Below are 144,179 nucleotides of genomic sequence, written 5' to 3' on the forward strand. Positions count from 1 at the left end.
AAGATTTTGGAAGCAAGTAATATTTCTTTATGCTTGCTGTCTGAAATGAAATTTCCCTGAGACCGGGGGTGGGTGGGTGGGTGGGTGGTTCTACTGGCATTTTGGAGGGCCTTGAAGACTGGGTTCTTTACCCAGGCTTTTGTCTAGGATGATTGCAGCCCCTCTGAGTAATGTCTGTATGTTTTTTGTTGTCTGGTTTTGCCATTTTTTGCTCCTTTGTCCTTATTGTTATATTGTTAATTTTTTCCCTGTGTTTTTACTTCCTGGGTGAACTTCCCAGAGTCTCTGGGAGTTGAATGGTGTTCAGATGTAATAAATCAATAAATGCCACAAAGGCAGGACTCTGGAGAAGATTATTACACAGCTAATAGAGTGGGCTATTGTGGAGATTATAAAGAAATTTTCCTTATGAGTGTATTATAAAATCAAGGGTAGCACGTAAAGAAGGGCAAGATCTAGAAAACTAGTAGTATACTTTTGCTAAACCTAATTAGCTTTTAATGTCCTAGATTACTAATATTGGAAATTGTACATATAGAAGTATGCTGTAGTACAATTAATTCACTTAAATATATTCCATGCAGTCTGTATAGCTTATTTTCAGCAGTGAGCAGAGGATATTTCACAAGAAACACGTAATAGCTGTACTTGATGGGAAGGGAACACTGCTTAGATTTTAAGTTCTTCACAAAGCTGTACAAAAAAATGTAGCAGTCACCACAATTATGACTTTGTGTGTGTGTGTGTGTGTGCGTGCACACACACACACACACATGTACACTCACTTGCTTCCTGCCCAGCCCATTTGTGGTGAAAATGGGAATGGAGGCTTCTTACCACAGAGATGGGATGGGTTAATTTATCACACTTGAACGAATCTCTCCTGTGCTGTAATACCTAGCCCTATTAACACTTTATGTTCTGTGCCTTTTGCCACAGACCTCTAGTTTCAAGTACAGACCATACTGGTACATGACCGTTCAAGTGTGTTTTGTACAGAGATGACATTCACCAAACTAAACTTGCCATTTCTGCATTTGGCTAACCTCAAAGGGCTGCTTCCAATTTCCAGACCTCATCGGTTCTTTACAGTCTTTCAGTGGCTTTTCTCTTTGCTCTTTCTTTAGCGCTGCAGTTTCTTTCTACCAGAGCATTACTACTGTTTCATGTACTGCATTTCTAGAATATCTGAGAGATCAGTGCTAAGGAGGAGGACCATATAATAGATATTGTGGCTGGGCTTACACACTGCATTACATCATAAATTGATTTGTTTGGATTTCGGCTTAGTTTACCCAGTCACTTTAGTTGTAAATCATGTGCAAAACATCCAGTTGTGGCTTGTTCAATCAAACATAATTTCACAAAATAAGACTTTATGTGATTGCATACAGAGACTCTGAATGCTTCAAAGATAATAGTGTTATAATATAAAACTAAAATTTTAAACACTTAAAAACAGAGTCAAACTGGCATATTCCCCATTAAATCTACCCTTTACCAAAATTGAATAAAGTTGTAGTTTTCTTGAAACAACTTTTGTTTAGTTCAAATTTTCAAAAAAAACAACCCACAAACATTTCCAGTAATTTTACTTATGGCTTTTAATTACTGCTGTATTCCAAGACTCCTGGTGGTTTATAATAAACCCATCAGAATCAATAACACATGTACCTACCACAAATATAACTGATAAAATCATCAGTTCAAGTACCCATTATCCTGCAACACTCCTTACAATGAATAATTAAAAGCTCTGCAAAAAAGTGCTGCCTTAACTACCTCACTGAACACTGTCAGAAAGGGGATCATCTAGATCACCAAGGACAGGTTGATTCAAAGGATAGAACGGTGATAGAAATACATTGCTTTTGCCTTCTGTAAACTCATGTACAGCAGGAATCCTCAACATCCCTACTTGGGGTGAGCAGACCAGAGGGTTGGTTCTGCAGATATGGGATACCAAGCCACATAGGACTTTATTGGTTAAATCCAGCATTTTGAATCGTACCTGGAAGCCTATGGAAGCCTATACAGTATCTGCAGAATTGATGTTACATGTTTGTGTTGGCTTTCATCCACCTGTAGATGGCTGGTTGCATTTTTACCAACTGTAGCTTCTGAAGAGTCTCCACAGGCAGCCCCAAGTAGAGTTCGACATAGTAGTCTATTGTGGAAGTGACAAGGGCATGAGTTATGACTGCTAAAGCCTCTGAGTCCAAGGCAAGATGGAACTAGTACACCAGCCAAAGCTGGACAAAGTCTCCCATAATTTTCATTTCCTTCAAAGGTCTGACACATCTGTTGAAATAGCCATGTATCTAGGAGAATTCCCAAGTTGGGGACCTGCTCCTGCAGGGGGATTGCTACTTTCTCCAGAGTCACAAACCTACCTGGTAAACAGTTAGATGGATTCTGGACCAACAGCACTTCTGTCTTACTAGGATTTAACTTCAGTTTGCCCCTTCTCATCCCAGCACCAGATCAGGACTTCTACTGCATTTCCTACCTGGTCTGATATGGAGTTATATCCCTGATTGTCATAAACATATTCCTGATACCTCACTTTGAACCAATATATAATATCTCTCAGTACTTCATGTAGATAATAAAGAAACAGGAGAGAGTTAAACCTTGCTTTATTCCAAATGAGAGAAAATGCTGAATTAACATCTTCTCTCTCTTTAACCAACCAGAATCACCTGGTCAAGAACAAGTAGAACCACCTGTAAAGCAGTGCCCTCTATTCCCAGCCCTATTAGGTGACCCATAAAGATATAACAATCAATATCTATGGCTATATAGGTGCCTAAAAGGATCAAGAGGGGTGGACTCCCATCCAGATCCCAATCAAGATCATCCACCAGAGTGACCTATATGGTTTCCGTCAGCCTATGCTCTGACTGAAAGGGATCTAGATAATAAGGAACCATCAGTAATAATTCCCTAAAACTTTAATATTTCTCAAATCTGATTTCTGTTTTTATTAAGAGTCCTGTGATACTGTAAAGGCAAACAGAATGTTTCTAAAGGGTACTTGCAACAAAATGTTACAGCTGAAGAATTCCTATGCAGACCTCCAGTTCTCCATTCCTCTTCCAGGATACCCCATACCATTCTTTCTTCTCGCTGAATGTTTTTTTCCACTTGTCTCTTTCCAATGATCAACCAGTATCTTGTGGCCATTCAGGATTCTTAGCGTTCATTGGATTCCTTTTGTAATTTCTCAGGGTTTTCCCTAAAATATGTATTTTTTGCTCTTCTGCAATCCTTAGCATCCTCCAAAGTCTGAAACTTTTCTCCGTCTAGATGGTGCTATATATTTTGGCTATATAAAGATCCATGTTTTGGACTGAATATGTGCTCTCCCATATGTACTGAGACTACAACTTCCAGAATCCCCAACTGCAACATTGTTGGACATATTTGATGTCAAGTTCACAAAAGCTTACCCCATTAGGTGTCAACACTTTTTTTGTTGTTTTTGCTTCATCAAACATAGCTGAGATTTTGGTTCCTCCTACTTTTTAGTACATATCTTCTGTTTGTACATATCCTTTCTAGATTACTGATGATTTAAAGCACAGATGCTCACATGAATGTACACCCATGAAATAAGTAAAATTGCAGATATTTAGTTTTAATACTTTCAATCAATTAGGAATGATTCAGGAAATAACAGAAGCTGTATTTTTATTTTCCAACATAACAAAGACTAATCTTTGCAATATAAGGATATGAAAAAAGTACTTAGAACTACAAGCAACTAAAATGTAAGGGCATCTTTTGCTAAATTCAGCAGTATCGGGAGGTGGGAGGGGCATCAAAACAAGCAAGATGGTGAAAGTGGTGTCACAACACCAACCTGCCCCTTTGTACATGTACAAATGCAGCAGAACTTGCATTACTATGCTGTGTCTTCTGTATGTTTTGACCTGTCCTGCAGATGCCACTGGTTAAATTACTGAGGAACAGACTATTAATTATACAAACAGAGGACTGAACTTTGTAGATATTTTTAAAAGGACTAAGGCACCCAAGAATAGACAGGAAATTGACCTTTTAAGATGCATTCTTTTTGGTAAAAATATTAATACAATGTGCATTAACAGTTAGTATTCATTTTATATTTATTTTGATCAGTTATTAGGCTACATTATAAGAAACTGAGTATTGTTCACAAAATAATTTTATTTCACAAGGCAACTAGAGTTTGTGGAACAGTTGAAGAATATGATGAGTGAGGAGGGATATGACAGCACTCTTCAAGTAGCTAAAGGGAAGTCCCACAGATGAAAGCAAGATCTGTTTTCTACTACCCCAGAATGCAGGAAACAGAAAAAGACTTAAGTTAAATTTCAGTTGAATGTTAATAAAAATTTCCTAACTGTGACAGCAGTTACTGCATGTCCTTCACTGGAGATCCATTTTGTAGAAGATGCTTTAATCTGGGTTCTTGCATTAAACAAGGGATTGGACTTGATCGCTTAAATGCCATCTTCCAATATCAGGAATTGCTGATATTCCTTAGAAAAGATCTTTTGTCAGATCAAGGAAAAACTCATTGAGATTTATTTATTTCTATTTGTTTTAGACAATCTGAATACACAGTTCTTAAGGATAACAATACAACTTATTCCCAAATTACTCTGTATCTCAAACTGTGTTTTTGGTTAAGTAACGTAGAAGTTCTTTTTAAGTGCAGAAATTTGTCCCAGATTTTTAAATGAGAAAACACTGCCCTCTTGAGAACAAATGCTGGAATTTTTAAAAAATTTATACCTTGAATACATATTGCTGACAGGAATTGGCTTTAGATATGTTAATAATATACAAAGATATATGTTTATATACATATGCCCTCCATTTTTGCTTATAGTAATTTATCCCCAATTTTTCTCTTAAATAGAATCCTTTCAGTTATAACAAGTTTCTGTTTTTGCCACTTAAAAGACTGTAACATGTAGGAGGGCTTAGAATTCTACACGTCAGATTTTTGGTACTTTAGAGTCTTTTCCTTATAAATACAGTATTTCTAATTCCAATATAAATTATTTGAGGACAAGAAGCACCTGCCTTTCCCACTGCAATATTGTTTTTGCATATAGTTTCGTCATATCATTTTGAATATCTCTGATCAGGTAGCAGCTAGCTCCAAGGTATGCATATGGCAGAAACGAGTTGCTGGATGTGCGCACTTCATTTCTGCCAACATGAGGAACTGCTGGGACAAACAATTAAAGTTGTTCTCTCCGTCCAGCTGCCAAGCAATGAGAATAATTTTAGTAATGGGAACTACTTCTGAAATACCAAAAGGATCCCTTCAAAAAGATGCCATTGAGTTCCAATAATGCTTTAATAAGGTCTCCTTCCTCTAAGTGAAAATTCCTATTTCAAGAATCTTGTACTTCCTGAAATGGGTTGCTTATCCTGGATGAATAACTTGCCTAATCTGACTAAGTCAGCCCAACACTTAGCCAGTGTCAGAAACTGAAGTTCAACATCTGAAAGACTTAATCTCTGAGGTAAAAGGTTATAAGGGGATGAAAGAATTGGGCTTAAGAATGAACTGTTTTTTAAAGATGATTTTAGTTCTTCTGAACATTTACTTCAGGTCCTGAAGAAGCCTTCTTAAATCTGGAATGCTCACCATAAACCATACCAAATGAGCTCTACCCCATTGATGTAATTCAAACAAAGGCTTCTGCAAACATGTACATTTTGATTGATGTTTGCAGGAAATATATTTTCATACATACGGCTGTATGTACAGTTGGTTCTCCTGTGACACAGCTCCATTTTCAGCAGTTTTGCTTAGTCTCTGGTTATGCAAGTTCCATTTCAGGAATAGTGTGTTGGATCATGCACCATGCCAATGCACAAACACGGTAGCTGCCATTTTGTGCTTGTGCAATGGACAAAATGGCAGCTGCCATTCTTGTGCCTTTGTCTGTAAAGTTTATTTAAATCAATTACTTAATCTAGGGACTTCCTGTACAGAAGGACCTACAAAGATTTTCTCAAGACATTCATGCTCTATGCACACGTTTCTGCATCTTATTTTCATTTGAATATCTCAAAATATTTTTAAATGCCAAGCCAAAAAAAAACAAAACAAACAAAAAAAACCCAAACATATCAGCCATTTTAACCATACAAAATGCTACCATTGATGGATAACTTTATTCAAATGTTGTTGGTAAAAAAAACAAAGTATATTTAATTTATAAACAGTCCTTATAAGTCCAGAGCTTAGCTGTGAATCAAAATTCATCATCTGTTTCTGTATCCCATTCACAAGCTTCAAGCTCCTTATCCTGTGGAAACTCCACCTCTACATTGTAGATAAAATCAGGGTCATCTTTTCTTTTTCTGTTCTTTTCAAACAACTCATCCATGATTCTTTTCCTTTGGCCTAGCTCTTCATCATTCAGCTTGTTTAAGTCCTCTTCTGGATCAATTATTTCCTTCTGCTCAACTTGCTTCAAACTCTGACTCAAAGTTTGTCCTTGCAGGTGGCATCTCAACAAATGGTGTAACCTTTTTAGTTGCTCCAGTGACACCCCTTCTAAATATGTCTTGTGCCGAGGATTATTCTTCAGCTGTTCTGCTGCTCTGCTACAGTCTGTAACAAAGGCCAAAATAATGATTATACTTTTAAAAATCTCCAAATAAATTTTGGAAATATGCATTTCAAAGGCTTTCAATAAAATAAATCTGAAATTTATTTTTCTCTTACCATCTGTGTTATCAGAGATTAACACATGGCCAGAGATGTATATTTGTAAGGTGCACACTGATCCAACATAAATCTGAAAGAATTCTGGAATTATTTGGGCTATGCAAATATTCAATGTTTTGTAAAGCAAAGCTGCTGAAATTGGGATTACTGCTTAAGTGAACAGGTCCATGGGAAGTCCTTACAGCAACAGCTCAGAGCCTTTGAAAAGATATGGCACGGTAAAACTTTTAGCAACAAATTCAGACAGTTGCTTCATGAAGCACCTTTCTAAATGGTTCCCAAAGTTTTATTTAATGTCTTAGTACACTTGTCTCTTGTAAATATAGATAATAAAATCAAATTGATTAAATGAAATGAGCAAAATATGGGAACTTAATGAAACAATTTCTTTCCCAAATAAATCCAAATAGACATTGAACACAACATGGTATGTGCATTAAATGTGAAGTAATCAATTACAAGTAGACAACATTGTATCTACTATGTGCTCTAATCCTACCTGTGTTGAGAGAATAATCTGTTTTCTCTAAACCAAGTAGCTCACTATCCAGAAGCTGAATTTCCTAATTTCTCAGGGATTATGTATGTGTTATTTTGAGCAGAGGAACATATATCAGATCAAAAGTGCTCTAGTTCAGCATCCAGTTTCCTATAGAGATTGAATGAATGCCAATGGGAAGCCCACAAAGAAAATATAGGAGTAACAGCTTATTCTTATGGTTGTTCTCTAGGAAACAGTATGTATGTATTTATTTATAATGCTTATATGACCACCCATCTTTAAACCAGAACTCTGGGCGGCTCACAACCATACTGTAAAAACTTACAAAAAGTATTATACAAAAAATAAAAACAGAAAACAAAAACAAAAACAAAAACAGGAAAAAAGAAGAAGCATGCTACTCCTCAGTTTGGGGCTAACACAGGCGTTGATAAAATACCAGTGCTAAGTTTGGAATATATCAGTGCTATACCTGAGAACTTGGAGAAATTCCGGATAGGCATGATGCGCTTGCGCACATTGTTCTTAGACCGATCTTCATAGATTAAAACGATGGAGGGAGGCTGTAACTGGACGCCACACTTTTGGGCGACATAAGACATCCTAGCTCCTGCTGTAAAGCTCAGTTAGGAGAGATCCCAGCCATTTATGCCTGAGTTTTGTTTTAAGGAAACTATCCTCGGGACAAGGCAGCGCTGCATTTAAAAGGAGCACCGCGGATTCTTGGCGGTTTATTGGAGCGTTACGCGTAGCGTCGTCCGCCGAGAAGTTCGGGTCCCGGCTGGCAGACAGGCACAGGGCTTCGCATGGGGCCTCATCCAGCACCGCTCGAAGTTGCCCTTTTCTGCCGCATCGTCGGTCCACGAAGCAAAACTCCGGCCTGCTCTTCTTGCCTGCCCGCCCAGAGTGACGCTAAGCACCGGGCGACGAGGAAAGGCGAGGAGGAGAGCGGGCTGCCGGCCAGCCAGAGGCGCGCTGGAGACAGGGTGGTTCGCCGGCTACCAGCTGGTGGCGACGCCACTCCTCCTACCAGAAGGAAGCCGCCACTCAAGGCGGATGAAAGCGGCGCGGTGCGCTCCGCTCCGCCTTGGTTGACGCGCCTATCCCGCCGTAGCTTAGCCCCACTTCCGCCCGTGTCGGCTGAATTCTCTCGCTCGGCTCCCGCCGCTTCCGGGAATCGTTCAGGGATGCGAGTTTCCTTGTAAGGAGGCGCCGGGACTGCAGCGGCACCCCCTGCCCCAAGAACCGCCGCTGGGGGCGCAAACGACGACCACGTAACCGCGGCAGGAGTTCGTCTGCAGGCGCTTAAAGGCACGCAGCGTTCATTCGCTATTGTGACCGCCAGCTCTGGCTTCAGCTGTTGTTTGGGCGGGGGGAGGATCTCACTTCCAGGCCCGAGACTCAAACTTTAAGAGCCCGAATGAAGTCGTTTCCAGGTGCCTTAATGCGGGCCACCTAAATGGCCTGAAAGAGCCATTTTAACCTCCCCAAGAACTCTTCAGGCAGAGAAGGGGTTACAAAAAGACATTCTGGAAAGCTCAAAGGCTTGTACATCATTAGCAGTTTGTGCCGTTTGGGTTTGTCCTAAAAGCGCTCCCCAGCTATGGATTTTTTAAAAAATAGATTGACATTACTGTAATTACTCTTTACTGCATTCAACAGCTGGGTTAACTCAAAATAGCAGACTGCTGGCCTTAAAAGACAGACAGTCGCCTTCTCCTCCACGCACAGCTCTTCCTCCTCCCACCCGTCGCCCCGACTGGTCCCCTCTGCTCGTCACTGTAACTGCAGCCGGGCGTAGCTACCGCTTCAGGTCCCTCGGCATTGTTGCCTAAGAATTAGCCTGTAATGGAAGAAAACTTGAAAAGATTTGTGTCACCTTCAGGGCTCTTCTTTACTCGCCGCTCTCGCCTTTTGTCAGTTCTCCGTGGGCTTCTTAGGTAGTCGGAAACAGATACTATTTATTTGCCATATGTTTTTCAATCTGGCGGAGGTGGGACACTCCTAAGGAGGGGTCTTAGTCATAAACGGAAGGGGGAGCGCTTGTACGAGGTAGGGAGGATTGTACGGTAGAGTAACGTCGGGGATGTGTTATTCTTTTGGCGAAAAGGAAAGAGTAGATAAAGTCCTTTCCCTCTACTGCCTCTTTTCTCACTTGTCCGAAGTACTAGAGGTGTAGGCTGAGCAGATACCTTAGACACAGCAGTTTGGTCGGAAATTGTGCGGAATAATGGTTTAGGTTGTCCATCTTGGTACAGTACTGTGCTTCTGGCAATTCTCCACTGTGGGTTTAGTCACATGTCAGACTTTCCCCTGGTTAACTTTATCATGAATGCACAATTAGGCTGACTTAGTTCTCATAACATGCTGAACCATAAAGTAAGCACACTTGATGGATTCCCACAGCCAGGTGTGTGGTGTAGTGTTGCCTTGGCACCAGGAAGACCAGATTCTAGTGAACTTTTTCCCATGGAAACTCACTGAGTGACTTTGGACCAGTCACACTTTTGTACCTCACAGAGTTATTGTTGTGGAATCCTTGGTGCTCTCTGAGCTTGGTTGTTTGCTTGCAGATGTTTCATTCTCTGACTAGGTAGCATCATCAGTGCTAGTGAGTGTGGGGTTTGCTCCTGTTTATATAAAGTAGCTTGCCCTGGTAGTGTTGGTGGGGGTGTGTGTTCTAGTCTTTTTTGTTTCCTTCTTAGCTTTTTGTTGTCTCTTTTGAATGGTGTGTAAATATGGTTTATTTCTATATCAGAAGACACAATGAAAACTCTTTAATTTCACAACACATGGACAGACTCAACCACAGTTTCAGCCTGGAAACTGTGAGCATCCCAAACCAAGCCAAATCCAAAAACTGTTAGGGGATTCTTGGAACTTGTCATTCAGACACATCAGCCATCAACAGACACATCCCGTCCAGCAGCCAACATCCAGATAGCCAGGGATTAACACCAGACAAACAATCAAGCAGAAAACAATATCCTAATTAAGGAACTACCCAGGAGAAAACCATACCCAAATCAACACTGGCAGGGCAAGCTGTTGTATATAAACAGGGAGCAAATCCCACACTCACTAGCACTGATGAGGTTACGTAGTCAGGTAACATCATGTATGAAACACATGCAAGCACATAAGCTCAGAGAGCACCAAGGACTCCACAGTTCAACCCTGCGCTACATATATTCTCTTCTATAAGAGTTATTGTTGTAGGAAAAAATAGGATGAGCTCTGAGAGCTTATGAATGAAAAAGTGGGATACACATCTAACTGAAACCCAATAAATAAAAGATAGTTGCTTAGTTTATGCTTCATATCACATGAACTCAGTGTTTCTTAGGGTTCCTTTAATACTAACAATTGTCCAGATTTTGTCCAGATTTTTGCAGCTGTAGCCATTCTGATTCTCAAGTAGGAACTTTTCTGTCAGGCAATAACACTACTGATAGTTTTCAGTTTGGTTATTTGATGTGCACACAAAATATGTGGGAAAATAATCTGTGGAGGGATGGATGGTCCTTTCCTTTTTTAGAAAATAGTTTTTACTGATAAAAGCTCAAGTTTTGAGTTGAGCTTGACTTCTGGCAACATGAACACATCAGTGTTGTTTTGGTAACAATATATAGATGGCTTGTCATTGACTTTTGGGATTTTTTAAGACTTCTGGTGTAGTCTACAGCCTGGCATTTCCTGGTGTTATCTCATCCAAGTACTACCTAAGTCTTGTCCCTAGTATTACCCACATTTTAGATTTTTCAAGATCAGCCAGTGTTGATTAGGTGCTATCATCTTTTGTGACAAATCCAATTTACTGACAAAAATGTCCTTAACAGAATTAGTTTATTTTCTACTCCATCATTTCAAAGAAACATTTGCTGATTTCAGTGGATTTTGTATCTCAAACATTATAAGGATTGTAGCAGAGTTCTTGAGATATGGGTCAAAGTCTCCAAATCCAAAAGCATTTATTTTGTTGCATATGTACAAATGAAGAGTACATGATTTGAATTGTAATGTGTATATACATAAATGATTTTATATGCAGTGAGAGATGTCATAAATGTGTGTATACTGAGATGCACACAGAGAGTTTATATCAGTAGAATGCTATCAGCAGAGAGTGCCTGTGCTGGACATTTTTGAAGCTTTATAAGGCCAGTGGATAGGAAGAGCTTATAGAACTTAAGAACTTACCTTACATGGAATTAATTCTTATTGTCATTTGCATAGTAATTTAATAAAATATTCTGTATTATGCAATGCTGTTGTTATAATGTGATTTATTTTTTCTTACAGGTTTAATTTGAAATGTACCAGTAGAAAAAGAATGTGCTCCTCCAACTGGGTTATTCTCTCCTTTCTGAAATTTTTTAGCCTATGTATAATGCCAGAATTTGTATGTAAGTTGCAATCTGTTCCTTTCCCTTGGTATTACAAACAGTCTGAGGTTTCAAAGAGGATGCATTTGTAATATTCTATAATTTAATATTAATTACATTAGTTGCTTAGACATATGTTACTTTGTATTTCATTTAATATTCTGTATGGATATAAAGTTACATTTTTATTTAGTATATTTGTTGATATGCATTAATGCTTTTTCTTTATTATACTGACTAGATTCTTTATTTTCCTTTTTATTATGTTGTTATAAATCTTAGTACATTGTGTTGTTTCAATACATTGATGTTTGTACAATATGTTTAAACGTTATTAATATTCTAATATATTCAAATGCATTTGGTATTCATATTTTATACTATTCAGCAGTTTCATTGAAATGGCATGATAGATTCTATTAATAGATTTTAAGATTAAAATAATCAAGAAGATAATTATTTTATTCAGCTGCAGTGTAGCATCTGCGTATCTGCCTCTGTCAAAGCTGTGTTTTGTCTTTGTAGCCAGAGAAATATGATGCTGCTTTCTGGCTGCTAATAGAACTTTTCTCTGTTTTTCCAAGGAAAGTTGCTGAGCTTATGTTGTGGGAGGCATGTGGCAGTGCAGCCAGAAAACAGTGACCACCTCCCTCCCTGCTTTATATTGGAAGTTGTGGCTGCTGGAAATTTGGGGACAGCATATTTTTGCATTTTGCAATAGGCTGGACTAAAAGAGTTATTAATCACTAAGTTAAATGACTGTTATCTGTCATGACTTCAAGAAAGAACTCCTTTTATGTTTATCACAATATCTTAATTTCATTTCTGTTGTTGCTTAAGGACGTAAGAATATTGAAACTTTGAAGGTGTTAGAATTATGCTGTTTACAAAAGATCACTATTGTTCAAAATAGTATAGACTTTTCATATAATTTCTTTTTTTTAATAGATGCACAGAACACATGTCCTGAGATTACGCAACAGCTTTTGAAAGATGGCTTTCATAGGTCAGTTATGACAATTAGATATTGATCAGTGCTTTTTAAATAGTGTTTCAGTAAGGCCTGAATGCATCAGACTTTTGCATCTTTCTAATTACAATCCATTCTACATGGACCTGTCTTGAAAAGATATTTGGAACCTTAAGCTGTCCAGAATCTTCATCCAAATCATAGAGACCATTATGGGAAGCAAGTAATTTCCATGTTGCTATCTGTTTCATTGTTTGCTGGTTTTCAGGCACAATTTAAATAGTTAGCTATAACTTATATAGCACTATACAGTTTGGAACTAGCCAACTGAAATACTTGATTCTCAGTGATAAGACAAAGTAAGTAATTGCAAATTATAACTCTTTTGGTTTCATCATTATTAAAGGAATATCTAGAGGGACTGTGACTGATAGCTTTCTTGGTGGATGCTTCCATATTTATTTATTTTATTTGTCACTGCCAATCTCATTAAAAAATGACTGGGCAGTTTACAGAGAAGTAAAATCAATTAAAAATATAATGTAAAATGGTCCTGAATAAATAGAAAATAAATATAATCCAAGAATAGATGTTAATTGGCAAGTAGCTCGGGGAGCGTCATAAAGACACCAGCCACCCCCAGGATCGGGTAAGATTCTTGTTGTCCCACACAAGGTGGCAGAGCCAGGTCTTTAATCCTTTCTAGAAAGCCAGGAGGGTAGGGGCCCGCTGCACCTCTGAGGGGAGAATATTCCAAAGGACAGGGGCAATGGCAGAGAAGGCTCTCCTCCTGGGCCCTGCCCAACATTCTCTCACTGACAGGGTCCATAACATGCCGTCTCTGCCTGACCGGGAGGGAAGGGTTGATATGATGGGGCTGAGACGGTCCCTCGGGTAACCTGGACCTATGCCATGTAGTGCTTTAAAGATAATAACCAACACCTTGAATTGGACCCGGAAGCAAACTGGGACCCAAGCAGTTCCTGCAGTAAAGGTGTTATATGTGGCATTCGTGGGGCACCCAAGATTGTCTCTGTGGCTGCATTTTGAACCAGCTTCTGAATGCTCTTTGAACGGTAGCCCCATGTAGAGTGCATTGCAGTAGTCGAACTGAGAGATGACCAGGGTGTGAGTGACTGACCAGAGAGCCTCCTGATTCAGGAAAGGGCGTAACTGGTACACCACATGAAGTTGGGCAAAGGCCCTCCTGGCCACGACTGCCACCTGTTCCTTGAGCAGGAGTTGTGAGTCCAGGAAGACCCCCAGATTTTGCACCGGCTCTGCCCAGGGCAGTGCAACCCTGTCCAAAACCAAAGTTGGTAAATCCTTGGATACAGAGGGGCTCCAATCCATAGCCACTCTGTCTTACCAGGGTTCAGCTGAAGCCTGTTGCACCCCATCCAGACCCCCACAGCCTCCAGGCACCGCGAAAGGGTAATCATGGCATCACTTATAATTCTTTGCTACAGGAGTTCAGCTGAGTTTGCCTTCTGTTATCCTTCTGATAAGCAAATACATTTTTATTCAGGGTTTTTTTGTGGGGGGCACACAGCTTATTTGGCTGTTGAAGCAGATTTTAAATGATTGGGAACAGTTTCTTTGAATTAATATTTAATATTTTAATTTTATGAATTTAATTACATTTTAAATGTATGTTTGAAATGAGTTTTTTTCTTATCTGAGCATGATTTAGAGTGGAAAAGTAGGTATATATTTAATAAAAATTAAATGAACAACTGAGTGATGTTAAAATGTATTTCTGGTGCATATGGACATGAGGTGAGGCAATTGGTAATATTAGTAGATCATTGTTGTTGTAAATTCCATTCTGCTCAGTCCAGTGGATTTGTATGGAGATTAATCTATAAATTAGTTATGTAGTAGTTACATTAAAGTGATGCAGAATTAATTGGGCTGGGACTTAATCTCAGCTTCAGGTCCATTCATTTACATTATATTCTGTGGTGTGAATTTAGGCAATAATGAGTGAAAGCTTTGCTTCTTATATATGTTTATAAAGAAGCAATTTCATTAAATTTCAGTGGGATTTAGTGTTATCTCCAAGTAAGGTCTCCCTAATTCTATCACTTTAGAAAACAAATTGCATATTAAATTTACGATTGCAGATTTACAATGTTTAAAAATTCATTATACACAGATACATACAGTGGGGCAAAAAAGTATTTAGTCAGCCACCAATTGTGCAAGTTCTCCCACTTAAAAAGATGAGAGAGGCCTGTAATTTTCATCGTAGGTATACCTCAACTATGAGAGACAAAATAAGAAAAAAAATCCAGAAAATCATATTGTCTGATTTTTAAAGAATTTATTTGCAAATCATGGTGGAAAATAAGTATTTGGTCACCTACAAACAAGCAAGATGTCTGGCTCTCACAGACCTGTAACTACTTCTTTAAGAGGCTCCTCTGTCCTCCACTCGTTACCTGTAGTAATGGCACCTGTTTGACCTTGTTATCAGTATGAAAGACACCTGTTCACAACCTCAAACAGTCACACTCCAAACTCCACTATGGCCAAGACCAAAGAGCTGTTGAAGGACACCAGAAACAAAATTGTAGACCTGCACCAGGCTGGGAAGACTGAATCTGCAATAGGCAAGCAGCTTGGTGTGAAGAAATCAACTGTGGGAGCAAGAATTAGAAAATGGAAGACATACAAGACCACTGATAATCTCCCTTGATCTGGGGCTCCACGCAAGATCTCACCCTGTGGGATCAAAATGATCACAAGAACGGTGAGCAAAAATCCCAGAACCACACAGGGGGACCTAGTGAATGACCTGCAGAGAGCTGGGACCAAAGTAACAAAGGCTACCATCAGTAACACACTATGCCGCCAGGGACTCAAATCCTGCAGTGCCAGACGTGTCCCCCTGCTTAAGCCAGTACATGTCCGGGCCCGTCTGAAGTGTGCTAGAGAGCATTTGGATGATCCAGAAGAGGATTGGGAGAATGTCATATGGTCAGATGAAACCAAATTAGAACGTTTTGGTCTAAACTCAACTCGTGTTTGGAGGAGAGAGAATGCTGAGTTGCATCCAAAGAACACCATACCTACTGTGAAGCATGGGGGTGGAAACATCATGCTTTGGGGCTGTTTTTCTGCAAAGGGACCAGGACGACTGATCTGTGTAAAGGAAAGAATGAATGGGGCCATGTATCATGAGATTTTGAGTGAACACCTCCTTCCATCAGCAAGGGCATTGAAGATGAAACGTGGCTGGGTCTTTCAGCACGACAATGATCCCAAACACACCGCCCGGGCAACAAAGGAGTGGCTTCGTAAGAAGCATTTCAAGGTCCTGGAGTGGCCTAGCTAGCCAGTCTCCAGATCTCAACCCCATGGAAAACCTTTGGAGGGAGTTGAAAGTCCGTGTTGCCCAGCGACAGCCCCAAAACATCACTGCTCTAGAGGAGATCTGCATGGAGGAATGGGCCAAAATACCAGCAACAGTGTGTGAAAACCTTGTGAAGACTTACAGAAAACATTTGACCTCTGTCATTGCCAACAAAGGATATATAACAAAGTATTGAGATGAACTTTTGATATTGACCAAATACTTACTTTCCACCATGATTTGCAAATTAATTCTTTAAAAATCAGACAATGTGATTTTCTGGATTTTTTCCCCCATTTTGTCTCTCATAGTTGAGGTATACCTAGATGAAAATTACAGGCCTCTCTCATCTTTTTAAGTGGGAGAACTTGCACAATTGGTGGCTGACTAAATACTTTTTTGCCCCACTGTAACTGGTATGATTTGGAGATGGTTTGTATTCTCTGCATGTCTATTAAAAGTCCTTTTGTTTTCTTCTTTACGTTAGAGATCTCTTGATTAGGGTAGATTTTGGTATAGCTGATGAAGGCCTTAAAAGTTGCAGGCTGGCAACTAAAGTATATCTTCCAAGAGGATTATATGTGGATCCCTATGAACTGAAATCTTTACAACAGCATAATCTGACTGAGGTATGATTTTTGGATGATAACAAGAAAATCAAATTTGCATTGGATACAGCACAAAACAACTAGCAATAAGATGTCATATTTCTGGAAATGTTGAAAGGTAGAATGAAATCCCATTTTTCATGTTTTTTAATGAAGTTTTGGAAAAATTTAAATACATTTTCAGCACTCTATGCATGAAACTGAGCAAACTCAGGGAGGCAGTGAAGGACAGGAAGGCCTGGCACGATATGGTTCATGGGGTCACAAAGAGTCAGACATGACTTAATGACTGAACAACAACAACATATCTAAATACATTCTGCATTTTTCTAATATAAAAAGTATTTGGTGGCTCCTATAGCCATCATATTTATTAACAGTGTGGTATGTTGGATAATTTTATCAGAAAATAGCAGATTAGGAAGAATTCAGTTATAAATATGAAAATATATTAAAGGTAAAGTCTCCATCAAGTCAAAAGCAATATAGTTATCTGGGTATTGTTTTTTAAAATCACTTTTAATCTTTTAAAACCACTTTAATCACTTTTAAAACCCACTTTTAATGAACAAGTGGAAAAAAGAAAGGAAAAAAAGGAAATAATAATTGATGCAAAGATATAATATCAATAAATGGACAAAAAAGTTACAGAAGCTGTACAGTTAGCACTCTGTATATCATTGATGAAAAATTAACTATAAAAAAGAAAATATATTTATTTTTAAGTCATTTTTAATAAGGAAAAGAATTTTAGAGATATTTTTGACTCTCTGAGTTGAGTGCAAAGTCTTCACTATTTTGTTATTTAAGAATACCATAAAAAAAGGAGAAAGAAGAAAAATTATTTGTATTTTACAGGCAACAATCAAGAAATATATCAGAACAATTATATTAAAGAAATCAAAAGAGATGTTGAAAGGTATATAAACTTAACTTTCTTGGCTAGGATCAACTGCTTTATTACCCAAGATGAACTACTTGTTTCAGATGGTGCCAAATCTGATCCCAGAAAAAGCTTTACAAGAATGGCAAAAAACTATTGATAAATTTATATGGAATGGAAAAAAACTGAGAGTAAAATTCAAACTTTTACAAGACTCAAGACAGATGTGGTCTTGCTCTTCCAAACTTCAAACTATATTATAGGGCAAGCTGTTTGTCATGGCTAACAGAATGGATAAAATCCCCAAACAGTTGAACATCAACATGAGGAGGAGCCGGTCTAGCTAATGGACTTCATAGATATTCATGTTACAGGGACACAAAAGAGGACAAAAATTTAATAGGACATATTATAAAACAAAATTTGATAAAAGTATGGAACTGTACAAGAAAAATAGTAAGTCCAATATTTTCACCACTAGCTTCTCCTTAATGTTTTTTATGCTGGAGATAACTATAGTAAGAAAAGTACAATTATATATGTAGATAGGATTCACTCAGATCCAGTTAATAGATTAATGACCCAGCAAGAATTACTTGGTGGCTGGGACATACTATGGTTAATGTACCTACAAATTGGAGGAAGAATAAAATCTGATCTCAAAAATGAGGGAGGGCTTCAAAGAAAAATGACAGAATTTGAAATGCTCATACAGAATCAAGACTACCTATTAGGGTGTGTGTGTGTGTGTGTGTGTGTGTGTGTGTGGTTAGTGAGAGCCAGTTTGGTGGTGTGGTTATGGCATCAGGCTAGAATGAGTTCTAATCCTGCGTTAGGCACAAAACCAGCTGGGTGACCTTGAGCCAGTCACTCTCTCTCAGTCCTCAGGAGGCAGTGGCAAACCACTTCTGAAAAACCTTGCCAAGAAAACTGCATGGACTAGTCCAGGCAGTTGCCAGGAGTCAAAAACTGAATTGAAGGCACCATCAAACAAAGTTACTTAATATGACATGGAGACACAACAAATAAAAACTTGTATGATAAAATGAATTTGAAATGCAAAATTTCAAAGAAACAGTCACAATACAACAACAGGAAGAACTATGGAACAAATATATAAAATTTACCCCAAGTTATAACTTAAGAGAAAACTGGTACGATATTTTCTTGTCTATCTTGGCATATAACTCCATCAATAATTGCCAAGATAGACAAATCATATAGTAATAAATGTTGGAAATGCCATGAGACAGAAGGAATAGTTTACCATTTTGTGGTGAGCATGTACAAAACCTCAAAAGTACTGGAAAGAAATACACAGCACTATTCAGAGAATTTTAGAAATCAAACTTGAAATGAAACCACTTTTTTTTTTTAACTAGGATAATTCCAAGACACATCAACCAAAAAAAATTCTCAGTTTACTGAGATACACGTTCACAGCTGCAAGGATAAACTTAGCACAACACTGGAAAAGAGATATATTACCAATGATATTAGGCTGGGAACTTAAACTCAGAGAACATGCAGTAATGGCAAAATTAACAGCATATATACAGAACTGAAGTTTGACCAAATTTAAATAGGAATGGCTTCCATATGTATTACATATTACCCAGCACAGCAAATTTAAGCATTTAGAGTATGGTTTATAAGGGGAAAAAGAATTGATCAAAGCACTGAAATCAGAAATACATGAAATTAATGTCTGAAAGAATTATATATCCTGACACTTTTGAGAAGAAAAAACTGTCATCTAAAAAGTAGTATAACACCCGTATCTTAATAGTAGTAATTCCTGTCTGATGTTATTAGAACTGAGATTAAATTATCAGGATTCTAGGCAGAAGTGATTCTCAAATACCCTCTTTCATTTTACATGGCTAAAGGCTTCTGAAAGCTAAAGTACTTTCAAAGTAGCTTTTGATAATGACTTCAGGATTTGGAATTTAAAGTCAAAGTCTACACCATCTATAGATCTTAGCCACTGTTACTGCAAGGACTGGCCATAATTCCTGTATCAGTTTTACTGACTTTATTACTTATAACCAAAGGCCATCACAAATCTTCATTGTTGAAAGTACAGGAATAAGGAAGATTCTAATATGAAATTATGCCATTTTAATTATGCATTTGTTTTTTCCATAGGCGCTGGTGATTGCGGATGAAGTAGATTTGGAAGTTCCTGAGTATTTAGCAACTGATGCTTCTGTCCTTATTTACATGAGACCTGATCCTGAGTGCGTTACCTGTTTTAGAGCATTGTTACCACTGCACTGCCGATATTACCGGCCCTCAGAAAGTAATGGAAAAATCTCTGTTGTCTTGCAGAGTCCAGAAATAATGACCCATTGCCAAAAATGTATGTGATATCTATTACTGAAAGGGAACAAATGGAATTAAAAGGGGGCAGTATTGACTCGTAAAAACTTGGGGGAAACTATTACATATTAAAGGTGGTGTTAGAGAGATACCTTCATAGAGTAAAGTACTGCTTACAATCTAAGAATAATCTGTTCTCTGAATGCTGCATTTAAACTATGTTTTGTTTTTGCTTCTTAGCCTTTTTTTCAGTGAACTGTTTGAAAGAAACTGAAATAGAAGCTCCGTGTTCCCAGAATAATCTAGACGTATGCTATTGGAACAGTATGAAATATAAAATTGTACGTTCATTTCTTCTATTCTTCTGTTTTTCTTCAGATATATCCATCTATAACTATTTTGAAATTTTTATTTTATCTAGTGACATTCCATACAGTTCTAGCAGATGAAAAAAGTGACTTATAAACCTAAACTTTGCTAAAATGGTTAAATTTCATTGACCCCAGTAGGATTTTATTGTTTTATGTGGAGTCCTTGGTGCTCTCTGAGCTTGGTTGTTTGCTTGCAGATGTTTCATTACCCAACTAGGTAATATCATCAATGCTAGTTGTTTACTATCTTAAGTATTAAGCTTATTGTCTGAAGTATTAAACATAAGTTTGAGTTCAAAATGAAAAGATTAACATTCCATTCAATCACACTTCCAAATTATCATTCTACTGCCGTGGAGCAGAATGCTTAAGGCTGCAACCATTCATATTTAGAAATAAAACTCACTGAACCCAGTGGCAACTGTATTTGAATAGTTTTATACAGATTTATGCCATAAAAGAGATTGTTGCAAGGAACTCTTGAAAATGGAAGGTGTGAAAGGACTGCTAGATTAAAATACTTCAGTTAAATATATATGGGTATTCAGGTAAATGTCATAATAAATGCAATAAAAACATGTGTTACATGTTTTGAACAAAAGTCATCTTACTGATCTTTTAATTTGCAATTCTTTTTCTGTAGGTAAGTAAAGAATTGGAACTGCAGGTACCAGTTGGACTCAAACATCACCTTTCCTTGGTGTGTGCAGTAACACTTATTACCACAGGACTCTGTTCCAGTTTTATCCTTTCAGCTTTATGCAAATATGGACACTTCATTCATTACTGAATGTGAAATTAAATAAACTTTTATTATTGAAATCATGGAAAAGCTGTCAAACTGTCCAGACAACCTAGAGATAAGAACAGAAGAGCAAGCTTGATTGTGTACCAAAAGCTGGTGTTGACTCATAGTGACCACATAGCTAGACCTTTTTCAAGATGAGCTGTTCCCAACCTGGCCTTTTGGGTCTCCCAACAGCGTACTCATCTCTGTTGTAATCAAGTCCATTCATCTTTCTGCTGATCATCGTCTTCTCCTCTTTCCTTCCACCTTTCCCAACTTTATGAACTCCTCAAGGAAGTTGGGATTTCAGATAATGTGACCAAAATATAATTTGAGCCTGGTTATTTGGTTCTTGAGTGAGAACTCTGGGTTGATTTGTTCTATGATCTATTCATTTGTTTTCTTGGCTATCCTTGATATTGTCAAGAATCTTTTCTAATACCAATGTTCAAAAGTCTTTTTATCTTCTTCAAAGTCCAACTTCTGCTTGCATAGTTCTGACATTTGTGAGTACAGATGCATCATAGCATCTAAATATCTGAATACTGAGAAAATGCTGGATGTAAACCATTAGCTGTGAAAATGCAAGGAAACAGAAAATTGCTTTATTGATGGAAAAATTCAGCAGTTTCAAATGTTCTTAATTTTTCTGTTCATATCACTAGAGATACTGCTAGCATGTGCTATCTGTCATAATTATAGAAAATATTGAATATTTATACATTTCTATCTGGAAGAATAAATGTCTTCAAATATTCTTACAAATCCTACTTTAGTTTTCAATCTAAATTCATGTACTTTGATTGCTTTTCACCTGTACTAGAATTATTGTCTAAAATGGTCCACTGTCTCTTTGACTCCCCTCTAAAACATTATAAAAAAACGCTTGTCACATGGTATATTTCACCACTGGATAACAAATTGCTTTAACATTGGTTCTTTTGTTCTCTCTACAAAGTGCTATGTGATAACTGAGGCATTGCTACAGCTACTACTTCAAGCTCCATTTGAGCAGTGTTCTGCATCTGTTTGGGGGGGGAAGGAGCTTTTAAAGAAACCAATCACAGAGGAGTTTTTTTGTCACTAAATTGGCCACATATGAGCAATTGAGGCATATAATGAAACATCAGCTGTAAATCTGTTTATATTATCCATGGATCTTTTAGTATGATGTCAATTTTAGGATTTTATTGGCTGAAATTTACTGGAAATAAATGTAACATCCTGCACTATTGGCAGATGAATTTTTCTCTAATTGTAAGTATACAATTACAAAGTACATTTTGGGGAAATTTTGGGAACATCCAATAATGCCAGATAGCAAACTTCATTGCAGTTCTTTATATTGTGGTTTTATTTTGATGCAAGTAGTAGTTAAAGAAATTGAAAATGATAATATCTTTGGTTTTGTGGAACATTGTCTTAATGTTTATAGTTAGCTTTGTTTTTGTGTGATGGTGATTTTATGGATTCTTTTCATAAAGAAAAGTTATTCTGTAGAGGAGATGAGAGACTGGAGCCCAAGTTAAATAAGAGGTTCATAGGGTGATTTTTGCTGGCACTGATAGTTTTTGTAAAACTAGATAAGCATTTAGCTGTTCTCTTTTATTTATTACAGAGCTCCTTTTTAAATTTTCTATACTATCATAGTAAAAATGCTATAATAAAAGAAGTGAGTGGAAAGTGATGTGAAATGTTTAATCTATTTGCTTATTGTGGCAGGAACTGCATCTTTTTGACATCAACCGTATCTTTAAAAGTGAACATACAATTCAGAATGTGAGATAGAGCCAACTGGGGCTCAGAATTCATATAAGATACTTTATATTACAAGATGGATGTGCTTTTTAAAGGAATATCAGTTCTCAGGAGCCTGTGCTTTTCAATCAAAATGACAAGCATAGTTTTTGTAATGAGCTGCAATTTTATAAATACTGAGATGAATTTATTTTTCTATTTTAAGCTTCCATAAAATAAAGGGGATCAGGAAACAAGACTAAGTAAACAAATGATGCTGGAGAGACAAGTGATCAAGTATATCAAGATTTAAGTTTTATCCTTAAAAAGTATTTCCTTTCACTTGCCTCATTTGCAGCAGTAGGTATTGCCTAGAACTAGAAATGTTGAGTGAGTAAGCAAACGATTTTTCTTTCTAGCTGAGCATGCAAGATAGTTTGTGACATGGGAAATACCTTGTCCCTCCCACAAATAATTCTGTACAAAATCTAGGCTGTGTTCATATAAGCAGACAGGCACTGTACCATTATATCAGTGTCTTAAGTTCTGTTTTAAGTGTGCTTAATTTTTAGAGTGGGCAGGCACAATAATTAGAGAGGCAAGCGCACAACCTAAGTTTCACAGAAGATGATTCATTCTCAGTTTTCTTATGTCCTTGGGAATCAGCAAGTCTGATGATAAAGACTAATGAACCATACTTAAAAGGAAAACATTTAAGGCCTTTTTTTCCTTACATTTGTTTTATATTGGCACAAGAACTGCTCATTATTAATCACTACAAACACACATACTTTTAATAAAACCACATAGTTTTAAAGGAACTGACTAAATCCATTTGACCCAAAATAAAAGTTTTGGTTGTGGTGATTAGGAATGAATGACTAAATTAGCACTAAGCAAGCTATCTCCACAACTTACCATGTCACTTCAGTATTCTCTACTGAAGTTTACTGTAGAAGAGAATGACAGCATGCACATTTCTACATCCCTTAAGATACATTCCACCCAGAGGTATGGGGGATAACAAAGACAGTGGTTGCACTTATAGCCGCAGATCTAGCATTTTACAATATTGGGCCCTTAAAAAGGTATGGTTAGGTATCATAATGGGATTTTGCTGTCCTCTGCTCAAAATATTTATCTACTTTTAGCTGCAGTTAAGGAGGGGAAAAGTAAGCAGAAAGCGCCAGACCAGGAACATCAAGACTAGATTGCTGCTTCAGTTATAAGTGATGTTACTATTTTGTAAACCTAGAATTCTTCCATGTAAGGTAAGAGGAAATGACATGATGGAGGTGCTACTTGGTTGTTTCAAAAGCAGGAAGAGGCAGAAGGACCCTTACAACCATTAGCAGTGCTGAATCTCTTCTCTGTTTCATGACAATCAAACTTTTGGATTATCTACTGGGGATGGACACAAGACACTTTTATCTGATGGTCAATCCAAGAAAAGTTAACATGGGAGATGAGATTTTAGACAACCAATTTGTTCACTAAACACTATTTCTTTTGTCATCATTTTGGCTAGGTCTGCTAATTATTTGATCTCTTTTTAACTGATAGATCACTTTTTCAGGTTTTTATCTGTGCTTTGTTATTCATTCAGTTTGCATACTCATTAATGGTGATAAGATAGTATATAGATATTTAGAAATTAATATACTGATATTGAGTATATTCATTTTGAATCAAGGTTTTCTTACTACAGAAAACTTGTGACTGTTTGTTGTACATATGACAACCACACTGCCAAACTTGGTGCTTACTACTCTAATCACATGTGGGGTAAACCAGCATATGGCCAACTATATAGAACAAAACAAGGAATTTACTAAGAATTGGGTGATTCAGTCAGAAGCCTTCTAGAATAATTCCAACAAGGGGGTAGAGAACAAGAGGAAGAAAACCATAATTTAGATAGCTGAGAAAAACAGCTGTGCTTTTAACTGTATCTGCATTTGAGATGATGCTACATTTAAATAGCAATGCTACTATAAGTTTTCAAAGAAAAGTAAATTGCCATTTATTTATTTTATTTATTAAATTTGTATGCTGCCCATCTCCCCCAGTGGGTGACTCTGGGCAGCTCACAATTAAAACAAAATCCACAAACAATTAAAAATAAATACATTAATTAATTAAATTAAAAAGACAAGCTATAAAAACAAACCCTATACATAAAGACTAAAAACATTCAAGATGATGGGGGGGGGGGAAATCAATTACCCCACAAGCCACTTCCACTGATGCAAACCCCCATCTGGCATAGTCAGGATTTCACGCTCTTCCTGAAGGCCATGAGAGTGGGGGGACACTGCACCTTGGGTGGTAGGTTGTTCCACAGAGCAGGGGCCATGGCAGAAAAGGCCCTCTTCCTAGATCCCACCAGTCGAAACTCCTTGACTTGTGTGGTCTGCAACATGCCCCTTCTGCTGGACCAAGTGGGGAGGGCTGATATAATGGGTGAGATGGCTCCTCAGATAACCTGGGCCTATGCCGTGAAGGGCTTTAAAGGTGATAACTAACACCTTGAATTGGACCCAGAAGCAAACCGGCAACCAATGCAGCTCGGATAACAGCGGTGTTATATGGCTCCCCTGGGGGCATTCAGAACTGTCCATGCTGCCAGATTCTGCGCCAGCTGTAGCTTCTGGATACTCTTCAAGGATAGCCCTATGTAGAACGCATTGCAGTAATCCAACCGGGAGGTGACCAGGGCATGAGTGACCGTGCAGAGGGCCCCCTGATCAAGGAAGGGGTGTAACTGATGCACAACACGAAGTTGTACAAAGGCCCTGCTAGCCACAACTGCCACCTGCTCTTTGAACAGAAGTCATGAGTCCAGGAGGACCCTCAGATTATGCACCGGGTCTGTCTGGGGTAGCGCGACCCCATCAAGAACCAAAGATGATAAACTCCTAGATTTTGAGGCTCCCCGTACCCATAGCTGCTCCATCTTACCAGGGTTCAGTTGAAACCTGTTGTCCCCCATCCAGGCCCCTACAGCTTCCAGGCACTGTGAAAGGGTACCCACAGCATCACTTAGGTCACCTGAAATGGAGATATATAATTGAATATCATCAGCATACTGATGATACCTCATCCCATGGTGCCAGATGATCTCACCCAACGATTTCATGTAGATGTTAAATAGGAGTGGTGAGAACACTGAACCCTGAGCCACCCCACAAAGTAGGGGCCGTGGATTGGACCTCTTGCTCCCTATCAACACTGATTGGGTTTGGCCTTGGAGAAAGGAGCTGAACGAACACAGAACTGCGCCACCCAGCCCCAACTTCTGCAGCTGACCCAAAAGGATACCATGGTTGATGGTATCGAAAGCCTCTGAGAGGTCAAGAAAAGCAAGGATGGATGTACTACCCTCATCCTGTCTCACCAGAGATCATCCAAAAGTGTGACCAATGCTGTTTATGTCCCATAACCAGGCCTGAAACCTGACTGATGGGGTCCAGATAATCGGTTTCCTCCAGGATCCTCTGAAGCTGCCACGTGACTACCTTTTCCACCACCTTTCCTAGAAAGGGAAGGTGGGAAACTGGATGAAAATTGTCCAGAAGGGTGGAATCTAGCAATGCTTTCTTGAGGAGGGGGTGGACCAAAGCCTCCTTAAAGGGCTTTGGGAACACCCCCTCCTGCAAGGATGAATTGATCACTGTGAGTACCCACCCTAAAGTCACCTCCTTGGTGGCTTTAATCAACCAGGAGGGACAAGGATCTAAAATACAGGTAGCTGTGCTACCAGCCCCGAGGATCCTGCCCACTTCCTCAGGGGCAACAGGATCAAACCGTTCCCAGATAACTGGGTAAGTGCGCTCCTCAGGCATCTCCACTGGACCCGCCTCACATTAGGCCTCCAAGATAGTCCTCCAAGCCCTCCCTACCCAAGAGAGACCGAGTGACCCTGAACAGGACTGCCGGGCAACGCTCTGAGGATGCGATAAGAGCGGAGAAATGTTTCACTGCCCTTACTGCCACTACGTAGGCCTTAATAGTGGCTCTAACCTGCAATTGGTCGGACTTGTCTTTAGTTTCTGCCAGCAGTGCTCAAGACGTCTCTTGGCCCTTTTCAGCTCTCTTAACTCCTCTGTAAACCATGGGGAGTGCCGGGGGTGATGGGCCAAGAGAGGTCGCACAGGCGTGATCCTGTCCAAAGCCCCAACCGCCTCCATATTCCAGACTGCAGCCAAGGCCTCCGCTGGACCGTGCAGCAAGGCCTCAGGAACAACCCCCAGTTCCCTTTGGAAGCCTTGTGGGTCCATCAGTTGCCGGGGGCGGACCGTTCAAATAGGTCCCACCTCCCTGGGGGGGCAGCATAGGAAAATCTCAAGGCCAGCAGGGAGTGGTCTGACCATGACGGAGCAATATCAAAACCCCCACCAGATCACGCTGCCACTGCTCTGACAAGAAAACCATGTCTGGGGTGTGACCACTGTCCTGAGTTGGCCCATAGATTACCTGGGATAGGCCCGTGGCTGCCATGGTAGCCATGAACTCCTGAGCCGCCTCCAAGGCCAACCCCAGGGTCGGCACATTAAAGTCCCCCAAGACCATAAGCCTGGGGAACTCCACTGCCAATTCTGAGATGGCCTTCAGTAGCTGAGGCAAGGAGGTTGCTACACAGCAGGCAGGCTGGTACAGAAGCAACACTCCCAATTGATCCCATGCGCCCAACCTCAGGAACAGGGTCTCACATCCAGTCACTTGGGGAGTAGAGCCCCTGAAGGCCAGCAGAGATTCCTGGATGACGACTGCCGCACCCCCTCCCCTGCCCTGGGGTCTCAGCTGGTGCCAAACCCTAAACCCGGCTGGACACAATTCCAAAAGGGCAACACCCCCTTCTGGTGTCAGCCAGGTCTCGGTAATGCATGCCAGGTCGGCCTGCTCCTCCCCAATAAGATCGTGAATAATTTCCAAATAATTTTACTAAGTAATTATATTTTGGATAATAATTACTTCAAGACCCAGACTGCCTTTTAGATTATCTGTTAGTGTTGTGTTATGTAAAACGATTTTTTTTAATCTCTGTATTTATACATTTTTAATTTCTGCATTTATTTACACTTCTTATAACTTGGGCGTGCTCTGGAAGAATAAGCATTATAGAAATAGAAATAAATACATACTACTAAAAGCTGTTGCAAATACATACAAAACACTCTTCTTGAGCAATACTTAAATAAATGAGCACTGAAATATTTTTATAATCCATAATAAAACTCCTAAATTCAAAACGACAGGAAACAGATAAAAGTCAATTAGAAATTGAAAGTGCTACATACATTCAAGCTACATTCATTTGCCTTCTTGATCACATAATCCCATTATCTCCTCGATGTCCCCAGTATATTTGTTCGGCCTACCCAATTTTTTTCCTTCACGCCAATACAGTTTTACAGAAACCTTGTGGGAAATGCAGTACGCCGCTGCCCATCAATGCATAGTAGAACTACTAAGTCTCAATACTTCTCCGCTACATCGCGTCTGCCCGCCCGCTCGCTCGCCTCCTCGCCTCCTCTCTTCCTTCCTTCCTTCTTCTAGCGCGCCGCGCTCTGCGCCTGAAGCCGCCTGCCCGGCTCCGCCTCTTCCTTTCCCGGGCTGTGGCCACGCGCAGCGATTCCGCTTATTCCCCTGGCCGCCCGGTGGGCCCTCCCCGCCATTATAGGAGGCCGCGCCCTGCCCCAAGCGGTCAGGCCGGTAGCGAGAAGCTTGGCCCCCGTCCGGTGAGTGTGGGCGGCGTGGAGGCTGCGGGTGCTTCCCAGAGGAGCGGAGACCTGGCTGGCGCGTAGGAAGGGCAGGAGGATTGCAGCTTCCTCTTCGGGTAGAGAAAAAAATTTCTAAGCAGTAAGTACTCAGGCCCGGAGGTTGGGCTTCATAGAGTCTCTCCATACGCGCCCGGGAGGAAGTGGGGTTGTGGGCCCGCTGAATGGGGAGGAGAGTGTCGTTGCTCTTCCCTTGAGCGCGGGCAGGTGGGTGAGAAAGCGGGGGTCTGCAGGAGCTCCGCAGCTGGTAGACTAGCGCGCTCGCCTTGCGACTCTCCCCCTTATCAAAGCTGAAAGGCGCAGGTTGGCGTAGTCTTCCTGCTTCTTGCGCATTTTACAATGGACTCTGTAGGCGAATAGTTCCTACTTATAAGGAGTGGTTCATAAATCTGAGTTTCTCTTCTCATTCTTTAATCACTGGAAGCAAGCAGAAAATCTCTGTTGCCTCACGAGAGAGATAACGCCTCTCGAAAGGGCTTGAGGCCAAGATGGTCCTTAGCGAGGCCGGCTGGGCCGGATAAGTTCTTTCTTCCTCGTCCCCGGAAGCAGGTGGCGCAGAGTAGTTGCAGCTCGCGGGCAAATGAGCGATAGTTGGACTGTAAAGAGCAGCTACCGCCGCTTCGTGTCGCTTACCTGCCCTTTTAGACTGGGGGGATAGGCCTGCCTCTATGTAGAGGGCGATTGCAGCAGGTAAGTGAATAAACTGGTGGCAAGTTCCTGTTTCTTCTTGCTCTGCTCTTTGTTGTTGACAGAATTTGGAGCCAGTCAAATTTTTGAGAAAGAGTTGTAGTTGGGGTATCAGGAAGAATATTCCTTTCAATATCAGTTCCTAGGGAACAATTGCAAGAAAGGGCTGTTGCATTCTTGTTCCTCTCATGATTTTCCCATAGAGGATCTTCTTTAAAACATAACATAGAATTAGGCAGGCCTTTAATTTGATCCAGTTGAGTGGCTCTAAGTTCCTAAGAATTGGAAGGCAGTGGCTGCTCAATCTTTTTGTTTCCACAGCTGATTTTTGAGTCATAGAATATTTCTGAACATATTTAAAATGTGAGTGTCATAGTTGTAACTTTTTTTCAGGTGATTAAATTGGGAATGGTGTTTTTAGATCCTGGTCACCCTAGAGGGTGTGTTGGAATGAGAAAACTATATCCTTTCTCCTTTTTGGTTAGCTGACAGGAGATCAAGATGTTGAAATAAATTTGAGAAGATGTCATTACTTGTTTCAAGAGAGGAGTGAATATTTGTATGTGCAGTTCCATCCTGACATCACAAAATATTTATTTCAGGTATAGTTGATAATATTTTAATTTAACTGTGATTTAACTTGGGTATTTGTTTAAATTTTGGAGCAGTTCTCTTAAAAATTAAAGTATGAACAGTTTACAGAAAATGTGTTTATAGTTGTATACAACTAAAGTTAAAAATACAAAACATGATAGAAGTCTTCTGCCCTTTGTAAGATAGCTTACTAATGTAGAGAATTTTCTTGCATATCAGTAGAACATTTAGACTGTGAGATGATAGACCAGAACTCAGTCTCTCCTAGCCTGCATGATAACAATAACCTGTTTTACTACTGCAGCTTTCTGACCTGAAAGTTCCTGCAGCAAATGCTGTAGAAGTGGATTGCTACATTGGGTTGGACTAGGTGGTCTCCCATGTCTCTTCTAGTTGTTACATTCTGTGATTCCTGAATGTTACCTGATTTGAATGTAGATCTGTAAGCTGTTTTGTCCAAGTAACTCCTTATACATTACGCAGGACCACTATTGTTTAAATCATAATTGGCTAGGCTCACATAACATGCATTCTACTGCATGAATAAGTATAAGAAGTATAGTAGTTAAGTAATTGTCTTTTTAATGTCTTGTATTCATTGGATTTATGCAGTATATTAAACCATAATGTGGTTTATTTGGTTTTGACTAAGCATGTAATTTGAAGCCAGCCATTATGGATTATTCAGTAAGCCATAATTAGACAAGCTGTGGTTTAGCATGATGTATGAACTGGACCAGTGTGTATGTATGAATGCATATTAGAGAGGATGGATGTAAGAAAGGACTAAATGGCAGAATCCTAGAGTGCTGAAGCAGAACTGAAAGGCAGTTTGCATGGCTACTATTTTAAAAATGGTTCAACTTTGTTTGCTATGAAACTGCTTATACTTTTCATAGCTACGTCTGTTACATGATGCCATCATTGTTACATGATGTCTCTGAGTAAATCTGTAAGGACAAAAAGATCCTTTAGATTCTGTGCATCTAGTCAGCATGAACATCTATGTGAATGTAAATGTATGCGGATTAGAAAAAACAAATGAGTTTCATTTCTGACTGCATTACTTTTGTTTTCTTGTACCTGAATATTTGTAGAGGTATAACTGAAAACCACAGTTGTATATTTGCATGGTTAGCCAGTATAGTAAGAATTTAGTTAATAAAAGAATCCTGACCACAAATAAATTTGTGAACACTTTTATTTTGTATAAAATTCCAATGTATAATTGACTGCATCTTGTTCCATTGTAATATATTACTTGGCTCTAAACAGGGTATTCATTTTTATTTTATTCAATTTTAAATTTTATGTACAGCTAAAAAGATAAGCAAGCATTGGTGTGAAATTCTAAATAACTTTTATAGGATTACTTATTGTGGCTTTGTTCATTTTTGTACTGCTTCTGTATTTATATCTTAATGTTATACCTACAATACTATATATGCATTTTATAGCTTGTGGATCTCAGGAAAAAATATAGTTTGGTTTTCAAACATTGATATGTTGTTCAAACATTGAGAATAGCTGTATCTTTGCTAATAACTTACCTCCTTGCATCATCTCTCTTTAGAGTGTTATTTATTGCCATATGCCAGCAATAGTGGGCAACATAACATTTGCATTCTCTTGGGAGGGTTTTCTAGTCAGGTCTAAAAGAGGTGAATGGTTCTGCTGAGTATTTTGCTTTATTGAGTAAGTATTTTGTAGAGGAAAACATCGCCTTCAAATTGCCCCAAATATTTGTTGCAAAAGAAAGAATGAAACTAATCATGATACTAAAGTTTTTTGAAGATAATTTGTTTTGATACATTAAATGGTTACCAAAAACTGTGAACTGATATAAATGATTATTGTATTACAAGTTGTGTTGTATCCATTTTCCTAAGCTATTCGGTTAGTATTCATATTCCCTTCTTTTCTCCATTTGATCTGCCCAAAAATTCTGTATGGTAGATTAGGCTGCGTGGGTTTGATGGCCCATTTGCTTAATGACTCTCCTACAGGTAGTCCTTGCTTAGCAACTGTTCATTTAATGATGGTTCAAAGTTATAACAGCCTCAGAAAAAGTGACTGGTACTCACACTTATGACTGTTGCAAACTATCGCACTACCTCCCATGGTCACATGATCGTGATTTGCAACGTTTTATATGACAACCGTAAAGCGAATCTCAGCGGTTGTTAAGTGAACCATGTGGATTAAGTGAATTCCGGCAAAGAAGTCCACTGGGGAAGCTGGATTCGTTTAACGACCGTGTGATTTATATTTTATATATTATATTTCAAATTTGTCACTTTCCATCTTACTGCAGAGTGACTCTGGGCTGTTTACAGTAAAAACAGAATAAACATGAATTAAAATAAAAATTAATTAAAATATGCTAAAAACAAACTTCCTGTATGATTTGCTTAATGACCATGTGATTTGCTTAATGACTGCAGTGATTTGCTTAATGGCCATAGCAAAAATAGTCATAAAATCAGGTCCGGTCACATGGTGACTCACTTAACGACCACATTTCTGGTCCCTGTTATTAAGTGAGGACTACCTGTACTTGAATAATGAATTAACCTTTGGTCCTGGTCCAACAACCTTGCACTTGTAAATTATGCATCTGTTGACAGCTTGTCTTTTATTGGTGGTCTCTGCAGTTACATCAGGTAGTGAGAACAGCTATACTGTTTGTGAAGGGGCCTTCCCTCCTATTATTAAGTAACTGAACTGTATTAAACCGGAAAAAAAATTATATGCTGACATTTTGGAATATTTTATAATATTCTATCACAATGAAATTAATGGGGGCCAGCTGATATTACTTAACTTACCAGTTGCCATCCCATTTCTTTAGAGTCCAGTATTTTAACACGTAGGTCAAAATCAGTCTGATAGCTTATACTGGCTAAATTCAAAAATGCCTATAGACACAAGTCCAGTAGCCAAATAACAGTGGAAGATAAAGAAGACTTAAACAAAAGGTTACCTGGGGGACCGTCTTACCTCCTTTACATTGACCTGTCCTACTTGGTCTGGCAGAGAAGGCATGTTGCAGATCCCGTTGGTGAGAGAATATTGACTGGTGGTCCTAGGAGGAGAGCCTTCTCTGCCATTGCCCCTGCCCTATGGAATACTCTCCCCCCAGAGGTGAGGCGGGCTCCTACCCTCCCAATTTTCCAGAGGGAATTAAAGACTTGGCTCTGCCAATTTGCGTGGGGCAAGGAAAGATACAACTGATCCTGGGGATGGCTGGCACCTTGAAGATGCTCCCTGAGTTTATTAACACCTAATTAACATCAGCCTCCTGGAAGTATTATATAGGAAGTTTGTTACTGTAGCATATTTTAATTAATTAATATTTACCTATTTTAATTATGTCTATTCTGTTTTTACTGTAAACTGCCCAGAGTCACTCTGCAGTGAGATGGGTGGTGACAAATTTGAAATATAAATAAATAAAATAAATGGAACAATTTTTATTTGCCATTAAAATAAAACTACTTTGGAATGAGCAGTATACAAGCTACATTATGTATAATTGTGTTGCAAATTGGGCTTCTCCATATTGTCATGCACACGTACTCTTATTTACTCCTTTTATTTGAAATTAAATAGAACATAATTTAAATTGTTTTAATCAGTAGTCATAAGTACTTCAAGGTCTTTTTAGAGGAAACCCCAACAGTGAGAAAAACCAGGAAAATTATTTCACAGCTGTACTTCCTCCTGAAATAGCTAATATTAAGCACTGTGTGGATAATTTATTTGCTTTCAACTACTAGTACTCTATAGTCTTGAACTGATTAAGATGTAAGGTACTTAACATTGGTTTACATTTTTATGTAAATAGCATTTTGTTAGGGAGGTGGTAGAATTAGTAATAAACCTTTTTAAAGGAACATATTTCCCCAGCATCCCACAGTTCTTTTTATTTTACTATAAACTATGATTTATCTGCTTTTATAATATAAGACTCTTCTGAATATTAGCATGAAGCTTCTATCCTCTTGTTCTGTTGAGTAACAATATATATTACGGCTACTGTAATAGTAAATATGGTATCTTATGCACAAGGATGAAGGCTGTTTAAACATACAAATTATGTATTTTAATCCTGCTCTGTCTCAAGGGCCCTAGACAGGTAGCTTGGGATATTGTGGCATATTAGTTAGGCTAGGTCAATCCTCATTGTTCGTGGATTCCATATTTGCAAGTTTGCCTACTCGCTAAAATTTATTTGTAACCCCAAAATCAATACTCATGGAGCTTTTGTGGTTATTTGCAGACATGTGCAGAAATGGGAAAAATGTACATTCCTAGCTGAGGTTGAACAAGGTGACACTCTGCCTTCTTGTTTCAACTCTTATAACGTAAACAAGTGTCCTTTTTGAGGTCTATTTAGTGCCACATTTTTCCATTTTTATGCTGAAATATATATTAAATAAGATGTCTTTAAACAAACACGCATAAAACAAAGTTATGTATTGATAAGTTGATGAAAATGATGTGACCAGAGGCTTGTGGGAACCTAACCCTATTTTTCCCCTAGGAGTAGTGGTTCAGTATTTTCTAATTCAGTGTTTGTGGCAACTTTATGGTACATAAGTACCGCGAATAATGAGAATTGACTGTATGAGCGAGCTGTTTGGAACAATAGATTACAGGACAAAAACAGTAGTCTTTCAGATATCGCTGAACTGTATCCCAGAAGCCTCAATCAAGGATTTGTAGTTCAACAGTGTGTGGAGAGCCGTGAGTTCTCCATCATTGCAGTAGGTCTCTTTTTAAGTTCTAAATTGTACCTGGATGATCATAGAAAGTCCAGGGAGTAATTACTAGCAACTAGTTCCATTAGAAGCCAAGCCATAATTTTTTTCAGTGTTTGGATTTTCCAAACAGCTAGCCTCAGAACTCTAAATAAAGATATTGGAGGTAATTGTTTCATCTAAAATAAATTTTTGCCTCTCACTTCTGGCTTGGAGCTAGAGGGGAATGGCCCAGAGCAGATTTGGCAATTTGCTTGCAATACCCTTTGTTGTCTCTGAGTCAGTAGAGGAGCATTTGTTGGAATTCCAAATGTCAGAAAGAAAAAGTTGATATACTGCTTCACCAGCTGGAATTTGGCATAGTTCTGTTACCTTTGATTACCTATGGGGCACAATGGGCAACGTTTGATTAATGGAAATATCAAAGATTAGGGTTTAATTTCAACTGGATTATTTACATTATTTTCCTTCATCAAAATAGTTAAGATAATATAGATTTTGTTAATAATATTAGAAACTTTTGGAAAATGAACCTCTTGTCTTCTAGTGGTAGTATCTTGCTAAGTGGTTTTTTTGGAGGTAAAAGGAGCAAAAACAGCTTGCTTTAAATGTCTGATATTTTATAGTATAAGTAGTTCCTTGTCTCACTCATGTTTGAGAGCTTTACCTTGGCACTCTTCCTGGAGAATGTTCTTGAGTTTTTGGCAGCAACAATGTATGTGTGAGGGCGTGGAATTACTACCCTTTTCCATTGCTCTGCTAGGTTGCTTTTTGCTATGTGGAGGCAGTGTTTCCCTTTGTTTGAAGCGCTTGTATAACAAGCCATCAGCTTTATGATAGTGTACCTAGGTTAAGTACTAATTATCTACTGTCTGGAGCCATTGTAACTAGCTCATATTTATCTTTGATCTTCTAAAAATATTGCCTTTTCAAACATAAGCAAGAAAATCTCTAGTTTTAGATTTAACTCTAGGTCTGTAGTAATTTTATCAAAATAAAAGATCCAGTCCCAAGGCATTCAATAAGAACAATCTTCAGTAGGAAAACTAAGATAATCAATCACTTTAAGGAGGTACTCACAGGAGTGGTATGTGTACCCATGCCCCCCAAAGCATCTTTGGCTATGGCTCTGAAGTACTGCGCATCTTACAGGGTTTTGAAAGAAGTATTTATTCCTTGCATTTGTGTCCTGTTTTTTCACCAGGAGCTCAAGGCTGTGTACATAGCATCCCCTTCACCAGTTTTCCCCACAAAAGCCTGTGAGGTAAGTTATGGCTGGCCCAGAGTTATCCAGTGAACTTCCATGGCTGGATGCAAACTTGAACCTACATCTTTCTGGTTCTAGTCAAACACCATAACCACTACACAACACTGGCTCTAAATATAATTTTTAAAATTAAAAGTTGATCACATTAATAGATGGAGTGCATCATAAAAATTGGTATTAAAGTTAACTCCTCATGCTTGCACAAGATATAAATCTCGCAGGTACCTAGGTCAGGAACATTTTGAATTACAGAAGGGTACAGAGTTTGTATGTGTCTTAAGTAATTCCAGTAATAATTAAGCACCATAATCCCTGTGTTAGTTATGGTGAAAAAGCTAGATTTAGGAAATTGTGGCTTTTATTTTGTTCTTTTCATTACTATCTTGTATAAGGCTTGGACAAGCTAGATTGTACATCTTTACAGTTTCCTCCACTGAATCAGGAGCAGATAATCCTTTGTAGTGTATTGGCTATTTAAGTCTCATTTGTGTCTCATCCCTCCCAGCACACATTTATTTATTTTTTTATTTAGAAAGTATTTGGTTGTCTATCTTAAGTAACTGGGCATAAATCGAACAGTACATTTTAAAATTTACTTTAATAAAAACCATTATAGGACAATGCAGGATACAGTTAAAATAATCAGAATGCTATAACTAAGATACTTCATAAAGAACTCAACACCAAACATGTATCTCAGGCTGCACTGTTATCTTAGCCTTAATGCTTGAAGGAAGAGCCATGTCATCATGGTTTTCCTGAAGGCCAACATATACGGTAATAGAAAATACTTCATATTTTATTTTAGATTTGTTTTACACAGCTTGATCATACTTAGACTGGATTACAACTAGCACATTTTGTGTAACTATATTTGGCTCACATTTAATGTTCCTTAATTCAGACTAGGTTTGATTGGAATATCTTTGCCTTTAATGTTTTCATAAATTTGTATAAGTTGCATATGTTGTGGAAAGCTGTTAATCTCTTTGAAGATAAACTATTTTTTACACTAATACTGATAGGCCCAATGGTAGCTGAATGTGTTATTTATAATAGGAAATCATATTGGTTATTGGGCTTTGAAAGGACCGATTCACTTGGGTCAGCTTTTGTTTAAGAGAAATAAAAGTGATTTGATTTTTGATCATATTTTTTATTTAAAATATATTTTAATATTATGTATTTTAATCTGTAAAATACACTTTATGAAAATACAATTACAGATAAATACGACTAGCATCCTAAGCCTATGTTAGTATGTTCCTTGGAACTTTCTAACCTGGCACAGAGAAACCACCAGAAGAAAAACTGAGGTGTGGAGGGCAGAAGAACTTCTACGAATCATGATTCAAATAAATGGGGCAGAGCAAGTGGGGTGGGAGGGCACCCACATCTTGAATTCTTCTCCTTGGAAGCAAGCAATCTCCCCTTATCCCAAACTGATTAGTGTACTTCTTCCCCTACTCTGTGTTTACTAAGCATTGCAAATCTGAAACTACAGCAATAAATGGTTACTACTCTTTTTTTGCAAAATTTAAAATTTCTAGTGGACTCTGGAAACAGAAACATTACCTAGATTCCTGGATTCTCTATCTCTTGACTGGCAACTTTAGTTGGAATTTTCTTGATGGAAACGCACTGGAGGTGGAAGGCTTTGTTATCCTTAGAAACAGAGTTGTAACTGGTACAAGGAGACACAGTTACAGCTGACTCAGAGAAACAAATGTGCTTATTTTAATATTTTTGTAGTAAATGTTAATGTTAATCATTGATGATGGCATAACTTAATAACAGGGGGGTTATACTTATAGGGTTATGGCCTTGGCCTAGTTTACAAGGCTGAATATAGTCTTCAATCTGAGAAAGATTGCCTACCCCTGAAAAACCCTGGGATATTGCTGAGTGTAGATTTAAGAAGATACTGATTTGTCTATAATACCAACCAAATAATTAAATTTAACTTCACATAAACTTAGTATCTCCACTTTCAGATTAGTCTCATCTTGTCCAGTAAGTGGGCAGGAAGAAAAGGGTTAATCCAGTTGATTGTGTGGGGCCAGAAATTAGACAGGTCAGTGCTTGCCTTGACAATCATAAGCTTCTAAATTGCTCCTGTCATTGCCCATGCTGGCAATGAATTCTCCCAGAACAAGTAACTTGAGTGTTGCCAACATCATATTTGAAACCATTTTTACATTCTTTCATAAGGGAGATTGCAAGCCAGTGGGGCAGACAATACATAATTAGAAACTCTACCCTGTCCTACCCACCGAATGTCATAATCTGATGCCCTCCAGCAGTACTGGCTAGAAGATTAGAAATTGAAGTCCAGTACTACTGGATAGAATCAGCTGTTTCCTGTCTGAATCATGGAGATAATAATTAGTTATTACAACAAGAATGATCTAATATCTGTACATATTAATTTTGGCCCCTCTGATTACCTGCAGGAAGCTTCACTGATAGTCTTTGGGGTTTAAGACTTTTGAACTGTAGCTGACCTGATCTCATAAATTGATCTGATTCCTTCTTTGCCCTTAATTTGGTGAGCTAAGTCTGAAAATGCTTTTGTGTGTGCAAAAAAAAAAAATAGTTTGATTCATTTGAAATACCTTTCGTTGTCTTTTTTACTATAAGAATTGCAGACAGTTGGTGTTGTCAGTAAAGGGTCATTTTTTGTGAGATGGGCAGTTTTATAAATGTGATAAATAAAAAAAAGAATGAATTATCAGAATGCCCTCAAAAATTTGGGAAAGCTTTTTTCGTTTTTCTCCAGGCTTTATATCACTGATTGCCTGCTTGTGGTTTGTTGAAATTTGTATGTTTATTATTTACTGCAGGTAATCCTCAAGTTACAATGGCAATTGGGACCGGAATTTCTGTCGCTAAGCAGTGGGTTGTAAAGCGCGATGTCACGTGACTGCGTTGCTTAGTGATGGCAATCCTTATAGTCCCAGTTGGCATTGATAACCGAATCCCACAGGTCCTTAGCTGAGCACCCACCCTGATCCAAACCATTCCTGGCTTGGTCTCTCCTAGCCCCGAGCCTTGGTAAGACTACCTCCTCTTTGACTACCCCCACCCACCTGTCTCCTCCCCATCTCGACTCTTTTGGCCGCCTTGCACTCTGCCACCTCTGCCAGCCTTGCCGCCCCCAGCTGACCTTCACCGTCTTCTTCCTGCCACTGCTGATGAGAAAAAAGGACCCTTGTAGCTGGGTCCTTCTTTTGTGAAAGAAAACTCTGGCTGATGCACAAATGGAGGCCCTGGCCAGGGCATGAGAGAAGCTCTGGCGGCATCAGCACGAAAGAAAGCATACGAAGAAGGCCCCGGCCAGTACACTACTGGCGCATGGTGCAGTGGATCTGGCAGCGGACAGGGCTGGATGGTGGGTGGCAGCTGGTGGCCAAAAGGTGGTCGTAATTACAGGTGGGCCTGAGTGGGCCTGAATTTTGTTCACGTGACTGTGGGCTCACTGCAACAGCCAGAACTTTGAGGACTGGTCATAAGTCCCTTTGTTCAGCACCGTTATAATTTCGAACAGTCACTGAACAAATGGAGATTAAGCTAGGACAATCTGTACCCTTTATAATTTATAACTAGTATTTCAGGAAACAGATATCAAATAATGTAGTCATAAAAAGGCAATGTCTGAGATATACTTCTTAAAAAAAATCTGTCACACTACTGACAGACCTTGTAGGCAAAGCAATCCACTGGCAAGATTTAAGCACAGCAACAAATCAGACTAGCAGTCAATTGTGGACATTTTTTAGATCAACCAAATGATTTGTCTCAATTTCTCCCTAGTTTGGATGTAAAGAGATGAGCTATGCAAAAGGAGGCTTAGAATCTTTGAGAATCTGAAGGAACATTGCAAGTTTGGCTTTGAAATCACCAGTATTGGAGTTTAATAGCTGAGTAAAAGGAAGATGGATTTCTCCTTTAAAAATGTTGCCCTTTTAGTGTTGATTGATAGTGATACATTTTCATTTTCTGAAGTTTCTTTGTGCTTAAAACTGTTTTGTATCTCCAAAGAATACCTGAAGTTTGTTATACAGGTATTATATATGATGAATAAAAACCTTCACTTCTTTTGCCATCAGTTTGTAGCTTTAATTTCTTAGAAAAGTCTCTTCTCAACATAATAGAACCAAATAGAGCTCCTGCAAGTGTGAGTATATATATGAGGCAGTTGGGAATGGTTAAGAGCTCAGAAAAATGAGAAGGGTGACACTGTGTAGATATTCCAGTTTTAAGGAGCAGAGAGGAAATGCTTTCAGGGATTATTGAATACCTCTTTAATTATTACATGTTGACTTGGGATGAATCTTGTGCAAGTCCCATTGCTGAAATTGCTGAAATCAGAATTATGCTCCAAAGATTTTTTTATCTAGGTGATCCTTTCTTTCAGATTTGTAGAATTTAAAAAAATGTACCTTTGATAGAGCTATACAATCGTAGAAATTACAGTGGGGCAAAAAAGTATTTAGTCAGCCACCAATTGTGCAAGTTCTCCCACTTAAAGAGATGAGAGAGGCCTGTAATTTTCATCATAGGTATACCTCAACTATGAGAGACAAAATGAGAAAAAAATCCAGAAAATCACATTGTCTGATTTTTAAAGAATTAATTTGCAAATCATGGTGGAAAATAAGTATTTGGTCAATATCAAAAGTTCATCTCAATACTTTGTTATATATCCTTTGTTGGCAATGACAGAGGTCAAATGTGTTCTGTAAGTCTTCACAAGGTTTTCACACACTGTTCCTGGTATATTGGCCCATTCCTCCATGCAGATCTCCTCTAGAGCAGTGATGTTTTGGGGCTGTCGCTGGGCAACACGGACTTTCAACTCCCTCCAAAGGTTTTCCATGGGGTTGAGATCTGGAGACTGGCTAGGCCACTCCAGGACCTTGAAATGCTTCTTACGAAGCCACTCCTTTGTTGCCCGGGCGGTGTGTTTGGGATCATTGTCATGCTGAAAGACCCAGCCACGTTTCATCTTCAATGCCCTTGCTGATGGAAGGAGGTGTTCACTCAAAATCTCACGATACATGGCCCCATTCATTCTTTCCTTTACACGGATCAGTTGTCCTGGTCCCTTTGCAGAAAAACAGCCCCAAAGCATGATGTTTCCACCCTCATGCTTCACAGTAGGTATGGTGTTCTTTGGATGCAACTCAGCATTCTCTCTCCTCCAAACACAACGAGTTGAGTTTAGACCAAAACGTTCTACTTTGGTTTCATCTGACCATATGACATTCTCCCAATCCTCTTCTGGATCATCCAAATGCTCTCTAGCACACTTCAGACGGGCCCGGACATGTACTGGCTTAAGCAGGGGGACACGTCTGGCACTGCAGGATTTGAGTCCCTGGCGGCGTAGTGTGTTACTGATGGTAGCCTTTGTTACTTTGGTCCCAGCTCTCTGCAGGTCATTCACTAGGTCCCCCTGTGTGGTTCTGGGATTTTTGCTCACCGTTCTTGTGATCATTTTGACCCCACGGGGTGAGATCTTGCGTGGAGCCCCAGATCGAGGGAGATTATCAGTGGTCTTGTATGTCTTCCATTTTCTAATTATTGCTCCCACAGTTGATTTCTTCACACCAAGCTGCTTGCCTATTGCAGATTCAGTTTTCCCAGCCTGGTGCAGGTCTACAATTTTGTTTCTGGTGTCCTTCAACAGCTCTTTGGTCTTGCCCATAGTGGAGTTTGGAGTGTGACTGTTTGAGGTTGTGGACAGGTGTCTTTCATACTGATAACAAGGTCAAACAGGTGCCATTACTACAGGTAACGAGTGGAGGACAGAGGAGCCTCTTAAAGAAGTAGTTACAGGTCTGTGAGAGCCAGACATCTTGCTTGTTTGTAGGTGACCAAATACTTATTTTCCACCATGATTTGCAAATAAATTCTTTAAAAATCAGACAATGTGATTTTCTGGATTTCTTTTCTCATTTTGTCTCTCATAGTTGAGGTATACCTATGATGAAAATTACAGGCCTCTCTCATCTTTTTAAGTGGGAGAACTTGCACAATTGGTGGCTGACTAAATACTTTTTTGCCCCACTGTATATTCTGAATTTTTTTAGCTGAATATAGTTTGACAGAATTTGTGTTGCTTATTTAAGAGGTATGTTGGATATCAAATAATACCTAATCAAATATTCCACTGTTAGAATAATGTAGTTGGGATGTATAAATAGGGTCAATATGATTTATCATTGCTACCATTTTTATGTGAAATTTAACTCTTACCTATTTTGGGGATGACTTATAGTAATTGAATTCCTGTTTTAATATGCCTCTAAAGTATGTCAGAGCATTCCTTTTATACCACCTTAGTAAAAAGGATTTTGTTAAAACAGTATTTTCATTAAAGTAAAAATTTGTCTGGTAGTATGTCATAGCAGAGGCCAGTGTCATCACTGAAATGGACATTTTATCTTGCTCCTTTTAATTCTTCAACAACTGTTTCTATGTACATGAGCTGTATAAGAATGTGGTATTCATAAGGATATTAGTGCTTTTTTACTTCAGTTTAAATATTTCTAGATAGTTTGTTGTAGCTCCTTCTTTGCAGTCAGATCTTTTTACTTCCCAATATTGAATGAAAAATTTAATATTTGTATTATTTTTTAAAATACAGCATCAGTTTGAAATGTGAATATTCATACTGTCAATAGATAAGGCAACATAATGCTAAGTTTATCTTTCTGCAAATAGAAAATATTTGTTATATGTCACAAAATATTCCATATAAGATAAATATTTTAGTTGTACCAGAATTAATATGGATCCCTTAAAATGTTATTGAACCTGTCAGCATGACATTTCTGATCAGTTCTTTAAATAGAACTTAAATGCTTTCAACAATTGTTATAAATTCCAGAAATCTTGACTTGGGTTTATTTTTCTTAGAGCATAATTCTTGAAGAATTCATTTGAACTGAAATTATTTTAGTAGTCCAAAGTTATTTAGTTCTTTGTTAGAATGAGAAATGGAAAGCCAGTTTTAAGTGGGAAACATGTAGGTATTTATTGCAAATGAAATGACAAGAGTTCTGCAGGATATTAAGTATACTGTCTGTTTTCTGGCAAAAAATGAATTGTGGTGCAGCACATCAGGGATATTTCACCTTGCTGCTGTTTTTGTTTTTCAGAAACATAGAACAAATTCTCATTGGACTCTATATATTTGTGCATTTCCATATCTCAAGTGGAGGGGGATGTGGTGGCGCAGTGGCTTAATGATGCTGGAAGTTGCTGGCAAGAAATGGTCGACACTTCAGCAGTTCGAGCCCAAGCTCCGTGCGGCGGGATGAGCTCCCGTCTTGTGCCCTCAGCTCCTGCCCACCTAGCAGGTCGAAAGCATAAGCGAGTAGATAAATAGGTACTCTCACCCCAGTGGAAGGAAAAACGCTGGTGGTGCCTTGCATGGGAAAAAGGGAATCGGTTGCTGGATGCAATGCAACGGACTCAATTTCCTGCGACAGCCAGCTGGGTTCTGCCTTAGGAAGGAGGCAGTGGCAAACCACTTCTGAAAAAAACTTGCCAGGAAAACTGCAGGGACTTGGCCAGGCAGTCTCCGTAGAATTGGTCATGATTGAAAGAGGATTAAAAATATATATATACCTGAGGGCGAAAATAGATACCTCTGCCTTATTTGATAATTCTCATTTGACTTCTACAAATTCTTATCTGTTAACTGGGGATTGATTATCTTGGTTTCCTTGCCAGTGTACATTTTGTTCACCTGATTGACCAGGAATGAATGTTGCCTGATCTAATCTATGATATGTCTCTTTTTTAAACTTCAGTTATAATCCTTGATTACAGGGTTACTTATGCTTTGTAGAAAAATTGATAAAATCGTAACAGTATTTAACAGAAGTGCTTGATAATTTTGTTTAAAGTAAGATGCCAGATTAATTGCAAATGGCTTCTCCAAAATTAGGGCAGATAGATGAAGGCTGTAGGCATGAAATAACTTACTCATACCCTTTCCTGCCTTCTCCAGCCTTCTGTTTCCATTGGAGGTTTGCATTGGAGTTGGAGTTCCCAGAAAGGGTTAGTTTATGTGGCGCGCTCTACCACCGGGTGAGGCAGGAGAGGGGGCGATGGCCAAGGACGGGGAGAGGGGGCGGAGGTCTCCTGCCTTGCCTGGCAACGGAGCGGGCCACGCCCCACTGGCTTGCCCCTTAGTCCAGGGAGACACTGCCGCCTCTCCTGCTTTACCCAGCGACGGAGCATGCTGTGCCCCACTGGCTCATCCTTCGCCCAAGGAGCCACTACTACCTCACCTGGCAATGGAGAGCTGCCCTACCTTCTGCCTCCTCCTCTTGTTTTTTTACTTTTTACTTGGTTGGACTTACGAACAAAACAGACTTATAAACAGCCTCTTGGAATGTAATCTTTTCATAAGTAGGGGACCATCTATACATTGGTTGGAAAATGAATTTTTTATTGCCATTTATTACTGTAGTATTTGCAAAGAGTTGCTATCTAGGCAGTTGCTAAATGAGGACTACCTGTAGGAACTCTTCCTATCCTGATTTAATATTTGGAAGTTATGTTCAGTTCTGTGGTTCTGAATAGACAGTAAGAAACTTAATGCAGGAAAATGGAAGTGATGTATACTGGATAGCATAGAATGGAAAAGTTTCCCTATGACTGGTGCTGTGTATAGGCTTCTTGATCATAAATGATTCAACTTCCATCCCATAAAGGAAAATGGCACATTCTCTTGCAGTGTAAAACAAGAGGATGGCTGGAAGCTTCTGACCATCCTGAGAGGTCTGATTAGCTGAGATAAATACCAACATTATCTTTGGTCTTTTCTAAGCAGCCGCCTTTTCTTGAAAAATGGCATGCTTCCAAACTGTACTATGTAAGGATGAAAAAAAAAGCAATAGGAGACCGCTGGAGCCAGAGTAGTTGAATTTTATGGGGAGAGAAAAATAAAGCATTATGTTTCCCAGAATTGGCTAGCTTCTTCAAAGCAAAGAGGTGAATTCACAAAACACAAGGATTCTATGCTTGATTCTGTAGTATCATTAAATGGATGTTTTTATTATTATGAACAATGATTAAGATTAAAATAATATACAAATATAATGATCATGGGTACAGTACAGGTAGTCCCTGAGTTAAGAGCACCTGGGTTACAGATGACCCATAGTTAAGAACGGAGCTTCTTGTAGCAAAATTTGAGTTAAATATGCAGTGGTTTGAGTTCATTATACTATGGTTCGAGTTCATTACACAACATTACTTATATAGTATTATACAGTAATACTATTCCGACTTACATACAAATTTGACTTAAGGACAGATTTTGGAAATGGAACTTGTCCTTAAACTGGGGACTATGTATATTTGATGTATATGATTGTACCTCTATTTGATGGCATGTTTTAACTGCAGCAACACAAAGTTGAAGTATAGTATTGGTGAGGCTAGCGTTAGTCAGAAAGTAGAAGCTTTATATAATAAGAGTCTGTTTGTCTTGGATACTGTCCCAGAAGAGGTAAAATGAGAGAATTCCTTATGATCCTGTATTCAGGTAGACCTTGCTTAGCAACCACTTGTTAAGTGACCGTTTTGAAGTTATGATGGTGCTGAATTAGGAGATTTATGACCAGTCCTCAAAGTTGCAGCCATCACAGCATCCCCGCGGTCATATGATCACCATTTGCAACCTTCACTGCCAGCTTCTGACAAGCAAAGTCAACAGGGAAGCCAGCAGGAAGTTGCAAGTCATGGTCATATGACAGCACATTTAGCAACTACATGTGATTCACTTAATGACCACAACTGGAACTGATGATTTTTTTGCTTTACGGCCACTTCGCTTAGCATCAGAGTTCCCATTCCCAATTACAATCATTAACTCCCTGTATGGGCAATTGTTTCAGTCTCCTCTGAATCACTTGTTGGGATTTTGTAGTATCTGTCCAGTAGGAGTGCTGATAGTAACATCTTACGTTGTGCCTGTAAGAAGTCTTTCTGCAGTTTTGGGGAGGTGAAAGGTATTAAATATTTGGCTGGCATCCAAAGTCTGCTTGAAACCCAAGTTCTGCTGTTGTGTGGCATCCTATTAATGTCCAATTGGTTCTCCATATAATCTGTCCTTTAAAGTAATGCATGTCTGGCTTTTTCATAGTCCAGGGTAAGAAGGAACCCAGCTGAAAAATCATAAAATACTAGCTTGGTTTCTATAATATCCCTCTAACTTGATAAACGTTCCTTTGCCACTACAAGGGTAATAGGTCAATGGGGAAAAACTGGGTTTTTAGCAGGTAACTGTTCTTTAGCCTCTAGGTTATAACCTGTATGTTAGGCATTTCCACCTTAAGTCTGAGAGTGATGTTGGCTATACATCTTGGGGTGGCAGAAATACGTCTCAAGAATTGTGTGTGCACCACTTCCACGGTATTCTTTGTAGCATAGATTCCAGCCTGTGCTCTGTATAAGATCTGAGCTAACGTTTTGGCTCTAAAATGTGTTAAGAGCAATAGGAACTAACTCTCCACCCCTGGTGAAAAAGAAAGGCCTAACGGCAGCAGAAGCTCCTAATGCCATCAGAGGGGCATAATTTTGATGTGATTTCCATGATTTGTTAGCATCAAAGACCACCCCAAGGTATTTAAAGATGTGAATCTTCTTGATCTTATCCAGGTTTTTCATTTGGCTCTTTTGCTGAATGGATTTTTGATAATTGACCATGTAGTAGAGATTTCGCTACTATTTTGAGCTGAATTGGAGTTTGGGATGTAATGGCATGGCTATCCTGCAGCCTGCCAGATTGGGAGCATGGAAATTAGGCTTGTTAAAAATTAATGCCATCAAATTAATATATAAGTTAAAGACAGTGACTACCAAGATGCATCCTTGATAGACTATTCTCTGTTACCAATGAATGCAGAAGTTCTTCTCGCTTAAAGATGATAGGCTAGGAATGGGCAGAATATAGATGGATCTTTTGGTGAATCTCTAAAAATTAACATCTCTGGCTTCCAGTTGATTAATAGCAGTACCTTAATAATCTATTCCCACTCCAGTCGGTACAGTTGAAATGAAGACTTTTTGAGGTAATTTTGGTATATATTGAATGTGAACTTAATTAAAACTAACTCAAAACTAATTATTGGGCAGAATTCTTTAATTCCAGGTACTCCTTTTGCACTAATTGCAGATGGTAGATTTCAGATCAGTAGTAAAAAAACCAAAAAACCTGATTTGTTTTTATATTGTTTTTATTGGTTGTTGTGAGCCACCTACGATCACTATAGGTGGAATGTAAGCTCTTAAATAAATAAGATAAATAAAATGAATGCTGTAAATCTGAAGTCTGAGTTACATAATTTAGAACTTCATTTAGATTCTTGTTCAGTCAGATTAAAGAAAGCGGACTGTTTTCAAAATCCATAGGAAAAAAAAAACTCTAAAATTTTGTTTCAGGTGCAAGTTGAAGATAGTGACTTTGTGTTTTAAACATTTAACTATCCTGTCAGTTTTTTGAATTATTTCTTGGATTGCTTGATTTATTATTTTCGAGCTCACTGAACTCCATTAAGTTTTTTCTAATCAACTGAAACCCTCAACCAGGCAAACATATTTATTGTGTGTGTGTGTGTGTGTGTGTGTATGTATTAACACATACAGTGCATTCAGAAAGTATTCAGACCCCCTTCACTTTTTTCAATTTTGTTATGTTGCAGCCTGATACTACTATCGTTCAAATTCATTTTTTTCTCATTAATCTACACTCAGTACCCCATAATGACAGAGTGAAAACAGAATTTTAGAAATGTCTGTAAATTTATTAAAAAGGAAAAACTGAAATATCACATTAGCATAAGTATTCAGACCCTTTGCAACAATACTTGAAATTTAGCTCAGGTGCCTTCCATTTCTCTTGATTGTTGCTGAGCTGTTTCTATACCTTGATTGGAGTCCATGTGTGGTAAATTAAATTGATTGGACATGGTTTGGAAAGGCACACACCTCTCTATAGAAGGCCTCACAGCTGACAATGCATGTTGTACCAGAGCAAAAGCCATGAAGTCAAAGGAACTGCCTGCAGAGCTCAGAGACAGGATTATTGCAAGGCACAGATCTGGGGAAGGCTGCAAAAAAATGCTGCAAAAAAATGCTGCATTGAAGGTTCCCAAGAGCACAGTGGCCTCCATAATTCTCCAATGGAAGAAGGTTGGCACAACCGGGACTCTTCCAAGAGCTGGTCGCCTGGCCAAACTGAACAGTCGGGGGAGGAGAGCCTTAGTAAGAGAGGTGACCAAGAACCCAATGGTCACTCTGACTGAGCTCCAGAGATCCTGTGTGGAGATGGGACAAAGTTCCAGAAGGATAACCATCACTGCAGCCCTCCACCGATCTGGGCTTTATGGCAGAGTGGCTAGACGGAAGCCTCTCCTCAGTGCAAAACACATGAAAGCCCACTTGGAGTTTACAAAAAAGCACCTGAAGGACTCTCAGACTGTGAGGAACAAGATTCTCTGGTCTGATGAAACCAAGATTGAACTGTTTGGCCTCAATTCTCAATGTTATGTCTGGAAGAAACCAGGCACTGCTCATCACCTACCCAATACCATCCCAACAGTGAAGCATGGTGGGGGAAGGGTTTTTCATGCTGTGTGGGTGTTTTTCAGCAGCAGGGACTGGAAGACTGGTCAGGGTTGAGGGAAAGCTGAATGGAGCAAAGTACAGAGATATCCTCAATGAAAACCTGTTCCACAGCGCTGAGGACCTCAGACTGGGCCGAAGGTTCACCTTCCAACATGACAACGATCCTAAGCACACAGCCAAGACAACACAGGAATGGCTTAGGGACAACTCTGTGAATGTCCTAGAGTGGCCCAGCCAGAGCCCTGACTTTAACCCTATTGAACATCTCTGGAGAGACCTGGAAATGGTTGTCCACCGATGGTCCCCATCCAACCTGATTAAGCTTGAGAGGATTTGCAGAAGAATGGCAGAAAATCCCCCAATCCAGGTGCACAAAGCTTGTCGCGTCATACTGAAAAAGACTCGAGGCTATAATTGCTGCCAAAGGTGCTTCAACAAAGTACTGAGTAAAGGGTCTGAATACTTATGTCAATGTAATATTTCAGTTTTTCCTTTTTAATAAATTTACACACATTTCTAAAATTCTGTTTACATTTTATCATTATGGGTTACTGAGTGTAGATTAATGAGAAAAAAAATGAATTTGAGCGATTCTAATATCAGGCTGCAACATAACAAAATTGAAAAAAGTGAAGGGGGTCTGAATACTTTCCGAATGCACTGTATATAGCAAGTATTTAAGATGACAAATACCATCTTAAGAAGTCTTCCTCATCTCTCCCTGATAGGTTGGAATGATAGGTTGGAATCCATGCTGATAAAAACAGAAGTGCTTTTTGGTTTAACTAAAATATGTGTAATTAATTAGCTAAGGGAAGTTTAATGACATGACGGTGTTAACTTTCTGGTATTGGGAATGCAAGGTGAAAGTTGTACGAAGTTGAAATTGCTGAACAAACACCTGAAGTGAAAACAGTTCTTAATTGTTGTACTTGTCTTGTTAAAAAATTGTTACCTCTTTTTTTTTTTTTTTTTTAAAGAGACTTTTAAAAGTCTCACCAACCTTAATAACAAAATAATACCTTTTCAGGTTGAAACCAGAATGTTTTTTATGTACTTCAAACTCTGTATTAAGTGACTTTGATCTTGTTCATTTGCAGGTTGGTGAGAGATGAGATTGCTAAAAGGTGCTTAGCCTAAAGTGGCAAACTGATTTTGTTTTTTTAATGTACAAGGCCTTTCTTTAATGTACAGACTGCTCCTTTCCAGATATGCTAAAAGCTGGGGTATAGGGAAGGCAAGGTTTGTTAGTTTACTTGATTCAGATTTCAGCAAAGTGGACTTCTGAGTTGACCTATATAGGATTTTGCTGGAATTGATCTCTTGCTCATGATGTAAATATCCTGTATTATTTGTTTATTTATTTATTTGGAGTGCTTTCATGATGCTTCAGCCATTAGTCATTGTATTTCTTATTTTGAAAACTTCTAGGCAAGCTATTTTTTTCTTTTTGTTTACTGGACCTTGTAAGGCTGCCTTCTTTTGTTTTTACATGGAATATTTTTATTAATTGCTGTTTTGTGGAATTATCTTAAGTTTCTATTTATAATATTGGACAGTAAAAATTTATATTGCCAAGATGAATTATCTATCTTGTGTCATTGGGGTGTATGATTTGATAGTAATAAATATCAACTCTATTCAGTAAGAACTTTTAACGAATATAGGATAAGAATAAACAGTCTGTAATGCACTGATGAATCTGGTGACAAAGTTTTCACTGTTCAATTTCAGAGTATTGTTTAGCCATTAACTATGTCTGACAACGGAGAGCTCGAAGACAAGCCACCAGCTCCACCTGTTCGGATGAGCAGTACTATCTTCAGTTCAGGAGGCAAAGATCCTTTATCTGCTAATCATAGCTTGAAACCTCTTCCTTCTGTACCAGAAGAGAGAAAGCCTAGGAACAAAATCATCTCCATTTTCTCTAGCACTGAAAAAGGTAAAATGTTGCAGTTGTTTGACTGTATAATAATATTCCTTTTGAAGTTTTATTGTACCATGTCTGTGCTTCTGGAAGGTATAAATACAACAAATAAAATATAGTGTATTCTGGATCTTACTTAATTACTCATAATATGGAGATGAATATATGTATTCATAATACAATGTTTAAGTATTTAACAGGAAAGCAATGTCATTTTATGAAGTTTAAAATAGATTTAAATCAGCATGGCTAGTAAACTGGGAATGGGAATTCATTTACCTTTGCTTTGCTAGCTAATGCCTCCTCAAAATGAAGGGAAGAATTTTCCTTTCCAAATATTAAAAAGTGAAATTGTGCTGTAGTACAGTTGAATATGGTTCAGAATAGCAAGGTAGTTTGTGTTTAAATGCAAAGTGGATCCTTGTTGCACTGCCACAATACTTAACCACACTCTTCCCCCGATTACCTAACTACATACCAACATGCCCCAGCAATCTCTTTTTTCCTACCTTGTGCTCTTGGCACACTTTCATCTCATTCCCAGTCCATACGTGACACAGCTTAAAGCTGCCCTTACTTCTTCCTATATTAAACTAGAGTATTTCCCTTTAAGTAGGTAAAAAGTTGTAGCAGTTTTGCCCTAGGTGCAATTTGATTGGCTTCACCCACAATTCAGTAACTTTTAGGATGAGGTTCCACCTGTTGCACACTTTAGGCTGCTGTAGGCATTCCCTCCCTTCTGGATCCCTGGGTACTGTCCTCCAGGGCCATTCTGCTTTAGTCACTGGGAAAGTCAATTTCTCTGAAACTTGGCTTCCTCCCTGTACTGTACTTGCCAGAGCTGAGAGCTAGTGTCGTATAGTAGTTAAGGTATTGGACTAGGAACAGGGAGACCCAAGTTCTAGGCCACCCTCACTAAGGAAGCTCATTGGATATATCTGGACCAGTCATTTTCTTATCCCAGCCTACCTTGTAAAGGTGTTTTTGTAAGGGGAAAAAAGGGAGGAGAAAGCACTACAGGTAGTCCCCAGGGTTAAGAACACCTGATTTAAGGACGACCCATAGTTAAGAACCGAACCTGTTGTAGCAAAATTTGAGTTAAATACACAATGATTCGAGTTAAATATACAATGTTCAAGTTAATTACATAATACTACTTATACAGTATTATACAATAATACTGTTCCAGCTGACATACAAATTCAACTTAAGGACAGACCTTGGAAGTAGAATTTGTTCTTAAACTGGGGACTACCTGTATCTTCACTGCTTTGAGCTCTTGAATGAAAGATAAGATATGTCAGATAAATAAAATCAACAGATCAGCACCTTGTAGGCAGTGGTGGCTAAAGAGTGCATGGTAAAACAGTAGAGAGAGAGCCATAGTTATGGTTTTTGAATATATCTGTGCAAAGAACAAATTTTGACTGAGGCTAAATCTGCCATCTAGCTCTGGCAGAACTTGTTTCCTACCAGCCCCATCCCAAGTTAAGGGGAGTGATTGGTGATATTTCTCCACCAGTTGGTGACATAGGGTGGGGGAGTGTAGGGGAGGGAAACAAGCTGGGTGACTCCACCAGTCACTGTGCTTAATTGATCTGTTCATTGTAAATAAGGACAACACAATTTGTCAGTGGAGGCAGCAGGTTTTATGCCAATAAGGTTTTCTACCAAGTCAGTCGCTGATGGATAGCATTTTAAATTGGCTGTGTAGAAGAACCCTGAAACCGTCTGTGAACGAGAACACAATTACATGCAGATACAAGCACTTTTAAGTAATTTTGTCATGCAGCTTTTAGCTGAAAACAAGGTGTAGACAGCCAAATTCATTACATTAGGGAAATGAAATGGCTTAAAAATGCATTATCTTACAAAAAGCACATATATATACGCATGCATGCATGCATGCATGCACGCACCTAAGGGAAATATTCATGAAGGGTGTACAGATTTTGTATAGATATTTGAAACTCTGCAAACTGATGCATATTGAACAAATTGATAGAGACAAAAAAGAAACTGGGCAAACTGAAACTGATAGATTTATGCACCCATTGTTTGAGCTAATAGCTTTATACTGTATTTAAATGCTCAGCTACCTGCTGACAAAAGATGACTAACAGTCTGCATTTCTTTGCCATCCCAAATTCAACTATCACTCTGAGTTGAAAGTTGAATCATTTTTCTAATTATACTGTCCCAAGTCTAAAAGTGCACTTAATTGAGTTGATTTCTCTACCTTAGAGTTGGAAGGAGTCATTTAGGCCATTGAGTGCAACTTTCCTCAGTGCAGAAACCAAAACAAGATGTTCCCATCATATAACTGTCTAGCCTCTGCTTAAAGGAATCCAGTGAAGGGGACCCAACTATTCTTTCTCTGGGTAACTGGTTATACGCTTGAATTGCTCTTATTTTTAAGAATATTTTTCTAACTTTCAGTCAGTATCTGCCATCTTTTAACTTAAATCCGTTATTCTGTGTCCTGCAGTCTAGAAAGATAGAGGACAGCCCCTGATTGTTCTAGGTTCAGATATTTAGGGGAAAAAAGCTGTCCTATTCCTCCTCAGTCTTCTCATCTCAAGGCTAAGTAAGCTCAGCTTCTTCAGTTTTTTATAGGCTAGTTTTTAATCCCCCATCATTGTTCTTGCCCTTCTCTGAATTCTTCTTAAAGGGAATTGCCTAGCTAGACTCAATACTTGAGGTAGAATATGTTTAATGAAAAATAAAATGGAACTGTAGTTCCATGATTTGGAAACTCTGTCCTTGTTGATGCAGCCTGATTTATTTATTTATTTATTTTTTAAGGGAATGTATATGACTGCCCATTTCATATAGAAACTCTAGATGGCTAATAACAATCCACAAAAAAACAAATACAATGAAACCTCTGTCAACAAAACAACAATAGTGTGTGGACAATGAAGATGATTAACTTTATGAACCAATTTTTAATTTGTTTTTAATTAAGTGGTTTAAGAGGCCCCAGTAAAGGAACATTGCTACTTATTTCTACAATGTATAAATCTTTGAGGTCCTTACTTTTAGTCTTCAATCTCCACAAGTTTGAGTTTAAGACTGTGATCACCTGATCAATCTCCATGTACTTTAGCCAATATTTTTTACTATTTCATGCAAGATGCAACCCATTCCATGCTGACATTCCATCATCCAGATAATTCAGACCATGATCTTAAAAATCAAGTATCTCCTCACAACATTGTTTGCATAACTAGCTATTCCCCTGTAGTAACTTTCCCTTCTCAGTCTTCCATGGACAAAAGGGGTGCATAAAGAAACCACTTGAGCCTCTATGTTCTTGTTTTTTAAAATGCTTTATTGCTTTAATATGTAGAAATGAATGAGAAAGAAAAAAGGAATACAAAAAAGAAAAACACAAAGAGAAAAATGTTTATTAAAATACGTATAAAAATATCAGCTCAGTTTTTTAAACACAGGATTAAACTTTCAAATCATGGAATCCACTATGTCAAAACATAGTTTAAAAATGGCCAAAATCCAAAAAGAGTTCCACATGAATGTTTTTTTTCCCCAATTTCCTATTTTAGCAGTAGTCTTCCTGAAGAGCTAGGGCTATTGTGGAAAAGCACAACTGAGACAAATTACTATGAAAGGTTAGGTGGTATTCTTTCTGGACAAACAGATTTTTGATAGTTTTGCTAAACTCTGTAGAGTTCCATGACAGAACCCCTCTATTGCCATCTCTCTTTCAGATTTCAGCCAACAAACTAATAACTTCTATCAGGACTTCAGGTGACATTGGGAGCTTTTTATATTAGTTTTTAAGTATTTATTTTTTTATAAATACTTAAGTATTTAAGTATTTATATTTAAGTATTTTTATAAATACTTAAGTATTTATATTTAAGTATTTCTATAAATACTTAAGCATTTAAGTATTTATATTTGTTTTTGAGTATTTATTTTTTATAATAAATAGAAAAATAAGGTTGTACAAGCATAATTCATTTATATATTTGAAATAAAATACCTTGATTCACAGAGGTATTACAACTAAAAGTTTGTTCATTTATGACTTAGCTGAAATTTGATTCAATGTCTGGTTCAAAACTTTCTGGATACTAGAACAATGGAGCAATTCTAGATTTTACAGTTTTCTATACATAATGCTTTAAGTGTTACTGGCAGGTTTACTAACATTTCAAAATGATTGAACTTCAGAAAGGATGACACCTTTCTGAAACTAAATATGCCTTTTTTATTATTATTATTATTATAGGGAGTAGGAAAAAGGAAAAAGAGAGACCTGAAATTTCTCCTCCATCAGATTTTGAACATACCATTCATGTTGGCTTTGATGCTGTTACTGGAGAATTCACTGTAAGTATACTAAGCTTGTCTTTGTGCAATGTACACTGGGATATTGCCATTATAAAAAAGAATGCTTAAAAATTCTTACCTTTTTTGTTACAAGATTTTCATATATTTCAAAACTAAAATATTTCAGTAAATACTCCTTCCCCTCCCCCAAAGATTAGTGACATACTTGGTACCTTTATGCAACTAGAATTATTCCAAGAGATTTATCATTTGGGAGGATATAAAATAATAGATTTTCTACTTCAGTGCTAAAATACATGAATTTGTGTTCTTTTTTCAGGGAATGCCAGAGCAGTGGGCTAGGCTGCTGCAGACGTCAAACATCACAAAGTTAGAACAGAAAAAGAATCCCCAGGCTGTATTAGATGTCTTAAAATTCTATGATTCTAAAGACACAGCAATACAGAAATATTTGAGTTTTTCTGCTACAGGTATGACTTTGGGCAAACTCATGGGGCACCTTAGACTCACTATTAAAAAACTGATGTATAAATGGGCAAAGTTATGTATAATAGAGCTTTCCAGCATTTTGGAAATAATTAGAAGTGTTTCAGAAAATGAACATGGCATATGTCTGCAATTCTTTAATTTAGCTGTATCTTTTGCCAGAACTGTGCAGCTGTTTTGGAGAGATGATTTTAGTAATTGGCATATGAATTTTAACCCATTTAAAGAATTGGAAGGGCATTTGAGAAAGAAGAGACCAGTTGCCAATGTGAGTTTGTTTTTATTTAAAGTAGGATATAGATCTCTGCCCATCTAAAGACTAAAGTTACTAGCTCCATGCATGATTTAAGGATGATTTAACACTATGATTAGATTTGTCATAGAGTCTTAGAATTGAAATGGACCTTAGACATCATCTAGGCCAGCTTCCTGCTCAGTGCAGATTCCACTAGAGATCTCTTACTATCCAGCCTCTGTCTGAGGATCTCTAATGAAGGAGAACTCACTACTTCATGCAGCAGCCTCTTCCACTGGCTGGCAACTTGTACGGTCAGGAAATGTCTTCTAACATCTAGCCTGAACCTTCTTTCTTGGAGTTTTAATCCATTGGTTCTGGTTCTGCCCTCTGGGGCAGTAGAGAATAAGCTTCCTTCCTTCTTTGTGTAACGGCCCTTCTGTTACTTGAAGACTGCTATCATATCTCTCTTCAGCCATTTATTCTGTAGGCTAAACATACCCAGATCCTTTAATCATTCCATATAAGGCTTGGTTTTCAGATCTTTCACCAACTTGATAGTCCTCTTCTGAACTTGCTCGAGTTTGTCAATGTTGTTTTTGGACTTCAGTCCCCAGAACTGGATACTGTATTCCGAGTGGGGTCTGATCAAGGCAGAATAGCATGGGACAGTTACTTCCTGTGATCTGGACTCTATGCTCCTGTTAATGCACCTAAAGATAACTTTTTCCTTTGTGGCAGCTGCATCACAATGCTGGTTCATGTTTAGCCTGCGGTCAGAAAGAAATTCAGTTCCCTTTTACAAGTCCTACTGCCAGGCCAGGCCTCCCACATCCTGTACTTGTGCCTTATGTTTTTATTACCCAGATGTAGAACTTTACATTTCTTCCTATTAAATTCCATCTTACTTATTTCAGCCCATTGCTCAGGCCTGTCTAGACCTTTTTGAATCTTCTTTTTTCATCTACAATATTAGCCATCCCTCCCAGCTTTGTATCATCTGCCGACATTATAAATGTTCCCTCAACTCACTGTGACACTGGGCCAAGGCCACCGCCATGTGACACTGCACTGGATTCTTCCCTCCAAGGCGAAGAGCCATTAATGAACACTCTTTGGGTGTGGTAATTCAGCCAACTGCAAGCCCATCTAACAGTAGCATCATCTAGCCCCTGTTGTACCATTTCATGAAGAAGAATATAATGAGGTAGCATACTGAAGGTTTTTTTTATAAATGTTGTTAAAAGTTTTACAAAGAACATAAAAACTAACCCAAACCGATAGATAAAAGGAGCCAAGAAAGAAAAAGAAGAAAGAAGAAAGGAAAAGTGCAGAAAGAGAGTACAAAATGAAAAAAAAAAGCCTCCAGTTTCTTTTGCAACAAATATAAGTACAATTACAAAATTAACTCTTAGTGTATGATTACAAAAAGACTCACTTTTTTCTCTTGTCCAGTTTTTTTCTAAACATCAAAGCCACAAATTATAAGTGCATCTTTTTCCATTTCATGCAAAAAGTCTATAGGGGGTTTCTAGTCAGCCATTAATGTAGATATTGTTTTTTTCTCTAATCAAATAAATTAATTTAGCCATCTCTGCAAGTTCCATCATCTTCACCAGCCATTCCTCCATTGTGGGTAGTGTCGAACCTTTCCATTTTTGAGCATATAACAGCCTTGCTGCAGTTGTCATATACAAAAACAAAGTCCCATGACTTTTTTCTAATTGCTTCTCCATTAGTCCCAAAAGAAAAGTATCTGGTTTCAGTTGTATTTTCACCTTTAAAATATTCTGAATTAATGAATGTATTTGTATCCAAATTTTTTTGGCTTTCTTACATGTCCACCAAACATGGTAAAATGTCCCTTCATGTTCACATTTCCAGCAAAGATTCAAAGTACTTTTATAACATTCTAGACAATTTATCTGGTGACAAATAACAACAATACATCATTTTATAAAAACTCTCTTTAAGGCTAGAACATAATGTAAATTTCAGTCCTTTCAACCACATATTTTCCCATTGATCCATTTATATATTATAGCCAAAACTTTTAGCCCATTTTATCCTACCTTCTTTCACTTGTTCTTCTGTCTCTCATTTCAGCAAAAGTTTATACATTTTAGCAATAACATGGTCATCGTTAGTACATAATTCTATTTCAAACTCAGTCTTACTTTGTTCAAAACCATAAAATCTTTTATCTACTTTAAACTTTTCTGATAATTGTATATAAGAAAACCATTGACAAGAATATCCTTCTGTTGTCAAATCTTTTCTTGATTTCATTTTGCAATCCCCTTGCGAAAATTCTAATACAACACGGTAGGTTAACCATTTATGTTTACTTATCATTTCTTGTCTATAAAATGCTTCTAGTGCTGAAAGCCACAAAGGTGACTTTGGGCAAAACCTAAATTTATATTTATTCCATACTCTTAAGAACAGCCCGTCTAATATAATTTTTAAAATCTACATTCACCTTTGCTTTAGCATACCATAGATATCCATGCCATCCAAATCTTAGATCATGACTTTCTAAATCCAATAACCTATTTCTGAACAACACCAACTCTTTCATTCAAACTACAGACAGCAAAATATAGTTTCAAATCTGGTAAGCCCAATCCTTCTCTTTCTTTGGTATCATGTAGTACCTTATATTTAACTCATGGGGTTTTTTTCCCTTGCCATACAAATTTAGATATATTCTTCTGCCACTGTTTAAATGGTACATCAGTTGTCAAAACAGGTATGGTCTGAAACAAAAATAACATTCTAGATAAAACATTCGTCTTAATCACAGAAATTCTACCCAAAAGTGACAATTGTAATTTGTCCCATCTTGACACATCTTTTTAAACTTTGTTCCATGTCTTAACATAGTTATTTTTAAATAACATACAATTCATATTTGTCATAGTTATACCCAAGTATTTTTCCTTCTCAGTTTTAAAGCCCCTTTTATTCATCATTCTCTTTGAACTTGTATCTTCATTTTGTTTTGTTAACATCTTTGTCTTCTGTTTATTAATCTTGAAACCTGCTAAGGCCCCAGATTCCTTTACAGGTAGTCCTTGCTTAACGACTGTTTAATGACGGTTTGAAGTCATGACTGCCTCAAAAAGTGTGCTTTACGGCCCGCAAAGCACTTCTGACCATCATAAAACGCCATCCCCCCCATGGTTACATGGCCACATTTTGGGCAGTTGTCAACTGGCTCACATTTATGACTGGTTGCCAAGCACCCGGCAGAAGTCAATGCAGGGAAGATTGCAAGTGACGGTGTGCAGGAACAGAGCTCCATTCCTCCAGCCCTATGAAGGATTTCCCTTCTGTCCGTGGAGGGGAAGGGAAACCTCTTGGCAGTGTGCAGGAATGGAGCTCAAATCTTCAAGATTTCCCCTCCATCTGTGGAGGGAAGGGTAATCCCTTTGGTGGACTGCAGAAACATTTGAGGGCCAAAGGGCTGCTGGTGGGAGGATTTCAGCTCCACGCGGAACTGAAATGAACTGAAACAATCCGGCAGGCGGCACTTTCGCTCTTAAAGAGCTGCCTGCCAGGAGGATTGGAGCTAAAATCCTTGAGCAGACAGCTTTTTCACTCCATCTGCTTAATGACCTGAGAGATTGCTTAACCACCACAACCAGAAGTGCCTGGATTGTGGTCATTGAGCAAAGCAGTCACCTAGGTGTCTTGTTTAACGATCACTTCACTCAATGATTGAGATTCCAGTCCTAATTGTAGTCATTAGGTGAGGACTACCTATAATTTACTCATTAAAAATTCACCTCCCTTTAAGGGGTCTGCCAAAACCAAGTCATCTGCAAAAGCTTTTAGTTTATATGACTCTTTTTTAATCTGGCATATTGAAGGTTTTGCTGAGGTCCAATACACTTTGTTTATAGCGTTCCCCTGATTTATTAAACTAGTAACTTTATCAAAGGAGGAAGAGAGATGGTTAGTTTGATACAATTTGTTTGCAACAGACCCATCCTGGCTCCTGTTAAATACAGTATGCCTGTTCAAGTACTCACAAACCTGCTGTTTGATATTCTCTTTGAAGACCTTGCCCAATATAAACATCAAACTGACAGTCTATAATTTCCTGAGTCCTCCTTTTATTGAAGATAGGAATAGCATTTACTCTCCTCCTCTGTACTTCAACAGTATTCCAGGAGTTATCAAAGTTTACTGAGAGTTGTTTTGCAATCACTTCCACTAGTCTAAATTAGGTAAATTCTCTCTTATCCTCCCCTTGTCTATTCTAATTTATAATTCTCTTATTCCCCGAATGGCATAAAGTTGACTAGCTAAGGCTCCATTTCCTTTCTGACAAAAGACAGTTGCAAACTAGGAATTAAGAAGTTCTTCTGCCTTACCATCAGCCATTACCGATTCACCTAACCCTTGCAATGAACCTATAACTTCTTTGGTTTTTCTTTCTAACATGCCCAACAATCCCTTTTTTAATTGTTTTTGGTATCTCTCACAAACCTCAACTCATTCTGATCTTTACTCTAACACAGTTCCTGTGGTTTCTGTAAATTACCTTGTATTCTTTGATTATGTTCCCCTCCTTCATGGCTCTCCCATTTTTTCTTTTTGTGAGGATTGTTATTGTGCCTTTAGTATCTTGTTTTGTAGGATTTCCCATCGACCCTGGACACTTTTCTCCTTAAATAATTGGAGTCACTGGTTCTTTTCTACCATCATTTGAGGTTCATCAGGATCCACGTTTTTTAAGCTCAGTATACACCTCTGACACTTCTCAGTTGCAGTTCCTTTGGTTATCACAAATTCAAGGATAACATAACTTTTCCCCAAGGTGTGAGTCACCTTCACTACAATCAATTCTGCCACATTGGTGAGGATTAGGTGCAAGATATCACATCCCTTGCTTTTTTTCCATCTTTCAACAAATGAAATTGTCAACAATATAGAACAAGAAATTGGTGGGCTTATAATCCTTAGCAAAATTAGATTCCCAGCACATGTCAGGATAATTGAAATCTCCCATTATCACTAATGCGTGCCTCTTTAAGACTGGTCATCTGACACAGGACTCATAAATCTTTGGTCGGCTTAGATGGTTTGTAATAAACTCCCGTAATTGTATTACTTTTGTTTCTCTGTCCTTTCCCCCCTGAATACATTCAGCAGGATTCCTATGCTCTGATTCCTGAATTTCTGTGCAAGTAATTTTTTTCTTTATGTGTGGTACAATACATATCTCCATTTTTTTAAAAGATGTGTTCATTTTGAATAAATTGTACCTTGTTGGGTTTTTTGGTGATCTTTTCCTGCAGATGTTTCATTACAAGGCTAGGTAACATCAGTGGATAACATCATCATCAGATGATGATATCTGGCCCGGTAATGAAACAATGTATCAAGATATATAACAACATAATAAAAAGGGGAAAAAATAATGGTCTTTGCTAAGTGCTGTAGAATCCATGTATGGGAACGCGTTCCCCAGCAAGCTCCTGTGAGCTCCCTTAGTGAGCTTATTTAAGAGTAGGTTTGGGTCAACTGGTCACGAATTACTATTTTTAGGTGCCTTTTCTTATTGGTCCTGATATGAACTATGGCTAGGGCAGAATATTTATTTAAGGCCAGTGAATAGAAATGGAGCATTTGTTTTATTTATTGGATTTGTTTAGAAGTTAGTGAGCAGCACGTGGTTTGCAGATCAACTTTCTCCTTTCAGTTAATGAAGGTAGGGCAGCCCAAAGTGCACTTTATTAAAAATAAACTTGACTTGAACTATAATTAAGATTTACTTAATTGTGCATCAAAATATTAAATATTTTTAACTCCCTTGGATATTAAAGCCAGTAGTGTCATGAAATGCAAACAGTATGAATTCAGTACTTGATTTCTTCAGGCAGCAGTTTGCTGGATACTTTGTTCTAATAGTGCAGGAGATGAGAATCAGTTTCATTCCTTATGCTGTGCTTTTGTTCCTTTGGTAAGAGCCTTTAGAAAATAGTTGAACCAATGTAGGGCTTTTTTTTACTGTAAGCACATGATAGATAGACAGACAGTTATATATATATATATAACTAAAGGTTAGAACTTGTTTCCATACTTCAGTTAATTTAGAACTTACTTTGGAACAAAGAGTGTGATTTCAATACATTTTATGAGTGTTATTGTTACTGCATTAATACTTCAAATTTTTTTATTCACATTAAATAATTTAAATCTTTTTTCTAGATAACGATGGATTTCTTTCAGGAGCACTAGCAGTAAGTACATTTACATTGTATTTCTTACATCTTTTATATCATTGAAATCCTGTTGTTGTAAACTAATTTTATTGAACTTCAGATATAGTGTTTTTTCAACCTAATTAGTTACCAGAGAGCTAATTTCATTCATCTATATACTACTAAAACTCTTTTGTCTGTAATCTTCAAGTGGGCGAAATGGTGCGTCATAGGGCAACAATTTTTGAACCACGGTACCTCAAATGGGCTAACTTACAGAATGTGTCCAAAATCTACTGCTATAGGATTAACATTTTGGAATTTTTGGCTACTTCAGCACTGCTGCACTACTGCCATCAGCCCAGGCCATGTGATCATCATAGGTGTATCTCCAGTCTCTTTCCTGCCTCCCTCTGTCACATGCAATTTCCCTCATGGTCTGCAGCTCCCCTTGTTCCACCTCCCCCCAGCAAAGTGGCAGGCCGTTCTGTGGGTCAGCCAAGGAGGAGGCTTCACTAGGGCTCTCCTGAGGGTCACGAGGGGAGGGGAAATGGCACAAGCCTTTATTATATGTGGTAATGAGCGAAGGAAGGAGGGAGGGAGGAAAGAAGGTGGGGGGGAAGAATTAGGGAGGGAGGGAGGGAGGGAGGAAGATTTCTGATGCTCCCTGCCAGCTTCCACAAGTAAAGTCAGTGGGGAAGCTGGCAGCAAGTCATAAGTCACTCATACTCCCACTGCTTTTTTGCCCATTCTGTTTCTCTGTTTAGATAAGGAAATATCTCTGAAATGATGACCCAACTGGTCATGGGTTGTCTAGTTCTAATTAGAAGTTAAGTTCATTAGTAGGTCTTTCAGGATCATGTGATCAGAAACTATTATTATAACAAAGCCAAAGTCTCATAAATTAATTCAGCTTAAACAAAAGAAAAGTGGGATCTCTACTATAAGTTATTTTTCTGTAGAAAGTACCAGCAGTGCTTTGCCATGTTGTCTCATACAAAAGCTCAGTGGAAAGGGAGAGAGACAACTTGGGAGAAGGAAGGGTGAGATGGTTTCTTGACCTTCTTCTCTCTCACAGAGGCAATATCAGTTAGGTGCTGCTTTTACCTTCTGCAAAAACAGAAGTCCAATATTAAGGCTTAAATCCATACGATATAGTTTGGTCCTTCAGATTCCAGTTGCCATTCAAGTTTTGGAGTTCAATTTCTGTGGCAGCTTATATACATAAAACCCTTTTGTTCACAAGTCCTTATAGGATAAGCTGTGCACACTGATTTTTTGGTATACAGATTGCATAGTTTGGATATATGTATCTTGAGTTCTATATTCTCTCCACCCAGACATGAAGTGCAACAATAGTACTGAGCCTTCTCAGTTATAAACGTTTCAAATGGGTATGATATTTTGCACTCTTATATAGTGTTTTCAACTATACTTTTTATAATGAAGTAGTAAGTCTCATAAATAGATGTTTTATAGTACAGTTCACTTATTTTCCACATTTTTTAAAAAAATCCCTACTTTATAGCCTAATGCAAAAAGGTCAGAGCCTTCAACAGCAACTGAAGAGGAAGAGGAAGATGAAGTGGCTCCTCCAGTTATTGCTCCACGACCAGATCATACAAAATCAGTGAGAAGTTATATTTCATTTTCACTACTTAATGCATAGCAGAGCTTTCTGCAGTTTTCCTCTAATCTGAGGAAGTTTAGTTCAAATCTCTCTTAAATCAAACTGTCTTGGTAACTTAGATCAGTCTCTTACTTTTAGCCACAGTCCTATTTTGTATTGTTATTGTTCAGTGTGATATAGCTGTTAAGCACTTTCAGAGAAAGATACATAATTTGTTTTTGATTAACGAGGCCTACATCTTGCAGTGTAGTTGCCTACCTTAACAGGACTGTTTCTGTTTTAAAGCCAATATTTTATACTTCTGCAAAATTGTTACCATCTCTCTTGTTTCTTAGCATCTTAAGTTTCCTGTTTTGGTCAGCACTCACCATCTGAATTAAATATCAGAAAAGTGATTTGTTTTTACTTTGTTCCTGTATTTGGCTACTAAGGGCAGAGAATGACTTGAATAATTAACTCCATGTTTGTAGAGGGTGATAGTCTGGAGATCAAAATATGCAAAATAATATAATTCATCAGATTATACAAACCAATCCTCTTTATCTTTGTAAAAAAAAAGTAAAAACATGTTTGAATCAAGATGAACTCATGGTCACCATATGGAGAAATTCATGCAGCTTTCTTGCCAACAGTGTGGAAGTGATTTTCCCTTGCTGACTTCTGGGTTGGCTTTCAACTTCCTAGTTTAGCAGTTGCTGTAGTTTTATTGTTCATTTAGAACTATAGAACACATTCGGAAGCTAAATTCTATCTGGGTTCATAGTATGATACTTGGAAAAAAATTCAAGGCTCCGTTTTTATAATCATTATGCACCAAACTTTGGTATTAGTTCGTGAACTCAAATAGTTATGTAGCTATACAGTGGTGGCTATAAATATATGTGGTAATTGAACTTGAATAGGTGTTAAAATACCATGCAGTTACAACCAGTAACCTTATTTGTTACAGGTTTATACACGATCAGTAATAGATCCCATCCCAGCACCATCTGGCGATCCAAGTGACAGTGCTAAATTAGCCGATAAGCAGAAAAAGAAAACCAAGATGTCAGATGAAGAGATCACAGAAAAATTACGTAAGTAGGAATTTTATGATTGTCATGAAGATAAGGCATTGATTAGCCTAAAACCATACCTACTGCGTAGTCTGCACGTAAAAGTAAAGACTTCCTTGAGTCAAGCTTGATTCCTGGCGACTACATGAACACAGCCATGTAGTTTTTTGGGCAAAAATATGGAAGTGGCTTGCCACTGCTTTCTTCTGGGATGTTACATTAGGTACCCCAGTCTAGCTTATACTTCTGGAATTTCCTTGTGTTTTCCCATCCAAGTACAAGTCGGGTCTGACGGTACTTAGTTTTTCTGAGATCAGACAAAAGAGACTGGGTGCTGCCAACTAATGAATCAAGAATTATCCTTTCATGTGTATTTGGATCCAGCTCTGTAGAAATAGTGAGTAGGCTTTCTTGTGCAGATACACTGTGGGAATGATGTGAGGATTGGTGTTAGTTTAATAAACTGGTGAACAGGGAAAAGAAGCAAGAATTTCTATTTACTATATTGTTTAGGAGAATCTTCTATACTCATACTGTTCTCATATCATTTTTAACAGAAAACAAACATTTTTGTATGGAGGCTTTAGGTATATATATCAGATGATAAGGGTAAAGTGTAAAGCTATATTTGAAGTGAATGACAGAATGACTACTGATGCTACACTGGGGGAGAATTGCTTTTAATTTTGAGAAAAAGGCCCCTTCAAAAATGTGCTTCTTAAGCCTTACCCAGTCTGATTTTTTCACACAACTCTAAATTTCAGAATCTGAAGTCCTAATGAGGTCTCATTTGCAGATCATCTGGGTGGAAAGAAACATGGTCTATTTCACTGGAAAGCAGTATTAAATATATTATGTTGTATCTGGTGGATATTATCTGGTGGATAAAAATCCTGAAGAAAGTGATCTTCGCTTGTTCAAAAATCACAGAGTGATAAACTTTATTTGTGATTAATATTTGTGGTATGCATTTCCATAATCTCCTTTGCATATAGGTCTCCCTTTAGCTTCATTATCAGTTATGCTGCAGACAAAAACTGATTTTTGAATGTTCTACTTTTGCAGATCCTCATAAAAAGATCTCTAGTTTTTGTAAAATAGCAGAGCCCAGGCAGTACTTGAGTTGGGGGCTGTGCTGGACTCCATAAAACTCGCTAAATGATGACATACGAACATACGTCAATGCATACTGAAGTAATAGAGAAGAAAGAGCCTTTATCCTTAATCCATTTCCTGGCAATCTGGTTTCAGATAACCACTGTTGTTAGAAATGACAAGTTGATAATCAGAATTGCTTGGTGCCGGGGAATTTTGCTTCCCTTCATTTTCCAGTGACTCCCCCACCCCCGATAATTTTTCTCAGCGCAATTAACACTGGAGAAATTGTGATCGGTTTCCTGGCATACAGTTGTTCACTAAATAGCAGAGATAGGGAATGGTTTTTCAGGGCTTTGCAGAAAAAAATGATGTGGGACTGCAGATGACCTGTAGATTGTCTGCATATATTATAAGGGGTGAAATGAATAACGTCTGTGTTGAAGAGAGCAGAATTAGTGCTAATAAAGGAAGCGTGCAGACAGCTTTACATGAAACAGAAATATTGATAAAAATATCTCTTTCATCTTTTTAATAAATACAGAAATGTTGGATCCAAACCAATACAACAGAAAATAGTGACTTGTAACCTGATTACGTATTGTCTATTTTATTGCTTTTGATCTGCTGCTGTTTCTTAGTTTGCTTATACTATTATAATTATAATCTTCTTTTAGGAACAATTGTGAGTATAGGAGATCCCAAGAAAAAATATACCAGATATGAAAAAATAGGACAGGGGTAAGTATTCACAAATACGCTGTACGTATACTGATAATTAATCAAATTCAATTTTCTTTATTATCTTAGCATATATATGTGTTGGGGTGTGCGTGAGTCTCTGTGTATCAGCATATAAATCAAACCAGATCTCCAATAGAAAAGGAAACCATGGGACAATTATTAATATGCTGTACTATTTACAATTTATTTAATGGAAAGAGGAAATTCTTGTGAGGCAAGAATTCCAAGTAGCTTGCCATTTGTTTCCTGCTTAACTTCAGAATGAGCTTTTTCTCCCTCCTGTGGAAGAAAATAGAGAATGAGTTTATTCTAAGCCCCAAATGTAACCCAAAGCAGGCTACAAATTCTGCCCAGGTGAATGTATTATTTCTTTGTTTTATAAAAATGAAAGATTTAGGTTTTGCTGTGTTATTTTGTGTAACCTTTGATCATATTGTAGGTTAGCTTACAATTTAGTCCCACCTTATCCTTGTTTTTAAAGTACAATGAAATCCTCCAGGAAATACAAGGCTTTGTCTGTTCATGCATCTGCATGTTAAATAACTGAAATGCTACAACTAATTGCGTATTTGGTTTTCTTAGGGCTTCTGGTACAGTTTTCATTGCAATAGATGTTGCGACAGGACAGGAGGTAAGAACAATATATAACTTCTAATGTCTTTGAATTTCCCTCAAGAGATGTGAAAAAAAGAAGCAAAACCAATTTCTGTCTCATAGTAGCAGAAACTTCAAAGTTGTCAGCAATTGGTTTATTCTGTAGAATTGACTAGTGACCATTAAAATAATTAGAACGTCTTGTAAAAAGTAAGGTCTAATTAATTGTATATGCAAACACCAAAGCATTTATATTTAGTTATTCTGTTTCTCAGTTGTTTAAACACTCCTCATTTTGTTCATATTTGAACAAGAGTTAGATGTACATTTAATTTTTTGTACTCTGGTTAACCTTTGTGAGAACTTCCTCTTGACATAAATGTATGCCATCTCTCAGTGCCAATCTTAGCCATTTTTCTCTTCCTTTTTACTTCCAAAGAGGAATAAAGAGGAAAAAGCATCCAAAATAAATAATGATAATACACAACTAATAAATTAAACTTAAACCAGGTCAAATGCTTGTTGCTATTTTTCTTGCAAGATGGCATTAACTGTCATTGCACCATTAAATCTTTGGTGTACTTACCTATCTTATCCAAATGTATGCTCCCTGTATTAGTGAAATTATGTCTGTCTATGCATGTTTTAACTGTATCAAATGGACAGGGGATGGGGAGAGGGGGTAGAAAATAATCTGCCCACCTCTGGAGGAGATTGGATGTGAAGGATGCACACTGAATATTTTTAATACTCAAGTCTCTCCCTTCCCCCAAGGATCTGTGGTTGCAAGTAATCTAGAAATTGTTTGTCCCTCTTTCTTTTGTCCCACCATAAGCTATCTTGCTATTTCTCTGCCAAATAATTCATAGACCCTCTTTATAACCATCGTTTTTAAATTAGGCAGTCTTATGTGCCTGCTTTGTTCCACATGTGGGTTGTTACTTGTCTCTTCAGTATTTTTAAGACATCCCATAAGACTCTTAATGTCTTGCGTTCTTGCTTTATTTTTTAAAATTACCACATTTAATCTGCTTCTGAATCAGTTTTACCTTAGCCATAATATTAAGCAATTCTGTTGATTTATTGGAGGAAGTTTAATTTGACAGTGTAGATCTTACTACTGCCCCTGGCCATAAAAGCTAACTTCAGAGTTAGAAGTTTATGTATCTTTCAAGAACAAGGATATACTTCTTTCTGTTTACTAATCATTAGTTTTAGTTTTATTTATTTGGCTGTAATTTTCAGGGATTGCTCAGTCTATCCTCACACTGGAACCAAATGGTTATTGAATTTAACTTGGTCTAGATTTTGCCCAATAATTTAACTTAAAATGTGTAAACCACAGATTATATACAATTGCCTCTCTCTGAATATCAACTTCTGGTTTCTTTCTTTACCTTTTCAGGTTGCTATCAAACAAATAAATCTACAGAAACAGCCCAAAAAGGAGTTGATTATCAATGAGATCTTGGTAATGAAAGAGCTGAAGAACCCAAACATAGTCAACTTTTTAGACAGGTAACTAAGTACATCATGTAGCTGATGGATTGTTTTAAGCCAAGATCAAAACTCAAAGCTTTGGCCATGTCTTATTTTGTCTATTCTTCCATCTTGTAAGACCAATATGTTAAGTTTCTTAAAGGAATGGTAAGAAGCATACATAAAACATTAATATATAACTTTGGAATTCCAAAAAGAAACACTTTATCTGAGTTAGTATTGTTTTGCAATAATTAGACTTTTATCTTGGAATAAGTCACTCTCTAATAAAAGACAACAATTTTAGACAATACAATTAAAGATTTTCATGTAGTAATCATTACTTATTTTTAAAAAAGGCTATTACTACTATTAATACAGTATAATTATTTGTGTCCTATCTTTTAGGATCACAGCCCTTCTAAAATTGCTTACAAAGAATATAACCCATTGCAAATAACAATATAATAAATGTTTTAAGTTATAATCTTCTTGGCTGTTGGTGATAATGATGAGTGGGGAGGGAAGCATCTAGCTGAACAGACTTCTATAGTGGCCCTTACTTGCCTTCCTTTCTATCTTTCTCTCTGTGACAACTTTTAGTGTAATAGTTACTTAATAACAGTAAATTACATGTATATATGAGAGATGATTAACACTAGATATGTTACTGATACTCAGGCAACAGCTGAATCATCAGGGCAGTTACTGCCTTGATAAAAGGTACTGTGAGGGTTGAAGCTGCCAAGGCTGGAAGCAAAGTGTCTGAGGCCAGACAAGACCATTTTCAAAAGAAGATGTGGGTGCTTTCCACATCCAAGGCTAGAAAACAAACATCAAGGAATCTGTTATGATTTGGGAGAAAGAGACCCAAGATACTCACTGTTACTGATGGACTAATTAACTGACAGATAGATAGATAATAGTGATATATACAGGTAGTCCTCACTATCTGACCACAACAGGGACCAGAATTTAGGTTGCTAAGTGATTTGGTTGTTAAGTGAATCAGAGCTGATTTTATGACTTTTTTTTATGATGGTTGTTAAGCGAATCACCACAGTTGTTAAGCAATCACGTGGTCGTTAAGTGAATCACGTGGTAAAGCTAATCTAACTTCCCCAGTGGACATTTTTTACTGGAATTTGCTTAGCGACCATGTGATTCACTTAATGACTGTCATAAAAAGGTTACAAATTGTGATCATGTGACTGCAGGGGTCGTAAAGCACTTTTCCCAAGGCCATTGTAACTCTAGACTGTTGTTAAGCGAGGATTAGCTCTACATTTCTTTATCTCACTGGATGTCAGAAGCTAACAGTAGAAGAGTCATATTCTGGAAGGCAGATACAAAAAAATTCCATATGATGCCAGATTGTGTCCATGTGATACAAGTGCTGTAGAATTTATTGCCTATATTTTACTGTACTGCTCCTTTTATATGGATACTAAAATGTTTTATTTCTCCTTATCTGGTAAAGTACGCATATTACTCTGATACCTTCTGTATACAAACTCTTTTTTGGATTAAAGGGACTCTACCTCCCTAGACATTGCCAAATTCTGTTATGCTGCCTGCGAGGTAGGATCCAAGCTGATTAACCCCCACATTCCTTAATCTAGTGCACATGTGACTAACTCTTGAATAACACTAAATACACACACACACACACACTTCTGTCTTAGAATTTTAGTTTCACATTTTAGTTTTAGACAAATAACACTGTTTCTTAGCTTTAGAGGCACAGTTTATACCGGTAATACTGATAATAATCTGTTCTTTCCTTTTAGCTTGTGTTTTATATTTGGCCTTTCTCTTTTACCTTCAAATTGTTTGTTGATTGTTTTGTTGTATACTGGTCTTTGACTGAAATAAACTTTGAACTGAACAGTAAAAGAGTCAAGGTCAAGACTTGAATAGATAACTTGCTTTTATTGCAGACGCAAGAAACCGTAATGAAGATAAGTTACTTGAAGATGATAAGTAGATTCTAGCTGTGGACATTTTCAGGATCTTGCTGCTTTTGTGAACACAATGAAGGCAGTGTTGCACTGCAAGCTCTAGCCCTTTCATACATGCACGTGATGTCATGGTGCGCAAACAGAAAGGGTGGAACTTGCATTGTGAGGGTGCAATAGAGGTTTTGTCATTCTCCTTCCCACCTCCCCATTCTCAAGGATGCTTTTGACTCTAGCAACCCAGCCCACTCTGTGTAACAGATCCAGGGTTTAAATGTTGTATCTTTTTCTCCACCTTTATGTGATAATGCACTTTTTGCTGTTTGTTTCCCAGCCTAGGATGTGGAAGGCATCTGCATGATGTTTTGATAAAAGTCCTATCTGGTCTAGGGTAGATTCAGCCCACATAGTCAGGAGGGAAGGGTGGGCAAAGGGAGAGAATACTGCTACTTAGCTACAGAAAAGCATTCCAACACCTAATCTCCCATATTTAATCCATTTGTTTGTTTGTTTATTGCCTTTTTAAATGTCTGCAATCATGCAACTGGCAGCATATTATGAAAAACATCCATAATACAAAAATAATAAAAACAATTGTAGTAAATTAAATTATCTTAAAATAGGAGCATATAAACAATTCTGCATTGCCCCAGAAGAGCTCTCTTTTAACTTACTTTCAAAAGCCAATAGGATCAGAGCAAGCCTAATATCTGATAAAAACTATTTCACAATGAGAGGACCATAATGGGAAGTGTGTGTTGCTCCTAGCCTTAGCCCTTCTAATTTCCTGGTAATGGGGAACCATTAGTCTTTCCCAGGTTGCTTGTATTTGTCAGGGTGATTGTGGTTGAAGGAGGCAGGTCCCTTTGCATTAAGCCATGAAGGGCTTTTATAGGTTAAAGCTAGCATTTAAAATTGTATTCAGAAGCCAGCTGGCAGCCAATGCAGGGCTCGCAGCAGTGGTGTAATATATAACACCTCCACCATTAATGAATTTATATTACATATTTATTTCAGCTTCTTTTCCAAATCTAACTTCAAACAGTTGTTTCAGTGTGTTGAAATTTAACATTGATTTTCTGTCTTCAGTTACCTGGTTGGAGATGAACTTTTTGTTGTAATGGAGTATCTGGCTGGTGGATCTCTTACCGATGTAGTTACAGAGACTTGTATGGATGAGGCCCAGATTGCTGCTGTCTGCAGAGAGGTGGGTGATTAGAGGAAGAGATAGATTTAATTACCACTTTGGGAAATATCAATGGTTATACAAGATTTGGTAGATGTTGATTGATTTCCTGGATGTAAATACTGAGGAAACATATCCTGGATAAAAAATAACTTCTGAATCTAGAAACTCTAGATATAAACCCCATGTTAATGGGAGAGATGATAGTGTGGATCAGTCTCTTGGACCCACATTTGTACTGAGGCTATCCATGTTGCAGGCAGTCCTGAACTGCCTTTGCCTATGCTGATGGCTGAATATATAGGAGATATTTGACTAAAAATACAAGTAGGAAAGAGAGATCTGCGGTTTGATAAGGATTCTTTCCATCTTTTCATCCAATTTATTACTAAACATGTTGATGATTAGAAGGCCAAGAAGTGAATCTTTTGGTAGCCTCTTAGTAGCTCACCAGCAATGAGATTACCACACTAGCTATGTATCTATTTAATTGTCATGTTATCTAGCCCATACGTAACTAGCACACATTAACCAGAATGTCATTGAGTACTTTGTCAGATGTTTTGCTGAAAGGAAGATGTATTACCTTTAGAGCTTTCCCAAAATTTTGTTTAGGAAGTTACCTGATTTAAAAAATGAGGAGGGTTAATCTGGCAAGATTTGTTGCTGAGGACAGATCCATACTAACTTCTGGTAATTATGGCATTGTTTTCAAGGTGCTTACAGATTTCTCTTTTTATGAAGTGCTTGGGAATCTTCCCAGGCATTGATAAGAGAGTTGACCAATTTTTTTCTCCCTTTTGGAAGATAATGACAGTTGCCCTTTTCCAGTTATTTGACAGAAATCTTCAGGATTTCTGACAGATAATACATAAAGTGTTCAAGCAGACCATCTGTTAGTTCCTTTAGTAGGATGCAGTTCATCTGCCCTTAGAGTATTAAACTGTTTGCAGGAAATAGATACTTCTGGATGTGTTTCTGCCAGTCTCAAATTTCAGTCTTGCTTCTTCATTCTGCTCTTCACAATTGCCTAATGAAATACATTGTTTTGTTGGAGAAGACTGAGCCAAACTAAGAGCTGAATTGCTCTTTTTTTTAATCTGTTAGCATTTCACCATCTTTATTGAGCAGATAGTCCTCATACCTTTGTAGGTAGTCCTCACTTAACTACAGTAATTGGGACCAGAATTTCTGTTGCTAAGCGATGTGGTTGTAAAGCGTGACATCACGTGACTGCACTGCTTGGCAACGGCAGTTCCAATAGTTCTGGTTGCCATTGTTAAGCGAATCCCATGCTTTCATTAAGCATGATGTCATGTGGTCGCCATTTGCAACTCCCATTGACTTTGCTTGTCAGAAGCCAGCAGTGAAAGTCGTAAATGGTGATAACATGACTGCGAGATGCTGCAATGTTGTAATTGCAAGTCGGTCGCCAAGTGCCCAGATAGTGATCATGTGACCCCAAGGATGCTGCAACCATCATAATTACAAGGACTGGTCATAAGTGCCACTCGTTCAGCACTGTTGTAAGTTTGAAAGGTTGCTGAATTAGTGGTCGCTAAGCAAGGACCGCCTGTATACTGATTCTTTTCTTTTTATCTTCTCTGAAGAAGCTGTTTTAGTTCTGCGTACTATTCTTCAGCAATTTTAGCTTATTCTGAGCTGTAGATTCCCTGACATCTTTGGTACAGTTTCAGGCTATTTGTACATATCTCTATGATCTGTTTTCTCGCTTTCTACCCCTTCTATATGTGTCTGTTTTGTTTTGTTTTGTTTTTTAACTCTTTGCTCTGCCTGTTGTACAATTACTTTGGCTTCTTGTGTTCTATTCCTTTTCTTCTTCCTTCATAGGATTAGTTTCCAGTAGTGTTTTTATTACAAATTCCCACCCATCTGGAGTTCCTTTTTGTAGGCTGTAAAACCCTTATAATTGCTCTGCATTGATTAAATTCTATTTTTTTGAAGTACAAAATATGCATCTGTTTATACTGAGCTTTAGTTTCTATTAAAATTGAGAACTCCAGCATTATACACTGCTTTCCCTCAAGTGTTTCAGCTTTTTTTCATTTCTTCAACTAAGTCTTCCCTATTGATTACTTTTAAGGCAAGGACTTGTGCCTACTTTCAGTCTCTAAAGGAGAAAATGGTCAACAAAATAATTCAGTACTGTCCTGAAAGGATGATGATTCCTAGAGTTTGCCTTTCAACAGATGCAGGGGTAATTGAAATCCCTTGTACTCTAAAAGTTCTTAAATATCTTTTGGGAAGCATCATGTGTATCATCTCCTTGGTTTGGATGGGCAGTACTTTACTTTATTTCAACATTTACTTTAATTCAGGTACTCTGTGTAGCATAGCCAAATTCATTCACTCCGATTTTTTAGCAAGTGTTGATGCTTTTAAGATGTGTAATTTCTCCTTCATTTTTCTTACTGCTGTTACTGTTCAACAAATTGTATCCTTTAGTTGGTATATTCTAGTCATAAGTCATCCCACCAAGTTTTTACTATTCCCAATCATACGTAATATTTTTATGCTTATGTTTTCATATGGATAATTTAAAACTCAAAATGGGAGGAATGTATTTCACTGCGGCAAAGAAGCAAACTGGCTGACAATCTGCTTGTCATCAATTTTCATAATTTGGCAATTTTATGTAATTGAGAGATTTCATATGCTGTTGATAGGTAGGAGTGTGTGTGTATTCATGTGTGTATGCACACATGTGCGCACACACATGCATATGTACACTGAGTATATAATTCTTCTAAAACACTTATTTTCTCTCCTCCAGTTTGGAAGTCTCCATATTTCGTTATGCAAATTAACAGTACTTTGTTAGGTTAAAATTTGGTCTGTTGCAAAATCAGTTGATTATGGAGATGAATCAGAGCATTTAAATCAATATTACACGTGGCAGAGTGGCATAACTCACCTCAGTATACATAGACATTAGTTTTAGATGAAGGAAGTCCATGTTGTTTATGGTGGAAATACAATAAGTAAATACATTAGTAAATACATATAAATAAATAAATATAAATAAAATAAGTAAATAAAGTAAATACAAAAAATACAATAAGTAAATACATTTCTAGACACAAACAAAAAGTACTGTGGTTAACTGAGATGTATTTATTTAAAACAAAGATATAATTGCAAAAAGTATAAGTGGGCAAAGAGAATTACTAAAGTTATATCATTAATGCTCAATATAACATTAATAAAAGATTGATCATACTAGACAAAGTACATTGAGTTATTTTTATGGTATGGAAAAGAATATAAATCTTTAAGTTTAGTTCTAAAATCTCCATTGTATTATTATTTGTAAATGCTAAAAGAAAAGAAAAAAACATAGAAAAAAATCTATTAAATATAGCATAGACACGTATTTGGTTTCTGACTTCCCTCTTCTTTGTATTCCAACTGATTTACAGTGTTTATGGTTTCTAAAATTTATGTTTATACTCTAAATGTTTGTATTTCCCTTGCTGCGTAATATAGAGTACTGTGCAAAAGTTTTAAGGAGGTGTGAAAAAATGCTGTAAAGTAAGAATGCTTTCAAAAATATATATTGTAATTGTTTCTGCTTATCAATTTACAAAGTGCAAAGTGAGCGAACAGAAGAAAAATCTAAATCAAATCAATATTTGGTGTGACTACCCTTTGGCTTGAAACCAGCATCAATTCTTACACTTGCACACTTTGTATGCTTGCACAAAGTCAGGGATCTTGTAGGACTAGAGTCAGGTGTATGATTAACCAATTATACCAAGCAGGTGCTAATGATCATCAATTTCATATGTAGGTTGAAACAGTCATTAACTGAAACAGAAAAAGCTGTGTAGGAGGCTTAAAACTGGGGAACAGCCAAACTCTGCTACTAAGGTGAGGTTGTGGAAGAGAGTTTCATGTCACAGGTCATACATGATGGCAAGACTAAGCACAGCAACAAGACACAAGATAGTTATACTGCATCAGCAAGGTCTCTCCCAAGCAAAACTTTCAAAGCAGACTGGAGTTTCAAGATGTGCTGTTCAAGCTCTTTTGAAGAAGCACAAAGAAACGAGCAACGTTGAGGCCCGTAGACACAGTGGTCAGCCAAGGAAACTTAATGCAGCAGATGAAAGACACATCATGCTTACTTCCCTTCGACATTGGAAGATGTCCAGCAGTGCCATCAGCACAGAACTGGCGGAAACCAGTGGGACCCAGGTACACCCATCTACTGTCTGGAGAAGTCTGGCCAGAAGTGGTCTTCATGGAAGAATTGTGGCCAAAAAGCCATACCTCTGACATGGAAACAAGGCTAAGCAACTCAACTATGCACAAAAACATAGGAACTGGGGTGCAGAAAAATGGCAGCAGGCGCTCTGGACTGATGAGTCAAAATTTGAAATATTTGGCTGTAGCAGGAGGCAGTTTGTTCACCAAAGGGCTGGAGAGTGGTACAATAATAAGTGTCTGCAGGCAACAGCGAAGCATGGTAGAGGTTCCTTGCAAGTTTGGGGCTACATTCCTGCAAATGGAGTTGGAGATTTGGTCAGGATCAATGGTGTCCTCAATGCTGAGAAATACAGGCAGATACTTATCCATCATGCCATACCATCAGGGAAGCGGGTGATTGGCCCCAAATTTATTCTGCAGTAGGACAACCACCCCAAACATATAGCCAATGTCATTAAGAACGATCTTCAGCATAAAGAAGAACAAGGAATCCTGGAAGTGATGGTTTGGCCCCCACAGATCTCAACATCATCGAGTCTGTCTCGGATTACATGAAGAGACAGAAGGATTTGAGGCAGCCTGCATCCACAGGAGATCTGTGGTTAGTTGTCCAAGATGTTTGGAACAACCTACCTGGCATGTTCCTTCAAAAACTGTGTGTAAGTGTACCTAGAAGAATTGATGCTGTTTTGAAGGCAAAGGGTGGTCACACCAAATATTGATTTGATTTGGGTTTTTCTTCTGTTCGCTCACTTTGCATTTTGTAAATTGATAAACATAAACAATTACAATATATATTTTTAAAAGCATTCTTACTTTACAGCATTTTTTCACACCTGCCTACGACTTTTGCACAGTACTGTATATTATACATGGAAGCCATTCTTGCTTAAATTTAGTTAAACTTCTGTAATGTATATATAGTGTTAATTTTGCCATTGCTGCGTATTCTCTAAGTTTACGTTCCGAGTCAGATATTGTATTTTTTATTGATATGTTCTGGGATAATACCTAGTAAAAAGAATTGTGGTTTCATTTCAAATTTGATTTCTAAGATGTTAACTGAGAATTTTTGGAAACGTTTTTTTCTTTGATTAAGTAAACGTGAAGTACTTCAAGGCTCTGGAGATACAGGTAGTCCTCAACAACTGTCCTGTTTAGCAACCATTTGAAGTTGTGACCATTGCAGAGTCCCCGTGGTCACATGATCATGATTTGGGTACTTTGCAACTGGTGTGCATTTACAACTGTTGCAGCATCCTGTGGTCCCATGATCACCATTTGCAAGCTTCACAGCTGGCTTCCAACAAGCAAAATCAATGGAAAAGCTGGCAGTAAAAATGCAAGTCACAGTCATGTGATGTCTTACTTAATCACATGGGTGATTTCCTTAACGGTTGCAGAGCAACTGATGTAAGTCTGGTGCAATGACATGATGTTTCATTTAATGACTGCATCACCTAGCGATGAAATTGCCGGTCCCAGTTGTGGTTGTTAAGTGAGGACTACCTGTACTTAAATCCAGTTTAGCTACTGAGACCATTCAGTTAGCCAATATAAATTTTGAATTTGTTTAGCCAATAAACGCTTCAATTGTCTTCATGCAGTGTTTGCAGGCATTGGAATTCCTGCATGCCAACCAGGTGATTCACAGGGATATTAAAAGTGACAATGTGCTTTTGGGAATGGATGGTTCAGTTAAGCTGAGTAAGTACATGACAGTTCCAGCTTTCATATTATAAAAGTAATGTTAATCTATACATCACCATTAAGTTTTCATTTTTAAGCCAGCAGGTGGCAACCTTGATTAGACTAACAATGAAATTATTCAGCCAGCCAATATTGTTTGTGGCATTATCTTTCCTTCCCTCTCTAGTTTAAGATGGGACCCAATGCTTAAGAAGCAAGGAAGTACAAATTGAACAGGTTTTGCTTTCAGCATATTCAACATATGCATCGTAATATTGATAAGCAAAAGGATTATCTTTAAAATCTGTCCGTCTTATTTTTATACAATTAAATAAAAATAAAAAGTTATTTTATAAAATTTTGGTTTAGAGGTTTTTAAATTGAAGAGAGAGGTGTTAAAATTAGACTATACCTGTTCTCATGTTATGAAGGGTGTGTTTTCAATGATAGAGTTTTGAACATCTTCAGCATTTTATATCGATGCAGCTGAAACAAGACTTCTAGTCCAAAGTGTGGCTGGTAACAATTCTAATGTGACTGAACCATATTGCAGGTGGGGATTGTTATTTATGAATGTAGCACTGTGTAAAAGGTGAACTGCAGATACAAAACTGGTACAGATCTTGGAATTTGTACTTTACCTTCTGTTTGCAACCTTCTGTTTGCATGCATTTTTTTTAGACGGAATATTAATGGGCTAAAGTTGGTTATATGATTGATAGCATGCAGAGTTTTTCTCTGCTTTTTGTGCTGGCTTTTTATTTATAGGAGTTGTTCAAAGACAGTATCATTCAAATATATAATTATTCTCTCTAGGTTGGATTGATGAAAGTCTACTTTTCATCCTGTTTTACAACCTATGTATAGATCAAGTCATGGTTAAAACAGACATCCCACCCCAAACATAAATGAACAAAAAGTAATATATTGTGTTGGAGTGTGTATTGCTTTTATACTTTCCTACCCTTTTGTGGTGTTCCTTATCAGTTGCATCAGGATCTGTCCTGGGTTGCACTATTCAATTTGCACCTGAAACATAATGTTATAAGGTTCTTTTTTTTTTCCCCTATAGATTGCTAATCAGTATTCTGCTTGATTTAGTCTGATTACCAAGAATAATATGTTTCAGAGGAAATTTCTTTCAGAATTCCCATATTTCCTGCCCAAATGAAGTCAACTTTGGTATATATATTTTTTAAATTGGGGTGTTTAACTGTGATGTGTGAAACATTAGGGACATTTCTAACTTAAAATGAATACTGAGTGCTTATAATGGGTCAAGCATAATATTACAGTAAGTCTGTTGTTACAACCTAGTGATTGGTAGTAACCTGGAGTTTTTCAGTGGTCGTCTTTTTCAAAATTCAGTGTCAGAAAAAGCAATAGCATAAAATAGCTCTTTGTTCAGGGATAATTGGGGTGATAAAGATGTCAAAGATGACTTTGGTAATATATTTAAGACATATTTGCTCCCCACCTCTTTTTTTTCTGCAGCTGACTTTGGCTTTTGTGCTCAGATTACCCCAGAGCAAAGCAAACGTAGTACAATGGTTGGAACACCATATTGGATGGCTCCTGAAGTGGTCACACGGAAGGCTTATGGCCCTAAAGTGGATATCTGGTCTCTGGGTATAATGGCTATTGAAATGGTTGAAGGTGAACCACCCTATCTCAATGAAAACCCTTTGAGGGTAAGTACTACAGCAGTCTGTCCCACAAAGCACTAAAAAAGCTGTGTGATCTTTTGCTGGAGGAAATGTTTGGATGTTAAAACAGTCGCTAGTAGTAAAGCTTAGTAAATACATTTTAGCCATCCTCTGAAAATGTGTGCTAATTTATCTTACTAAAATAATGTTTAAAAAAACTCAGAGTTGCAAAATAGAGGTGAGGAACTGTTTTATTCTGATGAGGGTCACATTCCTTTAAGAGTATTTTCTTGGGTGATTGCATGCATGGGATGGGTTGGACAGAGGAAGAAATGAATTGGGACCACCCATTTTCTCTCGTTTTCCTGATTAAGCTGGTTGTGGAGAAGGGTTGACAATTTTTATAGAAAGTTAATTAGATTAGGCTAAGGCCTGTATGAAGTTAGGCTGAGGCATAGAGCTTGCTCATTTGTGTGTCATTCTACCATAGGCTAATGAGGACAGAGCTACTAGCTTACAAAACTGCTGCTGTTGATGTAGGCTTTTGTACGTTTCTCTGTAGCTGTCTGAGCCAGCATCTTCAGAAAGATGCAGACCTGAAAGAAAACCCTCTATGAAGTTTTTTAAAGATTCAGAGTTTTAATCCACTGAACAGCTAAACATAATGTTATGCTTTCATCCATTAAAATTAAATAAGGTACCTGGAAGTTTCTTGAGCTTCTACTTCAGCTTTGCACACTGTTTTTTTTTATTTTTCCCACTTAAAACGTAATGCAAGCATTTAAGTGAAACTGTTCATATACTTCAACCTATAGGAATAGGAAGAAATACACGTTTTTGTGCAGACATAAAGAGAAAGATTGGCTTTACAACAACAACAACAAAAACTCTGCAATTTCACCATAATTCAAAATTTGTCAGAAGGAGGAAGAAATGGCAAACTGAAGAGACAGCTCCAAGAAAAGTAGAGCCAACAACAACTGCGGTGGAATGAAGAGCCAGCAAGTAGATCAGCTCTTTGTAATTCCTTTCCGGACAAGGAGAGAACTTGAGATTGCCCACAAGTGCTCCAAACAGCTGCTCCTTGTGAGGAGAGCGCAAGACAGTGGTCTCTGGCAGGTTTAGAGCTTTGGGAGATGAGGGAATAACCATCTTACTCAAAACACGGTTTGTGCCTTCAAAAGGATACTGCCTTTTCTAATTGCTTTCACCATAGGATGGGACTTTGAAGGTTGGACACTAGAGGGAACTAGAAAGAACTAAAGATTACAATTAAAGGAGAAGAACACTTAAACTTGACTTACTAATACAGAATGGAGTAAAATATTTTAACATTGGACATATTGAAGGATATTTTTGAACAGTGGACCCAGAAGTTAGTTTTAAGAGTGTCGGCCTCTATAGATAGACTATGTTTAAAAGATGTTATGGAAGAGAAACAGGTTTTGTTGGACAAGACTGAGACTGATCTGACAGTGGATTTAAAAATGACAGGCTACAAGAATGATACGGAAAAATATGCTACACTGGACACAGAAAAGAAACTGGCTGATGTATTAATAATTAAAAGGGATATACAAATAACAAACCAAGAGAGTAACCTGGATAATTTTCCTATATTGGATTTACAAAAGAGGCTTGTTTAAAGCTTTGAAGAATTTTGTGAAAAGGGACAAAGAAAAAATGAAAAGAGATCGTTCTAGGACATTATTTGAAGGGACTAACGACCAAGTTTGTTAAAAGTAACAGGAAGGAATATAAAGTTGGTTTATTTGAACAAAGTTAAAATGTTGTTAACTCTGTTAACCCTTAATGGACTTTTGCTGCCATCAGGACTGAAATGACAAGGTTTTAAGGATTTGTTTATACATAAGAGATGGGATATGGGAAGAAGAGATCATTTGTTGTATTTTAAGAGAAGGTGACAAGTTACCAAAATGGTTTATACTTGTGATGAAGGGGGAAGTCATTTCCTTATATATTTCTTTTCTTTACTATATTCTTATTTTTCTTTTCTATTTTTCCTATTTTCTTTTTCTTTTCTGCACCTTCTATTTTTCTATTTTATTTTTTTAGTTTGTATTTTTATTGTAATTATTTTAAATAAAATTACTATTAAAAATTGTCAGAAGAATGAAATGTTGCATCTTTACTCTATTTTCATATAAGAAGGTATCAGTTACTACATGCTAGCTATATCACCCGCTACAGTGTCTTAAGTGTCATGCTAGCAAGTCATCTACCTGAGATCCTAAAAAGTTATGGAACTGATTCACATGTAAGGAAAAGCCAACTTCCCCCAACTGGGGACTTTCCAGATATATGGAATTCAACTGTCAGATTCTTGATATAGTGGCTAGGTGCCCAAGTTGGGAAGGGTTGGGGTAAACCATAATGTACTTTGTATGCTTTTGGCTTATTTTAGTAGGTGCACCTTCTGTTTTCTTATTGTTCTTTTATTTTTTATTTATCACCCATAAAAGCCCTTGGATAGTACAAAAATATTAAAACTCTCATAATAAAAACATGAAATTATAAAATCTTACATTACAATAGAATTAAATGATCATTTTGGAAAAGAGTTATTTATTTAACAAACCTGTATTGGTAAATTACCAATTAAATATGAAAGGCAATTGAAACAAGTGTGTTTCTAAATCCTTTTTAAATATTAGTATGACTGTCTGCTCCCATATTATCCTCTGGGCAGCTATAGAGAAAGCTCAACCCAAGTGGAAGTGAAATGGACTGGCTGCTGTTGGAAAAAGGCCTCCCCAAATGATCTTAGTGGTGGGTGGGAATCTTGCAGGAGAAGGCATTCTCTCAAGTCTCCTAGTCCAAATCCACTTAGGGCTTGTTTAATTTCTTTTTTTTAATTTCTTTTAAATTCATTCATTCATTTTAATTTATATGGCCACCCATTTCTCTATACTGACTCTGGGTGGCTAACAACCAAAACAACCAAAACATAACATTAAGCAACAATAAACCTCAACAAATAATTCCCCCCCTTACACATACACACACCCACACACACACTTCTATAAAGTGGCTGCTGCAAGTAACACCCATATAAAAATACATACCACAACATCTCACAGACAGACTAAACTATTTAAAAGAACCAAGGGGAATGTAATCTGGATGTGTAAGTGGGATATGTCCATTCCAGAAGGAAGTAATGAGTGAATGGAAGTTGTAGTGGTATTTCAGGGTACTGGGTGACCTCCAAAATCACAGTACAGGCCCACTAAGAGTCCAGTAGTGGTGAGGAAAGAAAGTGGTTGGACTCATTCCAAGCCTCAGTTGAACATAACAGAGTGATATCTTATTACTGTAGTATACATCTAGTGAGAAACACATCGTGATCAGAATAAAAAGCTTCTCAATGAAATAATGATAAGCAGTGTGAATGGGTGTGTGTCAGCCATTTTTTAGTTTTTCCTTTTTGGGTATCCCTGTTCAGCTTCTGAAAACCAGGATTTTCTGGAATATACTGTAGCAGAATATCACCAAGACTGGATAATCTTCATGACTCTTCAAATTGTGTGATTTAAAGTCAAATACAGAAAAATTCAAATCAGCTTTTGATTTATTAATGCTCAGGGTTTTTCCTTACAGGCATTATATTTAATAGCAACTAATGGCACCCCAGAGCTGCAGAGCCCAGAGAAACTGACTCCAATATTCCGTGACTTTTTAAATAGTTGTTTGGAAATGGATGTAGAGAAAAGAGGATCAGCCAGAGAACTGTTACAGGTAAAGGAGCTAAAGTGTGTAAATTAAGAATGTTAAATATAAATAAAATACATTTTCATTAGGGGAGGATCTGGGAAGTTTCCTAGTCTGATTTCTTGTTGCTGCCTTATTTCTTTTGAATTCTTGGATAGCTAGATGCAATCTTTCTGTTCCACTCTCGTATGCATTAATATGTACTTTCTTGGAAAGAGAAGAGTGTGTGTGCTTCCACAACCAGTGGAAAACAGACTATTACCCTTTCTCTTCCTTTGGTATACTGCAGAATCCCTACCACTCTGGCCTAAATACTATAGGATTTAGTAATTGTGTCAAGATGCTATATACCTCCACTTGTTCCTTTTCCACTCCAGCTCAAACTGAAATTAAAAGTCTGTCTTTCAAATGTAGATGCATGATTCAGTTTGCTGTTACAGGAAGACTGTCATGAAGGAGAGAAAGGAAGACAACCATATGGCCTTCCTAAGATGATGGTCTTGTGCTTGCAAAAATGCAGCTAAGAATAGTCACTGTATAGAAAGATGGCATCTGCAGTTACTTTAGTGGAGTTCCTTAGAATAGGAAGAATTTGCAGACTTCTCGGTCTTGTTCCATTCATGAAAGATATAGTTAGTGCCATTTAACAAAGTCTGAGAGTTAAGAGCCACAATTTATTGGACTTGCGTTCACCCAATCACTGTTCATAGCATAGCAAGGTAGTTATAATCACATTTATTTAAATAAAATAACTTCTGGCAAGGAAATGGTGAAAGAATGTTCTTCCCTCATTGTAACATCCATCTGTGGAGTTACTTCTGTGAATTAATGTTTTGAGTACTGAATCTGCCCCAGGTTTGCATGCTTGTTCTTTGTCTTAATACACTATCTTTGTCAGTTTTCTCAGGCACCCATATGAACAATATAATGTTTGTGTATAATCTCATTTTTGGATTGTTTTCAAAGTGTTAGTTTTGAAATGGTATTTTGAAGTATTTATCTATTAAAACTTCCTGTTTCTCTTTCCATTAGCATCCTTTCTTGAAACTGGCAAAACCTTTGTCAAGTTTGACACCATTGATTCTAGCGGCCAAAGAAGCCATGAAGAGTAATCGCTAGCATTGCTGCTGTGGCCTTCATCATTCCTGGTTTTGTTTGTTTGTTTGTTTTGTTTTTTGTTTAAATCTTCATAATATTCAAGTTGTTGCTCTTGTTAGGGATATTGAAAGTCTGCAGAAGGGAAAAAATTCACCTCAGCTTGAAGATACAAGAGAAGAAAAATGATGATAATAGTGAACTTTTCTGCAAGTCTTGAAGAAGTTGTAAACTGAATCACTGGCCTTTTCACCACTTCTGCAGACAACTCAAATATATTTTGCTATGCCCGTGAGTTGTTTTTCAGTGACTTTGTTGTAACAGTTCCCACCTGTGCTCTGATTTGAGCACTTGCAATACTTGAACAACTGATTCAAGCTTTTAGAGGGAGGCATTACTTTAATCTGCTGATCTTTTTTCACCTTAGGTTTCCTTTGCTAGGCAATAATTCAAACTATGGGAACTTTTGAGTTATTTAAGACAGATAGAAATGTGGAAGTTCCTCTTTCTCCTTTTAATATGTAGTTAGGTATAACCCTTTTGATGTTAACCATTCAGATACCTGGGGACTGTAATTATTTAGTAGCTGTTCGTAAACAAAGAACAGAACATAGGCAGAGTGGAAAGAAAGCGGCTCAGCACAATTGGATGTAGAAATTTATGCATGGACTTTGTAATATAAGGGAAAGATGCCTCTGAATGTTGGAGATTGAATGACTGTTGGGTAATGGGAAAAGTCTTTATTTTCTTTTCAGTACTGAAACCATCCTTTGAGCTTGGGAAGAAAACCCCAATCCTGTGAATTGTCTTCCACTTGTTACTTACCTGTATAGGCTTATTGGTAACCTTTTAAAGCAATGTCTTGAAAGTGTGTTGTTTTATAGCAAAGTGCTTTATCCATGTTCTGACTTGGGCTTTGGGCTTTATGCTGGTGCCTTCTGATTTTTAAAATTACCCTTCTTTGTATTAAATACATTTTGTATATGTTGTACATTTCTCTCCAAAGCAAATTTGGAATTGTCAGGACTAAGTATTAGAGGTCTCTTTCTTTATATATATAAAAATATAAATATAAATATATACATATTATTTCTACTAACAAAAGACCCAGCAGATTTGCAAAAATGGAAGATCCAAGACTTTTTATATGATTCAGCTGACTAAAGCCTCAGAACACCAGAAGTGCTATTTTGTACAGATAAAAATGGGAGATAATAGAATAATTTAGGTTCATATGATTGGAATTGGCTTGTGAATGACTAGGGAAATTTGTCTTGGTGATCCTTTCTCTTCAAAAACTTTACTATTATGATTAAGGAGAAAAACAAGATGAAATGCCTCTCATGATAAAAGAAACTAATTAAAAAAATAAATCAAGTTAACTTCTTGTTGATGTGGCAAGATGTAACTTGGAGACTCTCACATTGCTCCAATCTAAAATCATTGTATTTTTTTTTTTGTACAGCTGACCTTGATAGAAAATTTCTGAATGATAATGTGCCAAATAATAACATAAGACATTATTTAATTTGGTGCTCTAGCTTTCTTGCATTCCTAGATGGTATTTTGGGGAGAGTTTCTTAAAACCCTAGTTAAGAGGCTGCCTCTTGTAGCTTTTCTCATGGTCAGTGATAAGCCCTTTTTCTGTTTGTGAACAATATTCATATAAGAACATCATGATGAAGCTATTGTAAAATGGGTGCTGGCCATATTCCAGGTTTTGATCCACTGTATTAGAAAGGGCTCCAATTCCTTTACACCTTGGAACTTCTTTGCATTCTGATTGTTACCAACAATGCCTTATTAATGCAACTAAAAGCAATGCCACACTCTAGCCTGCAGATCCATATTTGTCAGAAGTATTAATCTGAAAATTGTATAACAAAGTCTATTTATTTTCAGAATATTTTGAATGTGTTTTGGTTTGGTCCAAGGAGGTATGATGTCCTAGTCTGAGTTGTATTTTAAGTCCAGTTCTTTCTTTTAAAAATGGTTTTCAATATTCATGCTATAGAAGTTAAATAATTTTGATCTTATATTGATAAATGTGAACCAAATCAAGACATTAAAATTCCAGTTAATTTAATCTTTTTACTGGGTCTTTGTCTGTTGCTGGCAATGGAATATGTAGAAATGAAGGCTCCTGTGGATATGTGTGTTTTAGTGTTTTTTATAATAGTGTGAAAAGGTAGTTCTCTTTTGAATACTTAAATTCTTAACATTTATTGTCACCTTAATAAAAACAGATTTTAGTAAGTAATGAACTGAATTTTAGTGATGTTTTTCAAATCATTTAAAGTTGCTTACAATTGGATTAGCACAGGAGTTGTTGAAATACATTGTACACTCTCTTTTTGCCTTGTGGTATCGAGTACTCCAAATTATGTCTATTTGACATTCTTTAAATGTAACCTGCAGCTTATATAATCGTCTAACTTTTGTGCCCATTATTCATTAAAAAGGATAGAAATGGAAATGAATTGATGGGAACTTTCCATTAGATAAACAAAACATCAGAAAGTTTCTAACCTATGGTTATTACATAGTTATGTTTGTAATTTGTATAGTTAAACATGAATTACTTGATTTAGACACAGAAAGCAATTTTCCCCCTCTTTGAGGTTTGATTTGGACTTTGAGCCTAGAAAGCTAAATGCTGGAGGTTAATATATTTGGATAGGAGTCAGTACTGAGCAGTACATTGAAAGATTCTTGACTCCTGACATTCCTACTAACTGCCTTAACCATATTTCCAGTAATAAGGTGGATAAATATTGGCTGCTTCATTCAGTCATGAGGGACATATTTCTGAAACAAATTTGTTTTTGTCAACATAAAACATAGAGCCAGATTAAGTTTTGAGACTGTCCACCTTAAATCATACATGATACTTGGCAATTTCCGAAATCAAAATACTGTTTTGTGGAGGTTGCTGAAGAGGGAGGAGGTTTTAATTGGATAACTTTAACTATTACATATCTTTAACATTAAAACTGGGATGACAAAGGTTCATGAGTGTATGAATTCATAAACAGAACTCACCACTGCCATCAAATAAATTGTGTAAATCAGCGTCTGTATTTTACACTAGACTGCCCTGTATGTTTGATGGTGTGAAACTATAATGAGAAGAAACGTATCTCATTCCATGAAAGCAGGCTTATCTGGAATGATGAGCTCTTAGCCCTCCAAGATATTAAAATACAGTTATGCACAGTACAAAATAAAGCATGTTCAGTTTAGGTTTGGGTTTGGGTTGGAGTCATTCATCATTTGAAATTATATCCAGTTAACTTAAGTGGTCATCATACGCATATGCTGATGGAGTAAATTAACTTTTTTGTTAAGTGTTGAAGAATTTGTTTTTGTAGCTGGAATTAATGATTTCTTTCTTTGTTCCTTCTCTTTCTTTGTCAGATGGAGATAAAAACAATGCAAGCTTTTAATTTTTTTTAAATTGTCTTCAAATTTTGTTGCTTTCATATAATTTAATTCCATTCTGTTATTTAATGTTACCACAATATTAACTACTGTATTTGTCTATGTTTAATGATTCTTTCAGGGCTAGAAATAAACATTTTTAAAATGATTGAGGGTTCTCATTTCTTCTCACCCCACACCTTCTTGATTAAATAAGAGGATTAGATCAATCAAAGAACATTTTTGTTTAGCTGTGTATGGCTATGATGATTCATTGGAGCAGACTTGCAGTATAATTATAATTTGTCTTCAGAGCTTCCATGACAGCCAACCAGCAGAGACATCTTGGTGCTAATGATCACTATGTTCATTGATGTTAATGGAGGATAATTTAAAACCTTGATGCAAGTTGAGGAAATAATTTTTGTAATAGAGGGTCAAAACAGTGAGAAAGAAAGGATCACCCTGGAAATCCCCCTCCCTTCATAGCAATGAGGCTTTAAACTAGCATCCATTGATAGCAGTGGAGATGATTTTAAAGCCTCGTAGGAAATGTGAAGAAAAAAGCTGCTTTTGAATTATGGTGCTGGTGAAGTATACTGTGGATGCAGTGAACCACTGAACAAATCAATTGATATTGGAGGAAATCAAGTCTAAGCTTTTAGACCAAGGGGTCAAATGACAAGACTACGACTTTCATATTTTGGATGCATGCAAAGAGAAAACTCAAGAAAAAGTCATGCTTGACAAAGTTGAAAGAAAATACAAAAGGAAAGATTTGCAAGGTGATGATTGGAACAATAACAATTACCATGGGTGCCCCTCTAGCAATGATTAGTCACCTGACTGAAGACTGAGCACTTTTCAAGACAACTGTCCAGAAGGCTGCCATGAATCAACATTGACTTGAAGGCAGGAAAAGCTTTTATCGCTAGTCAGTTGTTCAAAGAGTAAGAGGTTTTGAATTCAAAAGTTTCAACTGCTTTGCCCTTGGAGTCACCTGCTGGTTTCACTGCATTCTGAACCAGTTCCAAGGTGCAGCTTATTAATGTTCTTACTTGGAAAAAGAAAATCTTAAATGGGGCTTCTGATAAAAGAAGACCAAAGGTGAAATTCTGGTTAGAGCAGTTGTGAAGATAAGAGCAACATGGTGTCACATATGTTGGTTTCCCCAGACATTTCTGTGACCCTATCAACTTGGTGCCTATCAGACTCTGCCACGTTTTCTTAAATATGCTTTTATGGGAAGAATAGCAAATATCTTATCCTGCCCCTTCCCTCTCCATGCAGTGAAGATTTTTTGAGTTAGAACATCGTATCTCTCCAGTGTAGTTCTCAGAATGTCTGGACTGAATGTCTCAATCATTTTTTTCTTCTCAGTTATAACTTTTTGTGAATTTGCTAGCAGATTCTTCAAGAGAATTTTTCCATCTAAGGTGTATTTTTGTCTTGCTGGTGAATTAGCCAGTTCCTTCCAGATATGTGCTTGCTACCTTGAATTGAGGATGCTGAGGGAGATTGGCCCATGGGGTGGTGGCTTTGGCCCAGACGTGAGCCTAACCCTCTTATTTGTAGTCTTCTTAGCTCATGGTGCCTCTTCTGATGGAACTGCTGCCAACCCTGTTGCCTCACTTCAGGAATTTCTAGCTTTGGAATGTTCTTTTGCAGGCACTATTGTTAAAATTTTGGCCCAGTTTCTAGGGATGGAAGCAGCTTGTGCTTTTACCAAGAAATATTGGTCCAAGGAATTTACAGACTTCCACATGATTCAGAACTTAATAGCCCAGGACTGCAGTTCATCTCTCAATACTTCTATCTCCCATGGCATTTTTATAGAAGCCATGGGTTCCTTTCTTTTCCAGTTAATCATTCTCAAGCTTCAAACCTGCTCTCCCATGTACAAAGTTCCTGTTGTGGCACTCAGTATCACTGCCTTAACCTACACAGGTAAGGACTGCTATCCAATCTGAGTTTTTGCCATGATAACATTAAGAAATTACAACAGCTGTTTAATACATGCAGCATTTCTGCATATCCATGGCATGCAATTAAATATGTTTCACTGCTTTCTCACGTTTTATTCACATCAGCATGAAGGTGGTTATAACTTGTCTTTCCGACTTCAGAAGTAATCAGAAATGGAAACAAGTCTCGGAACATTCACTAGAGATTAATGTTGGAGGGATTTTTCTTTTTTTTAACATAGTGACCTCCTTAGTGAAAATAAAAAGGATATTCTCCCAGAATATATTCTTGACATTTGCTATAGACTTATGAGATACGGTACTGCTGCTTTTGGGCCTCTGCCCTTATGGCAAAACAAAACACAGAATCCAGCATAGTATAATGGTCCAGTTCAGCTAAACATCAGATAGTAAGAGTCATCAGATGGGAACAAAGTATTAAACAATTGCTTCTTTGCTTACTTTATCGATTCTCATTGCATTTGACATTGATTGCTACCCAACAGCAGCAAACAGTTGAATCTTCTGGCTGCTAAAGACACTGACTGCTGCAGTGCTGCTGCTTTCAGGTTTAGTATAAACATTTTGTCATTTAAACTAAATTTTTGTTTGCATTGCTGTTGTCCATTTCTACCTTAGAAGGTTAAATTCTTTGGTAACTAGGACTGAATATTCTGCATTGATTCAATTCTGTATTGAATCTCTGTGGCTGAATTTTGAGTGCAGACCTTTCATCCCTCTGTTATATCCTTCAGCCCCTTTCTGGATCCTTTGCTGCTGATTCCCAGTGATACCTTGCCATGCCAGTTTAGGCTATCTTGCTTAGTTGTTTTCACTGGTGTACCTAGATCCATCTTTCCCCAAACTGATACCCTCCAATGATGATGGTTACTGACTCTTCGGGATTAAATTCTGGGAACTGAAGCTCTAGCACATCTGTAAGGTAGCAAGTTGACAAGGATGCAACTTGAATAGAATAAATAGTAGTGATCAGCAGTTGCAAGGTATAGGATGAATCAACAATGTGCAGGTAAACATCTATTTTCAAAAGCAGAACTGTGACCATATCTGGGTATGGTTGAACACCATATTATATACAATCTGCAGTGTAGGATAACACAGAAAATATACTAAGCAATAGGATCTATATCACAAATGAAGTACAGCAGTGGCAATTGAACAAAATGTTGTCATTCTTCTAGAAATTGCCATTTATCTGTCAGCTCAGATTAAAAAAATAATTTCTGAACATCCATGACAGATGATGAATGGAGGCAATGTTAAAGCCTTATACTAACTCATATAGAAAAAAATAGTGAAGAAGCACATGACAGACTCATTCTACCTTCCCCTTAGGCTATGTAGTAGAATTGCAAAAAAAAAAAAAAAAAAGGCCAGGAGCTAGCGGAGTGTATCCCTTTCTTATGTGCATGTTTTTACTTTTTAGGTGATAAGCCTAAACCAGTAGTTTTATGTATTATGCCTTTGGTTTTTTTGGACATGATGTCAGAATAACATGGTGGAAATGTTTATCTCAGACCCTTAATAGCATGATCTTAAATCCTTGATTACAAGGTTAGCTGACTGGTGTAGGGACCTAGACTGGCACGGGCAGGCATGTTTCCAATCTCTATCCATGGATGATGGAAACTTTTAGACACACATGCCAGGATTTGGGAAGATATTTCTCAACAGAAGTGATGGGTTAAGAGGGAAAAGTATATATTCTCTAAATCACCCTTAAGAGGTGAACCTCAGTCTAGACCTACCTAGGAAAGGTGCTGTATGCTACCTGGAATAATCTGGGAAATATCTGTAGCTGCCTTTTATGAAGGATGTGAGATTTTGTCTTGTATTTACACTTCTCTTTTGACTGTTACTGTATCTTGTTTTATCGCCTTGTCTATGGATATTTCCCATCAATATTGTACTTTGCAGTTAAAGTTACTATTTTGCTATGCTTTGCTTAATAAACCCTTTCAGCTTTTACCTCACTGGTGTGCTGATTGCTTTCTAATCCACCAATCTGCCCACATTTTAGTGTGGCAAAACAGATGGGGGAAAGTGCTGTTGAATCCCTCTTGAAGTGGCAAACCATTAAATCTAGCAACAGTCCTAGGAACCAGGTATAAAATATTGGCAGCTGAAAAAGTTCCACACATCTTAAAGTTGTTGAGGTTGAGAAACACTGCTCTAGATTGACTGTTCATTACCAAAAGCTACCTGAAAGAATTGAAAATTCAGTACTTGGGGTGGAATTCCTCCAGTCTTTTAATTTTTGTTCTAATTTGAACATCTTGAATCTGATTAACTGTGACACATGTTCCTGCATACACCAGACTGAGAAGAAGAGATGGATTAAACTGTTTGCTTTTCCTCTGCTGCAGCTGCACCTGTCACGGGTGCCTTTTTTAACCCTGCCTTGGCCTCTGCTATGACCTTTGCCTGCTCGGGAAACAGCTTATTGGAGTACATGCAAGTGTATTGGCTGGCACCCATCTCAGGTGAGGCACTTCCCAAAGACTGCAGGAGTTGCAGCAATCCTTGTAACTGTACATTAAGGTTCATTTGAAGGAACTGTGAGGATCAAGCCTAATACAGGTGGTCCTCACTTAATGGCCACATATTCAGTGACCGTTCAAACTTGCAATGGCTCTGAATGAGTGGTACTTACAACCAGTCCTCGAAGTTCTGGCCATCACAGCATCCCACAGTCACATGATCACCATTTGCAACCTTCACTGCTGGTTTCCAACAAGCAAACTCAATGGAGAAGCCAGCAGTGAAGGTTGCAAATGGCAATCTCATGACCAGCAGCTACTTGTGGCTGAGCCCAAATTGTGCCCTGCTCACTACACCATCCACCCAAACGGACTTCCTTCCTTAACTCTGTCTATTTACCACCACCACCTGGGGCTGCACATGCTGCATTTTATCCCCTTCCTTGATGCCACAGAGCTGTGGCTTTTCTCTCTCTTCCTGCTCAAAGCAGCTTGGAGGCGAACAGAACAAGCTGCAACTGCCTGGGCTGCAGCTGACCCCACCCAGCTCCTTCCAGCCTTATCCCCTGCCAGGGCTTTCTACATTGCCAGGAATGGCAGAGCAGCAGGCACACTCTGTATCTTCATCTTCCACTGCATTGCTGCTTCCTGGCTGGGGGATTTGCTGGCTGGGGGATTTGCAGAGAATGCCTCCTGGATCCCAGGCTCTGGACAGCCAAGATTAGCTCCTGCTCCCGTCCCTTCCCATCTGGCTCCCTCCCTCCCTCTGATTCCTGGTTGAGCTCTGGATATGCATTGGCCAGTGCTTGGCAGGCATGTCTAAGCTGAGTTCTGCCCTTCTGCAACTCCCCTGCTTCCTCCTCCAGCCGATCAAGGCTTAGCTCGCTACACTGTCTCAACAAGATGGTGGGGTTTGTGGCAGAGAGGGATGCGTTAGTAGGTGGCCCATTTCCTAAATAGTTTGCTGGTGTCCCAGGGAGGGGGCGGCAAGCAAGGTGAGTGGTGAGAGTTGCGCTTAATGACAGTGTGGGATTCACTTAATGACCAAAGCCATGTTGGTTCTTTCTGGAGAAGACTTGTCTTCCCATGAGAACGTAAATTATTCAACAACCTGGGAAATGTTAAGTAATGTTATGTTAACTAAGAAAAGAATAATTTTAATTACCTATGAAACAGGAAATGGAAAAACATGTAGCTCAGTCAGTTTTCCCTTACAGAAATAGTTTTGCATGTGTTTTAATAACAGAAAATATGGAAAAAATAGTAGAATTGAATCAAAATAGGATATGGTTAAGACAAATTAAAAGGTGGTGCTGGTAATAATTATCCTAAATTGACTGCATTAAACAAGTTAAATATATAACTTTAAATTAAAATGTAACTCTCCAGAAGCTTAATTCTGACCTTCAACAGCAGCATATCTTGAAGTTTGAAAGTTAAGCCTCTAATGGAAATTCATAGTCACGGGGCAGCCAGAACTATTAACATTAAAAGAAAACTTACTCCATGGATTTTTGCCAGAACTGAAAGCATACACATTCACTCACAGATTGATCTGTTCTCCCTACCTCTCAATATCTCCAATGTACTTGTCCCTTCCTGGTCACCATCACAATTTCTTCTCATTGCTATGCACAAAAAGGCTAATTAAATATTAATACTATTATTCTGACCTGCTTACATAATCCTTTGGAGTAATGTTGCTTATCTTAATTACTAAAATACTGTTTAAGGAAGCCTTTCAAATATACAACCAAAGCAACCCATAAATAAGGCTTTTAAAGGGGAAATACTGTAAATAGAAGTACAAAAATCCATTTTTCTTTCATGACTTTTGGTGGGCTTGCTCTTTTTTTTCCAGTCTGAGAAAAATACTTGAAGCCTTATCAACCATACAGATTTTATTATTAGCTTTTTTTGCCCCAATAAATCCATTGGGTTTTCAATGGAATCTGTGCTGGTGATTGTGGAGGTTTGCATGAAGAGAGAAGATGCGTTGTCTGGCTAGAACCTGTTGAATGGTTTTATATTTTTCTCAAGGCTGGCTTAAAACTCTTTACTATCTGTGGAAAAACACTCTCCTTCCCATTCCACATATAGAAACAAACTCAGCTGGCCCCTGAAACTTATTTCAACAATGATCCTAGGTTAGCATCTTCCGTTGCATCTGAGAGCTGCAGACTAGGTTAGTTGCAGAGGGTTAGGCTGGCTTCCTGGTTCACCATTCAGCATGTTGTCACTGTTCTGTAACCTATGGCATCTACTGGTCTTGATTCCTACTCACTCTTGCCTCAGAAGAGAAAAGGATACTTTGTTTGAAATGAATCATAAAATCAAATAGATGAAAATTTCCTGTTGCTGTTTTTTCCCTCCCAGGAATGCTGTTAGCTCTCTTTGTATATCAAGGAAATATTCCGCGCTTCTTCCAGACAAACCTGCTTTATAGTCAAAGGAAAAAATACAGGACATTTAAAAGGAAAGTAACACCAATCTGTCATTGAAGAGAGGCAGACAAAAAGAGAGAAGACGACCAGCAGCTCTGGACTGGCTAACAGAACAGAATGAAAGGGATTGACACTGCTGGACAGGAGGCAAAAAGTTCTTCCAGTACCTACTTTTCTGTGTAAATGGCAATTAAGGCACTTGCAGTGGGCACTGATTAGAAAGGGCAGTTCATGTGATAATATAGTGTTCCCTAAACTGGGACCTTCTAAATGTGTCAGATTTCAACTCCCATAACTCCCAACCAGCATGAAAATTTTGCCATGGCTTGAAATACCGGGAGTTCTAGTCCAACACATTAACCAGCACAAAGTTGATGAAGAGTGTACTATTGGATGCACAAAATAGTAGGTTTGTGTCAATAGTTACAAAGGCATGTATTCATTATGCTAATAGAACTTCAATTCTACATGTTCAGGCATCTTCCTAGAAAGTGGCTATTCCTAGGAAGCTGGGGTGTTCTTCAAACTATGGCATGCTTTTGAACAGAAGACTGCCTTTATAGTATGGCGTAGAGTATAATTGAAATAAGTAGTGAAATTTGAATTAATAAAAGTTTGAATTGCACATTTGATTTCCTATGAAAAAATAAAATTTTACATAAAGTAAAATGTTATATGACACTTTTTTCAGACTCTTCCTGAAAATTAATTAATATAAGAGGCAGTCTTGGTTTCTTTAATGCAGTTGTCCCTATCTGGTGCTGTCCAGATGTGTTGGACAATAACTCCTGTTAGAGATATCCTCAACAGTTTATTATAGATACTCTGTTGTGTTACCATTTTTGCTATGTTTTAAGAGTTGCAAAATTATTAACCTGTTTAATGTTCTATCATTCTTTATCTAAATGCCAAGCCTTGGATGTGTTGACATGTTTCCCCTTTATTAATTGAACATTTTGGGGGCAGAGGTCAAAGAAACAAGTGATACTTCTTTCTCTCCCCCCCCCCCCATATAATTCAACAGTATGCAATAGGAAATCTTTTATCCCACCTGGTCTAAGCCATACTTGCTGGGATATTGGGAGTTGTTATCTAGAGCATCTCCAGGTTGCAGGAAATTGTTCTATCAAGATGAAGCAAGTAAAAGATATCTGTTCTATAGCCTTCAGGTGCTGACCCCAGCATTTAGACATCTGATATTGAATACAGAGGTCAGTTTATATAGCTCAGTTTACATGATCTAAGATTTCTCCACTGTCTTAAAAAACAAGATATGCTTTTTTCATATGATTTGCTGCAGTCCTTTGTATAATCATATACTATGCCATGGAAATCACTGAGTAACCAAAAAGTACTTTGCATTTTATCTCTGTGTTTTTCATTTTTTCCCCAAAGAAGTTATCACAGTCTTGTCTAAACCAACGCCCTCTAGATGTGCTGGCTATCAACTCTCACCATTCCCAGACATCAGTCCAACACTTCTCAAAGTACCAGGTTGGGAGGCCAGTTTTCACAATTAAAAACTATTGAAAATGTGCAAAACAATTTTCCTTGTGCCAGATTCTGCCATATCAGACAGGGAAGGAGAAATTACAATAACATTTATTTATGTCATTAGCACAGCCTTTCCCAATCTTGTGATCTCCTGATATATTGGGCCACAACTGCCATAATTTCCAGCCAGACTACTTGCCAAAGTTTGCATTAGCAGTCTTCATTTTCTATCATCATCATCATCATCATCATCATCGCAGGATAGCTTTGCAAAAGTCAAGCTGCCAGCTTTGTTGCAAGTGAGATCCAATTTTTACATTAATTAATTAATTAATTAATTAAACTTGTCCCTGCCCATCTCCCCCCAATGGGGGACTCTGGGCAGCTTACAATGTATTAATGCTGATTTTTCCCTCAAAAGGCTATGAGGAAATATAAAATCCTTATACACATGATGATTCTTGAATACAAGCACAGAGAAATCTACTCCCGTTTTTATGCTTACTGCATTTTCCTCTCTGAAGATATTATGCTGCAGTGTTTAACTCTTTCTCATTATTTCTTAGAGCTCCATTAACAGAGACATGGGCTCCCTTCCGATAAAGTAGCTATCACTTCTGACATACGTATAATAAGCATATGTAACTGTGATATATTCTCCAAGGTCCCCGTCTGGTGGTGTATGAAATATCCTTTTTTTAAGAAGTGGTCAAATGTTAACACTTGGAAGCAAAAGTACAGTGGTAAAAGAACTGAAGCTCTTAACTGGGAATTCCTTCAAAGCACCATTTCTTTTAAAATTGATCTGTTGAGTTCTGTCATCCCGTCATTGTAAGTCTAGGATTCTTTACTTGTTTGATATATTGATTCTAAAGAGATCAATATATATTGGTGTATCAGCTACAGATAAGGAGAAATTCTGCTAAGTACTGAGCCACAGAAAATCAGGTGATAGTCCCTGAAACACAAATATTGTATCAGGCTTTTATGTGTATGAGGGAAGATTTACTTTTATCTCCTGTGTTTGTAGATTATATGTGAGGAACTCAGTTGCTGATTGGTGTGACAATCCAACTTTTGCTTGTGTCTGTTTTTTTCCTCCTACCAATGCCTAAATGTAAATAATGTGTTTTTAGAATCTAGAAGGAGGAAATCCATGGGATTCAGGAATTGTGTTGGCAACTTATAGAAATTCAGGTTGAGGAGACCTGAAATGTGTAGGTTTTGTTTTCCATCTGGGTCAAAATATCTGAAGGTTCCTGATAATAGAAAAAATAAAATGTTATGCCTGGGTATGTTTTCTAGCTGGTCATTTATCCTGGTTCCGTCCCGTTCTGTAGTCTTGATGTCATGATATGAATCTGAATCCAGACACTTCCTGTGAGCGCCAGGGTGACCTGGCCTCCTGCTTGTTAGTAGGACAGGGTTTGAGAGAAGAATCAGCTGGATGCTGGATCTGGACTGGCGAAATCTCTCTGGAAGAAAGAGAGATCATTGAGATTATCCATGTGACTCTGGACAGCTGCTCCTCGTGAGTAGACCATGGAAACTGCCATTTTGCAGTTGGCTTATGAGTGGAGTGGCTGGGAGTTTGGATTTCGTCAAGCTCACCCTCACAAAGCAGCCTTTCATGGACATTAAGTTCAACTGAGCCTCATTTCTTAATCACCTTTTTGGGTTGTTATTTTTTTTCTTGTTTACTGGAGAGATTAAGACTCTTTAGATGGGCAAGGTTTTATTCTATTCATCAGGTGAGCGTTCTCTTCCTTAAAGGATGATGGTGTATATTTGATTTTAAAAGCTTTGAAAATCTATGATTTTTTGGACTATGCAGCAAAAGGGTGGTTAGTATATGGATTAAGTTAACAATGGATTAAGGGGCCAGAGAGATTTAGAATTATAGCTTTGAATTAGATTTTTTCTCATGAGAAAATGGCGATTGTTTTTGATTTGGCTTTTTCAACTATAAGGAGATCTTGAAGACTGGACACTAGAGGGAGTTAAAGAATATGGACCAAATAAAGACTAGGGAGCAGAAATCTATATTACAAATTTTTGAATATCCCTCTACCAAGCTGCTTGATAGAATGGATCAATTGCTTATAAGATGGACAGAGTGTGTTGTAATGAAGTTTATTTATTTATTTATTTATTTTTCAAATTTGTATGCCGCCCAAGTTATAGAACAAGAACAAGTTGCAATGGATGTCTATGAAATTACTTGGAAGGGGGACTTAAATGTAACACTAATGGATGACTTATTTCCTAACAGAACTATACAGATATCAAACCAGGAAACTGATTTGGATAATTTTCTCTTACTGGATATACAAAATAGCTCTGTTAAGGTTTTGAAGGACTTTATTACAAGTGACAAAAGGATAAACTTTATTTATTGGATATACAAAAGAAATTTGTTAAAATTTTGAAAGATTTTTGCCTCTACCTCTGGGACTTTCTTTGAAGGGGCTAAAGAATATTTTTAAAAACTCAAGGAATGAATATAAGGTTGATTTGTTTGATCAGGGATAAAAGAGGAAAAAGTTATATCTGGTTGCCCTTACTGGGCTTTTGCTGACAAAGAACAATTGACAAAGCATTTGGATTTTGTTTTTTCACTTAAGAGATGAGCTATGAGGAGAAGAGAGTTTATGTTGTATTTAGAGATGTGATAAGCTATTAAACTTGTCTTTATTTGCTGGGATGAAGAGGGACGTCACTTCTTATTTTCTTTTTTCTCTCTTTTCCCCACCCCCCTTTTTTCTTTTGTATTTTGCTGTTTGTATTTTTTGTACTTTGTATTGGCTTTTATTCTTTTCATTTATAATTCTTAATAAAATTATTTGAAAAAAATGATATGAATCTGAATCCAGTCCTAACTAAAGTGTCTCTCACTGATTTGTTCTATAGTTGTGTAGTCTGAATAAGTAAGCAGGGTTACTGAACTTCAAAGCTTTCTTGAGGAACTGCTTCCTGTACAGGAAATGACTATACTGTAGTTCAGGTGTCACCATGCGCCGGCACATCTGCCTTGTTGCCTTATCCAGTTCAGGCCTCAGGTTGTAGCCAAGGATTTTTGCGCTGCCATACTGCAGTGGGACTAATGCCTGGTCTCTAATCTTCTTTGGGGATACACTGTCACCTTCTTGAAGGCAGATTTTTGCCAGCTGCTCCTGCTTTTGCTGCAATACCTTCACTTCCTGCTTGAGATGCTCCTTGCCGATATATAAATATATCTTTTTCCAAAAAGTCTTGTTGAAATGCATATAGAGTTCCCAGTCTAGCTTATTCCATCTCTTTAATTTCTCTATAGTATCTTCTGAAAGTTGCGTCTTGGTAATACTGTCTCTTCTGTTGAGAGGGAATGAGGCAACATCATCTAAGTCCCAGCACAAGATTTTCTTCAATAACACCATGGATTCATCAAAATACTCTGAGATGAGGACTAGATTAAATTCTGCTTCAATGGCTCTTATTATGAGTTGAATATGCTCTATTGAGAAATTTCCATTGTGATTATATCCAAAATCAAACACCATTAGATTCTTGGCATAATGGCTGTCATTGGCTGTGGCGTTGTAAAATAGGGATGTCTGGTTGAGAAATTCTTCCAAACTTCCGGCTTTGGCAAAGGGGGACATTCCTTTGTAATAAGCAAATGAAGATTCCATGAGGTGAACAGGATTCCGAAGGATGGTAAAATACAATGTACTACTTGGCATGACTTTGGCAATCTGGGATTGAGAGTAAAGGGAAAAGGATTTTTTAAGGAAAAACATACTCTTCCCCCCCCCCCAAATATCTGAATCACAAAATTCAACAGTTTCATTCTTTCCCTGAAGCTCTGACCCATATACTTATCCTGTTTTTAACCTGCTTCTGTTTTCCCTCTTATTTTCCTTCTCTTCCCTGACTGTAACCCCTCAGAGTAGGGGCTTACTTTCTCAACATTCATATGGTGTCATGCATATGGATAGCATTATATTCATTAAGCTCTAATTAAATTCAGATGGGGAGCACTTTCATGCTAGTATTAGCCATCCATCACTGTGGAAATTCAAATCTTGTCTATATGAGGGATTTATTATCATGACAAGGTACGAGAAAGAATATGTTATTGACTATGGATGCGTACATTGTTGATTTAGAATAAGTGAACGATAAAGGAAATGGCTTGAATTATAGAATGTTTTATGGGAATACAGATTGAAGGTTGGCTACTGAATGCAGTAAGAACAGTAGAAGTAAAATGTGTGAGAGTGAATGGAATGCTTAGTAAATGGTTCAACACTGAGTTGGAAGTAAGACAAAGATGTATGAGTCTATAGGATTGTTTAATGTATTTATAGATAAATATAGAAGGGCTGCTTGTGATGACATTAGAATTGTGTTTTGATTGCAAATAGAGGCTAAGGAAAGTACCTTCTGTAAGACATTATGCTGAGGCTGAGAAAGAAAGAAAGAAAGAAGGAAGAATATCCCTAAACAGAAACAATCAATAGACAGGAGTTCCTATTACAGGTTTATCAAATAAACTGACTCGTAATCCATCATGCAAACATTCTGGGAAAAGGAGAGTTAAAAGCTTCAGAGAGACTCTGCCTTAATGAACTCGTTAATAAAGGATGGTTGGAGAGTTCCTATTTTAGTTCTCAAAATTATGTAATAAAGGATGGTTGGAGAGTTCCTATTTTAGTTCTCAAAATTATGTACTCTGAACCCCAATTCCTGGCATTAAAACTCATTAAGGAAAATCTATAAAAACTTACTTCCTTGATCATTCTCTGCACTTAAGTGGTATGATCCTTCCCAGTGCTACTGTCGCTGATGTCATTGCATGACATATCCCACTTGTCTGTCCACCCCTAATCCTGCCATTACCTTCACACAGATATTTCCTTTCCTACCACCCACTCATTCCTCCAATATTCACAATATCTTCCCACTGATTTTCCTGTTGCTAATCTCTGCTGGCCTACCCACCAACCAGCCAGCCCACCTACCTAAATTCCCAGCACTTTCCCAGAAATGTCAATAAAACCTCAATTTAATGGACTTAACTACTTTGGGGGGCGGGGAGGGAGGTCTGGATTCAAATTTTATCTCTTGCACTTCAAGTCCATTAAATGGAAGTCCATTAAACTGAGCTTTTGCTGTATGCAGATGACGAGAAACCATATGATTTGCAGTGGATGTTAGATAAATTGTATGATCCAACGAGCGGTATGAATCTGAAAATTAACATATCCAAGACTAAGGTAATAGAAAGGTATAGAGGGATATAGTTTGCTCTAAATAAGATTGGGTTAAATTTTCTTTTTTGTTCTCTTTTTCCTTTGTGTTTTTCTTTCTTACTTTTTCTGTCTGGGGTGTCTACATGATGGGGTCAAGATAGCAGCCTCAACCATGCAATCAAAACCCCACCATTTTTACGTGCATTGCGCCCCATGGTTGTGGCTACCAATCTTGACTTTTTTGACCCATTCCCTGCAGAGATCCCTGTTTTCTGTGCTTTGCTTAAGGGAATAGCATGATGGATATAGTATTGTCTGCAATCAAGATCTGGCATACTATTTACATTATAAACTGATCAGTTTAACTTTATACTGCTGTGATTCCATTCTGCTCAGCATCACTCTCCCAATTAGAAAGAGGCTCATCTCACAATGAAGTACCTCCATTTCTAGTAAGAATATAAGAGATGAAATAGACCAAAGGCTATGTAGTACAACCTGTTGTTCCCAAAATGTCTAATCAGAGACCAATGGGAAATCCACAAGCAGCACTGGAGCATAATTGCACTTTTCTAATTTTGCAATAATTATTGAAGGCAACAGGTGTTGAAGACATTCCAAAACTTCTCTGAGTGACCTTCCCATACCTTACAACGTCCATCTTTCTTTTGCCACTGGAGATTCTCTTCTTAACAAAATTTGTAACTTTTCTACATGTGAATGAAACTTGCTTCCTCCAAAATTATGTGAAAAAGTTCTGTCTCTTACCTCTGGCTGAAAGAACCTCATGTGATGACACATAATGTTAAATTGGGAATCTTTGTCTGTAGAAAATCCTTCCACAGCTGATGCTGTGAAATAATGGGGGTAGTTCAACTGACTGGCACCATTGATTGGCAAGGCAAAGGTGAGACTGTGCATCTCCCCAAAACGAAACAAGATGTTCATGACAGTACTGCTGGCACTCTTGTGCATTTTTAGGAAAACAATATAAGTCCTGGCCTTGCATGTTGCATGAGCATGAGAGGAGTTGGAGAAGCTTCCTGTAGATGTTCTTCCACGCTTTGGAAAACTCACTTCAATTGCTTGAGATGACTTGCTTCCTGGATTTACTGCTGCCATCTCAGCTAGTCTTTTCCCTTTTAGGACATCATGAACCTGTAATTTGGTCACTGCTGCAGCATGTTGAGATTGGTTTCTCCACTGGTCTTGAATACTAAGGGGATGATCATCTGCTATGATCCCTGTTCCCAATGCTGTTCCCTTGATCAGGGAGGTTCTAGTCTTTGTGTCAGCAATTGACTTTGTAATGCCAATAAGGGTTACCACTACCTGATCTCTTGCAAAAATCTGTTTGGTGGCATGGTTCTGGTCTCTCAGTCTTTTGGTTGCAGGGATGGTCCACGCTCTCTCAGCACCCATTATGGTTGGTTTTTGCCAGAACTTTTCCTTGCTTCCCAAGCTAGCATCCAACAGTTCAGCTTTCTTAAATGCCCTATGGAGTTCTATGATATGTGTATCATCTTTCTCTCCTGAATTAAGCCTCAGCCCTAGCTGCTTCAGCCTGTTTTGTGGAATGCTCTTCTGTGTATGTTCTGATTGAAGCTCAGCAGGAACTGGGTTTATCTGAACCTGGAAAGACTTCTTGTATGGTTTGCTTTCTTTGGAAGCAAGCTGCTTCTGTTTCAAATCACACCTGCAATTGCTATGGAAAGCACAACACAAATCCTTTAGATGTGGTTATCAAGGCCATCTCCTCCTACCCTAAAGTAGCTATCTGCAGCAAGCCATAATATCAAACAGATGACATATGCATCCTGATGCCATTGTTCAAGTGGTAACACAAGAACATAAGTATATGAATGTTTCATGTACTTTTGCTGTGGCAGTGGTTCATCCCCCTGTAACATCCACAATCCTGGTTGCCCACACTTCACAATCCAAAAAAGGCCTGTGGGAAGAATTCCCTTGGAATATCTCACTTTGGTTGAAGCATGGGAAATCACAGAATTCCAGCTGCTGGAGGAACCATTTCACAGGCCTGTATTATGCCTTCCCCACATTCCACCAAATTATATATTTTTTCTTTCTCTCTCTCTGTGAACAAAAGCATTTCCAATCAGGAAAGGGTTTTGTAAGGGTAGTAAAACCAAGTGATCCTTTAGAATTTCCTTATATTATTGGGATTCTGAAGAACCAAAAAAAAGAAAAGAAAGAAAAAAGATACTACAACAGGTTGCACCACAGAAATACAAAAAGGGCTGTTTAACAAGTTTGGATTAAAACTTAATGAGAGAGTTAAATTTTAATATAATCTCTTCTTTGAACTCACAGTGATAATGATCTACCTTACCGTTGCATCTTTTTTTACTTTAAAAGGGCATTGATATGACACAGATTAAACTGAATTAAACAACCAACCATCAGCATTTGTACAGATCTTTGTGTTGTGTATGATTTGTGTGTTTGTGTGTATGCATACAGTGGGTTAGACTGTCATCTTCTGCAAAACTAAACATACCTGGTACACTGGAATTTCTCAGCAATATGGAGTATCATATAGATGAAGGACAGAAACAAAAGGAGAATCCAGAACTTTCTCATTTGGCTTCTACATGTGGGCTTCCATTTCCTTTATGGGGAAGGAAAAACATTACCTTGATTGGGGCTTTGTTTTTGATAACATTTTTTGCAGAAGGCACAAACCCATGGAAGAGCTTAAATGCACGCCTCTGACACAAGCTTGATTCCTATACATGCGGGTCTCTTTGCAGGCTTGGAGAACTGATCTTCTATTGCCTTCTTTGACACTGTTTTTTCACCTACTCTCTCTGGACAACAGCCTTTGAATTCCCAGGTCCCCTACCCACTAGTAGTCAGGGCCAACCCTACTTATCTTCTGAGATCAGCCAAAGCCAATTAGGTGCCGCCACTTGCTGAAGCCACTTGCTAGACAGGAATTTGAATTGCCCTAAATGTAGACAGGTTACAGAATTAGTAGGCACTCTGCGTAAAGGGAACTACTATTAGCCACAACCTCCAAGTCTCAATAAGTTCCCACAACGCACTCTCAAAATCAGTGGGAGTTGGAGCCCCTTAGCTGGTGAATAGCAGGCTACTTATTTGCTGCCTGTGTTGGCCAAATACATGTGGCTGATTCCTGTTTTTCAGACACGAGCCAGGAACATGTGGTAGGACAAATAGATTTGTGGTCAGAATAGCAACTCTAAAGTTATTTGATTGCACTCATTACACTTTCTCCCTCAATCAATCAAACAAACAAACAAACAGAAGAAGACATGGAAGGACTGTCAGTGGATGCTTGGGGAACTAGTTAATGCTTGTGGAGTGGAAGGTCACCTAAGCAACTAAACTTTTACTCATGTAGAGGCTGCAAATAGATATGTACTGTTTCTGTGGAAATGTGAGACTGTTGTTGGTGAACAGTACCATGAGGCGTGAGTGGTGGTGGAATTGCCATAGATGAAAGACAGCACATGTCAATAATCTTGCTAGATCACTTTTCATTTCTATGGATATCATTATGCTGATGATGGTGCTGCTGGTGGAGCAGAAGTTTCACTTTGTGGTGATACTGTTTCTTGTTGCTGGCTTAGTGTGCGATATGAATTTAGCTGTTGTGAAATAATAGTTGATAATTTAGTATGTTGTATCAATCCAGTTAATTGTAGTTTACTTAACAAATCATGGTTTAGTGTGGTATGTGAATGAGACCAGTTGTTGGGTTTAAACTTTTCAAAGCATGGTTCTTGAGCAGCTAGTACTGACTTGGTTTACACTATGCTAAACCAAAACCAACAAAATAATGTCTTAATTCAGGAATAATTATATGTCCGTATGGTCAGTATTGGCCTAGATGAAACAATGTTCTACTTAAGTGTAAGGCTGCTTCCTGTACCCCAAATGCAAAAACTGAACTATGAACAACAAAAACTGAGCTAAAACATGGTTGTTCCTAGTGTATATTGTTTAGTTTTGGCTACCTTGTTATATGTCTTGAATGGGAAGGGATAAACAGCACAAACATAAAACAGTGCCAAGCAGAAGAGAACACAAGGGCCAGCCTGTAGTTTTTAATTTCTGTCTGTGTCTCAAGAAGAATCTGTTGATTTGAAGGTTTATCTGAAAAGCCCCTTTGACACTTAATTATTGTATTTGGTGCCAACGGAAACAAGTTTATTGCAGGTTAAGGAGATATGGTTAAGGTAGGCGTCAGAGATTCTGATAGACTGAGAAGGAGGTTAGAGATTATTGCCTAGGCTGAATGCTCAAAGGACTTGCATTATATTACCCACTTGATTAAGAAGAATTATAACTACTGTTCTGAAATGTGATAACTACCCATTCTGTCTGTTGTGTACGCCAGACTTATCCAATTTCTTCCATTCTCATAGATATAAATCGAAAGCTAGGCAGGTATTCTGCATGGGTGGATGCCCGACAACAAGGCCTAGAGCCTTCAAACAGGGAATAGAAAATGCAGATAAGAAGGTCAAGCAAACATGCTGTACTGTACTGTACTAAGGTGTTGTGCACAACAATATTACTGGGTGTCCAGATTTATTTATTTGTATAAATGAATTTTATAAATGGATACATAGAACAGAATGTGAAATAAATGTGAAGTATTAGGTATGTTTGCCACCTTGAGTTGACCAGATATTATAATAATAATAATAATAATAATAATAATAATAATAATAATAATAATAATAATAATAGGAGTCGGGAGCAGTTGCCGGTAGCGCGGAAGCCGCGCTTGCCTGAAAAAGGCACGAAGCAGCGGAAACCCTGCCTCCTGTGCTCACCAGTTGGGCTCTGCTCTAGGAAGGAGGCACTGGCAAACCACTTCCAAAAAAAACCCCTTGCCTTGAAAACCGCAAAGAACTTATCCAAAAGCAGTCACTGCAGAGTCGGTAACGACTGAGTGCAGATATATATATATATAGATATAGATATAGATATAGATATAGATATAGATATAGATATAGATATAGATATAGATATAGATATAGATATAGATATATATAGGATAGATTCAGCACTACTGAATTTCATTTACTTTTATTATTATGGAAATAAATCAAAATCCTTGCTTTTGAAGTTTGCAGTAGACTCCCTTGGATATAGATACATAACTTGCCATTACCCACCAGCAACAAATCCCCTGTGTTACCACTACTTCTCCCTGTTCTGTGCTTCTTCCTCTTCTCTATGCGAGGCTTGCATGTGTGTATGTACAGTATGGGAGAATATGTATGTAAGAAAATGGATTTATTTTTGTGTATTTTTCCTTGAATTCATCTTGTGAATTGGTTGAGATGTTATGTCTATACCCTCGACATGCCATTCAAAGGATGGTATAGCTCTTGACCCAACAAAAGCTCAGCCTAGGTAGACCTTTTTGAAAATGGGCACCTGCATATAAATGATAGTGGATAGTAATCTGAAACCAAAAATAGATGATGTTTTTGGCATCTTCCTCATGTCACTTGAGGAGGAGGTGTCCCAAGCTCAAATATAGAGAATCAGAATCCTGGAGATTCAGTAAACTATATTTTACTATCTCTAAGGGCTACCCATACAACTCCGAGGTGGTGCTTTTCTCTCATGCCTGAGACAGAATCAGTGTAAGTTAATAAAAAAAATTGCTGCCTCCATAGTTTTCCTTTTCCCTCACTTCCAGAATGAAGCTGGCAAAGTTGCTGCCCTAACATGAGGGCAAACAACATGGCTGCTGTTGTTGATGCTGACAGGATTGGGGGTAGGGTACAAGAAGAACTCTGACAATCAGTTGTGAACAGTAAGGAACATCTTTCAGTGGTGGGGGAATGCTGGCCCCTGAAGTGCCATGCCACCAGACAACAAGGAGGAGGAGGAGGAAGGGGAAGCGGGTACTGTGGGACCTGGTCAGCCTGTGGAGCATTTCCCAGAAATGGATAGGGGATAGATGGGCAGTTCATTTACAGCTGGCCCACGGAAGGAGGGAGGGCAACAGTTCCAGACCCCCAGATGAGCTCCTTAGCGTATAGCCAAACCGTGGCAGCTGCCACTAGTGCAGCCACTGCTGGGAAGCTGCCAGTGTGCACCTGCAACTTAGGGCAGTCATTCCGTCAATTTTTCTTGTGTGCAAGTGGGAATACTGACTTCAAGGTCAATAGTCTCCAGCAAGAAGAAACCAACAAAACCTTTGGTTACTACATGAGGATCTATTCTCTCTGGCAGCCAAAGCAAATGTGGCCATGAAGGCACAAAGCCCTGTGGCTGAAAGGGAGGGAGTGATCCTGCAGTGGGCCAGTTAGACCTTCTGAAACCCTCCTGTATGTGCCACAGGATGTTCACATAGTAGGTTTTCCTCTGTTTTCTAGTAGAAAACATCACCTTCCTGCCATAACTCTTTGATGTGGCTTCAGCCGGCCTCAGCAGTGGGCTGGGGACAAGATGAAGCTCTGATGTAAGGACATCCCTCAACAAGCAGTAAGTGGGCCATCTCAGAGCTGTGTCAAAGGGGCGGTGGGGATGATTCCTGAGAGATAAATTCTCATGCCCTGTGTCATAAAGTTTATTTATTTACTAAATAAATAAGAAATAAATGATAGTTAAACCCTGCACTTAGAAAGTCATCAAGATAAATATTTATGTCTAGGGCAATATATGTAGGATTATAGTCAGGCAAATACTTATGGTGGGGATGCCAAATTGTAACAATGATAGTGATGTATCTCATTGTGTCTTATGGCTTATACACGTATATTTAACAAAAGGTCCTCTTTTTTGAGCTAGATTCTCCATGTAGTTCATTCCTGTATTTCAGAACTACAAAGCAAATCCTCTGTATAGGTCTGGTATGAGTAATCCTAAATCTACATCATGTGTAAGTAGAATAAAATGCTTCTAAAAACAAGAAGGCACTAGTTGGACTACCTGAAATGAATGAATGAATAATATAACAGTTCCTAGCTGCTTCTGATGAAAGCTACTTTCAGGTAGGGGAAAAAAATGCTGCATGCAGGAGAAGTAAGTCCATCCATCACCAACCCCCATTAAAGGCCATATTCTTGCATTAACTTCAGACTTTCCCTTATTACTCTGTTGTAATGAGAAATAGCTTTGCAAATATCCCCAGACTCAGTTTTCACTATCCACAAATATTTCAATCTGTTTTCATCTCAGGTCACAGATCTGAGTTTTTGCACCACCAGCAATGCAATGGCACTTTGTGCTAAATGCATATTAGAAGACCTTACTTTTGAGTAATAAGCAAGATTGTCTTTATGGGAATAAAACAAAACAGAGGCACTTACATCATCCTGTGTCTTTTGAGTTTGCACATGATTTGATTTATGGAGCACAGGAAAGGAACTTGCTCCAGTGAAATCAGCTCAGGCTGCTCAGAGATAAAGAAGAGATTTGCTTTTCTTCTCCGAGAGGTTTATCTGAAAAAGTCCACCTACTTGTTTTGTTGGCTTTATAAGCAGTATTTTTTATTATGAGCTAGTCTTGCCTTAAGTTGACATAAACCATGAACTGCCTGGAATTTGCTACTTTATTAATGAAGCATTACTAATGGGAAATAACTTTTGTTCTCCTGGAGGACTGAAAGCTCTAGCAAGCATCACATGATGAAAAGAAAAGCTACTTTCTCAATAAATTATCCAGCTGCTCCAGCCAACTTTGTATATCACCTGCTCCAACCTTGTGTATTGAATTCCCAACACATCTGGAAGACATCATATTGGGGAAGACTGATATATTTGATAACCCAGAGTTATTCTTGATGCTTCTTTTTGTATCAGTCATCATCCTATTATTACTTAGTATATTTGTATAAATGACAACAATAGCAAAAGTCAACCAGGAATGAAATAGAAAGAAGTCCATAGATATGCATTTCATATGTACAACTTTTTCTCCCCCTTTTTTTGTTGTTGTTGTTCTTTTTGTCCATCAGGGCCAGTCCTAGTATTAGCCCAGGTGAAATAGCTGCACCATGATAAGCTGAGTGGATCACAGAGTCTTGATGAAATAAACCCTTTTCTTGAATGCTTTCCTTAAGATGGTATGCTTATCACTGCCTGGACAGTATGGCAACACAAGCCCATTCTGACTTAAATTATGAGATCTGACATCCAATATTGGATGAGAACTAGTTGGAGTTGGAGTAAACTCATTTCCTTGGTGCTTCTGCTCAATTCTGGAGCCATTTGCAAGCCCCCGGTTATTTTTCTGTGCTGGCCCAGTTTCCTTAACATCTTTGACATGGTATGTTTTTCTCATATTGCAAGCTCATATTCCTGCACTTCTTCAATCTGTGGGTTATAGCAGGGGCCACTGGCTTGCTCTCTGTTGTTTCACAAAAGTGTTTGCTTTCATTGTCAGAAATGAACCTCAGGAGAAAAGCTGAGCCTTTTGGATTTAGTGTCCTTTAAAAGGCTCCCTTACGGTTACAAGTAAGATGGTTAATCCCTTCGTCTCCCAGCACTCAAACCCGCAGAATACTGCTGTCCTGCAGTTTCCTCATGAGGAGCAGCTGTCCAGAGCGCATGTGGGCAACCTCCTATCCTCTCCTTATCCAGAACAGCAAACACCTTGTCTGCTCACCTGTTCTTTGGGATTTGCTGCTTTTGCGGAGATGTCTTCAGTTTGCCATGCCTATCCTGGAAGTCAACTATATTTTATTTTAATTTAGTTTTGTCATGACTGCACCCATTGCTTTTGGGAGGGTAGCTCCCACATTTCATTAAATTTCACTCATATCTGGAGGGCTCCAGTTGAGGATGGCTGGATTAATGTTTAACTTCATGTATTCAGTTCAGCAAAATGTTAATTAAAAAGCTGTTATGCCCACAGTTACTTGAGAAGTTTGAAAATTCCCAGGACTTTAGCCATGACCACATATTTATTTTCTTTAAATCTCTAAAAATACGTTATCAGATTGTTTGAAGACAGGTAACTAAATCAGGCCACCCATTTGTTCTTTCTTTTGCAAAGGCGACTTATGGCTACTAGGGATTACAGGTACTTTATTGTACTACTCAATTCTCAATTCACCCAATTCACTCAATTCAAACCTTTATTGGCATTACAAGCATTAAAATACAAGGAATTAGCATATCATAAGGATGTCAGCAGGAAAACAATACTCAAAGAAGAGTTTGGTTACATTTCCTTTTGAACACTTCCTCCAGGAACTTAGTGACAATTTGGGTAATCTCAGGTATAGCATCACAAAGCAAATACCGGCAGGATGGCACAGGATCCACGTCTGTCAGAGGATATTTGCCCTGCAAAGGTCTTAGAAGCAAATCATGCCAAAGAGACACAAATAAATAACAATAAAAAATGATATGATAGATTGTATCTGAGCTGCCACAAAGACAGAGCCTGCCATAGATGGAAATGCGTTTATACCTTCCAAGGAGCACCTTAGAAGGAAAAGCATTCACTCTAGCCAAGAAAAAGGCCTTTCGCTGGGAAGGTAACACAAGATCGTTGAAATAATGCGCCATCTTGCCCAATTGATTTTCTATACCAAGCATGGCAGGGGAGCATATACGAGGTTGGGCTGGTCTGAATTTGTGGTATTCTAAGTCCAAAAGTCCCTGTTTAAGAGTGCTAAATACAAAGCTTTCATCTGAAAGGTATAGGTCCTCAATTGCAATCCCAATCTGTTTAAGCTTGGATATAGTATGTCGCGACCACAGCGAGATGTATTTGTCTTTTTTGAGATATGATAGCAGACTTTGAGGACCTGCTCTATATAAGATTCTGAGACAATATTTAATTGTTAAGATCCAGGCTTTAGTTTCGATTAAACTTTGACCTGTTTCTAGGCAGATTATGGGATAAGAGACGCAATTAGGAGCCCCTTTATTGTACTAGTGCTCTGTCTCAGTCCCAGAATTTTATTAGGAGAAGGGGAAGAAATCAAATGATATTACTTTCCACTCAGAACTTTTCAGTATTTTTTTTTCTTCCAGCCTCTTTCCTCTTTCCATATACTTAATCCATTGATCAGGAAAAGAAAGAATAGCTGTAGAATGTGTTTGATTTCAGGAAGATAAGATCATTCTTCAAACTTCCAAGGATTTCAATTTTTTCAAAAAAAAATTGAGATTAGGTGAATACTTTTATTAAGGTAATATTTTTATTAAGATCATTATAAGTCAAGTCAGAGAGCCAGTTTGAAGGCACCAGAATAGAAGCCAGGAGACCATGAGTTCTAGTCCTGCCTTTGGCATGAAACCAGCTGAGTAACCTTGGGCCAGTCACTCTCTCTCAGCCCTAGGAAGAAGGCAAGGGCAAACCACTTGCAAAAATCTTGCCAAGAAAACTGTAGGGACTTGTCCAGAAGTCAAGACTGACTTGAAGGTACAAAACAGACATCAAGTCAAGGTCATAAAACAGTATTCAAGAGTTTAGATAGAGTTCTGAGACACGCTTGTCTTAATTGATCCAACAGTGGTTTTGGCCAGAGTCCCTGTTGGGAACATCTTAAAACGTTGGTGTATTTTCCTGAGTTCACTCAGCTGCCTCTGCAGATGATGCATGATCTTGGGCAAAGATGCATTTGGTTCACTGCACAATGCTAGGATTTTGTAACTGAGGGTAGTCCTATCCCATGCAGAAAACATTGCACTGTATTCAGATGTATTCTATTTACATCATTAAGATAATATAGGACTTCAGTTCTAATTATTATTGCGGTTGTTATATAGCATGTTACTGTCACGAGACTATTGCCTATGACATCAAGGCAGTTTAACTGCTGATAAAAAGTAAGTGTGTGTGTGTGTGTGTGTGTGTGTGTGTGTGTAGTAATTTGTATGCTATTTGCATATTACTTCATAGTACCATTCCATAGGAGAGCTACTCTGCTATAAAAACAATATTACAAATCTACCCCCAGCCACTTCCACTTCTGTTATGACAAATGTTAGGCTTACCATGTCTGGGTACAGCCTGGAAGTTGGGAGAACTACTAGATGGCAGCAAAGATATACAGACAAATCCAACTGCTGTTATCTAATGATCATCTAGACCAGTGTTCTCAACCTTAGCAACTTTAAGATATGTGGACTTCAGCTCCCAGAATTCCCAGCCAGCACTGATCTAGACTGATTGAATGCCTCTTTTTAAGCGTTCTTAATAGCAGCATTCTTAATCCCCCCATACAGAGTCTGTCAATGATTCATTTATAATCTGAATAGGTCAGACAACCATAAGAGGCATTAAATAAAGAATTGGTTACATAGTGCCATCTACTGGGCCCAAATGCAGAAGAACATTTTCAGTATTTCCCCACTGAATTTCCTTTTGTTTCCCTTCTTTCTTAGAAAATGATGGTGAGACAAAAATACAAAAATAAAAAATAATTTATTAGCCGGGTTCACACCACACCTTATACTAGTTAAAAATGGGGTAATTTGTGATTCCACATCTTAACCTATGTGCACCAAGCCATCCATGAAATTCTAAAAACAAGTTTTATTTCTGTGGGCACAACTTGTTATGTGAATTCAGCAATTGTGTTTTGGAAACCTGGGAATAAAGCTATAAAGTATGGAATCGTATGTGATGAGATGTTTGTTTCTTGAAAACAAATCTGAATGGATAGTAGAGTTTGTCAGCTGAAAAAGAGCAAACCTCAAGATGCTTTATTCTTTTTGGTCTCTGTAGGTAAGTACCATACCTTTCCTGCTTAGAAAGGATTAATGCCTCTCAGAGCAATTCTTGGTGGGTGGCTCCTAGCACAATGTTTTTGTATGCAATGGTTTTGCAACACACTATCGGCTTTTTGACTGGCTGTCTATATCTTAATTATTTTCTAATATGCCTTGTCCAGGTCATTCCCTCTCTCACTGGATGAACAGCAAACACCTTGTCTAAAACCTAATCTTGCAATCTGCCCCCTTTAAAAAAATGGCCATCCTTGCACATGGGTGTGGAAGTGTAAATGAACTTCTATTGGACTCCATTTGTTTGTTTTCAAAGCCATGCACTCATATGAGTAAGAGGTGTAGTAATTAAAGCAAAAACAAGACCCGCCCATTGTAGAGGAAAATCCATATAAACAGAGATGTGGGGAAGAAGGGAACCTGTGGTCACAGAACTAACTAGTTATTTGCAAAGGAAAGTCCCAACAAATGGTCCATCCAAACAAATGAACTAGGCAATCATCTAAGGCAGGGTTCCTCAACCTCAGCAACTTTAAGATGGGTGGACTTCAGCTCCCAGAATTCCCCAGCCAGCCAGCTGAAGTCCACCCATCTTAAAGTTGCTGAGGTTGAGGAACCCTGATATAAGGTGCCGGGTTAGAGAACCAATTTTTGAGAAAAAAACCCAAATGTCTCTACATATATCTGGTGGCAGCGGTGAGTGACAATAAATCACTCCAGAGAGTTCTCAATTGTTTGCACCTTCTGAAAATGGCAAGATGGTAGCTTCCTCAGCATTAGCTGAATTTCCTTTCCCCCTCTCCTCAAATGTTTGGGTTGCATATCATTTGAAGGTTATTTCATGATGATATCTGGTACAATTTGTATCAGACATTAAAACACCTATTCAGCAAGACTGTATCATCCAATGTTTCATCACTCTGAACTTGCCCAATGATCCCAACATCCACCTGCTATGATGTATATGTGATATTGCTCATAAACAGCAGGCCTGGTTATTCATTCAGGAAGATCTATCTGACATTAAATTTAACACATTTCCTCACTGGCAATCCTTAGTAGAACCCAGCTCTTGTTGTAGTAATAGAAAGAGTTGTTGCCACAGTGATGACTCTGTCAGTGCTCCTCTGTATATTGCACTACAGAAGACAAGAGAAGACTGAGAAAATAAAATCTTGGCTGGAGATTGCAACATGTCCAATTTCATGGGGACAGGAAGTAAAATTAGGGTTGCCAGACCATTTTATGATGGGCTTGCAAATGGCCTCTGCCATGATCCCAGAAAGCCCCTGGGTGAATTCCATTGTTTCTGCCAAAATCCAGCAATTCAAGTTGATACTGAAATGTGGTGGCAAAGTATCATTTTGCAATATTTAATCTTTTTAAAGTATCAAGTTTACTTTTGAGGGGGGGGGGTGTAGATTTTTCTTTTTACTGTGGTTCTGCCCAGTTTTTGTTCTTGACTCTAATCACTTTTGGCATTCCACTTCAAGTACTTTGTGCACAGAAACCTGCTATATCTTCTTGCCCAAACTTTGGCAGCTTTAGATAGGTCAGCTAAACCTACCTATCTATTTCGGTCAACTAAATTAATGCAATTCTGTCACTTTAAAAAAGTTATAATTTAATTGCAAATTATAATGGAATGGAATGGAATGGAAGAGGAGAGGAGAAGGGAAGGGAAGGGAAGGGAAGGGAAGGGAAGGGAAGGGAAGGGAAGGGAAGGGAAGGGAAGGGAAGGGAAGGGAAGGGAAGGATAAAAATCCCTGCATCCAGTGGTCTGAGGATTGGTAGGATTAATCTCCTGAGAAAGGTCTACTATGCCTGCAAACGCTGTCCAATTATATTAAGAAGTTGCAGATACTTGGTTGTTTTCCAAAAGGCTCAATCTAAATACTGAAACTTCAGATTACCAGTATTTGGATCTGGCTCTAAATTGAATAAGATGATCTCTGAATCAGATTGAAACAAATTAGGCTACTTTTGGAATCATCAAATCAGGATCCAAACCATATTTTGTGGTCAGTAGATACCCCTAGTTCAGAAGTATATCCAAATTATGAGAAAATAAAAAATCCTGAAAGATGTAAGACAAGAAGCTAAATTCAGTAAAGTCCCCTATATTGAATGCTATACCAGAAGGCAGCTTCCTAGCTGATATGTCTTTGACTTGAAGAAAATTTCATAGATCAATGAGATGGCAAAACTGCATTCTCCTTCTTGCTTCCAGTACCAGTTACATAACTTGGAATGCTAAGATGATTTCAGTAGTAGGATGACTTACTACTTTAATCTCAGTAGCGTTTTACTTATGTTGCCAGAATATTATGTCCCTGAACACCTTATCCTCAGTAAATGTTTTTATATCAACTTTGAATGGATGAAATAAGGGCCTGGATCTCTCCAGACAAGATAGAATAATTTCCTGTAGTAGCTTATGAGCTCTTATTGATCCAAAGACAAACTCTGTTTGTTATGACAAAGTTCTAAGGTCACCAGAGTCCTGAGGGATGCAGTTTCCACTCCTGGGTCTGATTGCAATCACCAGCTTGATTGTCATAATGACCTTTTAGTGATAGCTTTTGCCAGTTGATGATTCACTAAAGAAGAACATCCAACAAAGATCTTTGGTAGATCTTTACTCTGTAGGGAAGAGCAAAACCAGAGAGAGCTGGCTGTAAATTTGAAGTGGGAAGTGGGACCTCTGCTACACAATGAGGCAATGAAAATAGTTTTCCTTCTGAAAACTCAGAAAGATTTAGATCTGTCTTTTAAAAAACGGCACAATCTTGTTAAACGACGTGCTTTTGGTGTTTGATCAAGGCCATCAGATTCAAATAGTTTGGCCAAGGTTTAGTTTTAGCTTGCTATAACTAGCAAATCAGCACTTTAGAAACAAACATGAACAGAGTTCAAAGTGCATGCAGTAGGAAGAGTCACAACCAACAGAAAAACTGATGAAGATGAAACTTGAACTAAGGAAAAAGAAAAAGGACAAGATAGTAGAGAAGAGCTTAGAGTTATTTCTGTATGACACTTTGTTTCAAATTTTTATTTAGTTTTGGAAAAAGGCATCCAAGAAACAGAAGCTTGGAAGACCATCAGGAAGAAATTTTGAAAAATACAGAGAAGCTTATGCAATGTCTCTGCTGATTAATATAAGGATTAATTCCTGCTTCTTCCTCTAATTAAGTTAAATTAACTTGCAACTAGAGAACTGCTAGCACATAAAATGCCTGATTGTCAAACTCCCACTCAGTCAGTGAGCTAGGATATAAATTGATTTAATTAAAACACTAATGGGAAGAACTGCCAATCCTAAAGAGGGTATTATCTAAGCGATCCTTGCGGTACTGTTCCTAGTAGGAAATCCTAGTTAAACAAATCTAAAACTAAGCAAATAGTTAAGAACCTCCCTAATGATAAAACTATCTCTCCTTTGGTAGATAGTTGCAATCAGCAGCATTGCATGTGTGTAGAAAACCACAATGACATCAAATAATGATACATGTAGAGTATTGTCATTGGACAAATGCCACTGTTAATGCTCATGTACCCAGGTTTCGTCATTGACCCCCCCCCCCCCCCGCCAACTGCTCCCTCTGCAGACACCCAGGAGCATAAACTCAGAATCAGTGAGCCCTTCATATTCTTTGTCCTCAGTCCTTTAATCCATTGGGTTGGTTCACCAAAAACAAAGCAAGATATAACATGATTATAACAATTTCCAAATGTTTCCCCCCCCAAAAAACAGCTGTGTGAGGCTGTAGTTAAAAGTGGAAAAGCCATGGGGGAGGAGGGGAGAAGACCACTTGATCCTTTTCCTGCCATTTGGTTCCACAGCAGGCAAGGCAGTCAGACTGTCAGGCCCTAAACCATTTAGGGCTTTAAATTCGATGCTGGCATTTTAAATTGTGCCCAGTAGACAATCGGTGGTCAGTGTCAATCTTTCAGTTCTGGCATTATGAAATCTCTGTACCTTGCATTAATTAGCAGCCTGGCTGCAGCATTTTATATCAGCTGAAATTTTGGAACTGGCTTTCAAAGAACCTCCACGTAAAGTGCACTGCAGTAAAAGTCAAAACAGGCTGTAATCAAGGCATGGACAATTATCACTAAGTATGACCTCTCCCCCCTTCATGGATCACTGCCTTGTCGTGGCGAAGGGGCTTGCGTAACTCAGTGAAGCCATGAGCTATACCGTGCAGGGCCGCCCAAGACGGACAGGTCATGACAGAGAGTTCTGACAAAATGTGGTCCACTGGAGAAGGAAATGGCAACCCACTCCAGTATCCTTGCCAAGAAAACCCCATGGACAATGTTAAAAGGCTAAAAGATATGACGCCGGAAGATGAGCCCCTCAGGTCGGAAGGTGTCCAATATGCTACTGGGGAAGAGCGGAGGGCAATTCCAAGTAGCTCCAGAAAGAGTGAAGCGGCTGGGCCAAAGCCGAAAGGACGTTCAGCTGTGGATGTATCTGGAAGCGAAAAGAAGGTCCGATGCTGTAAAGAACAATATTGTATAGGTACCTGGAATGTAAGATCTATGAACCAAGGCAAGCTGGATGTGGTCAAACATGAGATGACAAAACTGAACATCGACATCTTGGGAATCAGCGAATTGAAATGGACGGGAATGGGTGAATTTAATTCAGGTGACCATTATATCTACTACTGTGGCCAAGAAACCCTTAGAAGAAATGGAGTTGCACTCATAGTCAATAAGAGAGTCAGAAAGGCAGTAATGGGGTACAACCTCAAAAACGACAGAATGATCTCAGTGCGTATCCAAGGCAAACCATTCAATATCACAGTCATCCAAGTCTATGCCCCAACCACTGATGCTGAAGAAGCTGAAGTTGACCGCTTCTATGAAGACCTACAACACCTTCTAGAACTAGCACCAAAAAAAGATGTCCTTTTCATCATAGGGGATTGGAATGCTAAAGTAGGAAGTCAAGGAGTAATCGGAATAACAGGCAAATTTGGCCTTAGAGTACAAAATGAAGCAGGGCAAAGGCTAATAGAGTTCTGTCAAGAGAACAAGCTAGTCATAGCAAACACTCTTTTCCAACAACACAAGAGACGACTCTACATATGGACATCACCAGATGGTCAATACCGAAACCAGATTGATTATATACTTTGCAGCCAAAGATGGAGAAGCTCTATACAGACAGCAAAAACAAGACCAGGAGCTGACTGTGGCTCAGATCATGAGCTTCTTACTGCAAAATTTAGGCTTAAATTGAAGAATGTAGGGGAAACCACTAGACCACTCAGGTATGACTTAGATCATATTCCTTGTGAGTACACAGTGAAGGTGATGAATAGATTTAGAGGATTAGATTTGGTAGACAGAGTGCCTGAAGAACTATGGACGGAGGTCCGTAACATTGTACAGGAGGCAGCAACTAAAACCATCCCAAAGAAAAAGAAATGCAAGAAAGCAAAATGGCTGTCTGATGAGGCTTTACAAATAGCTGTGGAAAGAAGGAATGCGAAAAGCAAGGGTGAAAGGGAAAGATATAAGCAACTGAATGCAGATTTCCAGAGAATAGCCAGGAGAGATAAGAAGGCCTTCTTAAATGAACAATGCAAAGAAATTGAGGAAAACAATAGAATGGGGAAGACTAGAGATCTCTTCAAGAAAATTGGAGATATGAAAGGAACGTTTAGTGCAAAGATGGGCATGATAAAGGACAAAAAAGGCAGGGACCTAACAGAAGCAGAAGAGATTAAGAAGAGGTGGCAAGAATACACAGAAGAACTATACAAGAAAGATCTTAATGTCCCTGATGTCCACGCTGGTGTGATCACTGACCTTGAGCCAGACATCCTAGAGAGTGAAGTCAAGTGGGCCTTAGGAAGCATTGCTAACAACAAAGCTAGTGGAGATGACAGTATTCCAGCTGAGTTATTTAAAATACTAAAAGATGATGGTGTTAAAGTGCTGCACTCAATATGCCAGCAAGTTTGGAAAACGAAACAGTGGCCACGGGATTGGAAAAGGTCAGTTTACGTTCCAATTCCAAAGAAGGGCAACGCCAAAGAATGCTCAAACTATCGCACAATTGCACTCATTTCACATGCTAGCAAGGTTATGCTCAAAATCCTACAAGCTAGGCTTCAGCAATATATGAACCGAGAACTACCGGATGTACAAGCTGGGTTTCGAAGAGGCAGAGGAACTAGAGATCAAATCGCCAACATTCGCTGGATCATGGAGAAAGCACGAGAGTTCCAGAAAAATATCTACTTCTGCTTCATTGACTATGCAAAAGCCTTTGATTGTGTGGATCACAACAAACTGTGGCAAATTCTTAAAGAGATGGGAATACCAGACCACCTTACCTGTCTCCTGAGAAATCTGTATGCGGGCCAAGAAGCAACAGTTAGAACCGGTCATGGAACAACCGATTGGTTCAAAATAGGGAAAGGTGTACGACAAGGCTGTATACTGTCACCCTGCTTATTTAACCTATATGCAGAGTACATCATGAGAAATGCCAGGCTGGAAGAATCACAAGCCGGAATTAAGATTGCAGGGAGAATCATCAACAACCTCAGATATGCGGACGATACCACCCTAATGGCAGAAAGTGAAGAAGAACTAAAGAGCCTCTTGATGAGGGTGAAAGAGGAGAGTGCAAAAGCTGGCTTGAAACTCAACATTAAAAAAACTAAGATCATGGCATCTGGACCCATCAATTCCTGGCAAATAGAAGGGGTAGAAATGGAAGCAGTAACAGACTTCATTTATTTGGGCTCCAAGATCACCGCAGATGGAGACTGCAGCCATGAAATTAAAAGACACTTGCTCCTTGGGAGGAAAGCTATGGCAAGCCTAGATAGCATATTAAAAAGCAGAGACGTCACCTTGCCGACAAAGATCCGCATAGTCAAAGCTATGGTTTTTCCAGTAGTAATGTATGGCTGTGAGAGCTGGACCATAAAAAGGCCGAGCGCCGAAGAATTGATGCCTTTGAACTGTGGTGCTGGAGAAGACTCTTAAGAGTTCCCTGGACTGCTAGGAGGTCAAACCAGTCAATCTTAAAGGAAATCAACCCTGATTGCTCATTGGAAGGATCGATAATGAAGCTCAAGCTCAGATATTTTGGCCACCTAATGCGAAGAGAGATCTCTTTGGAGAAGACCCTGATGCTGGGAAAGATTGAAGGCAAAAGGAGAAGAGGACGGCAGAGGATGAGATGGTTAGATAGCATCACTGAAGCAATGAGCATGAAACTGAGCAAACTCAGGGAGGCAGTGAAGGACAGGAAGGCCTGGCGCAATATGGTTCATGGGGTCACGAAGAGTCGGACACGACTTAACGACTAAACAACAACAAATGACCTCTCCAGAAGGGTTGCTGATGGTGGACATAACAGCCAACACCTTAAATCCAATGACAGCTGAAGGACAAGGAGCACTCCCTTGCAAACTGGTTCTTGCATATCCAGAACAGGCTTCACCTCGGTTCTGAGTCCAAGTTACTCTTTAACAATAATACCTTTGTCTTGCCTGGATTTAATTTCAGATTGCTGTTCTTCATATAGTGACTTCCACATACAGTGACCCATATATGACTGAGTCTAGGTAACATTCAAGGCTACTTGTTCTTGGCAGTAGATGAGGCACCAATTGAGTTGAGTGGCCTCAGCATACTGTGGGATCCCATCCAAAGGATACCAGAGGTGATGGCAGTGAAAGACACTGAGAGGTCCAGGAGAACTACTCAGATCACACTTCCCCCATCTGTTTTCTGGGTACAGTCATCCACTAATATGACAAATGCAGCCTCAGTGCTATATCCAGTACCATAATATGGTTGCTGAAAATATCCTGGGCATTTTCCCTGCCTTTTGTTTTGTTTTGTGATTAGTGTCAAGAAATATATTTTTTTCCATGTGCCTAAATCATTTTCTGTCTCATTAAGATGTCTGCTTAATGTATGCTCTCCAGTTAAAAAAACTACACTGCAGGATTTAATTTAGTTATTTAGTAAAGGACAACCCAAGAATGTTTTGTTCAGACAGGTGATTCCTAGTGCTATGAATCAAAAGACACTATTCAATTATTCCATCTTTTCTCCTTAGCAGATTTAGATTTTCCTTTTTTTATGGAAAGAAAAAAAGATGGAAGTTGGGGAAAGTTGGGGAAAAATGGCAAGATTATCAGCAGAAGGCAACAATGACTGGATAGCATGTAAAATTCCACAAATGATATACAGTAGTGATTATGCAATAAATTCCTATCTGGAAATACTAAGACTACTAACTATTTCCTTCTCTCCTGCAACAATGCCACCCTGGAAGCCCTTTCGTTAGTGTGTATGTTTATTGATTAATTGACTGGGGATTGCGTATTTCCATCATTCTTGTGTAAGACCACTGACCTATGCAGAGTTCATTCAGAAGATAGAATGCCCTTTTAAAGTAACATTATCTCCATTGCTGAAAATGTGGATGTGATAGCATGCCGCCATAATAGAAAATGTATTCCATAGGAGACTTAGTACTATTAGGCCACATTTGGACAAAGGTTTAACTGCAGTCAGGACACACGTAGCTCAACTGTTTAGAAAGGCCATCAGTTGTAATTCTCCAAGAGTGGATTAGCACAGGATTATTGCACCTACATAGGCAATGCAACAAGATTCCAATCCTATGAATACTTACTAAGGAGTTCCATTGAATTCACCAGGACTTGGGTAGACATTTGAGTAGATGTGCCTAAGCATGCCCTGTAAGTTAGAGCTTTTGGTATAACTTGCTTAAACAATTAAACTTCAAGGTTGTGTGAAGCTCAGATGTTTGCTCAGCCAGAAGCCCTTTGTTTGCATGTAGGGTAACAGATTAATTTGTACCTTTGCTCCACAGATGTTACACTGTAATTGGGCTTCAGCAGTCTGTAGGCTGAATCAGCCAATTCTTGGGAATGTTGTGTCTTTGTTCATCCATAATAATCATGGATGATTTTTAATGTTTTATACCTGACTTCCATGACTCTTAGAGAGAATAATAGTTTCATCTGCATATATTTATTGTCAGAAATTTAATATATGAATCATTGAAACACCACTTACTGCCTTATAACCTTTCTTGTACAATCACAGACAAGCATGATAAACCATCCCACTGCTTCAAGCGAACAAAAAAAAAAAAGCTATTGTGCCTGGAATTTTGATAGGAAAAAACAAACCAGCTGCTTGATGGAAATTGGATTTCTGCACAATGTCCTTAATTGTTTATGCTTGATAGAAAAGTACTACTGGCTTAGAGAGATAGCTATGTTAGTGTATTGAAGCAAAAATAACTATAAGTCCTATGTCAGCTTAAAACCAAGACGTGCTCACATATGCTTTTGTGGACCACAATGCACCATCAGTTACCAGAGAGGAATACTATATATATGCCTCTGCCTTGATGTGAACAGATACTAAGAATGTAGTATCTACGTGGATGTTCTATTTTCAAAATGGCTTTTTCTCATGAGATATTCTTCATATGTTTTCAGCCTTACAAAGTAGACCAGACCAAGAATCAGATCCCATGTAGGCCTAAAGCTACTTTTATTAGAATGTCTATGGTAACAAAATCTGGCAAGTCTGAATGTGCTTTAATCTTTCCTCCTTCTTTAATCTTCTTGAGAACTGGGGGTGGGGGGTGCTTGTTTGAGAGGTTTTCTTAAATTTCTGTCTTTACATGGACTTAAGCCATGTTTAACTGTTTGTTGTCTTAGTAACAGATATTCCCTCAATCAAGGTCATCCTCTCTGTTCTGTACAGATGTGTGGGGACTGCAGTTTCCAGAATTCTCAGCCATTATGGCCAAGAATCACTTTGGCTTGAAATTCCAGAAGTTGGACTTCCAATATATTTGGAGAGCACTAGAAGTCTGATCTACACCATCCACTAACAAAATGAGGTTTGGTGATTGTAAGAACAGCTGCCAATGCACAATGGGATTTCACAATTCATATAGAACATTTCTGCTGAATTACAAGAGGGGCACATTACCAAAGGCCTCCAAAGAGTGCTATGCCTCCTTCCAAAATTTGCTGTGAACTGCAATTTTTAATATGACAGGAGAAAAGTGTTAAATACATGAGGAAAAAAATTGTGTTACCTGTAGGTTCTCCATGTAATTTTACAGGATGCTGTACTATATTTAAATACATATTTGAATAAAATGTATTTTTGTTCAGATCTCATCTCTTTTTTAGAGTTCAGCCCCTGATATACCTGTCAAAGCTCAAGTGCATTTCCCATACCTTACCTAGGTATGCAAAAGTTGCTCACTCCTATATAAGAACCAAAGGAAGATGCAAATGATCTTCATCTCTAAAACAACCTCCCCTAATTAGGCACCTTCTAGAGCAATGTTTTTGAAACGTTGCAACTTTAAGATGTTTGGATTTCAACTCCCAGCATGTTGCCTGGGGAATTCTGGAAGTGAAGTCCACTTCCTGTGGGTCCCTGACACCTTCCAGATTGCTCATTGTTGAAGGAAGGAGCTACCAGGGACTGCCTGGAGTCTTGTGTTTGGAGCGACTGGGTGTGTTGGTGTGTGACAAACCTAGAGTGTGGTTGGGGTAAGTGTGTGAACAAATTAATGCCTGAGATGTAACCTGTATTGGATCTATCCAGTGGTCTTGGCTACTTTGTGAGAGGGGCTGGTGCCTTTGGCTTTGAAGGAGGAGATGGTGTACCCCCTGCTGAATAAGCCATCCTTAGGGAAGGTTGTTGAGAAGGTGCTCAGACAGCAGTTGCAAAGGATTCAGGAGGAAGCAGATTATGTGGACTCATTTCAGTTGGATCTCTGGCTGGGATTCAGTACGGATATGGCATTAGTTATACTTGCTGATGACCTTTGGCAGAATTGGGATGGGGGGTGCATCCATCTGATGCTCCTTGATCTCTCATAGGCTTTTGATACTGTCAGTCATTGTATCCTTCTGACTGGCTGCAGGGTTTGGAAATTGGGAACCTCATGCTATAAACTTCTTCTGTTTTCTCAGCAGCTGGTTTCAGTGAGTGCTGATGCCGGAGGGGGGGAGGGGTGGCATTCTCAGCCCCTCACCTGTGGGATGCCTCAGGGATTGATGCTGCCTCCCCTCCTGTTTAACATCTATATGAAACCACAGAGTGAGAACATCTGTCATGTTGGGATTTGTTATCATCAATATGAGGATGATACCTAGTTGTACATCTCAATCCTGGGCTGGCCAAGTGATGCCATCGATGTCCTGCCCCAGTGTCTGGAAGTTGTGTGGGTCTGAATGGGGAGGAACATCCTGCCAGGACTGAGTCGCTGTAGATTTTTGGACCCTCTGGATCTGGGGATTTTCAATCTTTAGTCTTGGAGGAGTGCACTTCCCCATTCAAGACTGGAACACAATCTGGGGGTTCTCTTGGACTCACAGCTCCTTGTTGATAAGCAGGGAGCAGCTGTGCCCAAGAGAGTCCTTTCATAGCTTCATTTGGTGTGCCAGTTGCACTCATTTCTGGATCAGGAAGGCTTTCGGATGGTCACTTATGCCCTGATCACCTCCTTTGAAGACCACCTGGAGACTGCAGCAGGTCCACAATGCAGTGGCATGGGCAGTGTTGGGCATCCCTCAGTATGCCCATGTAGCACCAGTGCTTCATGAGCTGCACTAGTTGCCAATAGGGTACAATTCAAAGTGCTGGTTATCACTAATAAACCGTTTATGGCATAGGGCCAGGTTATTTGAGGGACTGCCTGTCTCCCATGGTCTTTGCCCATCCATTAAGATCAGGCAGAGTTGGTGCACTTCAGGTCCCCTTGATCAAACAGTGTCATTTATCGAGACCCAGGAGGCATGCCTTCTCTGTCACGCTGCATGCCTTCTGGAATGATATTGCCCCAGAGTTACATTTAGCTTGCATCCCAATAATGTTCTACAGGTCTTTAAATCCTGGCTGTCCTTCCAGGCCTTGGAGTAAGGTGTTTGTGGAACTTTGTGTGGTTGCTTATTGTGCAGTTTGTCCGGATGCTTCAATTTTGTTGAAGTTGTTTGTATTCTTATTTTTAGTGTAAGCCACCCAGAACATTCTGGAGTCAGGCAGCTTCTAAATCTACTAAATTAAAAATTTTTTAAATATATGTTTATTTGTCAGACCTAAATATCCTGATTTTCTTCTAAGAGCTCAAGACGGCATGCACAACCTTTTTTGAAACTCTGGGGATGCATTGGGCTGAGAGATGATGACTGATCCAAAGTCACCTAGGGAGTTTCCATGGCTGTGGGTTAATTTTTCTCTCTTAACTGTGTCTCTGTTCCTTTCTTCTTTTGGTGGAATGTTAGACAAGACTTCAGATCCCCTGGCATGGAGAAACTTCAAAGCTGGAGAATACTGGCAACCTATGAAAGGTTTTATAATAAACATTCAAAGTTGGTTCACAAGACTTTATTTTTATAAAACTATCCCCTAGGAAGGAGAAGACTGACAAGAATAAACAAAGAATAACTGTTTGCTGAATCATTCCTGCGGGAAGCTGAGAAAAAAAATGATGTTTATTGATTTCTGTTGAGAGACTTGGCAAGTTCGTAATGCATCCTTCCCTGACCTGGCACCCTTCAGGTGTGATGGCCTAGAATTCCCAAAATTCCTTCAGCCATGCTGGCTGGCAAATGTTCAGCACAGCTGATCTGTTGGGTTTGCTGTCCTCAAAACACTTGTATGGTCATTCTCTTTATAGGCCTGATGTACTCCACATATCATCAAAATGTAGGCCTGATTCATAAGGTTTGCTTGTTGTTTGTTTGAAGATATAATACTAATCATTTATTAAACTTGTATGCCACCCAATTTCAACAACTCACAACAAACAAATAAATTACAATAAAGCCAATTGAAGATAGAAGATAAAAGATGGCAAGCACAACAGACCAGGTGGAACAAAGCAAGGGGTCTTACTCTCCTTGCCTAGGGCTGGGTGAAAGCCCAGGTCTCCACTGCTCTTCTGAACAACAGCGGGGAGGGGGGCATCTGGATCTTGGGGGAATTCCAGAGGGCAGATCCTGCTACTGATAAGGCAGGCTTCCATGGTCCTGACAGATGATGTTGTTTAATCAAAGGAACCCAGAACATGCCAACCCTGCAAGATCAAAGTGGGCAGGCAGATACTATAGATATAGATGAACCCCTCAATAGGATGGAGGGTTAGGTGCAAAACAAGCATTTATGCCTTGTTCAGCAAATAGTGTGTGAACCAAATTATAGCTCTCCTGACATCCAGATGACCAGAAAATGATACATTTATAAAAACTGCAACCCAAGAGATGATTTTACCCTACCATGTGGCCTACATGTCACACCCAAGTCACATGGGTGAAAGAATATTAAACTATCAGAGTTTTACTTTCACAGATAAAAAAGTTCCAGACTGAGTTGGAAGTTGGCACCATTAAGCCAGAAGAATGGAAAGATACCCATGAGTGATATTTTACTTCACATGTTTTATTTTATAATTAGAGGATGATGCAAGGGGAATCAAAAAGAAAGATATACACAAGCTTGTTAAAGGCAATTTATTCCTGCTGGTTGCATGCAGTTTGGAGAGCAGGAAAGAAGATCCAGCAGGGTGGAGAATCAACAATTCTTCCCAAACCAAGAGGAGGGTTATATAATAGAAACTGGTTTCTCTAGCCTTCAGTGATTCATGTGGACAAATTCTCAATATGAATCTTCAGTATTTTCCTTTTTATGTCAATTTTCTTTTCCTTTCTAACCATTTTCACACTCACTAGTTCATAGTTTGCTTGTTTGGACCTTAGTACACTGTGTGAACTCAGCAACTATGGTTTGTGAATCATAGTTTATGGCTTTACATGTTAAGTTAATTCATCAGTTGCAGCTTATTTAAGAAATAATGCTTATCAATTTGTATGCTGGCTGATAATTTGGGGAGCTGTAGTCTGTTCACATAACAGATCTACTTAGAAAGGCTGAGTTTAACATCTCACTATACCATAATGTGGACTGATTAGTTTGGCTCAGCAGTGCTGTGTGAATCAGCTGTTGTGATGTATTTAAGCATGATTAAGCAAGTCATGTCTTACTGCAACATGTAAACTCAGTCTATAAATATCTTTATTTCTACTGTGTGTAATACCTTATGACTTATTTATATAAGTTAGGGAACGGTTAAAGGCACAACACCCTTAGTATGAGAATTCCAACCTGGTTATACTATGGCACATGGGAGAGCAAGGAGAATTATCTCTCCATAGGAAAACACATAGTGTAATGTGATCATTTTTCCATGTCAATCTTTTTAGGACTTGGGCAACCCATACTGGAAGCCTTGACTAGATTGCAAATTTCTCCAAAGCAGATAGCAGAATGAAAGCTCTTGATTCCAAAATCAGTAGAAATTTTAAAAAGCATATCAGATTCTCTAAATATATGCCAACAAACTAGTTTTAAAATATCTGGAAACATTTCCCCTAGTCAAGCATGCAGTGTTATTTGTCCAATACTGTATAGTCCAATCACAGCAATTAATTTCAAAATAGAATACAAACCCCATGGCATACATAATATTTTGTAAGGAGTGAGGCAAGAATCTCTTCTTGTTTCTTTCTTCTTACAAAACAGCTTTCCACACCAAGCCTTTCTGAGAAGGTTAAGGATTACAGCCTGCTGTTAAGGAAAACAAAGTATTGTTATCACCAGTGATGGTATGAAGTGTTTCAGAGTTATGAATCCAAGAGGCCAGCCAAGCTTAAAAACATCAACAACTCCAAGCAGACAGTCACCTATTATCCCTAAGTTAAATGAGGAGGAAGGCATTCTCCGAGATACCAGAATTATAGGAAAACTATGACATGTGACTCTTAACCCATTTTTTTCTGACTTCTGACCATGACCTTTAATTTCAGCTGTGCAATTACTGAAAATCAACAGTGTGTTTCCCACTAAAATCTGTAGTGTAAGCCAACAAAAATTTAAAAACCTGAAGAAAATAAAAAAATGAAACCCAAAACAGATATGTTATCTAGCCTACACTTGAGGCTCATCATAGCCCCGAGCACTGTGATGTTCACCTCACCACATGTTAAGTGGGGCCCCTAAGCAGCCAAGAGTTATATGGGAGGCCATATAAATCTTTTAAATAAATAAACATGTTGTGAGCCACCCAGAATTGCTTAAGATGGGTGGCCATGTACACTTTTTAAATAAAAACTAAACTAAACTAAACTAAACTAAACTAAACTAAACTAAACTAAACTAAAATAAAATAAAATAAAATAAAATAAAATAAAGAGTTGCCCAATCTGACACCTTCAGCAACTGATGCAGTCATGGCAAGCAACCAGTTTAACAAGAAATCTGACCAGCCATTAATGATCTTGGCATTTCCTGAAGTAATCTGAAATAGAGGCTGGCATATTCTGCTTCTCTTTCAAATCTCATCTCAGACTTGGCAAATCAGTGTGTCAGAGCTCATCTACCCAAACTGCTTGTCCTGGGGTGAGAATAGAACACTGTTTCTCGAAGCCAGGAATACACAGTTTTCTCCTAAACCCACCCTGAACTGTCGTCAAAGGTGATCTCCTTCCATCTTTATTTGTTCTGCATCAAAGGTAGGGTTTCCCGGTTTCTGCTGGCATAAACAGTGTGGTGCAATTCACCCGCTGCTCTTCATTTCAGTCTAAGCAAATGCCGCTGCTCCAATTGGCTAACGTGTGCTGTAGTGAGAATGCCCCCTCCCCTCTGGCCACTGGTTGCTGCTCCCAGTGAACATTTTGTTCTGAACTGCTAGGCTGCCTGCCTGCTTCTGAAGAAACTATGCCCAGGCGGGTCAGTGGGCCTTTGTTGTGGTGGTTTTTTTTTTTGGAGGTAGACCAGTGATAAGGTGAATTTATGTTTTTTTAAAAAATTTCTTTCTTTTGATTCATTGGTCCACCACAGAACAGGTGCAATGGTGGACCATTCTTTTTAAACGGAGTGAAATTGGCAACAATCCTGCCAGTTTTTCCTAGTAGCTCAAGTGACAGGAATGATGGTAACACTGTGGGCCAGCAGGCTTGCCTGCCCGCCTGCCTGCCTGCCTGCCTTCCTTCCTTCCTTCCTTCCTTCCTTCCTTCCTTCCTTCCTTCCTTCCTTCCGTGGATGGCAAGTGGTTAAGTATGAGGGATCTGTCAATGGAGGTTTCTCATACAAAAGGTGTATCAATGGAAACCATTTGCCCGCAAAGACCTTCCCATGGAAAAAAAAGTGATTGGTGTTTCTTTCCTAGCGTGGATGGGAGCGATAGAGAAGCAAGGATTCCAAAACATTGGACAGAACATTGGGCCAGCATTCCTGCCAAAGCTGAAGACTGTATTGAACCCCCCCCCCCCCATCATTTTCTTAAAGCAGCTTCATTTCTAGCCATTTCTGCATGGAAGACAAGCATCTTAAAGAGTTTTCATTTGTTCCAATGTGTAATACACAACTAACATTAGCCTAATTTAGAAAATAAATGTTAAATATTACCGAAGTAATAAGTATTACTCTCACCCAGCCTGGCACCACCCAAATATGATGCAGTACAATTCCAACTGCCCTCAGTTAACATGGGTAATGACAGTGCTGATGAAGAATGATACATGGGGAGTTATATATCTGGAGGATATCTGGTCAGGAAGGCAAGTGTATATGAAGTATCCTGAATCACCAAACTTGTGCAAAGTTTTGGTTGTTTTGTTGAACTCCTACCAAAACACAATTTATAATAGCAATTAGGATCCCTTTCACATCATACCAATCCCAAAAGGGAGACAGGAAGTGTGATGGAGAATCAGCTTCCTCAATTCGAAAGCAAAGACCAGGAGAGATTTGCTTGTATGCACATTCATTCTGATGAAGAGGCACATGAGAAGAAATGAACTTTGTTTCTGGCAGTTTAGAATCATTGGTTTTGGTTATCTGTAGTGCGTTGCAAGTGCAGTATTGACTGTGTACATATGCTGTGTGCAGGTGCTGGAAAAATGTCCAGTTGCTGATGAAAGGTATTTTTGCATCTGGTAAAACTCTACATTAGGTTGTCAGAAATATGAATGCTCTGGGAGCCGTGTTCTTCCTAACAGAAAACATCTAGTCTAAGCAACATTGTGACCCTTCTTTCTGTGCTGGATCTGAGGGTGTTGATGATATTTGAGATGACTTAAGATCCTTCCATAAAAATATTTCTCCACAGGAAGAAGAAAATGAGAACTTGTATTTCCAAACTAGTCACAATTTAGCAACCCTGAACCAAGAATATTATTAAAAATACTTTCATGTTCCTTCAACATTGGAAAGGCAAATGTATTGTCCTGGTTACTTAATGAATTGAAGATCTGATGTTGCCTGTGACTTTTACATGAGTTGCTTATAGGCAATGAAATATGGTCATCCTTTATTCAGACTGTAACATAGATACTGTAGATAGATTTGGGTTGTTTGATTTAACATTTTTTGCTGTTTTTATCCCCTCATGGATCACTGCCTTGTCGTGGCGAAGGGGCTTGCGTAACTCATGAGCTATACCGTGCAGGGCCGCCCAAGACGGACAGGTCATGACAGAGAGTTCTGACAAAATGTGGTCCACTGGAGAAGGAAATGGCAACCCACTCCAGTATCCTTGCCAAGAAAACCCCATGGACAATGTTAAAAGGCTAAAAGATATGATGCCGGAAGATGAGCCCCTCAGGTCAGAAGGTGTCCAATATGCTACTGGGGAAGAGCGGAGGGCAATTCTAAGTAGCTCCAGAAAGAGTGAAGCGGCTGGGCCAAAGCCGAAAGGATGTTCAGCTGTGGATGTATCTGGATGAAAAGTGAAAAGAAGGTCTGATGCTGTAAAGAACAATATTGTATAGGTACCTGGAATGTAAGATCTATGAACCAAGGCAAGCTGGATGTGGTCAAACATGAGATGACAAGATTGAACATCGACATCTTGGGAATCAGCGAATTGAAATGGACGGGAATGGGTGAATTTAATTCAGGTGACCATTATATCTACTACTGTGGCCAAGAAACCCTTAGAAGAAATGGAGTTGCACTCATAGTCAATAAGAGAGTCAGAAAGGCAGTAATGGGGTACAACCTCAAAAACGACAGAATGATCTCAGTGCGTATCCAAGGCAAACCATTCAACATCACAGTAATCCAAGTCTATGCCCCAACCACTGATGCTGAAGAAGCTGAAGTTGACCGGTTCTATGAAGACCTACAACACCTTCTAGAACTAGCACCAAAAAAAGATGTCTTTTTCATCATAGGGGATTGGAATGCTAAAGTAGGAAGTCAAGGAGTAATCAGAATAACAGGCAAGTTTGGCCTTGGAGTACAAAATGAAGCAGGGCAAAGGCTAATAGAGTTCTGTCAAGAGAACAAGCTAGTCATAGCAAACACTCTTTTCCAACAACACAAGAGACGACTCTACATATGGACATCACCAGATGGTCAATACTGAAACCAGATTGATTACATACTTTGCAGCCAAAGATGGAGAAGCTCTATACAGACAGCAAAAACAAGACCAGGAGCTGACTGTGGCTCAGATCATGAGCTTCTTACTGCAAAATTTAGGCTTAAATTGAAGAATGTAGGGAAAACCACTAGACCACTCAGGTATGACTTAGACCATATTCCTTGTGGGTACACAGTGAAGGTGATGAATAGATTTAGAGGATTAGATTTGGTAGACAGAGTGCCTGAAGAACTATGGATGGAGGTCTGTAACATTGTATAGGAGGCAGCAGCTAAAACCATCCCAAGGAAAAAGAAATGCAAGAAAGCAAAATGGCTGTCTGATGAGGCTTTACAAATAGCTGTGGAAAGAAGGAATGTGAAAAGCAAGGGTGAAAGGGAAAGATATAAGCAACTGAATGCAGATTTCCAGAGAATAGCAAGGAGAGATAAGAAGGCCTTCTTAAATGAACAATGCAAAGAAATTGAGGAAAACAATAGAATGGGGAAGACTAGAGATCTCTTCAAGAAAATAGGAGATATCAAAGGAACGTTTAGTGCAAAGATGGGCATGATAAAGGACAAAAAAGGCAGGGACCTAACAGAAGCAGAAGAGATTAAGAAGAGGTGGCAAGAATACACAGAAGAACTATACAAGAAAGATCTTAATGTCCCTGATGTCCATGCTGGTGTGGTCACTGACCTTGAGCCAGACATCCTAGAGAGTGAAGTCAAGTGGGCCTTAGGAAGCATTGCTAACAACAAAGCTAGTGGAGATGACAGTATTCCAGCTGAGTTATTTAAAATACTAAAAGATGATGGTGTTAAAGTGCTGCACTCAATATGCCAGCAAGTTTGGAAAACGCAACAGTGGCCATGGGATTGGAAAAGGTCAGTTTACGTTCCAATTCCAAAGAAGGGCAATGCCAAAGAATGCTCAAACTATCGCACAATTGCACTCACTTCACATGTTAGCAAGGTTATGCTCAAAATCCTACAGGCTAGGCTTCAGCAGTACGTGAACTGAGAACTACTGGATGTACAAGCTGGGTTTCAAAGAGGCAGAGGAACTAGAGATCAAATTGCCAACATTTGCTGGATCATGGAGAAAGCACGAGAGTTCCAGAAAAACATCTACTTCTGCTTCATTGACTATGCAAAAGCCTTTGATTGTGTGGATCACAACAAACTGTGGCAAATTCTTAAAGAGATGGGGGTACCAGACCATCTTACCTGTCTCCTGAGAAATCTGTATGCGGGCCAAGAAGCAACAGTTAGAACCGGTCACGGAACAACCGATTGGTTCAAAATAGGGAAAGGTGTACGACAAGGCTGTATACTGTCACCCTGCTTATTTAACCTATATGCAGAGTACATCATGAGAAATGCCAGGCTGGAAGAATCACAAGCCAGAATTAAGATTGCAGGGAGAATCATCAATAACCTCAGATATGCAGACGATACCACCCTAATGGCAGAAAGTGAAGAAGAACTAAAGAGTCTCTTGATGAGGGTGAAAGAGGAGAGTGCAAAAGCTGGCTTGGAAACTCAACATTAAAAAAACTAAGATCATGGCATCTGGACCCATCAATTCCTGGCAAATAGAAGGGGTAGAAATGGAAGCAGTAACAGACTTCATTTATTTGGGCTCCAAGATCACTGCAGATGGAGACTGCAGCCATGAAATTAAAAGACGCTTGCTCCTTGGGAGGAAAGCTATGGCAAACCTAGATAGCATATTAAAAAGCAGAGACGTCACCTTGCCGACAAAGATCCGCATAGTCAAAGCTATGGTTTTTCCAGTAGTAATGTATGGCTGTGAGAGCTGGACCATAAAGAAGGCTGAGCGCCGAAGAATTGATGCCTTTGAAGTGTGGTGCTGGAGAAGACTCTTGAGAGTCCCCTGGACTGCTAGGAGGTCAAACCAGTCAATCTTAAAGGAAATCAACCCTGATTGCTCATTGGGAGGATTGATAATGAAGCTCAAGCTCAGATACTTTGGTCACCTAATGCGAAGAGAGGACTCTTGGAAAAGACCTTGATGCTGGGAAAGATTGAAGGCAAGAGGAGAAGAGGACGGCAGAGGATGAGATGGTTAGATAGCATCACTGAAGCAATGAGCATGAAACTGAGCAAACTGAGGGAGGCAGTGAAGGACAGGAAGGCCTGGCGCAATATGGTTCATGGGGTCAAGAAGAGCTGGACATGACTTAACGACTGAACCACAACAAAGCTGTTTTTATGTTTTTTTTCTGATTTTGTAAGCTGCCCAGAATCCACTGGAGTTGGGTGGCCAATAAATTTAAATAAACAAATAAACAAATACATAAAAATATATCTTACAGAAGCTGTTATATGCATAATTTTGTTGCCTTTGTTGCCTTATTTTCTTTTTTGTTATTTTATTATTCTTCTCTTCGTTCTTTTTATTAAATAAAGCAAACAATTAAAAAAAACACAAACAAAAACACTTATGTTCAGCTCATTCCCATACATGTTGACTAGGTTTATACCCTGTGCTAGGTCATGGTTTGTTTAGCCAAAGTTAGCTAGGTTCGCACAAGATGCTAAGTCATAAACCATTATTTACAAACTGCACTAGTTGGATTAATACTAGGGATGTACAAAATGGAGTAGTTCATCTCTAGCACATTTTATTTTCTCCTGAGCATTGTTTTTTCCCCAAACTGGCAGAACTGAAATTCTGGTGGTTATTCACACATTTCTGGAAATGAGATTCCATGGAACAGAAAGTTATCTGTGGTGTTCTAGATAGATTTAGAATAACATAAATCATTTGCATTTCCAGAAGAATTCCCAAATGTATGAAGGAAGTTTGGCTGGTGGAGGTACTATATTGCTTGCTAAGAGGATTTTAGAACAGTAACATCTGGGCTTTACTGGCTTCCACCCTAAGAAGATCCTGCACACTGGGGGGTTTTGTCTCCTCCAACTGCAGTTCTTTGTGCCCACAGTGTGTTCCTAAAGGTGAAGGAATAGCGTAATAAATGTAGTCACAAAGGAGCACAGAAAAACTTCCAAAATACATGCAGAAAAGTTTTATGTCTGCAGATGGGTCTCAGTGAATCACTTACATATGGTTTTCTCATAAGTGTGCCCTGCAGATACTCATAAAAATTAGCTCCATGGAATTGTACCTGGCCTTTTTGTATTCATAATGCCACATATATTGCCTTGATAGTTATGTGATTTTTTTAAAGTGTTTTTTGTTCTACGTCTTAGGAGCACTACTGTTAATTTGACAGCTGATTAATTTTATTATTTAAAAAGCAGTATTATAATTACAAGCTACCTATATTAATGTCTTAACACATTTGCATTCTTGTTTCCTTAGATATCAATGAAGGTTTCGATTTTATTGCTTGTGAGTTGAGTAGGCATATGCCAATGTTTCTCAAACTTGGCAACTTTAAGATGTATGGAGTTCAACTCCCAGAATGACAGATTCTGGGAGTTGAAGCCCTCACATCTTAAAGTTGCCAAGGTTGAGAAACATTGGCATATACTCTTGTGCAATATGCATTTAAAGAAATAAGCTTCCCCCTTTCACTTTCCTGGTTACTTAAGATCTGTTTATCATATTATTTGCTTCTGGCATTTGGCTCTCCAAAGATGTGTTGTTTCTGCTTGTTCAACCTTGTGGTTGGGAACAGGAAAAAAATCAGCAAAATAAAACACAGCAAAACCTTTCTTGCAGTCCAGCACATAATTACTGGTGTTAATCCCACGTTGAGATCATTATTGTTATACAACTATCAAAAGCATTTGTTTCCAGTACTGCAAAATAGTAATTACTGACAAAAACCAGGAAATTGCACAGGGAGTATTTATTGATGCTAGCATGAAGGGTGAATAAGCATTTTCAGAGTTATGAAAAGAATTCTGAAAGAGACAAAGTGAGAAGTTATAAGGTACACCCATTATTTCTTTATCTGATTCCTAAATTTCAAGTATCTGGACTTGCATAGAGAAACCCCAAATCTAAGAATATATCTTTCACACATGAGTTTCCAAGAAAGTTCTTAGAATGGATTTTTTATAGTATGTTGTGGATACCACTGCAATGAGGAGGAGAAGGAACAAAGCACTGATTATTTTAACTGCTGTGTGAAGACAGCAGTTCCATTCTTTGATAGGGATAAGTGAATTGCACAGAAACTGCTATTAACAGCAAGGAGGCATTATGGATTATATAAAATGGTACACAAACATACATAGGAAGGAAAGAAAGCTAGACAGTAGAAAAAGAATATATGAATCATACCCTGCATTTAGTTATAAGCTTTCAAAATTATAATTACCTGAACTCCCAGACCCTATCTATCTTTCAAATTCATTATTTGAATTCTGTTGATCACTAACAAAAAGACTACAGTTTCTTTGATTTTAACATAGGAGACAATCATAAATGAATCTCCTGTGTTCATATGAAACAGATATCCCTGTTTATGTGTAGATGTGTATTCTCTCTGATAAATTTGTTTCCTGCCTTCAGAAAGCTTTCACACAGAGCAGTTTTCGAAATGGTACTTCTACTGTAGTTCACATGTATCAGTTACATATATATTATATGGGGCTGCCCTTGAGGAGCATTCAGAAGCTTCAGCTGGTGCAGAATGCAGCTGCCTGGGTTGTAAATAGTGCCAGTTACTCAGCACATGTAACACCACTGCTTCGGGAGCTGCACTGGTTGCCGGTGTGTTTCTGGGTGCAATTCAAGGTGCTGGTTGTCACCTTTAAGGCCCTTCATGGCTTGCGGCTGGGTTACCTTAGGGACCGTCTTTTCCCAGTTGTTTCCACCTGTCTAATCTGGTCCGGCAGGTTAGGCATGCTCTGGGTCCCGTCAGCCAAGGAATGTCGGCTGGCAAGGACCAGGGAGATGTGCCTTTTCTGCTGTGGCGCCTGCCCTCTGGAACATCCTCCCTCCTGAGATTAGCATGGCCCCGATCCTTTTGGCTTTTTGGAAGACCTTGAAGACCTGGCTTTATGCCTGGGCCTGGGGCCCCAAGCGTGTGAAGGGCCCTGTTTCATGGTTGTGCTGATACCGATGGTTTTTAAAGATCTCTTGGCTGCATTTATATTTATATTTAATTTTTTGTACTGTTTTAAATGTTGACTGTTTTTATTGTTGGTAGCTGGTCTGAGATGGGTGGCTATTTAAATTGAATAAATAAATAAATAAAATATTAACATGTGTTATATTAGCAGTTATTTTAATTTGCTCAGAAGTTACAATTTCTTTTTTCTCAGCAATACTATGAGGGTTTTTAAAATGCATATATTAGAGGCACAGGAAAATAACTGAAGGTCTGAAACTAGTAACCCAGCATGAATTGGAATATACTAATCCCAATGAAAATTTTAGTTATGGTTCTTTTGTCAAAGGTATAGAATCCCTGTGCATTATCCTCAACACATTTGTAAAAATAATATATAAACAGTTGTTTGGATTTCAGCTACATTTTGATTTATACAAGTATAGTTGATCAACTGATTTGTGGGATGACATTTACATTTAATAAAAAATAAAATAATGGGCTACTGGTTTGGCTGTAAAGTTATTAAAACAATTTATTTTATTATCATGGTTTTTTATTAAATACTTTTATGCTGCTTCAGTCAGGTGAATCTAAGCAGCTTACAAATATAATAAAACATAACAAAATAATTGATAACTCAATCTGTAAAACTAACATTCACCACAATTAATCATAAAATCATAAATAAATAATAGTGCCATACATCTCCTAGGTATCTGTCACAATTTTAATTCCCAAATACTTGCTTGAATAACCAAGTTTTTAACAACTTCTAACTATTAATGGGAATGCCGTTCTCTGCAGAGCTCTGATACTTATCTCCAGGTGTTCTTCTACCACATCTCAGAGAGGGTGGAGATTCTTAACAAGTGGTCTCTATCCGCACACTCCAGGCTGGCAGATTGTACTCAAAGCAAGAGGTCTTGTAGATATCTAGGTCCTAAATCATATAGGACTTTATAGGTTATTACCAGCTCCTTGAATTGCATCTGGCATCAAACTGGTAACCAATGCAGCTAACACAGTACAGGCATTATGTGTGAGTATTGAGACATTCCGGTATATGGGCTTCCACATCCTTTACCACCTGCAGTGTCCTGATGGTCTTCAGGGACAGACCCATATAAATTTTTATCTAAATAGTGTTTTCATGGTGACTACAATGAAAAAAAAGATGGTGATGATCATAAGGAAAGGAATAAACTGCAAATACAGATCTATTGTGTGACCTCACTTAGAATAGAATTCAAGACACTGTACATCATGGGGATACTGGAGAACAGTGTTTCTTCAACTTTTCACCAACAGCAGCAAGTAATTTATTTTTTTAATTAAACACCTAGGATTGTTTCTTTTGTAAAAAAAAGAAAAGAAAAAAAATGAAATAAAACATGTTTTAATAATACTCTTTACTTTCCATTACCTTTAGCATATGGATTATAACTCATAACAGGATGCGTGACCTTGCATATTGTGGTGTATTTCATCACTGTCGGAAGTGAGAAAGAAAATCTTAGAGTCAGAATAACATTAAATCTACTTTGATATTTATCCTAGTTTTGAGTGCTGAAAACCCACTTTCAGAAAGATATAGAAGGAAAAGATAGCAGGATCTCCAATGACTTTTCACTTAAACGTTTTGTGACGTGTTATCCAAAAGTCTTCTAATATGATTGTTTTTCAATTGTCTCAGTATTGATGATTGAAGAGAGTTCTGCCATCCGCAAATGAGGGGACTCTATTTCACCCTTAACATCAGGATGGGAACAGAGACATTTAGCTACATGCAGAGAATTTTGAATCAATGCAGGAAAACTGCCAAGCAGACGGGCTGCCCTCAGTGCTTCATTTTCTTTTTTTCCTTGTTCAGCTTCCTCATTATGAGCACCCCCAGGAGTTCTCCTAATCATTTATAAACTCTTGGACTTCCTCGTTCCAAACTCTCCTCTCCCCAAGTGCGGCTTTCAAATACCCTGCCATCATGATGAAGGAGACTTTTCTAGATGTGACATGCACTTTATGGGTAAAACAGCTGGTTCAGTGATGGATTTGAAGCCAGGTACTACTCACAAGGAAAATTGCCACAAGTGCTACGGAGCAGCAATAACAAGCGTTTCTCCTTAGCTACTGCAAATTTCTCCCCCTCAGTTGCATTTTCCTTCCTTGGAATATCTGTCATTCAGAAAACCACATCTCTTTCTGTCCTTTCTGTCTTGGACAGAGAACAGCTTTGCACAGCAATAATTAATTAATTTCCATCATGAAGAAAACTACATATGCTGATTTTCTGTCTTTTATTAAGGGTACCAGATATGGACTTTCGATATCATCTAGCCGTTGTCCAGTTTTTTACAGCCCACATCTGGTAGCACTACTGCTAATAAAAATGTTTTGGAAAAGGAAAAAAAAAAAGCCCTCACACACATACATATTGGATTTGTCATATATATGCATATGTATATAAAGTTTTACCTAACAGTTTCAGTAAGGAGGAGCATATTTCATTTTAATTGTTTGCACAAGTTCTTTTTCTGTAAACAACTTATTCATAAGTTACAAGTAATATCACGTCTTCAAACCATTGAGAAATTGGGCCACAGGTGTACTTTCCAGTGCTGAACAGCAACTCTTAATAGTGAGAATGGTGTAGAGAATCCATTCCCATTGTCCATGGAGTTTCTATGGATTGTTTCCATGTAATAGGCATAGATCAAAAATATATTGATGCCCCAAAATATTAAATCCTGTCTCAAATGACTGTTTAATTACCTCTTCCCAGAACATAACAATTTTAGGACAGTGAAAAGACATTTACTTTAACAAGTGTGATTCTCATTGCATCTCTGATAATCCAATGGTTTACTCATTCCCTTTCTATACAAAAGCAATGGGGTTCAACAAGTCCAAAATATTATTTTAGTTGAATATGCCATAGTCTGAAATCTGTTGAAATTATTTGACACAGACATCTTCCATACAGCAGTTTTTAAAAATTAATGTTAAGTTCTGGATTGCCTTGTAGCAGTAATTTACCATAAGAAAAATGATCGAAGTATAATTTTCCAGAAATGTTATGTGCAATTTTTGAATTAATGTAATAGTGAGAGGAGATATGTTTAAATTACTACCTTTTGAATATTGTATTATGAAGGTAGTCCAATTAACTAATGGTGTTATGTATGAATATTCCAAAAGGGCCCAGGCAGGAGAATTTATGCTAGATGAAGCTATCAAAAATTTGGTACTAGTCAAAAGGTATTAATAATGGTATTATTCAAGATTTGGGAAACCAACCCTTCCCTCCACGTAACTGTCAAATGCATCTTTTTCAAAGATATATTTAGAATGCATCTTTTTCAAAGATATATTTAAAACTGAAAAATTCCACATAAATTTGCTGAACAATGTACTGATAAATATATATGACATGACGTGACATGACATGACATGACATGATATGACATGACATGACATGACATGACATGACATTGGGTTTGTGCAACAAGCCGGTCGGTTAATTCCTGTCGCAGTCGGTTAATTCCTGTCACAACCAATGGATCAACATTTGGTTGATCCAAAAAAAAAGCAGACCCTGCACCTGTGGGAAAACACTAGAAAGAAATATGTATGTATGTATGTATGTATGTATGTATGTATGTATGTATGCATATATGAATTACACACAAGATATAAAGTATTCTGGGAATTACTTTCATTTTGAAAGTGTTTACTCAAAAGGTAAGGCATAGAGGCTCTCATCTATCAATATCCAAAGAAATCTCTTCATAAAATGTGTTTATATTTAATGTAATTATTAGAGAAATATCAGATGCAATAAGAATATCAAACTAGTTAATACATTTGGTACATTTATGAAAATAATTACTGAGTGTATTAATAAACAAATCTTTGCCTATTGGCATCAGTTCTGACTTAGACTAATTTGCAGAATAGCCCACAATTCACCCAAACACATAAATCAAGTGTTTCAAAGCTGGAACTGAAGTATGAAGTTCAGAGATATATAATAAATTATCATCAGTATATAATACCAATTTATATTCTAATGAATATGCAAAAAGCCAGAGATATTGTGATCTTGTCTAACAGCACAAGCTAAGAATTCTGACCAAATTTCAAAAATCAAAGGAGAAAATGGGCACCCTTGTTTAACAGAGTGAAAAATTATATGGAAAAGGACCATTGTTATATTAGTAGGCCACATACCAAAACTGGACCCATTTTATAAATCCTTTGGGAAATCCAGATTTGACAAAGGTAATATATGTATACTACCTATAGATTTTATCAAAGCTTTTTCTACATCAAGTAATAGAATTGTGGCTTTTTCTTTTCTGTCTTTGTTCGAATCAATCAAATCACTATCAGCTGAATATTCATCTAATCCATATCTAGTTTTGATAAACCCAGTTTGATCAATTTGACCACTGAAGAAAGTCTATTGGCTAGGCTATAATAGCAGTCTGAGAATCATGATAAATTATGGTGATGGCACTGACCATCAGTAAATTACAAACCCAAATCAAACATTCAAACCTTTAACCTGATATAAACATATGACATTTGTGTGATGATGTCATCATGCATGTTTCGACATTTGCCCCCTTTGCTGCCCCCTCCCCCAGGAAGCCATGACTAGGACTCAGGGTAAGTTATGGGAAAAGTCCATCCTGATGGTCTTCCACCTCTTTCTCACTGCATTCCTTTACCTTCAGCTACTTTCTCCTGCAAAGGCTTTGCAGATCTCAGAATCTGAGAAGAAACCTTAAGTTCTCCAGAAGGGAATTTCTAATGTTATTAATATTGAGATGATATTTTATCTGTTTTACTATCCTCAAATAAAAGTATCTCTTCGGCTGAACATTTAAAAGACTGAACCATATTTTGGATGAATTCCCTTTTTATGTGTAGCCTCTTAAGCCCCAAGTTTAACACCACCAACACCCAACAGCAAGCCTGCAGCACATTTTTTTTGCCTTTTTTTTTTAATGAAGAAACCAAAACAGGTGTGCTAATTTTTTGGCACACTTAATATATCTATTTTGAATAGAAATAACCCACAGGAAGTCCCTTTAAAGGATAACATATTTTCAGCCCTGATCTCCTTAAGTGATTATCTTCCATTTTACTGGTATCACTCCTGAAAGCCCTCAGAAGCCAACAAAAACAAACTAAAGGAAAATGGTGGCTTTCAGGCAACAACATACATAGTCACTATTCTGTGAGATGGGTGGCTATACAAGTTTGACAAACAAACATTATTTATCCTATGCTAAGCCCTAATGAGATCTGTTTGTGACTTAGTGTGCTGTGGGAAAAAAATTGATTTGCATGCTTTGTTCCTTAGCACAGTGTGTGAACCAACCCTTAAGGGCCAGCTCTGTCTGGGGACATCCAGTCAGGTATCTGTCCATTGACAGGACTGGCTCTGGACATTCCCTCTTGTACAGTTAAATAGTTGCAGCACCCTTACATTCTTCTTCTACAGATCTTTTTTTAAAGAGAATTTTCTGTAGCTCATGAATTGTTCTATTTATGGCTTATGTTTTTTATTGCTCGCAAAGCCTCTGCTGTTTTATTGCTCATTTTGAAATCCTGTAACTTTTCTGCAGAGCTCACTCTTTACAGATAATATTCTACAGGTCACATTCAAATAGGGGCCCCTTCTAACTATTACTATGTAAGGTCTTTTTCTGGCAGGGTTTTTGTAAGATACTTAACTTTTTTCTTTCATCACTGAGAGGTAGAAAGTGTGGAGAAGGGAAAACTACTTTTAAATCTAATAAACATTTTAGTCAAATTATGTTTCATAATAGTCTGTTGAATACCACACCTCAGAGTTCCTTGAAAAAAGCAGGTCCACCTCCTGCACTGCAGTGCAATTGTGCTGAATTGCCCATAAATAATAGTTTTGACTGTGACACTGTCCATGTGCACACAACAAAGTTTACCTACTACTTAACAATGCTTCTCTTTCCACAATTTATTTATTTATTTAAGCAATTTATATGGCTGCCCAACTCACAGTGACTCTGGGTCGCTTACAGGAATAGAAATCCCAAATAGAAAACCCACTACTCCCCCCACCCCCCTGGTGACAACAACACATTTACACTAGCCATTTGATGGGCTCTGTATTGACATGGGATCCCCAGGCCTGCTGGTAAAACCTTATATTCAGGGTCTTGCGGAAGAGCATCAAAGTGGGGGCCAGTCGTATCTCTGCAGGGATGATGTTCCACAGGGAGGGAGCCACCATGGAGAAGGCCCTTCTTCTTGGTTCCACTAGATGGACTTCCTTAATCGGGGGGGGGGGGGACCCGTAACATACCCTGCCTCCCCGATCTGGTGGGTTGGGCAGATGAAACTGGGAAAAGGCGGCCCTTCAAATAACCTTGCTCCAAGCCATGTAGGGCTTTAAAGGTGATAACCAGTATCTTGAATTGGACCAGAAAGCAAATTGGCAGCCAGTGCAGCTCCCGCAAGAGAGGTGACACATGTGCAAATCTAGATTTGCACAAAACTATGTGGACCACCACATTCTGAATCAACTGAAGCTTCTGGATACTTTTCAAGGGTAGCCCCATATATAGCACATTACAGTAGTCAAGACGGGAGGTGACTAGGGTGTGGGTGACTGTGAGCAGGGCCTGTTGGTCTAGGAAAGGGTGTAACTGGCACACAACCCGCAGTTGAGCAAAGGCCCTTCTGGCTATGACTGCCACCAGCTCCTTGAGTAGGAGATGCAAGTCCAGGAGAACCCCCAGATTATGCACTGGGTCTGTCTGGGGCAGTGCAATCCCATCCAAGACCAAAGATGGCAATTCTCCATGGACCAAAGAACCCCAAACCCGGAGCCAGTCCATCTTACCAGGGTTCAGTTTCAACCTGTTGCTCCCCATCCAGACCTTAACAGCCTCCAAGCACTGTGGGAGGGTGGTCATGGCATCGCTTAACTCACCATGGGCTGAGATATACAGCTGAGTATCATTAACATAGTGATGATATCTCACCCCATGGCAACAGATGATCTCACCCAGTGGCTTCATGTAGATGTTAAAATGAAGCGGAGAAAGTACCGTACCCTGCGGAACCCCACAAAGCAGGGGTTGGGAGACAGACCCCTCTCTCCCTATCAACACCAACTGGGAATGGCCACAGAGGGAGGAAGTGAACCAGGACAACACAGTGCCCCCCACTCCCAACCCCTGAAGCTCTTCAGAAGGATACCATGATCAATGGCATCAAAGGCTGCCAACAGGTCAAGTAGAGCAAGGATGGATGCACTACGCCATTCTCGCTCCCACCAGAGGTCATCAAAAAGCTCAACCAATGCCATTTCCATCCCACATCCAGGCCTGAACCCTGACTGAAAAGGGTCCAGATAATTGGTTTCATCCAAGAACCTCTGGAGCTGCAGTGCAACCACCTTCCCCAAAAAGGGAAGATTGGAGACAGGATGGTAATTATCCAACAGGGTGGAATCTAGCAATGGCCTCTTAAGAAGAGGGCGGACCACAGCCTCCTTAAAAGGTTGGGGCACCACCTCCTCTCCCAGAGAAAGAGTTAAGAATTGCTTAAAGAGTTGAGACCTTTTGAACTGTCCCTTTTGGTTGAGTTTCAGACAGGTGTTTAAAACTGTTCTGTTGTTCTGCTGAGTGATTTTCAACAGAGCATCTAAGCAGACATGGAGAATACTAGCAGCTGGCCCTTCCCTTCATGCTCACCTACAATTTTGACTGATACAGATCCTGAAATCAGCAGTGGCTCATAATCAATGAAAAACAAAACCTGCCATTTTCAGGATTCTCTGAAGCTGAGGATAGCTTTGGATCCTCTCCAAACAAAACCTGCACTACTCTGCAACCACTGGAAGGTCATTTTGGGGTCTTCTATGTTCTCTATGCTAGGAAGACATTGCATGGGAGTGCATGTTGTCCAGGCCTTTGCTGCAGATTTGGGAGGCTGCTTTCCTGTCACAGCTTCCACCTTCCAGTTAGCCCTGGAAAGCAGTCTCCATACTGCGCTGGGTGAGGTTGAGATGGAAGAATTTTCCCCTGCATTTGAAGGAGCTTCCCATCCTTGCAAATCAACAGTTGGTGGCGCGTCAGGGGTCATTAATTTTGCTCTTTTAAAAAGTTTGGTTTT

At 38.4% G+C, this 144,179-nt stretch overlaps 5 protein-coding genes and 1 long non-coding RNA gene across 10 annotated transcripts; 3 read left to right on the forward strand and 3 right to left on the reverse strand.

Moving 5' to 3' along the window:
• Positions 1–3,676: 3,676 nt before the first annotated feature.
• On the reverse strand, positions 3,677–8,373 carry CEP19 (centrosomal protein 19). Its single transcript, XM_007431434.4, has 2 exons — positions 7,717–8,373; positions 3,677–6,625 (listed from the first exon to the last, which is right to left on the reverse strand). Exons 1-2 carry the CDS (start codon positions 7,844–7,846, stop codon positions 6,264–6,266), a joined length of 492 nt encoding a protein of 163 aa, XP_007431496.1. The 5' UTR covers positions 7,847–8,373; the 3' UTR covers positions 3,677–6,263.
• Positions 8,374–8,410: 37 nt separating this feature from the next.
• PIGX (phosphatidylinositol glycan anchor biosynthesis class X) lies at positions 8,411–22,160 on the forward strand. Of its 2 annotated transcripts, none has more exons than XM_007431435.3 (7): positions 8,411–8,555; positions 11,547–11,650; positions 12,578–12,635; positions 16,445–16,586; positions 19,597–19,810; positions 20,011–20,111; positions 20,785–22,160. In XM_007431435.3, exons 2-7 carry the CDS (start codon positions 11,578–11,580, stop codon positions 20,929–20,931), a joined length of 735 nt encoding a protein of 244 aa, XP_007431497.1. In that variant the 5' UTR covers positions 8,411–8,555; positions 11,547–11,577; the 3' UTR covers positions 20,932–22,160. The 2 variants fall into 2 exon arrangements, with proteins under 2 accessions (XP_007431497.1, XP_007431498.1); XM_007431436.2 differs by lacking the exon at positions 8,411–8,555 and adding an exon at positions 9,283–9,296.
• On the reverse strand, positions 21,365–28,246 carry LOC112541028 (uncharacterized). Its single transcript, XR_015794416.1, has 3 exons — positions 27,966–28,246; positions 25,627–25,716; positions 21,365–21,502 (listed from the first exon to the last, which is right to left on the reverse strand). It is a non-coding gene; the product is annotated as an uncharacterized LOC112541028 (long non-coding RNA).
• A 31-nt stretch (positions 28,247–28,277) lies between these two features.
• PAK2 (p21 (RAC1) activated kinase 2) lies at positions 28,278–87,312 on the forward strand. Of its 4 annotated transcripts, XM_025168679.2 has the most exons (16): positions 28,325–28,527; positions 29,618–29,734; positions 50,142–50,349; positions 54,593–54,693; positions 54,974–55,124; positions 61,598–61,629; positions 63,119–63,220; positions 64,170–64,296; positions 66,048–66,111; positions 66,697–66,745; positions 68,114–68,226; positions 71,235–71,352; positions 77,169–77,268; positions 78,745–78,941; positions 82,518–82,655; positions 83,661–87,312. In XM_025168679.2, exons 3-16 carry the CDS (start codon positions 50,163–50,165, stop codon positions 83,745–83,747), a joined length of 1,566 nt encoding a protein of 521 aa, XP_025024447.1. In that variant the 5' UTR covers positions 28,325–28,527; positions 29,618–29,734; positions 50,142–50,162; the 3' UTR covers positions 83,748–87,312. The 4 variants fall into 4 exon arrangements, with proteins under 4 accessions (XP_007431500.1, XP_025024447.1, XP_007431499.1 ...); XM_007431438.4 differs by lacking the exon at positions 29,618–29,734 and having other exon boundaries at positions 28,278–28,406; XM_007431437.4 differs by lacking the exon at positions 29,618–29,734 and having other exon boundaries at positions 28,326–28,527.
• A 137-nt stretch (positions 87,313–87,449) lies between these two features.
• LOC103052759 (aquaporin-12-like) lies at positions 87,450–95,279 on the forward strand. The gene is given in 4 exon segments (XM_007431442.3): positions 87,450–89,090; positions 91,495–91,611; positions 93,985–94,097; positions 94,099–95,279. Coding segments are annotated over 4 exon segments (912 nt in total). The 5' UTR covers positions 87,450–88,483; the 3' UTR covers positions 94,174–95,279.
• A 499-nt stretch (positions 95,280–95,778) lies between these two features.
• On the reverse strand, positions 95,779–103,339 carry LOC103052985 (galactose-3-O-sulfotransferase 2-like). Its single transcript, XM_025168686.2, has 3 exons — positions 103,302–103,339; positions 101,549–102,485; positions 95,779–99,280 (listed from the first exon to the last, which is right to left on the reverse strand). Exons 1-3 carry the CDS (start codon positions 103,337–103,339, stop codon positions 98,438–98,440), a joined length of 1,818 nt encoding a protein of 605 aa, XP_025024454.2. The 3' UTR covers positions 95,779–98,437.
• Positions 103,340–144,179: the final 40,840 nt, after the last annotated feature.

Source organism: Python bivittatus, unplaced genomic scaffold (assembly GCF_059951505.1).
Source record: "Python bivittatus isolate LINGU-HERP-01145 unplaced genomic scaffold, Pbiv_v1 ctg000980_np1212, whole genome shotgun sequence".
Classification (NCBI taxonomy): Eukaryota; Metazoa; Chordata; class Lepidosauria; order Squamata; family Pythonidae; genus Python; species Python bivittatus.

What these genes read in the sequence shown, in the direction of transcription:
- CEP19 (XM_007431434.4), bottom strand. Translation starts at nt 7,846, where the DNA reads ATGTCTTATGTCGCCCAAAAGTGTGGCGTCCAGTTACAGCCTCCCTCC. An exon ending in GAATTTCTCCAAGTTCTCAG is followed by an intron (nt 6,626 to 7,716) that starts GTATAGCACTGA and finishes CCTTTGTTACAG; the next exon opens with ACTGTAGCAGAGCAGCAGAA.
- PIGX (XM_007431435.3), top strand. Translation starts at nt 11,578, where the DNA reads ATGTGCTCCTCCAACTGGGTTATTCTCTCCTTTCTGAAATTTTTTAGC. An exon ending in AATGACCCATTGCCAAAAAT is followed by an intron (nt 19,811 to 20,010) that starts GTATGTGATATC and finishes TTTGCTTCTTAG; the next exon opens with CCTTTTTTTCAGTGAACTGT. An exon ending in ACAGTATGAAATATAAAATT is followed by an intron (nt 20,112 to 20,784) that starts GTACGTTCATTT and finishes CTTTTTCTGTAG; the next exon opens with GTAAGTAAAGAATTGGAACT.
- PAK2 (XM_007431438.4), top strand. Translation starts at nt 50,163, where the DNA reads ATGTCTGACAACGGAGAGCTCGAAGACAAGCCACCAGCTCCACCTGTT. An exon ending in CTGTTACTGGAGAATTCACT is followed by an intron (nt 54,694 to 54,973) that starts GTAAGTATACTA and finishes TTCTTTTTTCAG; the next exon opens with GGAATGCCAGAGCAGTGGGC. An exon ending in TTGCTGCTGTCTGCAGAGAG is followed by an intron (nt 71,353 to 77,168) that starts GTGGGTGATTAG and finishes GTCTTCATGCAG; the next exon opens with TGTTTGCAGGCATTGGAATT.
- LOC103052985 (XM_025168686.2), bottom strand. Translation starts at nt 103,339, where the DNA reads ATGATACTCCATATTGCTGAGAAATTCCAGTGTACCAG. An exon ending in GAGAAATTCCAGTGTACCAG is followed by an intron (nt 102,486 to 103,301) that starts GTATGTTTAGTT and finishes TGCTTTCCATAG; the next exon opens with CAATTGCAGGTGTGATTTGA. An exon ending in TGAGGTTCTTTCAGCCAGAG is followed by an intron (nt 99,281 to 101,548) that starts GTAAGAGACAGA and finishes TCTCAATCCCAG; the next exon opens with ATTGCCAAAGTCATGCCAAG.